This window comes from Onychomys torridus, chromosome 14 (assembly GCF_903995425.1).
Source record: "Onychomys torridus chromosome 14, mOncTor1.1, whole genome shotgun sequence".
Lineage (NCBI taxonomy): Eukaryota > Metazoa > Chordata > Mammalia > Rodentia > Cricetidae > Onychomys > Onychomys torridus.
Genome location: NC_050456.1, coordinates 84,038,922 through 84,183,100, shown reverse-complemented (window position 1 = coordinate 84,183,100; position 144,179 = coordinate 84,038,922). Strand labels below are relative to the sequence as shown.

At 37.6% G+C, this 144,179-nt stretch overlaps 1 protein-coding gene across 2 annotated transcripts; it reads left to right on the top strand.

The window, feature by feature from the left end:
• Positions 1-61,384: 61,384 nt before the first annotated feature.
• Positions 61,385-143,273, top strand: Itgb8 (integrin subunit beta 8). Of its 2 annotated transcripts, XM_036205816.1 has the most exons (15): positions 61,385-61,623; positions 62,078-62,508; positions 92,769-92,854; positions 99,004-99,178; positions 109,773-110,019; positions 111,376-111,541; positions 112,000-112,158; positions 121,155-121,250; positions 124,633-124,722; positions 128,187-128,321; positions 130,600-131,002; positions 133,589-133,814; positions 134,811-134,917; positions 137,747-137,910; positions 138,003-143,273. In XM_036205816.1, exons 2-15 carry the CDS (start codon positions 62,382-62,384, stop codon positions 138,123-138,125), a joined length of 2,304 nt encoding a protein of 767 aa, XP_036061709.1. In that variant the 5' UTR covers positions 61,385-61,623; positions 62,078-62,381; the 3' UTR covers positions 138,126-143,273. The 2 variants fall into 2 exon arrangements, with proteins under 2 accessions (XP_036061709.1, XP_036061707.1); XM_036205814.1 differs by lacking the exon at positions 61,385-61,623 and having other exon boundaries at positions 61,634-62,508.
• The last annotated feature ends 906 nt before the right edge of the window (positions 143,274-144,179 follow it).

Sequence of the window (144,179 nt, the reverse complement as noted above, 5' to 3'; positions counted from 1 at the left end):
CACAATTATCCAGGAACCTTTGCTTTCATACAGTTTCTGAAACCAGACTTTCATAATTAGGCCACCAATTCAATAATAACAGACATTAAAGAAATGTGATATTTTCAACTCATATCTAGGGAACTTGGCAGAAACTCAATAATAACTTGACAAGTCAGAGGAGTTCTAGCCGGCAAAATCTAAATGTATTTCTAGAGTCAATTTGCTCATTCATTTGCCTCCCTGAACACCACCACCCACCCCGCCCACCCCCCCCCCCCCCCCCCCCCCCCCACCCCCCACCCCCCGCCACCGCCCTGCCTCCACCCCAGACACACACTCAAGTTTTTTTCTGAGCCTTTGCTTTTTAGAGAAGTGGAGACTAGAGTATAAACCAGAGCTAGACACTCTATTTTGCAGAACTATATGGTAGAAACAGAAAATAGCAGTCTGTTTTGTCATCTGAGATCATAAAGCAGACCTAGATAATCCTGAACAGTTAGTCAACAGCACAAATTCCAGAAAGTTCCATGTATATCCACAAACACTCTACTGAATTAGAAGCAGGAAAGTAGCACTGGAGGTATTCCCCAGGTAGGAAGGGACAGGCCCTTGGAGGGGGTAAATTCCTACTGGATGTCCCCATTTCTGCTGGGGATCCCAGGTCACATTCCCTGCTTGGGGAGCCCCATGAGTTTCTTCATTGCTTCCTTCAGGGATGGAAGCAGAATTGAGAACACTGCTATTGGGGAAAATCTAGAAAATGCCTCACAAGGGAACTAAGGACTGAAGAAACATAAGACCTTCCTTCCATGGCTACTATCACTTAATTCATGTAAATAGCAATACTTATACTGTATCAAGAAATTCCAGGCAATAGCATCATAAGGTTCTTATTCAACATTTCATAAGGAAAGGGATACCCCTTCCTGTCGATTATGCTTTAGAGTTGTCTTCACAAATTGGTACATTTGATACTACACACTAATAATAAGGAATTGCATTGAAATCATTGTCATTCAAAGATTACCTCTTGATTGTTTCCTTGGTCATGCTGTTTTTCCCAAAAGACTAAAATTAAAAGTTGCTAGGCTCATTCAATACTGAGGCTAGGAAATGATAATCTATTGGTCAAAACCAAATTACAATGCAAAATTAAAAGGAAATTAAAAATTCAAAATAATTGGAAGTAGATTCCACATCATTATGGATAAAGCAAAGACACGTTGGCCATCTCCACAAATATGCAATTTTTCCATGGAGTTTATTTCAAAGTTATATTCATTCTGATATTTTAGATGATAATAAAAAATCATATGAAATTTTCGTATTATGTGTTTATTTTAAGCCCTTAATATGTATCAAGGGCCAAATTCTTAAATTACTAAAATGCCATCTAATAAAGTTTGCGCTGACAATTTTTTGAGAACTTTGGGCAGAGGCTGTGTATGGATTATATAGGTTAATTATGTAGATTAGTTTATTGAAATGGTATCTTTCCTAATATTGATGAGAATTACATATAACCTAATATGGTCTAGATTTTACCTTGACTATAAGGAAACATTTTGTGATGTCACCAATGAAGACATTTGGAAATATAATTATTACTTGATTGATCCATTCATTCTTGAAAAAATCATTTAAAGAATTTTTCTCCACACTTAGTTGCTTTGACTTATAAGTCACTTTGTTTTTCAGAAAGTAAAAAACATAGACTTTAATTAATTTATGTTATTACCCAAAAAGAGAATATGAGATCAATGGGCAATGAGACAATCTCATCTATCAGGAAACAGAGCTACAGAAAGAAACATATCCCAGCATATCTCATAAAAGACTTATCAAGTACAACGCAAATATCAGGAAGCAGAGGAGCACCTTTACCTACATTTTTCAAAACCAAATTATATTTATTTTTCCTATGCAATTAAAGTCCACAAGAGGACCTAGGTGAATTGATAACTAAAACCCAAACATGATCTTCTTTATACAACCTTGGCACAGGAATAAAGCTTTTACCCTGTACTTATTAATATGCATGCACTAAGTCCTATTCTTATAAATAAACATCTTTGTTTAAAAATAGCCAAGAATTTTTTTTCTTTTACAAAAAAATGTTTAAACACATGGTGGTGGAATCTTAGGGAAAACCCAAAGGATGAAGCTAATTTATTCCAGGAAAGGGACAAAATCAAATCACTAAACAAACTCATTAATAGTGAAGTGCTGTTGGTTTTTCACATAATTTGCTTGTGAGTAATATAGGCATGTTTCCTGAATATTAATGTGAAACTTTCTCCAGGTATCACTGTATTTGCTTTAAGAGGTGAATATTCTACTTTTCAAAGAGTCTAGAAAATGTCCATATTTTGCATGTCACAGAATATTTAATATTCTAATTTTTAACAGTATATGTTATTGAAATATAATTCTCACATCTTCATAGTTGAATCAGTTATTTGATGTGAGTACAACTGGAGGAAAATAAGAAAGGAAGGAGGCTCTAAATTATAGAATGTTTAATTGCTGGGATCAATTTTGTTAGTAGTGCAGATAAGATAGTACTTCCTTCTTAAATAAGACTGCTTCTCCAACATCAACCTTACATAATTTATTCAACTTCAATATTTTTGAAGTGTTTGGCTTTATTTAACTATATTTTAGTTGTGTTTGTTACCTGATCAAGTGAAGAGTCCTTTGTAGGTGGTGGAATAACTGGCAGTAGATAATCTTAGTCATTCTCCTCACTAAACCAACCAAAAAGAAAACTACTAATTAAAGAAAATTAAAGCATCCCAAAATTCGCAACATAAAGTAAGATATAGCTGGGCTCTCTGTGGTTTGGCAGTATAAACACAGAAGAAAAGGTAACTACTTTTCAAAACTGCCTTTCCTACTTTGTTCTTTTTTGTTTTGTTTTTATCAATATGTTCAGTCTGTACCTTTGTCAACATCTTTAGCTTATGCATTTTCATTACTGCCAAGCTAAGTCTCAACTATGGCCAATAAAGTTTTTTATACCTTGATTTCAAACTTCAAGGGAAAAAATGTGATTGTTCACTCCTCTGCCCAAAATATATAAAAACTGACTGCCAAAAACAGCTCACCAACCTACAGTCATGTGGCTTTCCCCACAGGAAATTAGTGTCAAGCACTCAACTAGACCTGTGAGTAGGCTAATATCCTTTGACACGTATGATGAAATTTACTTATATGTGTATCTTGGACTGCTAATGTGTTAGAATCTTTTCCCTTGTATGTCTACATAATACTTTACTATACTGAAACTCTACCTTTAGTAGCAAATAAGTTCAATAAAAAAGATAGCATTTAGGTAAATATGGAGCATTGAAATATAATCAACAGTAATAACCATTATATATAGTCAACTAAACTGTTTATGAGAAGACAGGCCTCAGAAAAGAATCAAAACCTAAAAAATGTTGCAGGACTTTGAATAGCTCACTTTCAACTTTAACTTAGATGAAATTAAAAGTCCAATACATCATTTAAGTATTTTCCTTTCATTTCTAGTTACTGAAATTCTAATAGCTGTACTTGTAGAAAAAGCAAAGAGTTGAACTTTCCATTTTGATTTATAAAATTTGGAGATATGTTGAATTTTAAATCATGTTTAAATATTCTGTTATTATAGGTGTATTTTTTTGACTTGGAATTGGGTCCTTCCTTAGATTTCAATTTCTTATGTATATCTGATTTTCCTTTAGCTGCCTCTGGTCTTAGTGGCTTATTTATTTTGTACTTTCTACTTTCTAGAAGTCCAGTGGTTCTGATGCCTTTATAATATCACAGGCTAGAAAAGAAGGAATGTAATGAAGATCTGTAGTCTTCAGAAAACATGACTCATCCAATACCATGCAACAATGAAACGAACCATGTTGAAAGAGTTCCAGAGGCCAACACATGAAATTGACATTTATTTCTTATTGTTATTCACATTGAGATGAATACTATACTTATTGTCTATTTAAAATGTTCCCAAAATCACAAGTGGTGTAATAATAATAATGGTTACATTTTTGTCATTAAGATAATTTATTTCTTCATTATAATAGTTTATCATTGTAATATTTTATACTTACCTATTACTATTATTGTTCAAACTTAATTATAGTGAACTACAGGAGATGTTGCTTTCAAGCAATTAGAAATTAGTTTAGCACTACTGGGATTTAAGGGAGAAAGTTTCCTGTAAAGTTAAATTAGCCAAACTCTGTATCTAGCACTTCTTTTCCTGGGAAAATGTTAAACAAAGTGACATCAAGTGAAATTCTTAGTTTAACAGTAAGACTCTTAGACTAAATGATACAATAATTAAATGGCTTTAAAAGGAACATTGCTTTTTAGAATATTTATGAGAACTTATTTTGAATAAGGTTTTGGTTTTGTAACAAAAAATATTTGTATTTTCTAAATGGCTATTGGCAAACACATACCCTACCCAAAAGGCAGAAACTGGGAGAGATATCTATATAACTCTGAAAAAAAGAAATTCAAGTTAAGAGGCAGTATTTTCAAGCCCATAATGAATAATACATAAAAAAGCAACAACAAATGTAGAGGGAATGGCCCAGGGAAGGTGTGGAGACTGAATTGGATCAGGAGCCCTGAGCAAGCTGCTCTGGCTACCCTGTGGCAGACAAATTGCAAGCTTCATGAGCCCATTCTCTGAAAGTCCTATGGAAATGTGGGACACAAATCACAAACTAAAACTGTAAGAACAACATGTGAGCAGGAGATTGAAATGTTAGGTTTTCTGTAAACAGAAAGTAGACAAGAACGTAGAGAAGCCAAAAGAGAGAAACCTACAGTCCACAAGAGGGGGGAAAAGACTACTGAGGGAAGAGAAGAGTCCCCACAACTTCCAAGCTCACATTGCGTGAACAGAATTGGGAATGAATCAATGACATGTTTGACTGCTAATCATTCATTTATAACTATTTCTATGATACATTTTAATTTTGATTAACTAGTCAAAGCATTTTACTACAGATAAATTGGTTATTTTATATCTTTAGAAGGGCAAAAATAGAAACACCTTCCTGACCTCCTCTGTTGTACTATCAGCTGCAGTGGTTTGCCTGTGGGATAAGTGTGACTCCATATAAAGACAAAATGCAAAATATTTTTTGAGTAGACTCAGTTTGAACACCAAAGAGAGGACACCCCTCAACAAAACTGGAACATTCACAGGATGAAGAGTGGGTCATTTTAAAGAAAAACAACTCTCTAAAAGTCACACAGCAAAGCTCTCTGGCTACAGAGCAAAATCATCAAATCTACACTTAAAGGAAACAGCTACCACATGCCCATCACTTCTGAGTCAGGAAGATTCTCTAGTCTCTGTTCAAGTCTTAACCTCCCCCCAAAAATAGAGTGGGCAGACAGTGAAGGGTGGACTGTTATATTTTTTTCACACAATAGTAATGACTCAAATGAGAAAGTAGAAAGAAGGTAAGTAAAAAGGCTGAGATCCTCAGTGGTAGTAGGCGGTCAACAAAGTTGCCAGTATCCTGGCTCTGCACCCTCAACTCACTGCAGAGTGCCAGTCAAGAGAGTGACAGGAAGTGTTCCAGCTCCAAGCTCTCAAAGAGTTACCTAATGCACACCTACAGTAATCCCTTGCAGGGCATGTCTACAGTCACTGCTCAAAGCAGCAGGATGGCCGGCCTCCTGACTCTAAAAGTTCTCAACCTGAAGAACCTCTCTGCTTGCAGCTGGAACACCAGATCTCAAGGCTGAGGCAGGAAGGGTAGATCTTAAGTCAGGAACAGTGTAGTGGATAGCCATCCCAGCATTGGCCTGGAAGTTCCAACCCCCATTGAGGCTTCGGTAATGGTCACGCCCACAAGGCAGGGCAGAGGAGGAAGCAGAAGACCAAGGATCGGGAAGAGGTCTCTCTCTTGGTGCCTGGACCCTGGACGCTGGAGGAAGACTGAGCAGATTTCTCCAGAGAACACCGCCGGACTGCGCTATACCTTTGCCAGACCCTGCAACCTACCCCTTCATTTGTAAGTTAGCCCACAAAATAAACCTCCCTTTTAACTACGTGGAGTGGCTTTAATAATTTCACCAATATCTGGCGCCCAACGTGGGGCACAAACCCACGACCCTGAGATTAAGAGTCTCATGCTCTACCGACTGAGCTAACCAGGCTGGAAGAAAGAATCTATTGGTACCAATCTACACAGGGTAAGATATCACTGTCTAACATCTATATCTCTATCAATCTAGAATAGTTGTGGTTCCAATTTACTTATAAACCAAGCTGGCTTTGGAGATGGAATTGGCTCACTCCTTCTCTAAACCCAAGCATATTGATAAAAGAAAAGGTTGAGAGATTCTTCAGTCCCATATCAGAAGAGCCCTCTGGTGTGAGACAGAAGGAAACCAATTATAAGGGACCATTATCTTCAAGATTCTAATTCTCTCCATGCTTACTCTTGATTTCTTGGAATCCTTTCTTACATGTCATGACATCTTTAAATCCAAACCCTCCATTCTGATAAAAAATAGGTTTTTTCCAATAGCAATCTCTGAAGTCTCCAAAAGGAAGATGGGGCCCCAACAACAACAACTCTACCCAATCCAGAATGATGCAATGGTAATCATCATCATACTACACTTCTTGCCAGAATTTCAGAAAATCTTACCCATTACTCTGAGAGTTGCTGCAGAATCTACAGTTAGTCTAACTGAGATTTAACTATCTGATCACAATACCCAACAGAGATACCACTGCCCCCTAAACAGCAGGAAGCAATTCTAAGAAAACGACGCCCCTTATCCCTAAGGTTTCATATTTCTCAGGGTTATGGATAATAGTTCTAGGGTTGGGGGTGGAAGAAACTGTTAAACTCAGTACTCTCCTTAAGGAAAGAAAATATGTCTCAAAAAGGGGGGTGGTGGTGAAGAAATGGAATGGATAGGTATAAGATATTATGGTAGACTATCTTATACATTAGTAAACAAATTTAGTAATATAGCAGCCTTTGCACTGTTATGAATTCTTATATGTTGATACAAATATAAACTTTTTACATTCCTATTTAAGATAATTTGTATATTGATACAAATACAGAACTATGTTTGTTATATTTATATTTTTACTCTTATGTGAAATATTTGTATATTGATACAAATGTGAATTTATATCTGTCATACTGTATGTATGTACTACTTCTGTTTAAGATACTCTGTATACTGATATATACTTAGGATTATTATCATATTGCATATTGCACTATACATTCCTACCTCTGTTAAAGATATTTTGTGTATTGTCACAATTTAAAGTCATTGTCCTTTTACTGTACATTTGCTTACAGACTGTTTGCCTTATTTACAGGAAGCTTAGTCCTTAGGTTGTTTAGGTAGATAAGACTTACAGAGTTATTGTCACCTATGCTTGTCATCTCTATAATTATGTTAGTTAGGTTGTCCAGATTTATAAATACATAGGTCAGATGGACAGGGAATCTTCAAACACTTCATGGACCTAGAGAACATGGCATTTAAATAACTTAGAATTCTGTTGATGTGAGACACAATTACTCCTGGCAGCACCAATTTGATCCTGAGAGAATGTTGGGCTTCTAAGACATTTCCATTTGGAAGTTTGTCTTCTTGGCACAAAATGGCCTACTGGGCAAAGAACTGCCCTTGCCTCAACTTCTGACAGTACAAATGCTGTCCTTTCTGGACAAGTGGGACACAAGGAAAGCGACCACTATACTTTGCCAAGACAGGGTAAGATGGTCTTTCAGAATTCCTGCTTCTGAAAATCGTCTGTCAGATACTCTAGGCCTGTAGCCAATTTGAATGCACCAACGATGCTGAGAAATATTACGTGACTGTTCAGGCTGCTAGCTGTCTCTGTCTACTCTTGCAAGACTCCCGAAAGTTGCTTGCGTCCTTCTCCCATTTCTCAGGTATTATTATATTCCTTCTCAGGTCTTTGATGAGGTTGGAGATTAGCAGTTATAGTTACAACTTAGTATATATACATATATAATATCTTAGATAGAATATATTAGTATTAGACTCAGGTTCTTTAGGATAGGACACCTTTTGGAATGATCTTTGTAACATGCCACCTACCCATGCCCTAGACTTCCCTGGATTTTACTATGTGTTTTTTGCTTGATATTGTTTGCACTTATTGTAATTCCAATTTATCTAGGTCATTATCCCTCATTACTCCTGGACAATATTTGATTACCATCTCTTTGTATATAGTCTTGTATTAGGTTAGAACTTTCTTATTTAGACAAAAGGGGGAGATGTAGTGGATAGCCATCCCAGCATTGGCCTGGAAGTTCCAACCCCCATTGAGGCTTCGGTAATGGTCACGCCCACAAGGCAGGGCAGAGGAGGAAGCAGAAGACCAAGGATCGGGAAGAGGTCTCTCTTTTGGTGCCCAGACCCTGGACGCTGGAGGTAGACTGAGCAGAGTTCTCCAGAGAACACCGCCGGACTGCGCTATACCTTTGCCAGACCCTGCAACCTACCCCTTCATTTGTAAGTTAGCCCACAAAATAAACCTCCCTTTTAACTACGTGGAGTGGCCTTAATAATTTCACCAATAGAACAGTGTCTCAGAGCAAGGGTAAAGGGAATGTATGTGAGTTCCTCTGCCAGGAACAGATCTGGCGTAGCAGTCTGTCTCTGGTGAGCATTGTTCCCTTCTTCAACAAGTATCTAGGAGCTAGGTTCCTGGACAGATCTGAGAACCTAATTCCCATCATGAACTTCACCCTAAGGCCTTCCCTGTTTTCTGCCTGAGAGGAAGGAGTGATCCCATGAGACTGTCCAGAGCCTACACTTGACTAGGTATGTATGCAGGCAAATAATCTGTAAGATAGGACCAATCAGAAGAGAGCTGTCAAACCTGCATGAGGAAGGAGAAAGTTCTCCAAATCTCAAGTGAGTCCTCAGTAAGAACTGCTTCCCATTTCTTCTCCTTTGATGTTATATCTGAAGTCAGGAAAATGGAAGGAGAAAAGCTGGGAAACCCTACAGTTTTTCCACTGTTCCCTGACCCCAACTGCCATGTGTCAAAAACAGTTTAGTGGGGCGAGAAGGGCTAGGTTTGAGCTTGTTTAAACCTGCCACTTTTCTGACACCTAGGGCTGTCCTGTAGATGCCATAAGGTAGGGATTCTACATCTGGTCCCCAACTGTCTTAGTTAGGGTTTCTATTGAGGTGAAGAGACACCATAACTATAGCAACTCTTATAAAGGGAAACATTCAATTTGGGCTGGCTTACAGGTTCAGAGGTTTAGTCCATTATCGTCATGGTGAGATGCATGGCAGCATGCAGGCAGACATGGTACTGGAGAAGGAGCTGAGAGTTCTACACCTTGATCCACAGGCAGCAGAAGGAGACTGTGTGTCACACTAGGCTTGAGCATATAGGACCTCAAAGCTGGCATCCACTGTGACACACTCCTCCAACAAGCCACACTTCAACAAGGCAGTGCCACTCCCTATGGACCAAGCATTCAAACACATGAGTCTATGGGAGCCATACCTATTCAAACCACCACACCAACTATCACTAGCTCAGACAAGAAGCAGATCCCCACCAGCTTAATCTATCACTGTAGAAAGTCTGAAAGAACACTAAGTCTGCCCTTGCCTCACAAAGACAGTGCTCACAGTGGCCTTTATGCCAGGTAAGTGCCATCTTATATATAGATATAGTTACATATCTATAGTAGAAACCCATGCTGTCTGATTACCAAACACTCTACTCACTCAGTGAACCAAGGATCACAGAACATGTGACAAAGACCTTGAGCACACAAGAAAAGTCCAAATGAATAAATCAAGCATTTAAACTCTAAGTTTGGAGGAAGTGAGTAATTCATGAAGCAGAAGAGAACTTCTAAAAAATCAGTATCCACACAAATCATCAGAGACAGTGTATCCATCAAACAAAAACCAGCCTGTTCAGAAAAGAAGAAAATAAGAACACTGTGTGTAAAAACATGATTACCAAAATAAAGATTTTACTATAAAGGTTTTCCCAGATACAGTAAGAGAATAGACCTAAATTAAGATGACACCAATAATCTAGTAAGCGAAATAAATTCTCCAAAGGGTAAAACAAAATGAGAAGAAAATATGTAACATGAAAAACAAAGATAAATAATGTAGATAATTGCTGCTAAGATTCCTTCCCAGGGAAACAACATATACCCATTCTCTTAAGATCCTAGTGAAAAACTGAGGCATAATTTTGCCAAGTTCATTCTAGAGAACCAATGAGTTTATTAGACTTCCTTACAAGGCATAGATGAGGTATTACTTAAAGGGATATGGGTGCTTCTCCCCTAGAAGGCTGCATATGGAAAGCCTTTACTTAGCAGGGATTGGGTCTTCCCTATAGCTGTACAGAGAGGGCCTCTCGTCCCCTAGTCTTGCCTGGCATGCATGCGTACATATACTTTAGCCTCTTCTTGAGGCCATGTGCAATTAAGGCAGAGTTGCATTCAACAAGTGGTAGGGGAATGGCTGTGTGCTCAGATGAGAATCTCATGCCCCTCTCTACCCTTCTATGAGGAGATGTAAGCAGTCAACAAGCCCAGTTGGGATGATCTTTTGCAAGGGAGTGAAGATAAACTCCCCAAGATGATAGTTGTTTGCCTCAGGGGACAGTCACTCATAACAATAATGCAATGTGTCCTCCAACATTCTGTTGAAGTTTCAGATGGATTAAAAAAAAGAATAGAAGAAATAATGAAAAAATATTTCTCTATATTTTGGCTTATTTAACTAGGCTTTTTTTTTCTTCAGTAAAGGTAGACAGCCAAATAACTAGTGATCCCCAAGAGCACACAGGAAATAGTAAGGGAAATTCTACTCTCAATGGAGACTTTACCAATCTACTCCATTAGTTAAGTAGATCTAAACTGAGGGGGAGGTGCGATGATAATGTGTTCCCCAAAATATTGTGTACCCTAATAAACTTCTCTGGGGTCAGAGAACAGAACAGCCATACTATTAAACATAGAGGTTAGGTACACACCTTTAATCCTAGCATTCCAGATACAGAGATCTGCATGGATCTCTGTGACTTCAAAGCCACACTGGAAACAGCCAGGCATGGTAACAAGAGCCTTTAATCCCAGGAAGTGATGGCAGAAAGCAGAAAGGTATATAAGGCCTGAAAACCAGGAACTAGCAGGTTAAGCTTTTAGGCTTTAGAGCAGCACAGTTCAGCTGAGAGGCATCCAGTCTGAGGAAACAGGATCAGCTGAGGAATTGACTAGGTGAGGTACCTGTGGCTTGTTCTGCTTCCTGATCTTTCAGCGTTCACCCCAATACCCAGCTCCAGGTTTGTTTTTATTAATAAGACCTCCTAACAATTCATGCTACAGGCAGGGGTGACTTTTCCCCCCAGGTTATGTCTAGAGACATTTTCACCACGGTTGGTTGGAGACAAAAAGGCTTCTAATCCCTCCAGACCAAAACTGTTGCAGGAATTGAAATCTCTATGCTAGACAACTTCCCATCTAACCAGAGGCCTTGATGACCTTCTGAACATGATTCTAGAATTTTCCTTCTCACAAACTCTCAAAGTCCCTCTCCCTTCCCCCTGCTACACACTTCCAGGACTTTCTCTTTATAAAGCTATGCTCTGGTCTGGGAGTTTTGGGAAAATTCTGAGAGTAAACACTATCTTATGCTTTCAGAGAATATAGAATTTCTCCAGGTTACCCAGGAGGAAACCCACTCATTAGCACTTTCCTTTACTTCTAAGTTCTGTAGTCTACTGAACTTGATTTAACATTGGTTTGCCCTAGTTGTCTCCTTGTGATTTAGTTTAATTTCTTGAACTCTCACTAATTTGCAGAAATTCTTCCTTCTTGGTTAGTTGTGTTATGCGCTAGATTAGTTATGGTTTTATCCATTTTCTAATAAACCTTTTGTTATTTTAATGGTCTTTGGAGAAACAATACAAACACATATTGCATTCAGATTACTATTTTAAAGAAAATGTTGCTGATTGTTTTAAAATTTGTATCCATAAGGTTTATGAGAAACTAACTGGTATTTGTGAGCATTAATATTTTCAGTGTTTTGTTTTAACAAAATCACTAAAAGTGTTTTTGATGTGTTTCAAAATTTTAATTTTGCACTGATATTTTTACCAGTGAAAAGGTGTTCATAGAATGAAAACCTAGTCTAAAGCAGCATCAATAAACACCATTACTATAATGTGTAGCTTTTCAGAGAGTGAGCAAGAGCTTTTATAAGCATAATGAACTCTTGGAGGCCTCCACCCAGGAAATAACTATGTCTTGGTCCTTTTCATTCAGAAAAAAAATGTAACTTTGATAGGCTAGATGACTTCTGAGGATAGCTGCACAATTGACTTTAACCAGAATTTTCTGGTTCTATGTTTAATACACCTGCTGATATACCACACTACTTTCTAATTAGAAAAGCAGTGAAGTTTGTTATTTCATCCTGTAATGAGGAAGAAGTTATATGATGACCCAAAAAGAGAGCCTTGTAGAAGACCTCCCTTTTTGTAGCTCATTCAGTGCCAGCTGCCAAGCAATGTTATGTCACAGTTCATCATTGTCATATGTCACAGGAAGCACAGACTATGCTGACAATTTAGAGAACTTCAAAGGAACCCGTAGTATTAGAACTGTGGATCATCAGACCAAGGAAAAACAAATTATAAAGAATATTCCTGTGCTTCTGAGCACATCACCCACCGTGTGTACTCCTTCCTACTATGTAAGAACCATTGCTGGCTTACTACCTTCATTCTGGGAGGGAGCTGAAATGGTACTCCTACTCTTGTGGGAAGTCATTAAGATGTTCTGACTCCCCTTTCCTTGAAGACACAGAAAGCCATTTGACTTACTTTCAATAACATCATTTCTTCTCTCTTATTTGCCAGGCCTGGTCTCTGCATTTGGCCCAAGGGAAATGCTTCTTTCCTTTGTTGGCAGTTCTTGGTGGTGCTGTGTCAGGGAGCTTTCCTGTGCTCTAACAGTTCTCACTTAGGAAGCTGACAGTGAGAGAAAATTTAACCCCATGAGCCTACCAGGAAAGGATAAAGATTTCTGCTTTCATTTTTCTCTTGGAATGGGCACCAAGAACAATAAAATACAGCTAAAAGCAACTAATCTAGTGTTTAACATGCCACATATTATTCAAAAATCAATAATCTGTATTATGTATATTCTTCACAAACTCTTGGGTAGGGTGGTTTTATTTTTACTCTAATGTTGTATATTAAAAAGAGAAAGTAAGTAAATATGGTATGTTCAGATTCAAACCCTGTTCATCCAACATGGGACTTGCTCATAAGTTCTTTAATACCTTCATTTTAAATAGAAATGAGTTTTTCACTACAACATTCACTCTCACTTTTCTAATGCTAATATGTTCTTTCATGGCAAACAAGCATTATAAATACTGTATATAGAGTAAAAATGTAAATAAAACAATGGTATTGCTTATATTACATTATTACTGTATTTGATATCAAATATTTACACATTCCAAAGCTACTGGGTTTCTTAGTGTAGATGAGTGCTTGTATTTTCATTAGCTCTTGAAAACAAGTGTAACAGAAACAGAATGGTTTCCATCATCTCATTCCTGGTTTCCATCTTCACATTCTCTTAGGGAATGTCCCACTGCCCTCCAGATCAGGACCTACTCTCATATCATCAAAGGCCTCTGCATATCAGTTCAGAAGGGCTGTCAAGCACAAATATAGCTGGGTTTCCACTTCCTCACAGCTGTTTTAGGGAAAGGCTGGTTCTTAGCTCTGGCAAGCCAATTTGCTTTGAAAGCAATTGTTATTGCAATTTAAGATGTTAACCCAGTAATTTCTCCTACCCTTCTCTATTTTCAACACTCCTCCAGAGTCTGCTTTCCCTCCTATAGACACACATATAGAATTAAACCAATTATAGCTATAATTTGTGCCTAAGCCCCTTCTACAAAAAAAAAAGAAAGAAAGAAAAAGAAAAGAAAGAAAGAAAAAACCCTCGTGTCTAGTTCTCCATCTTGTATTTCCTAATTATTTTCTGGAAGTCTTATGTAACATAATTATCACTTCATAGGGTTCATTCAATATCAGTCTACTGAGTTCAATTCCTATTTCTACTTCCTTGAAAAAAATCATTTTCCTAGCTCACTGTGGTTTCATGATTACCACACCCATAATTAACTTCATGTTTCTATCTTGTGGTTGCATTCTTTAAAGTCTACTTTAAGGAGGCTTTCATTTCTAAATGAAAAAGTAATATAAGTGTAAATTGAGACATTAATATACAAAAAGATATATTTTACTATAACTACATGTATGTATTACAGAATTTTTGTAACATGAAAGAAGTTTAATCATATTTTTCTTTTCAAGAACAAAGAAGGGTATTGAAAGTAAATTTATAGAACAAGGTACAAAAAGAAAACAGCCAGAATGTCTTCATGACCATTCACTGTCTATCTGCCTGTCTGTTTACTTATTTTCCTATCACTTCATTTTCTGGAGACTTGCCTGCTACTGCCTGGTAGTTCTCCCTCTTCTCTAATGATGGTGCTGTAACACTGGCTTCTCTTTCATAGATGTATTGGATGCTGTTTTGGTCTCAACCAATTCTCCCTAGTTGTCTAATCCAACTTCATCTATCATCTATCCATTTACTAGAAATCACTGTAGATATAACCCAGAAGTAGGTATGGATGATTCACCCAATGGTCCTACAAGTATTCACCATGCCCATGTTGAACAAAATCTCTTCTGACATATAGCCTGCTATTCTTCCTGTGTTTCCTGCTGGGGGGTTTAAATCACCACCTATCCATCTGTTTTTACAACAGGATGATCCCTGAATCATTCCAGGATCTCACCTCCATGTTACCTACTGTTAATAATGCTGCAATGAACAATTAGTGCACTAATGAGACATCTCTTTCAATATTATTGGCACATACCCACAAATTGAATTGCTGAATCACATGACAATTCTGTTTTCTATTTTCTAAGAAACCACACACTGTTTCCCACAACAACCATAACACTTTACCTTCCTATCAACAGTGCACAAGGGTTCCAACTTCACATCCTCACCAATGTTTATTATTTTCTATATTTTGGGAGTAGTTATTGTAATTGGGGATAGATTGCACCTCATCATAATATTGACTTGTATTGCCCTAATCATTAGTCATGTATATGCTTGTTGGCAATTTATCTTTAGAAAAAAATTTCTGTTCAAATTCTCTGAGCAGTATGTATCAAGTTTCTTGTTCTTGTTTAAAGACTTCTCTGTATAGTCATCTTAGTACCCTATCAGATAGATGATTTGTGAATGTTTCTCTCATTCCATGGCTTGGTTTGATATTCTGGGGATAACATATTTTGCTGCACACAATTATTGTAAAGTCCTATTTGTTGGTTTTTGTTCATTAGTACAATTACCTTTATGTCATATCCAACAATTCCTACTAAACCAAACATCACAAAGTTTTATACTATGATTTTTCAGAGAGTTTATATAGTTTTATGTCTTTTAAAAAGATTTAATTTTAATTGTTTCTGTGGGGTATGTGTGTGTGTGTGTGTGTGTGTGTGTGTGTGTGTGTGTGTTGTGCACATGTATGCACAGGTGCCCATAGAGGCCAAAAGAGGGATTCCGATCCCCTGAGCTGGAATTACAGGTGGTTGTGAGTCACCTAACATGGATACAAGGAACTAAACTTGGATTTTGTATGAGAGTAGTAAGTACTCTTAACCATTAAGTCATCTCTACAGCCCCTAGTTTTAGGTCTTGCATGAAGATCTTGGATCTATTTTTAGTTAATTTTTGTATATGGTATTAGATAACAGCCCAGTTTCATTCTTTTACATGTAGACATCTAATTTTCCCAGAAACATTTGTAACAAAGATTCTTTTTCCCCATTGAATGATTTTGAACTCCTATAATAATTCAGGAGTAGAATATTGATTATTAGAGGCAGATGGCATATGGAGGGCTGGAGATATGGATATAATTATTAAAGAATATAAAACTGTAGTTAGACAAGAGGAATGGGTTCAAGAGGTCTGCTATACTATCCTTAGTAGAAATGTACTATAAAATTGAAAATTGCAAAGAGAATAGATCATAAATGTTCTCATAAAAAAAACCTTGACAGATACATGGAGTTACAAGTATGTAAATAAGCTTGATTTAACTATACCACAGAACACATACTTATCAAAGTATCAAGTTGTATGCTATACACATAAATATTTTTCTTTGATTAAAAAATGAAAAAAAAGCCCTCTTAATCCAGAACTGACTCTCACTTTTCACTGTGGAGGGACCATCTTATATCCTGCTAGATTCATTTTGTTAATGCTTTGTTAAAAAGTTTTGCTTCAAACACAATACTCTTGGTTAATAGCTTTCTTTTCTTGTGGTGTTTCTGGCTTTGTTACCAAGGTTAGTGTTGGGCCCATAAAATGACTGTAATTTTTATTTAAGTTTTTTTTTTCAAGCTACATGGGTAGGTACCTAAGCTCTCCTTTCTCATATACAGATTTCATTCTGCATTCTATTACTTTCAAGATTCTCTTTGTGTCTTTTGTAAATAGCACAGAGTTGTCAGGCTGGCCTTGAACTTGGAGTGAGCAGTCCTTACACACAATTCTACCTCTCAAGTGTGGAGATTAATGGCAGGTGTGTGCCACCACACCATGATCTTATTGGTATTTTAACTCTTTTTCATGACTCTGCCTTTCTAGGTCTCCTTTGCTATCTTTTGATTGGATAGTTAATTCCATTTATATACAATGTGACCACATATACAGAAGGATTTATCTCACTTTGTTGCCTGCTTTCAGTAGACTGTATTAGTTTGTGTCCCTTGTTTTCTTTCTGTATATTGCTTTTTTACTGTGTTCCAATGATTTTCTAAAATGAAAAGTTTTCATTACCTCTTAATGGTCCTTTATCTATATCCTATAGTTATTTTCTTTAGACTAGTTTTGAAATTATGTTTAACATCCTAAAGCATAACATTTTTATTTGAATTTATGGCAGTTTAATTTTAATAATAAAAGAAGACTACTTGTTTAATGCATTGTCACTACCTGTTCACAGTTAATGATGACATAAAATTTCATAAAATCATTTAATTAACCACTAGATGTTCAAAAAATGTAACTGAATAATGTTTGTTACGTTTGTTGATTTACTCTGTCTATGTGTGAGTATATGTGTGTCATGCTGCATGTGTGGAGGTCAGAAGACAGTCTGCAGGAGTCGAGTCGCTTCTCTCTTGGTCCCATAGAAAGAATCCAGATCCTTAGCCCTTGCAACAAATACCTTTACTGTCAGAGCCATCTCTCCAACTGCAATCCAATAACTTAGTGCACTAATCCTCCATTATGTAGAAAACAAATTATTGAGACACAAAGCACAGTTTCAATAGCTACAACCTTTGCAGTTGCCATAGATTTACCCTTACTGTGATGTTTATTCCATTGTTTGGCTTCAAATTACTGTTTGGTGTGTTTTCAAGCCCTCAGATCTGTTATCATTTTTTTCTTTTCAGTGCAGATCTCATGATAATTATCTTAGGCAAGATTTTTATTGTTCTGAAAAAAATTAACCAAATTCAACTTGTGGGAGAAAGGAGTTTATTTCATCTTTCAATACTCAGGTCATACTCCACCACTGATGAAACTCAGTACAGAAATTCAAGGCAGGGACCTGGAGTAGGAAGTGAAACAAAGACCAAAAAGTGGTGCTGCTTCCTAGCTTATGCAACCCAGAACTTCCTGTCCAGTGATGGCACCACCCAAAGTAGGCTGGGAACTCCCACATCAATCATTGACCATAATTGCCTACAGGCCACTCTTATAAAGGCATTTTCTATGTTGGGAATCCCTCTTCCAAATGACTCTAGCTTTTGTCAAGTTGACATTAAAACTAACCAACGTTTTAACGAACACTCTCAGTTTTTGTCTAGCTAGAATGTAAAAATTTTCCCATTATTTTGAAAGGCAGTTTTACCAAATACAGGATTCTTATTTAACTGCTATCCATATTTTTAATCACTCTAAATACACCAGCTCACAGCCATCTGGCCACCAGTGTTTCTCCTAAGAAATCTGCTGGTTAAAGGGAGGATTCCCTGTATTCAAAGGTTACCTCTTTTCTGTCTTTTTTCAAGATTCTTTGTAGAGTTTTGGCTTTTGCTAATTTAATCATAATCTATATGTAGATCTCTGAGTTCATCTCACTGTAGTTCACTGAATTTCTTAGATGTTTCTATGGATGTCTTCCATCAAATTCAGGACATTACTAACCTCTCTTTCTTCAGATATTGGCCCTTGTACCTTAATCTCCCTTTTCTCCACATGGGATTTCACATGACATGTCAGTAATTGGTTCTACTTGACATGTTTAAGAATTTTCATCTTAATTAACTCTTTTTTTCCTCTGATTCCTCAGACTCAGTAAGTTTGAGTTTCCTATTTTCAAATTTTCTTTTTTAAATTATTTCTTGTTATTGCTCATGTCACAAACAGCAATTAACAACGAGAACATAGATGTCTAGTATTTGAAAGTTAGATTCTCCATGGCTCACTGTCTCTGCAAGACATTTATAAGCTGCTTCACTAATACATGCCCAGCTGCCCACTACTCTGTTTACTTAGCCACCATAGTAAGCTTTTCTTGGTATCTCATCTTCTCTGGGTTCCTTTCCTTCCAAGCATGTCCACTTCTATTAACATTCCAGACTTTCCTACAGGTCTCTGAAATGACCTAGTCTGATAAACAGACAAGAAAACCCATAACCAAGCCAGCTAGCACAACATCATAAGACTATGTCTCTCCAGATAGATAGATAGATAGATAGATAGATAGATAGATAGATAGATAGATGATAGATATTCTAATTAAAAGCAGCTACCTTTAATGGGAGGTCAATTCTTCCACATCAGCTTATTCAATAGGGAGCTGATTAAGAGCTGATGTTAACTGCAATTATCCAATCAACCATGCAAAGCTTTCCACAGAAGTTAGAGTCTATTTGGAGATTCTAGATTTTTAAACTAATTATGATATTCAGATCCTGCCAGTGTGACTACTGTTTAGATGGTATTTTCTTCTCTGATATTCCCATATCTGCTCATTACTAAAGACAACCGGCTTGCAAACCATTGACAACTCTATTTGCTGTAATGAATGCAAAGACTCAATGCTATAAAAATATAGTTTTCAGAAAATATTTTCTAAATTAGACATGAAAAAATTCAGACCCACTCTCATACCATTTGTTCAGTACATTTGTAGAATTCTAAATGCTTTTCAATGACTTTGAATATATTCTCAAACAGCTGCTGAATATAGAAAATTCAACCAAGATTGTCTTCTGCATTCTTTCATATAGACTCTTCATTTTTATTATATTTTGTTTAGTGTGCATGTATATAAGTGTGATTACACGCACACATCTGTGAACATATACACACATGCATGTACATGCCATACTGCACACATAGAAATTAGAGGACTCCTTGTGGGAGTCAATTCTATTTTACCAAGGGAGTCCTGGGAATTGAACTCAAGCAGTAAGACTTAGCACCAAGGCCCCTCCCTGAAGAACCACCTTGCCATATCCTCTTAAAGATTCTTTTACCTGATATCCCAAACACTGTGGGTAGGTACGTCTTTTATGTGTTCCATACATGCCTACTATCAGGAATGACTTTCCTTTGCTGGTAATATTCCCTCTACTATTTAACATAGTCTTTTCTTTTCTCATAGTTTCAGTTTAGATTTTGTAGAAAAATAAAATTTAAAAATAAAAGATAAAATACTTTGTGTCACATCTGAGAAAGAAATCACATGTCCTTATAACTTCTTAAAGGAACTGTAATTACTTATGTAGGAAAGACAATAACATACAAAACTTTAATAAGAAATCAACACTGGGCTTTAGTTTCTGTGATAACAAGGTATACAGTCTGGAATGAGGTCTTAAATGCATACCTAACCTTGAGGGGTTTTATAGTTTTCTTTAAAATGGCAGTGACTGGGGATTCTCCTTTCCCCTAGAAAAGCCCCATTTCTTCTCTCTAGAACTGAAAAGGGCTTTGTGTGTGTTTGGAGGTTCCTGGGGAATTTCAGCTAACTCTTATGAGGAAAGGGTTTAAAACAATCATTGCTCAACAATTCACTGATCAACCACAGGCTTCTTGTGAGCATCTTGAGGATTCCCATAAGCCTCACTGAGGGATAAGTGATCAAAATAGAATCACCACATCTAGTCATGATTGACATACTGACTGACACTTGCTAACAACTCTCATCCCCTAAAATCCTGGTCCTTGCTCCCACGTGTTAGAAGGAAACAAGCAATGTGAACTGTAATGGTCATCATGGCTCCCTGACATGCTGGATTCATCAGTGCAAATAAAGAGATGGATACCCAAGAAGACAGTCACCTGGGAAATTAGAATCATACCCCTGCCAAAAGTATTTGAAATAAAATGAGGTCATGTCCTTCTAACCACTAGCCACTCTGCTGAGTCTCCATGGTACACTCTTTTCTTAGCTTATTGTCTTCCCTCTGTTCCTTTCCTTTGAAGCACTTCCACCTCTGCTCTCATTCTAGAATCTTCCATGGCTCTCTGAAATCATTCATTCTAAAAAAACAAGCACACGCAAATCCCAGGTCCTTATGCTCTTTAACTCTCCAAGGGCACATTCTATATTTCTTTTTGAAAGGCAGGGAGGTCAATAAGCCTCATTAACTTATCAAGCAGAGATCATGTCTTCTCCCACATGCATCTTCATATGCCCTGAGGCGTGACTGCCATCTTCAAGGCTTCTCCCTGTCATTTCCTGCTCACTATACATGCATTTTGTTTTATAGCCCCCCTTATCTTTAAATGTATGCTATCTGGCTTTGTCCCTTTACTCAAAATCTATGGCTCTTATCTTCTGACTTTCAGGCAATTCTCAATATCTAAGGACAATATTATTATCTGAGCCCAACCTTCATACCAGCCATACAGCATTCTTCATATACTACATCAAAGTTACTCAGATTTCCCTGGCATCATTCTACTTTATTTTCACAGCTTAGTTCTTAAAAGAATGGTCTGCCTGCCTGCCCTAGTTCTTTCTTCAACCTGCTACACAGCAGCCTTCGCTTACTGCTGACATTTCTACCCAATCTGTGGGCATCACCTCAACCACTTCATCTTTAAAGTTCTTTGCTGGATTTTTTCAACTCCCCTCTCTTCTGCTTTCTTACTTTTAGGATTTTTTTTCTCTTTATTTGGCTCTCTACATATCTGTTGAGGTTTGAATGAGAAATACCTCCCATAGGCTCACATATTTGAGAATTTGATCCCCATTTGGTGGCACCATTTGGGGAAGTTATGGAACTTAATATGGAGGATGTACCTCACTAAGAGTGGGCATGAGAGTTTATCATCTTGCCCTGTTTCCTGTTCTCTCTCTCTCTCTCTCTCTCTCTCTCTCTCTCTCTCTCTCTCTCTCTCTCTCTCTCTCTCTCTCCCCATCATCTGAAGATATGACATCTCACCTTTCTGCTTCTGCCACCTCCCACTGTTCCTCCCCTGACAATATAGACTTTCTCTCTAGAATCATAGAATCAAATAAACTGTTCTTTCCATAAGTTGTTTTTAGTGATGGTATTTTATCACAGCAACAAACAGCCCTTAAATATTATTGTTTCTAGAGCTCTCTGTTTAATATTCTAGATATACTATCTTCCAAATTAGCTTAATGAGTGCTACTACTTCACCACCAATCCTACACACTGGCAGTGTATGCATCTTAATGCCATGATGCTTTCCTAAGGTCCAGGCAGGATTTTCCTTTGTCTCCCAAATATCTCTACTTCATTGTTCTAATGATTTATCAATATACACATGCTCTTTTTTGTGTAATTCAGTATAAAAAACACATAATCAAGAAAACACATAACACTTCCTAAACTCAGGGTTAGAGTTGGGTTAGGGTTAGTCAAAGTGGTCTGGTCTATTTCTATACCTTCGATGCAAACATTATTTATGACTTGAATTGTTACACCACTTTCCAAATTATATAATAAATCCTCCATATTCATATTCTTATCTTTTATTCCTATCACCCTTTCCTCATCAATAGTCAAAACACTTTAAATGTGAGAGATGCTGACACTCCTCAATATAAAATTAAATATAATAGTATCTCCTTTTAAACTGAATGTAAATTTTAATATGATTGCTTTTATTAGCTAGTATAAAAACTAAGTTTTGGTTGTAACACAAACTTCTTTATGTTAGTCTAGTTTAAAGAGAAATGATCTAATCTATGATGGTTAGCATTGTAAACTTAAGAAGATAAGATGAAATGCTTCCCATGACACAGATGTGATAAATTGCAATGTATCTGTATGAATAAACCAAGGAAACTTTTGCACAAGGAGCCTGTGAACTGAAAAGGTGTGCTGTTTAATCCCAAGAGCCATGAAGTACACAGTTTCACAAGTATCACTCACAGACTTGTAGATGATAAATTAGAGGAACAAGAGCACAGGCAGAAACCATAAGGAGACAATGACTTCAAATTCTGAATTTACAGCCTGATCTAGGTCAGCAGTCTTGTAAAAGATTAAAGATCATTAAGATTAAAAATCATCTAATTTTCAGAGCAAGGGTATACAACACTTGAGTTCTTTGAGTGTTTAAGTATTATATATGAAGAGACATGTTTCTTTAAAATTAGTCAATTGATTGTCCTAATTTTAAACATTAATGCCTCATGTAAAAAAGTTAAATACCATCAGCATCAGCCATGGTACTAAAATTAATCATTTCCTTGCTTTCATCCAAAAGTCACCCCTGGAACAACTTTTTTTTTTTTTTTGCTATACCTCCATAATTTTCCACTTGATAGTCATTTGGATCTTTGTCTCTGTGTGTGTGTATGTGTGTCTGTCTGTTTGTCTGTGGAGAGAAAGAGAGAGAGAGAGAGAGAGAGAGAGAGAGAGAGAGAACAATTTTGTAAATCCAGTGATATCTACATAAAAATGATTTCTCACGTTTATATCAAAAAATAAAACTGTTAAAACATCTCTAACTCAGAATTAGTGTAGGCTCTTTGTTACTGTTCTGTTTCTTTTCATGAAAGAATACAATTTTATCTGTAGCATAATCCAGAGTCAGAGCTCAATTAAGGAATTTTGCTTTATTTAATGTTTAGAAAAATATTCACTGTTTTAAAACTTACGAACTAACCAAGCCATAGTACTTTGTATGATGATGGCTGAAATGCCATGTAGTCATGAGTAATACAAATGTCATGTCACCCTAAGCATCATATCAGAAAGCTACATGAGTCCCTCTCAAAGGGTCAGTTGGAGTTTGATGCTCCAAATCTTTCCTCGGCTATAAATGCTTTAGGTTTATTTTTGTTAAGTCCCTTTCTGATATCTGATATAGATATAATAGGATGAAAGAGTAGATTAATGAACTTACTTTTAAAGAACAACAACTTGTTTAAAATGTCTTACATTGGTATAGATCTTAGTCTATTGATACAAACTTAAAGTTAATTTTGTTATTCTGTATATATATTTCTACTCTCATTTGAGGTATTATGTTTATGCAACTCATTTAAATTGTAATGGATAATTAAGAAATACAGATAAATTAGTCTTTATGATAATTAAACTTATAGTCATGTTAAGTTTTCTAGTTATACATAGATATATTTCAGATAGACAAGTAATCTTCAAACACTGCAAAGACCTACAGAATATGGCATTTAAAATATTTTTAAAATTTAGACTTTCTGGACAATGAGACATGTCTGCTCCTGGCATCACCAATTTACTTCAGGAGGAGAATGGGCATTGAAGACACTTCATATGGAATTTATCTTCACCTTGGCAAAAATAGCCATTTGGGCAAGAAACTGTTCTTGCCTGGACTGCTTGATTGACTGGACATGCAGGACCCATAGAAAGGTGACCACTAAACTTTGCTTGACAAAATGGTCCTTCAGGTTCCTGCTTTGCAGAGGACACTGCCAGACATTCTACAGGACACTGAGAGAAGTGACTGAGAGACTCTAGCCCTGTGGGCTGAAGACAAATGCCCCAACTTTACAAAGGAACATTAGGTGACTGTCCAGGCTGCTAGCTGTCTCTCTCTGCTCTTGCAAGACTCCTGAAAAATGCTTACATCCTTCTCCCAGTTCTCAGGTAATATTATATCCTTCTGAGGTCTTTGATGTGGTTGAAAACTAGATAGTTATAATTTCCTCAGTTATGATAAAAGATAAGTTAGATATAAAACCTTAGGCTCACAAATATAAGATAGATAGGATATCTCCTTTAATATTGTAACTATAATTCTTGCTTGATAATTGTTTTGCTATATGTAATTGTACTATGTAAAAGTTAAAACCTTCTTTTAAAAATAAAAGAAAAGGGGAAGTGCTGTGGCTATCGCTCTGTGTAAATAAAGTTCTGATTGGCCAGTGGTCAGGCAGGAAGTATAGGCAGGACAAGAGAGAAGAGAATTCTGGGAGGTGGAAGGCTGGGTGGAGAAAGACACCTCCAGCCGCCACCATGACAAGATGTAAGGTACTGGTAAGCCACGAGCCATGTGGCAAAGTATAGATTAATAGAAATGGGTTAATTTAAGATAGAAGAAGTAGATAACAAGAAGCCTGCCATGGCCATACAGTTTCTAAACAATGTAAATTTCTGTGTGTTTACTTGGTTGGGTCTGAGTGTCTATGGGCCTGGCCGGTGAGAGAGATTTGTCCTGACTGTGGGCCAGGCAGGAAAACTCTAACTACAGATATCTGCACAGTTTTTTTTTAATCATAGCACAAATATGATAATTAAAACTTAATTCTTCTGCTATCAAATAAGTCAACTCACAACTCACTGGTAATAAGCTAATAAAGGAACTAAAAACATTAGTGGCCATTGACATAACTCACAGAGTAGCTTCCTTCTAACTCCTAGTGCTTCTGCTTTGTTTCTGTGGTCATCCCTCTGGTGGGACTCCTTTACTCTGTCCTCTTCTGCATCCCTGTGTATAGCCTCAACAATACGTACATAGTGAGGCAGCACCATACCTGCAAGCCCTTATTTCACCTATGGCATCTATGCATAGCTTTACAAATTAACATTAATTCATTAAGCAAATAAAATTATTTCATTGTATCATTTGTACAATATACATGGATGCAAAGAAGCCAACTTGGCTTAATATGTTCTGATATTCCTCATATCATGATCCATATGGCATTTGAAATTATCCATCGTCACCCATCACTATTCTAACATCTATCACTCTTAAGTTTGAACACAGTATGATCTGTGTAGATTAAGCACATTAGTGATTAACCCTGAGTTACCAATTAACACATTGGTGTCACATTACAGAAGGAAAGAAAAGCACTTCCCCTTGTAGTCATTTAACCCAGAGCAAGCCCAGATTTAAATTCTCTACTTCATGCCTTTTGTGTCTTCTATCTATGTGAGTATCTCTCTGTGTGTTATATGATGTGTGTGTGTGTCTCTGTGTCTGGTGTCTGTCCCTAACTCTGCATTTATTGAACAGAACAGAAAGAATCACATGGGGAACAAATGGGATACTTTACAGAAATCTTTAACAGAGTTTTACAAGGGATTAAATCACTGGCTCCAGTGAATTCCAAATGACCCAGATACCAAACATCATTGTTTATCAACTAATACCCATAAATGGTTGATTTCAATAGCAAACATCATTGTTTATCAACCAATACCTATAAATGGTTGATTTTAATAGTAAACATCATTGTTCATCAACCAATATCCATAAATGGTTGATTTCAATAGCAAGCATCATTTTTATCAACTAATACCTCTAAATGATTGATTTCAACATTTATGATAAATTTTAGGAAGTTGCTTTCAACTTCTGTATTTGCTTTCAGCAAATGATACACACGTATTACTGGATCTGGGACATGGAAGAGTATGTAAGATTGCAGCTATGCATTAGCTTAAGTTCTAAAAGCTGATCACATGGGAAATCCAAGGCAACTGATATTGATTGTTACATTGTTCTCTTAAAGACAGGTTAAGCTAACAGCTTGAATACATAGTTAGATAGCAGTCTTAAATCTTAAGTAACTTCAAGGTGTATTATTCATTCTGGTTGTGAGGTTCATCAAAAGTTTGTCTCTTAGAATGTAAGAAATATTTTAAGAATAATGCATTGCCACAAGTTTCCATCAGGAAATTGATAAAATGCAGAGTAAAGTCTTGTGCTAGTCAGCTTTCCCTCACTATGATAAAATACCTGAAGCAATTAAATGATAAAAATAAAATGTTTATTTTGGTTTGGAGTGAAGGGGTTTTGATCTCATCACAACCTTTAATCTGTGGGCCCCTGGAGACATTCAAAATCCAAACTATGGTAAATATTCTTTTTTAGACTAAGGAAAAAAGATTAGGAGATGAGTTTGAGGGACTTGAGAAAAAACAAGCATATTCATGGTGATGTTGGTGACATTTTACAAATAGTATCACATTTTGTTTTAAAATTTAGTCTTCACCGACAATAGACAACAGTAGTGTCTTAATTTTTCTTTTTCAGATAAGAATCCTAAGGCTGTAAGGAATAGTAGCTATCAAGTAGGTAAATAGAGCCCACATTTTCCAAAATGGAAGTGTAAAATACATGTCTTAAACGTCATTACAAAAATATCTCTTTAGAAATAAGAACCTGCCTTTTTTAAATTCTTTTTTTGTTTTGTATTGTTTCAGTTTTAGTTTTTTCAGACAAGGTCCCATGTACTCCAGTCTGGCTCTGAACTTGCTATGTGGCTGAGACTGGTATTGAACTCCTGATCCTCCAGATTCAGTCTTTCAAGTGCTGGGACTGCAAGAGTGAAACATCAGACTGAGGAAGACATTTAATTCTCAAGTACCACTGTGAAATTTTCAGCAAATTTTAACCCTTAATTGAAAAATAGTTATTTACACCTCTAAGTTTTGTATAAAGTGTTAAAACTTCACATCTAAAAGTACACACCTATTCTAACATCATTCTTCCAAATGCAACAAAATTTCCAAAATGATTGAAAAATGAAAACCATAAACTTTGAAGTAGTATTACTTAAAATTATTATTTACTAATGTTGTTCTTAAAGACTGAACTATTCTTACTCACTCTCAGGCAGTCCAGTGAGCTTACTAAAAAGTAGGCAGAGTTCATTAGGGATACTCAGAAGAAAAAAGCTATGTTCATGCAGATGGTGCCATAAATGCAGTAATTATTTTTACTATGAGAAAACACAGCACAGCACCTCAAAAACAGAAATTTTTCTTCAGATATATATGTCAAAATAAACTCAAACTGAAAATGAAAAAAAAATGTTATATTTCAGTGATAAGAAATAAAAGTTGGAAGTCTTTCTCCAAGAAAGGAAAAAAAGGATTTACCTTAAACTACTGGAGAGGGAGTGGGATGAGGCATGTCTGGCTGGTGTACAGAAAAGAAATCTTTTGGTTTTCCTGAGTTTGGTTCACTTAATATGAGGGACAGAGACAGCTATGCTCATCAGTTTTCTGTTACTACAACAATACTCCAAGACAAGCTGACTTAGAAAGAAAAACGATTATGTTGACTCATTGTTTTAGATAATCTGACCATGATCGGGCTGACCCATTGTTTGGGGTCAGAGGTGAGCCAGCACATCAAGACAGGAGCACATGCTGGCAAGATCATTTTCATTATGAACCAGCAAGCAAATGAGAGCAAGGAGTGGGCTTAGATCCTACAACCCCTTTCAAGGGCACAACTCCTAATGACCAGAAGACCTTTTACCAGGACAGACTTTTAAAGTCTTTGCCACATAGACCACTGGGAACATTCAACATAAATAATTCAATAACAATGTCCCAGTGATAAGCCTTCATGAAGGAAAAGGATCTTTCTTTGAAGTTTAGAGTACAGGAACAGCTTGCTGTTCACTGTGGGAATACAGGTATTAGGACACAGGAACCAGTAGCTACATGTAGTACTCCAGAAGTGCATAAAAGTAAAAGCAGTGAAATAAACACAGAGGAAAACCTTAAAGTTTAAGGATAAGAACAACCTAGACGAAGCTAGAACTCGGATCCAAGGGAAGAACCTAGAATTAATGTCTGACAAAACAAAAGGCAACAGGAGCATGTTCGATGTGAAGTAATTTAATGAGGGGGCAGGATTTACCAGTGAAAAGATTGCTTTTATGGCATGCTTTTATTGGCTACATAGGAGAAAATGTGGTATGGTATCCTGATTTAAATAAACTTTGTTGGAGATCCAGTAATAATAGGCAAGGTATTTCTTATTCTAGGCTTTTATTTTCCTTTCCTTTGTTCTTACTATTTTGTAATTCCTGTCCTAGGTAATGACACCACCACTCCCTTCTGAGGAATTCAGAAACAAGGGAGTCATCTTGACTCTTCCCAACTGCCATCATGCCTCAGGCTTGCCTTAAAGGACTCAGCAAGTTTGACTTACATAAATGTATTATGGGTGAAAACATTATATTATTCATTAAAATTGAAAATTATTGATATTATAATAAAAACTGAGTGTTAAAATGGTGAAAATAAAGCAAGATTATTAAATTTTTTGCACAAATCCACTCTGTTTAGATAAAGGCCAGTTAGCAAATATTATTTATGACATGGCTAACATCAACCTAAAACTTTCTTCTTAAATAAATTGAGATCTTTGAATTCTTTATTTTGGTACAATATGATCTAATGGCCTATCCTTCTAACTTAAAAATGCCATCTACAAATGAGTCCCACACTTGGAGAACACTGTGATAAAATCAAACTTGATAGTCCCATATAATCTTCCTCTGATTACTCTTTTTAATCTCATTTTCTGCTTCCCCACATGCCATACCAACTAAATTCCAGGCAAAGAACTTAAAAGTTGACCACATGTTTCCCCATAATATCTGCTGAGAAAGCTCTTACGTCTTAACAGAAGGTTTTGCACATGAACCAGGCAGGGACATCACCCAAGCACTTCCTGTTTAACCTGACCATGTCTGTTTCCTTCCTTGGTGTCACAGTGGTCAGGTTTTTCTGAGCTGTCTTCTTCAGGAGGCCATTACCTTGGACTTTGTTAGTCCAACAAATGAGCCCTAACACAGTCTCTAGGATGGCATAGGTGACTCCTTCTTTGCAAGATCTGCCAAAAAAATTCAAGCCCTTCAAGAGAAATTACTTTTTGTTCTGACCGTTGAAAAATAAGAACCCTGTTGCTCAGGCTCTGTGGAAGAGTGTGGGTCCAGATTTCAGTAAGAGCCAGGTTGTTTGATAGAGCCCATTCCCCATGTCTACTTTCTGTAATTTCTTACTTTCCTTGGACTCATGACACACATTTATGTATAGGCTTAAAAAAAAAAAAAACCACTTAATTGATGTTTTTCTTGTAGTGAATTTGGGGCTTCTGTGATAGTTGTCTGTACCTTGATTCCTAACAACTCAAGTAGCACCTTAACATCAGCACATGGAGACTGACCACAGATCAGAGGCAGCAGGTGAAAGACAAACTTAAACCTGGTACATAGTTGAGGAGCTTTCCAGATATAGCAAGAGAATAAAAATTAAAATACAATAATGAAAGCCACATAGTGATATTGAACAATGAAAAATTGGGAAAGGAAAAGCAAGGGTAGCTATTAATAAACACAGGCTCTATAGAGAAGATTGAACTATTTCCTAATAAATCCATGGGAAGGAAAGTAAACATTTTAACTTCTAAGAAACTATAGCCATTTTATAATGTCAATCTTCCAAAATTATACAGTGGTAATTAAATCCCAGACCAGAATGGGACAGTTCCGTTTCCAAATATTTCCCACTGTATTTTTCAATAGAGTTGATAAAAATCCCTACTCAAACAAAATTTATTGACTACTGAATGACACAGAAAGTTGAACAGAGAATTATCCAGAACGCATTTCAGTCCTCCTACTATTTGCAATCCATAATCATCTAGGAATAAAATTTGGCTAAAGCCATAGAGGTTTATATGGGATTTTGATGAATTAACTGTAATATTTTTGATTGCCATGAATCCACACAAAATGATACTCCCAGGAGGAATCAAGATGGCTACTGCTAAAAATAATTCTTACAGTACACGTGTTGATAAAGTATGATAGGATTGTACCATTTCTCTGTCAGCCTCCTTCTCTGCAGAATGAAAAGAAAGAGCCAGATGACCTATAAGTTTGAGAATAAAACTAGACTTGTCAGAGTAGAATTTCCTTTCTCTCAGATGAATAAACTATGGCAGTCTTGGTAAGGATTACAAAGTAAATCCCATTGTATAACAGTTTTCACAAGTAGGTGAACCATGACTTCTAACATGCAGCAGGCTCAAAGAACACAGGTGTGTGTGTGTGTGTGTGTGTGTGTGTGTGTGTGTGTGTGTGTGTGTGTGTTTTGTTGTTGTTGGCTGTACAGTTAGATCAGCAAATAAAAATGATAAGGGTATTTTCTGTATCATAAAACACTAACACAATAGTGACTTAGTCTCCAACTCACTTCTTTTAAAATTTGTCTTTAAATAAAAAAATTTTAAAGGACTAGGTACAAAAGCAACAGAGTGAGATAAACCGAGGAACAAGTATCTAAACTGTAGTGGGGGAACTGATTGCCCATGTCTTAGGAAATATAGTCATGGGTTACTATGGACTATCTTGGTCCTTTTCATTCATGGTTAGGTGACTCAAAACTTACTATTCAGGGATTATAAAACAAGGGGCTAATGTGACTTTTAGATGCATAGTATACATAATCTAAAAAGAAATTCAATGTTAAGTATAGTAAAAGTATAGTGATTCTATCACTGTGCTAAAGGAAGTTAAATTTGTAATCATGAAGAAATCAAGTAATAAGTTATGTCTCTTTAGTTCAAGCAATGCATCTAAATCTGAATGGATCACTATCTTTTCATTCAACCTACTGCTGCATATTTATGGAAATTAGGTAAAAATCTACAAAAGAAAATGTTCAACTCTTAAAACTCTAGAGAAATAAAACAAGACAATAAAATCCAAAGCACGTGCCTATTTGCAGAAGAACGACAGAGAAAGACTTGTATATGCTTCCCTGTTCTTCCTGCCCCCACAACACACACAAGTAGGTTGGAAAGGAGAAAAAAAAAACTTTTCAGTCCTATCTCCACATAAATTTGGCTTCAAAAACTGCAATTAATCCTAGGCCAAACTTTAATTCTCCTGAATCCTAGTCAGCCACATCATATACAAAAGTTACTTTATCTAGAGTGGTGGTAACTACTTTTTGTAGCAATACTACATATACTTGATGACAGTCTTTTTTTTATATATACAGTTTAGTTGGGGTAAATAATGATTGACTTAAACAAAAAGTGGAGATATCAAATCTCATTGATTTTACTCCCCATGAAACAATAAAGAACCTGAAAATCCTGGCTCAAAGTGTGTGTGTTTGGGATGGGGGGGGGGGGTGCTTCTCATTAAGATGCCATTTTCTTTTTTTTTAACATTTGTGTATGTGTGTTTCTGTGTGGATGCACACGTGTGGATTTGTACGTGCATGCATACTTGTCACAGCATACATGTGGAAGTCAGAAAACAGCTTGTTTGTGGGAGTCAGTTTTTTCCTAACATCATGTTGATTCTGGGGATTGAATTGAGGTCATTGGGTTTAGTAGCAAGCATGTCACCTGCTGGCTCATGTCATCAGCCTGATGCTATTTTCCAAAGCAAATTTTTCTCATATTTTTACACTTAAGAAATTCTTAAAATTGTTCCCAATATAATCTTTTGCACAAGATCAGTGGGACTAGAATTCAGGGAATCAAGATAAAATAGCATTGAACATGAGTGAAGGAAGTCATTTAGGGACATAGGAGAGGAAGAGAGAAAAAGAGAGACAGCCAGAGGGAGACAAAGACAGAGACAGAGAGCACAAAAGGCACAAACTGCTAAAAGGAGTACAAAGAGAGGAAGAAAACAAAAACGAAAATAACATCAGAGAAGGAAATTGAAGGCAAGGATAATAGTCTAAGAGATGAACATTGAAAAAGGAAGAGTATAAGATGCAGGAATAAGGCATGGGGAGGGTGGAAAAATGTAAAACAAAAACAGCAGAGCAGAATGGGACAAACGATGCTTAGGTTTCAGGAAAAGAAAGCACAAAAAGGCTAGAGATCAGAAAAGACTTCTCAAACAGAAAGAGCAAGAGTCTAAATTGTAAAGGGGTGAGGGCAGGGTACATAAGCAAATAGGAGGATGGGCAGGGCAGAGCCACAGAAGCCCAGGACTGCTTGCTTCTTTTGTGAGTGAAGTTTAGCACACATGAGTGGAGCTAGCAGATGGGTGGGAAATCATTTACTGGCATCCAAAATCCTGCTGTGGTGTTGTTAAGGATCCAGCATAATGGCCTCAGCCTCAGCTAAGGCTACTAATGACAGCAGCTGTATTTACATCCATCTGCAGTTTGCAAGCTGTTGTAATTCCGGTAAGCTAGGCATATAGGTAGGCTAGGAAAATTGTGGACATCAAAGAAAAAAGAAAAGAACCTGTTTGTACTGTAAAAAAAATAAATGAATAAATAAAATCATATCTACTTACTGATAGTCTTGCTGCTTTAGTTTATAAAGTTTGGTGGGAGATTTTGTTCTTGTCGTTTGTTTTCAAACTAAGTTTACTTAACTTTAGGCAATCTCATGAAAATACACCCAATCCATGAAGTATGGCAATTCAAATTACTACTAAAAAGACCAAATGATCAAATGAAACAATACTTTAAAGGGATTTTGTTTAAATATCATGGTAAGTTTTAAAGATTGCTTTGAGGGAGATAAAGCATGCTTGGAAGTGTTCCTAATGACAGGAGATATTTTGTTGCTTAAGAAGTCAAAGGAAAGCAGACATAGCTTCATAGCTTGCAACTAGAACTTGAAACCTAGATATATTTTCTGTTTTCTGATCTTTCCCTCCTTAAATAGCCTCTGAGCAAACTACCCATCAATTGAAGTTTGTCTTCAAGTTCAACTGCAGTTAGGCACTCATTTCTGCTTCTCCATGGGAACAAATATATTGCCATGGAAACAGGATAGCACAGAATACAAATGTTACAGAAAGCCCTATAGAAAGAATCAGGCTCCTAACAGGGTTAAATACATAGTGAAAGTACTAGCGGGATTTTCTAATGCTAACAATATTATAGCATCTCAATGAGAATTACTTAAAAGAAGATATACTGTGTCCTCATCAAAGAAAACATAAAAGTTTGTCTTTCATTAAACAAAATTACTAACCAGAAAATTAGCGGTCATGATCATTTGTATTGACTATAGAGGTGTATTCAAGATTTCCTTTACATTATAGGTGATCTTACCATACTGAGGTTGTCTTTCACACCATTGTTTGTGCTTTATAATATGTGTGGTTCCCTTGGTGACAGGTAAGAACTGAGGGTTTGAAATGAGGTGAATCACCAGCATTGCAAATCCCAATGTGAGAAGGTAGTGGAGCTGAGTTTCTGAGCCGGGAATAATTTTATGGTGTTATAATCTAGTGGAGAAGATAAAGCACTATAAATTCTAGGAAGTATGAGGTTTGGGATCCAGAAAAAAGAAAGTATGGACGTATTAGGTTGGAAGCACAGCTCCAATCAATGTCTTGGAAACAGAACGTCAAGTTTAAATCAAATACTAGTCAAGATTCAAGCCCTCTATTAAAGAAGTGGATATTTACTCTAGGACTAGCTGTAACACCAAAAATAGAGGATGTCTGAAAAATGGGCACCCTGCAGTGCGTTTCAAGCTACAGCATCTCTGGGTATGATAGAGACTGCAGCTTGCCAGACCCTCCACAGAAACCCTGGCTATTAAGCACAGGGACACATAGTTAGTTCCAAACTCCATTTAATAATGTGGTGGAGCTCTTAGCATTTGTCCAGCTGCATTAGGATTGGTTCAGAAACTGTGTGGAAGCAGAGTGAAACAAGATTTTAGGCATTTGCATGGTGCTGAGTACAAGCAGACCTGATTTACCCAACATTACCTCACAACAAGAATCCCATATTTACTATTTAATTTTCAAATGCTTATTATACATAGGGAGAAACATTTGCAATTCACTGGCAATAGAAAGATTCCCACATATATCCCACGAGGAGTTTTATGTTCTCAATAGCAATAGCATGCATGCTAGAAATTACAGCTTGATATTTTTTATATTCGTTGAGAAAATATGATGTCAGGTTCTTTAATAAAAGCAATGGCATAAACTTCAGTAAAAGAGCTAATGGTAGGGCTGTGATGTCTCAGTAGCTAAGAACACTTTCTGCTCTTCTGGAGAACCAGAGCTCAATTTCTAGTACCCATGTCAGGCAACACACAATTGCCTTTAACTCCATGGAAACTAACACCTTTTTCTAGCCTCCTTACAGCACCTGTGTACACACACACACACACACACACACACACACACACACGCACACACGCACGCACACACACACACACACACACACACACACACACACAAAGCTAACCATATTAAAGATGAGACTATATGTCACACCCTTACCTTGTTTTCGCATAGCCTAGAAGCAGTTGTTTATCAGACTCTTAAAGCTGGGAAACAGTTCAAACAGAACTATCTCAGCTTTCAGAAATGACATGATTTCAGAATGGGTGTCTTTTGGGTGATAGTTGATGTAATTTGACTTTGTAGAGTCCCCAATATAGAGGAACATTTTTACCTGTTAGAAGTAAATAAAAACCAATGTGTTTTGGAATTAAAAATGCAGCCTTTCCTATAATTTTCATGTAAATTCCTATGGTATAATTATAGACGTGCTTTTACTAATTTAAAATACAATATATAAAAATTAACTGAATAGTGAAACAAGAGAGTTAAGTGGGGTAGAAAGTGGGAGGACAGGATAGAGTTGGAAATATGGAGAGAAATAACTAACAATAAAGTTATTTTAAAAAGCCATGTTGAAATCTGCTACTGTAGGGGCTTCCTAACACACACACACACACACACACACACACACACACACACACACACACACACTTTTAATGAAGCTAACCTTTAATGGTAGATAATGCCTCTCCAAAGTACTATAGACTATCAATAAAAAGTCAATGAATAGAATAGGAGACCTCATTTGGAGTTGTTAATCAGTGGTGTTCCATAGACTCCTCCAAACACTACAGGCTTTTACTATTGTTCTTGGTTATCCTCTAGAATTTGATGGTGAGACCCTATTGTTGAAGACACCAAATGGTTGATTCATAGAACATGGAAAAATCAAGTTGGTACCAATATGGAGGCTTTATCCCTACTGACTAGCTTTCACAGCACTGGAAGATGCTAACCATGTCACCATGAAAAAATAATCATCAGTCTTATTCAGCTATGAATCCTGCAAGCTATAGTAATGTCCAGCCTGGCAAGATAAGCCCAATGATACAATAGCAGCATGAATGTTATTGGAGTGGCCAATCACTTCATGATTAAATATAAGGCCCTGCTCAACAAAATCAAACACATGCCTGTCTGGTATCATTAGCCGAGAACCTGAAGTCAGACATGTTGTAAGCCCCATGGGAGAAGAACCTGCTACTGTTATTCTGCTAGTAGATAGGCTTAAACCAATTCCTAGGGACTTATACCTTATACCTATAGATGAATGCCTCTCTCATTCTTCATCAGCAATTTTTCTTCTTTCAATCAATATCATTAGGAAAGAGGCCCACAACTGATCAATGTGCAGAAAATAAGAGATTATGGAGTTCTCAGCTGGCTCTAAATGGAACATCTTTATTACACTCTTTCCTTCTAAAGCTCAGGGATCACCAAGGAAGAGGGGCCAGAAAGATTGTGGATAACTACATGGAAACTCTGGATATAGCGGGGAAGTTGCACATATCAACACACAGCAGTTGTGACACAAGCCCTGCATAAGATAAAGCTAAACAAAATCCTAGTATGAAGGGCTAAGATGGTCAGGAATCCTATCACTAGCTGAGGAGTCAAAGAGCCAGTTTTCTTCAGGAATTCAGCCCCTGGGAGGCTACCAATGCCCCAGCAGATGGCTCTATACCCATAGACATACTACCAGCACATGATGGACTCAGTGAGTTTAAAAACAATACAGTAAATTGTGAAAGAATAACCTTTAGGAATATGGAAGGAATTGGAGGGAGAGAATGGAGGTAGACACCATCAAAACACATTGTGTTCATGAAATTCTCAAACAAAAATTAATTGGCAATTATTTATTTAATGGTAAGTAGAAACCTGAAAGTAGAAGGCACATGGCTTAACACTGAAACTGGCTATAATTATTTCAAAGCTAAGAGGAAAAATACAGATCAGAAAGATGGCTACATAGAAGAAGCTCCCAGGACTCACCCACTCCTCTTCACAGAGCCATAGCAAGAAAGCTTCCTTTCCATGTGAGTGACCATAGTAGAACACTAGAAATCAAAACTACAGAGATGAAAACCCTGTAAAATTCAGAGACCTGAGACAGCTGTATAGTAGGCTAGACAAAGTATCTTATCACCTACTACCCCCATTCCATAGCCCAAAATGAGTATTCACCCATTCAAAGGGTTAAGTGTGAAAGAGAGAATCTCAGTAAACTCAGTCCAGATGGTGGAAATACTACAAGTTAGAGTTTCATGGCCTTCACAGGCCTGCAGCCTAAATAGATAAGAGGCCTGATATCTACACAAAAGTCTGGCTTTGAGAAATGAATTCATTACAACTCACGGGGACCAGGGGCCATCTTGAAAAGGGAATTTATGAATTTAAACTCATAGGATAATCAAAAACCCATGCACATTTTCTTCTCATGTACCCCACAAACTCTGCCACACTGGCTGCTACCTCAGGACCCAAACATGACCTAACAGAAATGACTTTGGCACTGCCTATTGAAAATGCTACATTATAGAGCATGGACACTGCATTGAAGAAAAAAATAGCACCATTCTAAAGAAATGAGGGAAGGATGTTTTGGAGAACAAGTTTGTGTCTAGTCATATGTGGGTTCCTGCTGGTACCAGGACTGAAGTTAGTAGTGAATGGGCATTTGTTGGGAAAACATTGGATTATTTTATTTCCTTCATAAACCTGTAGGTAAAAAAGAATATTAGTCCCCTCTAATATACACAGGTACTAATATGGATTCTTAGAGCATGAAAGTGAACACATTTCAGTGAGAGTGATAGTTGGTTGAGCAACTGAACACAGAGACGTAGAAGCAGGAACACACTGTTGTCAAAGACAAAGCTGGACACCAATGTGGCACAGACAGATTTTAATGGGTAAAACTTTTCTAGACAATGTCTCTCTCTGTAGCAGGCCTCAAATTCACTATCCTGCCTCATTCTACTATATGCTAGACCTACAAGCATGAATCACCATGCCCAGTAGAGTCAATCTGATATAATAGTGGAAGTTGCCATAACAAAGGAAAGAGTTCAGTGTGAGCTGGCCTGAACTTGGGTTTGTACTAAATTGCCTGGACATCTTACATGGAGATGAAGGTTCAGGAAAGGAGGGTGGAGACTTGGTCTAAATACTAGCAGAGCTCATTGAAAAACTTAAATGGAAAATTACTATAGAGCAAATCTTAATGGTAATGCTTCAAACAGTGATGTTCAGTAGGTTAATGCTGATATGTATATGCACAGTTTCATTTATATATAATTTATATATATATATATATATATATATATATATATATATATATATATACACACACACACATACATACATATATGCATTTATAATGATGCAAAGAACAAGCAGGTAAATATTAGTGTTGGGCACCAAAAACTCAGGATACTTTTTTTTAATGTAATTCTTTATTGATTTGGGGGATTTCACATCATGCATTCCAATTGCCAATTCCGCTCAAATCCCATTCCCTCCATATCCACTCCTCACCCCTGCAGCATGTCCCCCAAAAGACTCCCCCAAACAAAAACTCACCTCATTCCTCTGTCTTCCCAACACCTCTTCATTCATCCTCATGGCATCAGGAGCTGTGGTGTGTCACACATTTACCTTTTTTGTCCAATCAGCCCCACCCAAAACGTTCACTGCAATGAGTCATTGGTATAGTTCAAGGACTCTGGCACACCATCATCACTGGACCATCACTGAAACTCCTCTTGGATATCCTACTGTTACCCAGAGTCATGGAGATTCCGCAGTTATTGCTCTGCAGGACCAATCCCTTTACATACTCCAACAGGCCTTATGCTGTGGGATGTTCTGTATGGCAAATGCGTTTCTCTGATTAGTTAGTAAATAAAACACTGATTGGCCAGTAGCCAGACAAAAATTATAGATGGGACAAGAGAGAGGAGAATTGGGGGAAGTGGAAGGCGGAGGCAGGGAGACCAGCATGACAAGGGAGATGGAAGGTACCAGTAAGCCACAAACCAAGTGGCAAAGTATAGATTAATAGAAATGGGCTAAATATAAAAGTAAGAGCTAGACAATGGTAGGCATGAGCTAATGGCCAAGCAGTTTAAGTAATATAAGCATTTATGTGTTTATTTTATAAGTGGGCTGTCGGACTAACAGGGCTTGATGGGGGGGGGTGCTGGAGAGAAGGTCTCCAGCTACAGCCATAGATGGAGTAGATGTTAGGGTGGGTCAGCCCAAGGCCCAGGATGTGAGTCTTGGTGATAGCTGAGCTATTTGGTCAAGGCCACTGGGCTCCCTTAGGTGAGGGGCACAGCCAACTAACGATACCCTACTTTTACTTATTCTGTATTTTTCCATTTCTCTAAGGATGTAATTTTTTTGTTTATTTATATTTTTAAAATCACCAGTGTATATTCCTAGTGATGCTTAATAAGGACATTATATGCATAAAGATAGCTTATGCATGTACATCATCTAATTTGACCATATTTACACCATTCTCCTTCTCTTGCTCCCATGTTCCCATTCCTGCTAGTTCTTACCAAAAACTCCTTTCTGTTGCCTAATTGTATATTTGCTTTGCACTTAAATGAATTAGGCTTAAATGGACCCTTTTAACACGGCCACTTTCAAATAGTCAATAAATTCCCATAAAAGCAAACTAGAAATTCATAATCATAGCTCTTGATCGCCACCTAAAGGCTTCTTTTTTGTTTTATTTCATATGAGACCTACTGTGCATTTCTTTTAAAATAAAATTGTTACAGATGTCATCACAGGTTCCCATACAAGTATGAGTTAAAGAGTTGTATTTTAGTGCATTATTTGGTTTTATTAATTGAAGAACATAGGTAGCTTAAGTTATTTTATTCATTGTTAAATGAATAAAATATTTGCAAATTATTCATTATTAAAAGTCCATTGAAACTAGCCCTTGGTGTGGTTTGAGAGTTTTACAATTATATCATGTGTCATCCCATCTCATAAACTCTCATTGGAAAGAGGAAGCCATTAAAGTCATGGTCGTTAGAAGCAAGAAGGTTGCATGAGTCACCAATATAGAAACCAGCTTTTGGTCTTTCATACTCCACATTAAAATCATCATGAATTGGATACCACTCAATAAATCTAGGAAAAGTCTGAACAAAAGGAAATGTTTTCATTTCCAATTTCCTAAGGTAAAGTCACTTATACTCTTATCATATTCATCAAACCCCACCCACTTCATACAGACTGTTAGTAACACATATAATCTCTTAATTATGCTTGGGAGTAAATGAAATATCAAAATATTATTGCTTGCTCCATATCCTATTTTTATGTTCTTTATTTAACTCCTAAAAATACTTGGTTTGTCAAGTTAAGTATTTCCACTCTACTACTAATATTCTGAAAAAGGTTAAAAATATTTGGAGACTAGAGTTAAAGGCAGCTGGGATACAATACTGAAAGTAAGATAGAAACTTTTCAAATTTTTAATTTCAAAACCCATATGGCCAGATCATCTGTAGATCACTTAGTGTAAACTAAGTAAACTTGCTACTATACAGTCTACCCATTTAGCACATTTCATTTCTAGAATACCATGAACAGGTAGGTACCCACCATCCACTACCATCATCATTTAAAAAAAAAAACATTAGTCTTTGTGTTCAGAGAGAACTCGTGAAGGAAATAGAAAGTAAATGAATGTGCAAAACACAAAACCACATGGCTCAAAGGAATTAATATGCAATGTGCTAAAAAATTATGTTGGGGAAAGACCTTTCTAAGAAGACAATATTTTGCCTGGGACATGAAGACTAAGGAACAAGCTCTGCCAAGAATAGAAAGAAGCAAAGGGAATCATTCATGTAATAAAGTCCAAAGTGCTAAGAGAGGGCAGAGAGAAGAAGGCAGAGTGAACAAAAAGGAATGTAAGACATGGAATTGGGGAAGTATGAAGAACTAAATCATGCAGGGTCCTGAAAGCCACAGTAAAGACTTGGGGTTTTATCTGAAAGATAATGAAAAGCCACGGTGGCTGGTTAAAGAAGAAGTAACTTGGCGGTTGGAGAAATGGCTCAGTGATTAAGACCACTGGCTGTGTGGTTGATACAGTGTGCACCCCAATAAACTTATCTGAGGGTCAGAGAACAGAACAGCCATAATGTTAAACATAGAGGATAGGCAGTGGTAGCACACGTTTTTAATCCTAGCATCCATCTGGATCTCTGTGAGTTCAAAGCCACACAGGAAACAGCCAGGCATGGTGACTCATGCCTTTAATCTCAGCAAGAAATGGCAGAAAGCAGAAAGGTATATAAGGTGTGAGGACCAGGAACTACAACCTGTTAAGCTTTTAGGCTTTGAGCAACAGTTCAGCTGAGATTCATTCTGGATGAGGACTCAGAGGCTTCCAGTCTGAGGAAACAGGATCAGCTGAGTAATTGGCCAGGTGAGGTGGCTGTGGCTTGTTCTGCTTCTCTGATCTTCCAGAATTCACTCCAATAACTGGCATCAGGTTTGTTTTTATTAATAAGACCTTTTAAGATTCGTGCTGCACTGGCTGATCTTCCTGAGGACCCAGGTTCAATTCCCAGCACCCACATGGCAGCTTACAACTGTCTGTAACTCGAATTCCAGGAGATCTGACACCTTCACACCAATGCACATAGAATAAAGCTAAATAAATTAAAAAAAAAAAAAAAAGAATACTTGAACAGATGGCTTTGCAGAGAAGGAACTAGAGGCTACCAAGAGAATAGGAGATGGAACACTGTCTTAGTCACTGTTACACTGCTGTAAAGAGACACCATGGCACCTCATAAAAGAAGCCATTTATTTGGGAACTTGCTTACAATTGCAGGAGTTTAGTCTATTATCATCATGATGGGGAAATGCTCGCATGCAGGCAGACATGGTGCTGCAAAAGTAGCTGATGGTTCTACATAATGACCAACAGGTAGCAGGGAAAGAGGAGAAGAGGGGAGGGGAGGGGAGAGAAGAGGAGGGGAAGGAGGAAGGGGAGGGGAGGGGAGAGAAGGGAGAGAGGAAGAGAGAGAGAGAGAGAGAGAGAGAGAGAGAGAGAGAGAGAGAGAGAGAGAGAGAGAACTGGGCCTCACATGGGCTTTTGAAACCTCAAAGCTCACCCTCAATGACACCACATTTCCTTCAACAAGGTCACACCCACTCCAACAAGGCCACACATTCTAAGCCTTGTAATCTTTTTAAATAGTTCCGCTCCCTCGTGACTAAGCAATCAAATATATAAGTCTATGGGGCCACTTTTATTCAAACCACCACAAATATAATTTGAGAATCAAGTGGGAGATCACTGATGATTGTGGTGGTGACTGTGGTGAAGGTAGTTTTGGCCAAGAGAAGTGGACACATTTGAGATGGATTAGAGTGCTGGACTCAGTAGAACTTTGTAGTAGATCACATGATCCTTTTGTTCATCCCCAGTTTGTTAACTTTGCTGATATAACTTTAAAAGTCTGATCTCATTACCATTAGATTTAAATTTCCATATTATATTTATGTCACACCTGAGTTTTAATTTAAATCTTTCAGAGACAGTATCTTAATTGAATGACCAAGTTATACTGCATGAAACATTTATTATCTAGTAGCTATTGCAAATGAGTCTGGAAAGACAATTTTATAAATAGTGGAAGTTTATTAAAAGCATCAAAGTTTATTTTAACCATGATAAATATTTTCTAAAACATTCCTTCATCAACAATTCCTTTATGTCAAACAATATATTTAAAGTAAGTTAAACTTTTGAAGAACTCAAATTTATCTCTCTAACATGGGACAGTATCAAAATGGTGACATACAAAACAGGGTTCTTTCTGTGACTGTGAAAAACTGAAGATAACTATGTTATGAAATAATTAAATTCTCATTCTTTTGCCTCATCACTCTTCATGTTTGGCAGCAGAAATCAGCTTCTGCTGGAATACTCTGTACTTCTTGTCCTGTAAGCTGGGACCCTGGGACCCCATTTCTTTGTGCAAGTGGAGTAAGAGGCTCTGAGGAAAGGGTATGATTTTGTTTTCTAGTTTGATTGATTGTCCTGAAGCTTTTTAAATGTTGATTTCTTAAACATATTTCAGGTCTATGAAGTTCTGACACAAGCAATATTCATCTCATGAAAATATCCCCATATTTGCATTTTATTTCCCACATTCATAATGCTCCCTAAAATTGAATTCACATTAGAATGCACGTTATCATATTAAGTTTCTACTTAAAGGCTCCTTCCTTCTGAGACAACTTGAAAATTTTTATCATACATATTAGTTTTTCAATGGATGCCTACTTTTCAAATGTAACATAAAAGAACGCAAAATTTTACCATAAAACTAGACCATAAAAATAATTCCAAATGTCTTGCTTGACTGGTCCTATAATGTTATCTTTTTTGTTTCTTCTTTCATTCTGACAGTTTCATGGAAACTTAAATAAATCAAATGTCTGCAAAACCCCAATTGGTAACACTACCTTCAAAGTGTCTTTTGACAAGTAACATGTGCTGATTTCAAACCCAAAGACAGATTTTTAAAGTGGCTCTTCAAAACAGCTGCATTCCTCAGAGCTGTTCCTGTGTCAGTGCCTTGTTCCATGAAATGAAGAAGAAAAAAAAAATGAGCAAATGTGTAATGGAAATGTGTAACTGATGAAAGCATCAGTACAAACAACATTCTTGACAGCATAGACGTCTTCTTGGGATTCTACTGAAACATCAGATTCCAGATGCCATGGATGACCTGCCAACTGGAAATTCTTTAGGGAAAGGTCCAGAAATTAACATTCAATGTGCATGTTCCCCAGCTGACTGACCTGTGTCTCTCAGAAGAGCCCTTAGTAATACTGTGTAGACACAGCATAAGAAATCCTCTGATTTTGTTTCTCAACTTGTGGTAGGTTTTATTTTCTAAAGATGATTGTACCAATATGCAATCTACCATCCACTGTGTTCTCAAAAGTGGCATTGCCATCATGCCATTAAATAGTGGGATTTATGCTACATCTGCCTGGATCTGGGCAGACTTCAGACTACTGTACAAGTGAATAAATAGTATGTGACTCCTAAGACCAATTATTCAGTTGTGCTTCCACTTGGTTCTCTCTTGATCCCTTGCCTAAGGAATGCAGTCACCATATTGTGAGAAAGCTAAGCAGCCCCATAGAAAAGCCATGTTTGGGTCCTTCTTAAAAAACTCCCCTTTAGTCCCCAACAGCCAGCTACCAGACATGTGAGTGTGAGCGGTTTGGGATGACTCAAGAGTCCAGCATTAAGTTGCCCCAGTAGAATGGTGATGAATTATCTCACCTATCCTGGGCCAAATTTTAGGTTTGTAAATAAAATCAATTAAACTAATATTTTAAAAAGCTCCAAGTACTTCTGCAATTTCTTCAGAGAACATGTAAATGTGTATGACCTAGATAAATGTGGTCCAGCTTGAATTAAGGATTTCTTTTTTGTTTTAAAGATGTATTTATTTATTACATATACAGTACTCTATCTGCATGTACACCAGATCTCATTACAGATGGTTGTGAGCCACCATGTGGTTGCTGGGAATTGAACTCAGCATCTCTGGAAGAGCAAGCGGTGCTCTTAACTGCTGAGTCATCCCTCCAGCCTCAAAACATTTCTTTTTATAAAATTTATTTATTATTATGTATACAATGTTCTGCCTGCATGCCAGAAGAGGCACCAGCTCTCCTTACAGATGGTTGTGAGCCACTATGAGGTTACAGGGAATTGAACTCACGACCTTTGTAAGAGCAGCCAGTGCTCTTAACCACTGAGCCATCTCTCCAGCCCCCGAATTAAGGATTTCTTATTCTGTCTATTCCATCACAGACTAACTATATCCCGGCAAACCAACCTGACAATCCTGTATCTGTGGGGCAATTATGTGTATCTACCATTCTTAACTAGGAGTGAGTATTGCCTCCCAAAAAGATTTCCAATGTCTGGGAACATTCAAGATGGGCATCCCAGGCACTGAGGAGGTGGAAGCTAGGAATTCTGCTAAACATTCTATAATCCACAGCCTCTACCCAGCAACTCAGGAGACAGAAAGAGTGCGAAAGTTGTGGAACTCTGACCTGGATCTGGCCCATGGTTCTAAGCTATTGAGTCCTTACCCATGGTTTTCTGCACCATCACCCAGGTTCTCCAGCTAATACCTAAAGAAACTGTTAGTACTGATATTAGGTTTATCCATTTTTAAGCCATTCACCACTATAGTATGGATGTTTGTGTCCTCTGAAGTACAAGTATTGACATTTAATTCCAATGTGATGCTATTAAGGGTTGGGGCATTTGGTAGGTGAAAAGGCTGCATGACTCCTGTAAATTGGGTTGGGCTATTTTAAAAGAGGAGCCACACCAGGAAGTATCATTTCAGCAAGAAGGTGCTATCTTTCAGAAAGTGTTCCTCACCAGACTGCTAGGATGTTAATCCAATACTCCTTGGGTTTCAGGACTATGAACAGTACATTTCTATTCTTTCTAAATTATTCAGTCTGTTGCTTTGTTGTAGAAGAGGAATAGACCAAGACCACATACAAACATATGGTGCTCAACCATGACTACAAGTTAGAAAAACTTTTTCCAAATCTGAGTCTCACCCTAATTCTAGAGATTGATGTCTTAAAAGTACTGCTATTAACATATCTTATTCAGTTCTAATGGTAGCCAAGCATTACTGAAAGGACTGGCCTTTTTACTTGGAAAATGAGTCCTAAACTATAGAAGAGCAGCAGAGATGTCTAGAAAGTTAAGCTACAGAATCCTAATGGGTGATATTGGCATTTTCTCTGTTCCCCCTCTGAGAGCTCTTGGAATCCATGATCTGTACTTATTCTGCTCTACACTGTCAAGGAGAGAAGACATGAAGCAAAGCTCATCCTTTATTCCTCTGCATATATCTGGAAGGGAAGCAAACAAGCCAATTGATTCTTGTTAAGTCAGGAGGCAGCACCAGTCAGCAGATACTGAACAACTGATTTCAGCATGTGTACTGTCAACCTCTCATCAATAAATATAGCCAGTGTTTCTTACTGCACTGCTCATTAATTACCTAAGATGTGTATAAAAGAATCAGCCACTATCTGAGAGTTTTACAGCTAGACTGCCAAGCAAAATCAAATAATGATTTACACAGTTCAAATGAGGGCAAAGGTAGCTGACAGAATGTTACTCTAAAGTTCAGTCCATCCTCTTGTGAACAGAACATACCTTGCTCCTCTCCCATTGAAGATATATCACCATTTGCCTCAGATGCCAAACAGCTGAAACTCTAAAAATTGATTTGTGGAAGAATGAAAAAATGTGAAGTAGCCTATGATTAGAATAATTACCTCAGCAAAATGTGTGATTTCATCATGACAATGAGCTTTTCTAAGCATGTTATTACATTATGCTTGTGGTAAGAAGAAGAATTAAAACTGTTTTCCTTTTCAAAATTTATTCATCAAAGGAAAACATCAATTTAATCAATTGCTCAGTAATTACCAAGATGTAACTTTTCTGTTATTTTCTCTCCCATTAAAGCCAAAACCAGAAAGTCTTTTATATGACATCACTGCATGTCTATAGTAGCTATTAGTACTAAGTGCTGAAAGTTAGTCATGATTAAAGGCATGAGGTATTTTGTTTAATCGACTAAATTGAACTTAACTCCACCATCCACAGTAGTGGTTTTAGGCAGTTATCCCTTGTAACTCAGTTTCTTCTTCTGAAAAGATGACAATTAAGAACCATAAGAACACAATTGCCTCTATGGAATAACCACAGAATGAATAGAACACGGTTTGCATAGCCCCAGCACAGAAGATATACTTGATAAGTGAGTGTATTTTCACTCCAAAATCTATAATGAAACTTTATATTTAAGTTTCAGACCTACATTTCCAGCTGCCTTCTGGAGATTCCCACAAGAAATTTTCCATTCTGAGTGATCTTCCCATATCTTGAATACTCCACAATTATTCATCAATGTCACTTTACTGAGACTAAGAAAGCTGATTTTTCATCCTTCTAAACATGGACCATGCATCAGTTATACTTTGTTACTATTGCCCTCCCTTCTCTACAGGCATACTGTTGATAGCAAAGAGTGTCTATAGTATTTCAGTTCACTTCAAACCCTTACTAACTTTTAGCATTTTTAATGTTCTAAAGAATATTTTCAATGGGTTTCTGAAGGGACTTGGCATAATGTGTTATTAAACACTGCATTATGGTGATATTGTGTTCCCCAAAATATTGTGCACCCTAATAAACTTAGATTCAGAGAACAGAACAGCCACTAGATATAGAGGCCAGAAAATGGTGGCACACACACCTTTAATCCTATCACTTGGGAGGCAGAGATCCTGATCTCTGTGAGTTTAAAGCCACACTGGAAACAGCCAGGCATGGTGACTCACGCCTTTAATCCCAGGAAGTGATGGCAGAAAGCAGAAAAGTATATAAGGCACGAGGACCAGGAACTAGAGCTGATTAAGATTTTAGGCTTTTGAGCAACAGTTCAGCTGAGATTCATTCTGGATGAGGACTCAGAGGCTTCCAGTCTGAGGAAACAGGATCAGCTAAGGAATTGAGAGATGAGGAAGCTGTGGCTTGGTCTGCTTCTCTGATCTTCCAGCATTCACCCCAATATCTGGCTTCAGGCTTTTTTTAATTAATAAGACCTTTTAAGAGTCAAATTACACTGCATAAATATTAAAAACCTAAGGCTGTCTAGCTGTGCATATATCATGTCTTGAGCTCTCCTTGTATCCATCATGGAAAACCATCGTATTTATTTTGCTAGGAAAAGCCCCAGTCAAAACATTGCTGAGTAACATTTATTCAAACTAGAAATGCCACTTTTATTGATAATTCAATTGATAATTATTATGATTATTGATAATTCAATAAATGGAATTGATTAAAACTCAGGAAGCAGTGGTCTATAATAAAGCCAATCTCCTGGTCACTTGGTCTCCTATAAAGTAAAAGTGTAGGATATTTTTCACTTTACAGAACTTTTCTCTATTATATTTGTCCAAGGATGGTGGCCAGTGTAGATGACATTAAAGGGGCTTGCTTGTTTCTAGATTTAGTTGCATGTGATCCAGCTGGGGGCATTGGCAGGCATTTGAAAAAGGGGAAGAAATTATGGTCAGGGTATTTGTCAGCCTGCTTTTCAATGCTAGTCAACGTGGGCTCCTTCTTCCCTGTGAAAGCCTCTTCCTACACAACACACACACACACACACACACACACACACACACACACACACACACACACTTACACAGACCTATGTGTGTGGGTATGTTTCTTGCAATATTCCTTTTCTATTTCTCCAGGATATGTGTACTAAAGGCTTCTCACTATTGCCATCCTCTGTGGACTACATCACTTGTCCTTTTCCTTGCAAACTGTCCTACAGTCCTCAAATATCAGTTGGGGTCTGCTTTCTCTTTCGTGCTTGAGACTTGACTTTCAAGGCCATTTCAAAAGACACAACTGTTGTTCAAGGTTGAGATCCTCACTGAGCAAAGTGTCCCATGATTCGTTTAATTCTACCATCTCTCTGGTGTCTGTCTACCTTGACTTCTTTATCTTTAGACTGCCAAATCTTCCCCCAGAACTCACTAATTCAGAAAGTCCACAGATAACTGATAAAGGAATTATTTATTAAGAAATTATATTAAGGAGAACAATTCACTAACACAGGAAAAGGCAAATCTGTAGCAGAATACATAGATTAATAGTTATGGGCTAATTTAAGATATAAGAGCTAGCTAGCAAAAGGCTTGAGCCATGGCCATTCAGTTATGATTAATATAAGTCTCTTGTGTGTTTACTTGGGGGACGCAAGCGGGAGAGATGTGTCCTGACCACTGGCAGGCTGGAACACAGGAAATCTTCCAACTACACCACACTGCTTTCTGCCACCTGAGTGAGTCTCCACCATCCAAGAACATACACATGAAAGAAGGAGTCCCAAGTATGTGTTCCTTAGGTCTTAAGCTAGCCAAGAAGCCATGCTCTAGGCACTGGTACCCCAAGGTCATAGGTGAAACAACTCCCCATTTTGCCTAAATAAGGAAGTTCTAAACCCAATACAAAACTATATACATTAGGAATGATTATCAAGTATTGTCCAGGAGAAGGGGACGATAATAACAAACAAAAATGGAAACACAACCAACAAGAACAACATCAAACAAGAAACACCCCAAGGTCATAGGTGGAACAAATACCCACTACAACTCACAGGCATGCTTCTCTGCTTGCTGGTTGTCAGAAAGATTTCCCTAAACCTCTGGGTTTATGATTTAATGACAGAAGTGTGCTCATGCCTTTCTGGAGGATAAGTTTCTATAGACTTCTGGAAAAGCAAAGCTATTTAGCAGTAACTGTTAGGAGTCTTGAAAAGTCTTTTACTTTTGATCTAATGACTTCAACTTTGCATTTTTTCCTAAAGAATCATAAATATTTAAGAGTTTGGATAAAGATGCATGAATGTATGTTATCCATAGTCAAAGGCTCTAAAGAACCAGAATTTATTATAGGGTATGTCAGGTGTCTTCTGTTTGCCAGGCAGACCCCACACCCAACTGCTTTTAGCCAAGAAATCAGCCTTCTTCATGCTTTGTCTGTAGCTCTGCTACCACTGACCTTGGATTGAGCTTCACAGTGAGCTATCCTGATAGGAGACTGGAGATGTAGAAAGGAATAAAGTTCAGATCATTATTCTCCTGTCTCTTCCATGCAGGTGACCTCAGGCTGGCTATGATTCTTGAACCAATGTGAGAGAGTATGCCCTGACCCTCTCCACACTCAGTCCTGCTGGGGTCTAGTAAGGTATCCTTATTTTTTCCTTTGAAGCCTAAGGATGATGTCCCTCCTCTCAACACTTCTTCCCATTCCATAAGATATGTGTGCTCATGGACACCATATCCCAGGAATGTAAATTGTCATTATATTAGGAAATCCTCCCCAAATTACCTAGTTAATAGACAATTTGTTAATGAATCTGGTGGAATTAAAGAACATATTTAAATACACAGAGCAACACTATATTATTTCCTATAGACTTCCATGTAGCATAGAAAGATATTCATAATTACTCCAAAAATGGTGAGTGCAGTCTGAAAGCCACTTCATGCATGTCCTAGTTTGGCCTATAATTGCTATGATAAAACAGCATGATCAACAGCAAGTTGGGAAGGAAAGGATTTATTTGGCTTACATTTCCACGTACATAGTCCATCACTGAAGGAAGTCATAACAGAAATTCAAAAAGAGCAAGAACCTGGAGACAGGAGCTGATACAGAGGTATGGGTGCTGTTTATAGGCTTGCTCCCCATAAAATTAGCCAGCACCATAAGTAAAGCAAAAGTTATGAATATGCAATAATTCTCCTAAGCTTTCTATATCAATACATATTATTTTAAATTAAAACAAATTAATGAATTAAAAGTGAAAGACATACCAATATGAGTTTAGACTTTATAGAAATCATATTACAAGTAAAAGTAGTCATGGCTGGGATTGTAGCACAGTGGTAAAGCATTTCTCTCTCTCTCTCTCTCTCTCTCTCTCTCTCTCTCTCTCTCTCACACACACACACACACACACACACACACACACACACACACACACTTTTTGACTAGCAAGTGAAACGAAAAAGAGAAAGGGGAAAAACATGTCTGACCAAGCATGAAGCTTACAAAAAGGCAAGTGAAAGTCGTAGAAACCCAGGGTCCTGGTATGCAGAGTGCTGGGCAGATGAAGTTGGAAAGGAGTGGGGGAATTTCGTACAAAAGGGCACTAGGAGTATGATGTGGGGCCAGAGTGTCCAGGGTTTCAATGCTAATGTTAACGTCCCTTTCGTGGCCTGGGAGAGAAGCAGGAATCCAGTGTGAAATGAATGTGGAAGAGGATAAGTTGTTCAGATCTGTGTTGCAGAAGGAAGACTTTTAAGCACTGTGGAGAAGAGATTCCAGAAAAGACTGACAAAGCCTTGCCTAAAGAGACCTCCTAAAGTTCTAAACTGTATAGGAAAACTGCTTTCAGATCACTTCTCTATGATTTACATTAATGATGAATTAATAGCATTTAGAGGCATCTAAAGAAATGACCGATCAAGAGAAATCAATGTAGAAAACAAGGCATACTTCGGATAGACCACAATCTTTCTTTGGAGGAGAATGAAAATCCAAGCAAGGCTTATCACAGATAATCTAGCTGTGATCACCTTCTGAGAAGATCTAAGTACAAGTATGGGTCTGGAAGCCACAAGTGGCTTGACAGACTCTAGGTATTACTGCTCTCTCTACTATAGTTCATGGTCATGTCTTCAACTGGCACTAATCTCTGAAACAATACATCTCCATTTACTATGAATTATTTGTCACTGCAAAGGGGAGCATGGGAAGTTTATGTATAAGGGTGTGTTTTCAATAATTCCACCAGATGCCTACATCACAATATAAAAGATTTTTTAAAAAGCAAATATCCTGCAATCCAATGTATGCTACATTCACAAAGTTTTTTCCCAAAAGGAAACCAAACTTAAGGTTTTTCTCTAATGCTCAGGAATAAATTATACATCATTTACGAAGCACTACATGCAAAGCTATAGCTGTGCTGGATCTAAGGGGCTCAACAAGTTAAATAAGCTTCCACTCTTCTAGCAGCTCAGACATTTGGAAAACAGAAAATGCACAGACATAGCCATGGAGAGGCAGTCATGGTACTTAAGAGTACCTACATTGGACGTGATAGTTTGATACAGGCTGTAGAGAAGACTGTTCCAGAAGCCCATGAGTGAAAGCAGAGAAGCAGAAAGCTCATGGTGAATTCAGGGAGTGGCAGACAGCACCATGTAAAGAGCATGGGAGCAATGCTGTTTGGAAGGGCTTACTACCCAAATCTCAAAAAGTAGGCAGATGGATCTGACTGCAAAATTCCTATATATATATATATTTTTTTTTCTGCAGTTACTGGATTGCAACTTGGCTATTTTAAGTAAAGAGTATAGTGATATTTTATTTGTATTGAAATGTGATTTTATTTGTATGTTAATAAAGTTGCCTTGAGGTCAGAGCAAACCAGAGCAGAAGCTGAACGGTAGTGGTGCATGCCTTTAATCTCAGCATTTGGGAGGCAGAGCTAGGTAGATCTCTGTGTGTTCAAGGACACAGCCAGCATGGCAACACACACCTTTAATCTCAATACCAACCATAGACGACCTGGAGGTCTGTACAAACACGCAGTGATGAGGAAGTCATGTGGCTGGGTTTGCAACCAATGAGAAAACAGAACAGAAAGTCTATAAAAAAGACAGGACACACAGAAGTAGGTCTCTTGTGGAGAGGAAGGACAGCAGAAGCAGTGAAGGGTGAGGTTTTATGCTCTTGCTCTGACCTCGTGCCTTTTAACTCTGCAATTGGTTCTGTGTTTCTTATTTAACAAGACAGTTACATCTACAAAAGGGAAAAGATGACTATGGTTACATTTTTAAAAAGGGTCTTTTCTTAACAAACCAGTTGTTGAAGCAGAAAGAGCTTCACAACAGGATTACAGCTGACAAAAGAATAAGGGATAGGGCTATCCAGCATCCACCTCTAAAAGGAAAAATAAAACACAGATGTGCTGAGAACGTATATAAGGTTCTAGTAATACAAAACATTGTTTCCATCTCTTGTTGTAATTGAATGTCATGCTGAGACACACATTTATAAATAAATGCTTCATATTTCAGAGTCTTTAGAAGTTTCAATCCGTATATGTGGGGTTAGTGGTTCAAATATTTTGGAGATTTTTATTAGATGTTACTGACTGCAAAAAGATATAATTTAAAATTCTACCATAAGTGGGTTTTTTTTTTAATTTCAGTCCTCTAAATTTTGAAGTCATAGGGTATTTGTTGCATAAAAATGTCATCTTACATCTTTTTTGTTGTTGTTTTTAGAGATAAGGTTTTTCTGTGTAGCCCCGGCTGTCCTGGAACTCGCTCTGTAGATGAGACTGGCATTGAACTCACAGAGATCCACCTGCCTCTGCCTCCAGAGTGCTGGGGTTTAAGAAAGTTGTGTGCCACCACTGCCCACCTTCATTTTTATAACCAGTAATGCTGAAATATTCCCATATGTCTTTAAGCATTTGCATTTCCTCATCTTTACAAATTTATATACTCTAGACTAAGTGTTTTATCATCTATTTATATGCTTTATGGTTTGTAATTTTATCTTTTCCCGCAGTATTTGTAAACACATAAAATTCTAAAAACTCATTAAATCTGTAACTTGTTCTTATAATATTGACTAAATTATTAGTATATTTGTTATTATTTATTAGTAGTGCTAATGTTAAATTTTTACCATTGTCAGAAAGAAAGGACATACACAGTCTCAAGACTGAACACTACAGCATTTAATCTATCACAAACATTCTGCTAAAAGCATCTAGATTAAATATCTTTTCCAAATAACTGACATTAAGTAACTTATCTTCTCAATTAGTTTGTGAATTATGCTTTACATTACGTTAAATTAATTACTGATACTAGGATTGGATTCTCATCCACTCTACTTACCAATTTAACAACTGAGTCATCTTTTTTCCCCAAATCTGATTTAAATATATCTGAGAAGAAAGATTCACTTTCACTAATGTTTGTATTTTCCATAGGGCCTATTACTTTACACATAGTAAATGTTCAATAAATAGTTATATGTTTACTAAATGAATGCTTAAATTGAATATCCTGTGTCTAATTCACAAAGAATTTCCTCAGTATGTTAAAAGGTCACATTCTTCAAGGTGAAACATGAAGTAATATTGAAATTAGAGAAGGGGGCTGATGTTGGCTGATTGCCAAGTCTAAACATTCCATGTGAATTCAATTAGAATAATTTAAATTTTGTGGTGACTTCTCTCTCTAGAGGCCATGTGATCATGAGAAAATGCTGAAAGAGAAACGTTTGGTCCTAGGCTCATTGACTTATTGAAGTTCAGAAGGGCCTCTAGCTGTAAAATGATGTGTGACTCCATCCAAATACCACAGTGGCTCAACAAATGAACTATGACAATGTGAAATGTTGTCTTTATAATATCTGCAGATACCTCTGTAGGAGAGACCCAGCTGTGGGGCTTTAAAATTACTACACATTTGAAACAATAGCATATAATACTTATAAAACATTCATTTAATTTCCTAAGTGCATAAAGGTTTAAACATCTTAAATTTGAATTAAAAGTTAATGTTATGAGCATGTGTCCCTACATGAACATATCAGTCAATCTGTCCATCGTGTAGTTGTATATCACACTGGACAAGGACTGACTGAAGATTAAGAACAACTTTTTCTGAGAAAAAAAGGTCATGAAACTAGATTGTCATTAAAGATGCTTGGGTTACAGGTTTCTATATAAAGAAAAGCTCACTGCATCTGTTACTATGAGTAGAGAAGCAAATGGATACTAAAAGAGCAAAGTTAAGCATTCAGCAAACCAATGGCATTTGATGTTGCTTATTTTTCTTCACAAAATGCAAGTCTGGTGAAAATTTTTACATATTTACATGTCATGAAAATAAAATAATTCTAATTACCATTTTTAAACCCTATGGGATTAATACATGATGAATTCTAGTGTGTTTTGTTCATAATTTCACTTTTGATTTTAACAATTATCTTACTGGGTAGCTTCATGTGTGGTATGTGTGTGAACACATGTGGGTGTGGATGTGTGTTTATGAACTATTTTTTACAACAGCTTTAGGCTCACACCGCAATTAAGGAGCACACACAAAGAACTTCCATATACCCCCGCTTCTACATGTATACAGCCTCCCCTATTATCAACCTTGCACCACAGTGATGTTTTTGATAGAGCAATACTACATGTCATCTGCAGTCCACAGTTTATCTTGTATTTACTCTTGCTGCCCTACATCCTATGGGTTGCAACTAATGAGGCATGACATTTGTCCACCATTGTACAGATGATGTACAGGACACTTTCACTGCAATAAATACTCTCTGCTCTTGCTGTTCATCTTTTTATCCCAAATGGCCTCTGCCAACCACTGATCTTCATACTGTCTCCATAGATTTTCCTTTTCCAGAACGCCATGTAGTTGGAATCATATCATATAGAGCTTTTGCAGACTGGCTTCTTTAATGTAGCAAGACTCACTTAAGTTTCTCCATGTCTTGTGATTTAATCATGTACTTAGTTTTAGTGCTCATAAATATTCCACTCTCAAATATATTATACTTCACTTATCTAAGTGATTTTAAGACAATTTTAAAAACTTTACTGAATTTACTATTTGACAATTCCATATATGTATAAAGAGCTGATTGCTATAACCCTCTGACCTTGAATTTCCCTCCTGTCCTCTTCCCTACAAGTCATATTTTATTTCCATCTATTTCTTTTCCTTTTCTTTTTGCCTTTTCTTTCATTTGTTTGAGACCCCCTTAATTTAGCCAGGATCATCTGTGTGACAATTGATTTGGAATTATCCACTGGAATCCTGTGGGTTCTTCAATAGGTTCACAACTAAAGACAGTAACTGTCTCCCAAGTACCCAGCAGTAGCTAATCATCCAGCAAGGAGGGGCATTACCCATGAGTTCCTCCCCAATATATGATTGACTGTTGATAGCTCAGGCCTGTGTAGCTCACTTCAATCAGCTATGACCTCATTACTACACTGGTTGTTTAATATCTAGAAGACAGCATGTCACAGTCTTTGAAGGACATCCTGAATGCTTCCAAGTTTGGGAAATGATTAAAGGAGATATAAACACCCATGTGCTGGTTCTGTGCAGACAACACTTTCAACTTATTTGGATAAATAGCAATGAATGTAAGTAGTGGTTCATTTGGTTTATAAGAAATACCAGACTGTCTAAGGAGTAGTCATGGCACTTTGGATTCTCAACAGCAGTGAATGATAGTAGCTCCTGTTGCTTCACATCCTCACCAGAATTTGGTGCTGTAAGTGTTAGGGATTTCAGCCATCATAATAGAAATGTCATGATGTATCATTTTCATTTGCAATTCTGGTAGTTATTTTAATGTCATCATTGCAAAAATGAATAAACTGAGGCATAGGGAAAATAAATAACTTGCCCATGACTCAACAGCTACTAAGCAACAGGTTTAAATTAGACTTTTTATTGTCCAAAGTTTTTGTGATTTTTTTCTTCCTGTGGTTGTTTTGTAGATATAAAAGAATAAAATTCAAATTTTCATATTCAGAACACTAAAGGTTAGTCTCAATTAGATTAATCACTCATATTATTTTAGTTCCCCCTTGAGACAAGGAAATAACAGAGAACAGTGGAGAAATGAGGGAGACAACTACTAACATGCATGAATCTACTACAGTTTATTTTCAAGGGGGAGTTTAGGGGAAATGTACTCAGTGTTGTTCAAACTGTGACGTGATGTGTGTTCCTTTCACTGTTTCAGAATTGACTGAGAGACCATTCTTTCTGGTTCAGGAAGAACATATAAAGACGGAAAGTTTTCAGAAACTTATATAGCAAATTGACATTTTAGTGACTTCCATTATTCTAGTAATTCATCTTATTTTATTAACATTAACCTATGTAAGATAGAAAGTTATTTTTGAAAACTATTCCAAAAATACTGTAGAACACAAGGTTTCAAGTGAATCCATTCAAAGATCAGGGAACAGGAGTATTTATACCTCGTTCCCCATCTGGTCAGTTGCCGTTTAAACAGTACCCATTCACTGGCAATTCAAGCTATACAGTTAGCCAGATCAGACAAGAGGCAACCTGATAGCACTTGCTATAAGCTTGAGCCAATAAAGAATTTCCCAAGTTTTTTAGATGAATTCAAACATGTGACATTTCTAGAATCTCCAATAAAGATGAATTGAAGGCTAAGTAAGCATCAGTTTGTTGCATGCTAAAAATGGATAAGAGAAAGCTGGAATTAGACTGTGCACAGATAAAATACTTCAAAACAACTTATATTTTAAATATAAGGAGGTGGGCCTTGTTAAGGGAAGTATGTCACTGAGGATGGGCTTTGAGTTTTCAGATGCTCAAGCCAGGCCCAGTGGCTCATCCTCTCTTCCTGTTGCCTTGAGATCCAGATGTAGAACTCTCAGCTACCTCTCCAGCACCATGTCTATCTACATGCCACAATGTTTCCTGCCATGATTACAATGGGCTAAACCTCTGAACTGTAAACCAGCCCCAATAAAATGTTTTTCTTTATAAGAGTTTCCATGGTCAAGGTGATTTTCACAGCAATAGAAACCCTAACTAACACAATAGGCCAATGTCTCCTTTGTTCTGTGGCCTTATTCAACCCTGCTATCCCAGCTTGATGCTAATTCCATAAGCTCCCAACTTCTTCTCATTAAAAATAATAACTTATAACACTCACAATATGATTCTATTACTTGAAACCAAAAGTCATCACTGATATATGGTGGTCCAATAAATTAGAGCTCTGATTTATGCAAGCCAAATAATTCTCTTAAAGAAACAAAATTATTCTCTTTGCCTGTTTGGGCCTCAGTTTCTACATTTGTACAAGGAAAGCAACCAAGCAGTATGTATTGGATGAATGTCTTGGAATAAAGTATTTCAAAATCAAAAGCATGTTGGCCTACTCAAGCTTCTGGGAATTTCTCTAAAAATGGTTTAGCTTTTAACTCAAAGTTTTTCAAGCTTGATCATAGAATTTTGTTTCAGAAAATATTAGCAGATCATAGCCTTAGTCAGCCATCATTTACCTTTGCAAAAGACACTGGTTCCACTCTACACATGCATTTTTTTAATTGTACCTTACAGACTTTGTTTCTAAATATTGATGAAGACTTTGAGAACTCCTTAATTAGCCATTATCAAGGGGCTTCAGTAGTCATGAGCATATAAAATCTATTTTAAGAGTTTACTTAGACAGTTGTTGGGCTGTATACAAGACCAACTAATTCAAAATCTCCTGGAACAGAGAAAGAATCAGAGTTTGTTAATACTCTGTGATGATTATGTGGTAGGAAGTCTTCAGTTCACAAAATAGTAAAGAGATGAGTACTTTTCAGTGGTTTATGTGATTTATCAGAAGAAGTAGCTAGACATTATCATCATAACATAGTCCAATTTTCTGATCACTTTTCATCTCTTATGAACTGTAGATGAAGGAAGCTTATAGACAACTTGTGGCCACACACTGAAAAGCTACCAAGTAGCTCTAGCTTCAACTTCAAAAGACATAATATTGAAGTGTTAATATAGCTGTAGATGCAAGTATGAAGTCAATCATTTGGGCAAAATCAGTTTCTAGTTTACATACTTAATAAAAAGTCTCTCAGATGCATCTGTCACTCCTACTACCCACAGAGATTATTCATTCTCACCATAAACTACATTGCCAAGAAACTAAGGTTAAAGGAGTAGGGTAGAAGCTTAAGTCATCTAATTTTATGACTTATTAACTAGTGATTCAAACGCTGGAATGAATAGTTAGAATGTTATTTTAGGCTATCTTTGAATTTCATTTGCTCTCATTACCACAAATGATGAAAAATTAGCTGTCAGAAATTTCAAAGTAAAACTGAGGAACATTATAGAAAACAGGAATTAGTCACCATTTCGCACATTTTTCTCTGTTAAAATTCTTCAGGTAACGTAATAGAGATAATAGTGTATTTCTTTTTTTTTTTTTTTTGAGCTGGGGATCAAACCCAGGGCCTTGTGCTTGCTAGGCAAGCACTCTACCACTGAGCTAAATCCCCAACCCACTGTATTTCTTTATTGTATCATGTTCATTTTTATAAGAGAAATTATAAGTTGTGTAGCCAGTGGCATTTATTGAATACAAGTAAACTTTGCTCCTAGATCGCTTGTGAAATGTATTAAAAGAAAACTCAAGGATGAATTGCAGAATTTCAGGAGTAATTAAATCTTTATAGCCAAAAATGTTCAGATAACTTCCTCGTATATAACCTGTAAGCTCACAGTCTAATGTCTAGTATATTATCTTACTTCATTTTGGTAACCAGAGTTAATGCCTCTTCCCAGCTGGGCAGTAGTGGCAAGCAATGCTGTGCTTATTCAATAACTCCATAAAAATTGGCATTATGGAGTTTTGGCTGTATGGTGTGTGGTGCCTGTGTAATATATATACTTGTGTTATGGTTGTTAGTTTTAATTGTTAACTTGACACAATCTAGATTCACCTGATAAAGGAGTCACAATGAGGAACTATCTAGATAGGGTATGCCTATGAGGAATTTTCTTATTTGGGTTCATTGATGTGGGTAGAGTCACCCAGGATGTGGGCAGCACCATATCATGTACTAGCCCTGGACTGAATGAAAAGAGGGTGCTCTGAGTACTTAAGCCTGGCCTGGATGATTCATTGCTTCAAGTGTCTGCCATCTTGACTCCTCTTGAAATAAAGGCCTGTCACCTGGAATTTAGAGCTTAACAAACCCTTTCTTAAGTTGATTTGTGAGAGTATTTATAGCACATCAACAAGAAGTATCTGAGATGACTTGTTAGTGTTGGTACATGTACATGTACCTTGACATATATACGCATGTGTGTGTGCATGCCTATGGACAGTGGATGGAGGTCAACATTGGGTGCTTCTCTCAATTTCTCACCATCTTTTGTTTTCAAAAAGTGAGCCTTCTCATTGAACCTGGAGCTCATTGATTCAGCAAAAATGGCTGGCCAGTGAGCTTCAGGGGTCTGTCTGGCCCCTCCTTCTGAGGCTAAGGGGGAGAGTCTGTGCCAGACTTTTTATAATAACTTCTGGGGATCCAAACTCAGGACCTCATGCTGTGTGACATAGACTTGACTAACCACACATTCTATCCCAAACCCTGGCATTTATTTCCATGGATTTCATGGCCAAAAAAATGGCTTTCTTTTGAATGACTTTCAAACTTTCCCACAGCAGATGTTTCATTGTTTTCATCTTTCCACACAGTTGGTTTGAGTTCATATGTAAAGTATATCAACACCTAACAAAATAAGGTTAGATACCTTATCACTTTAACAGTATTATATCCATTTTTATTGTACAAGCTCTGACTCATTTAATATTGTAATTGTCATTTCTAATCCAGCATTACCAGGTATATGTAAAAGCATGGGACTGCAACTTTAATCCATCAGTAACATTACAATGTAGACTGGATACACACACTTGAGAATATTTCGTTTTCTTTGTTGGGACGTTGCACTGTCTCAAGGGCTGCTGCATTGCCTAGGTTTGTCACATAATCTCAAGAAAATAAACACACTTCCCAGCTGAATAGTCTCTAACCATATCTTGACTATGCTAGGTTTGTGCTCTGCCCTATCTCAGGCACTTTGCAAGCCCTTCATAGACATTTCAACTCATCTATGAAGAAATTTGAAAAATCAAAGAACGAGAGTTTGAAATGAGGCTGCAGTGTGTTTTACTGGCTAAGAGAACCAGTGGCTTAGAGTTGTGTTGACTGACATCAGTCACTAAGGTTTGGATTGCCCTTTTAGCTTCTCAAACGGACCTCCTTAACAGATCTAGAGCACTTTTCTAGGTTCCTGGCTTTATTGCCAGCCCAATGTGCTGTCCACACCTGAAGAAAGGGGAGTTTTCGATGCTGTGGTTTATTAACCAGGTACTTTCCATTCACTGTTAACAATTAGAAAACAGAAAGAAGAAATTTTTAAGAGGGGGGAGCCTCCTAGTTGTTTTCTTTACTCCAAATAGGAAGACGGAAACAATTAAATAAGGAGGGAAACTCCCTTATACTTTACCTTGACCTGGCTGGACTGGTCTGATGCCTGTAAGAGGCAGCGCTCTGTAAGCCTCTAAATAAAGGTCAAACTTCAAGACGCTGATATTACTTCTGCCCCAGCGGAAACTGAGAGCCACCGTTGTCCAGTATCAAACTGGAAAAAGTGCTCTTTCCCAAACCCAGAAGTCTGGGTTCCTTCCTTCTGGTTAAGGTGGCATCGTCGCTGACAGGACCTGGCCAGACAACTCTACTTCCTTGCCTGTCAAGCTTATCAATGCTCTAGCCTCACACAAAAGTCTGAATTGCAAGCCTGCAGAAAGGGCCTCCCATCCATCACTTCTCTTAGCTCCTCACTCACTCCTCTGATGTCATCTGTAACTTCTTGGTACCCTTTACTGGAAAGGTGGTATTTAAGGTCAAAAGATCCACCATAACCAAAAGGCCAAAGTGCCAATGGCCCCTGGGAAAAAAAGCTAAGCTGTCACTTTCAGGGTTGGGGGTCCACAAAAAGGAACAGTGAAACATCCCTGTCACTAGAGTAGGTCTTGTCTGACTCTCCTGACAGATTTGGGATCATACACAGGGCGAGCTCTTAAGGCTGTGCTCACTCCAAGAGCAGAATATTGAGTGCGGGAAGAGGCCTCTGAACTCCACTTTGTATGCAGCAGCTGCAGGCCAGTGAGTACTCCTGAACAAAGAAGCATGCAGCACGAGGATGAAATGTTGGGGGTCACAGCTGCCACTCGGGCTGAGTAAAGTCTCCCATTGTACCCGTTATGAGAGCGTTGGGGTTCAGGATTCCAGGAAATGAGGGGAAAAAACTCAGCGTGCGATTCCTGTTGCGGCGATACGCACTAGGAATTCTTGAGAACGATGGGAATAGCAGTTATCAGATTCGAGGGGGAGAAAAAGAGCTGGAGTGAGCAAAACAAAGAGCGAGTGTGGGCCGCAGTGACTTCATGCCTCACCAATGTCCCGCCCACGCTGAAGCTGTTGCTGCTTCTGCTGCGCTGCGGCTGCTGCTGCTGCCCAGGGCCGCTGCGGCACTTGCTGGCTACCAGAGCAAGGAGCACTGTAACGTGGGGCAGTTTCCTAGCAACTCTCAGCTCGGAGCACACCCAGCCACCTGAAGGCTGGAAGCCCCCACCCGGGGGGGGGGGGCACAGAACTAGAGCACCCCATCCCTGCCTCGCCTCCCTCTCATTCTCTCCGGGTACAGCCCAGGGAGCATCAGCTGCCAGGGTTCTGGGGTGGCCAGACGCCTGAGCCGACTGAGTCCTAAAGGACAAGGGTACGCAACTCCCTCCCGGCAAGGAGAGTGGAACCTCCCCTTCTAGCCGGTTAATCAGCGATGTTGTCTTGCTGGGTGCCTGCGGGCGCAGACCCGGGCTTCTAGGGTGCTGGTGGAGCCGTTCCCCAAGCTGCTGGCACTCGAGCCTCCTCTCCCGCCAATCGGGACGCTGACGCCCTTGGCTTGCTGAGACTAAGTGGAGTTGGCCTCCCTGCCCACCTGTGGAAGAAGCTCGCACCGACAGATGCGCCAGCGACTCCCCTCCCACCCCCTTGGCCTTCTAGCCGTCCCCTCCCACTAATGCAGCATCACCCTGTGAATTACATTAGGGTGGTTTTCCCCCCAGCCTCGGGCTTTGTTTGGGTTTGATTGTGTTTGGCTCTTCGCTAAGCTGATTTATGCAGCAGAGCCCCATCCGCTGGAGAGAAACAAAAGCTCTTTTCTTTGTCCCCAGCGGACTGTGGAGCCCTCAACTCGCTTCGCCGCCGCGGGCCATCGGCTGTCCCAGGAGGTGCTTTTGGTTGAGACCGCGGGGCCGCAGAGCGGAGCTGGGAGGGCCGCTGGGGCCCTGAGATGCAGAGGGCTGCTCAGGCCCGCGTACCTGTGTCGCCTAATCGGAGCCTCTGGGTGGGTCAGACCGGCCTGCAGAAAAGATCCTAAGGATTCTCGGACCGCGGGCCCCAAGGTGCGCCCCCAAGTTGCGAGCGCGCGTCAGGAAAGCGGCCAGGCAGCGGGCACGGGGCGGGCTGCTTTGCATTATGTGCGACTCGGCCCTGGCTTTTCTGACTGCTGCACTGCTCTGCCTGCACAACTGCCATCGAGGTCCTGCCTTGGTTCTCCAGGCGGCCTGGCTGTTTTCACTTGTTCTTGGACTGGGCCAAAGTGGTAAGTTATTTTGCTTTGTTTTCTTCCCTTTTCCCAAAGTCTTGGGCTGCTATTGAGAGCTTCTGGCCTGGGCATCCCTGACAGGTAGGTGCCAGATGTCAGCCCTGGTCAGTCCTGAGACTTAAGGAGGGTGGGTGTGTGGCAAAGTCCTCCATAGAAAAGCCAGGTGTCAAGCATTTCTGTCCTGTAGTGACAGCAATAGTCCATGATACTGCGAAAGAAGTTCTTGAGTTGAGGTTTGGGAAAGAGACTGTAGTATTTACAGAAGCCAGTTTCGGGGTTCAAGTATTTCCGGAGGATATCGCTGTAGAGACTGTGTTCCCCATCTTTTCATCCGGAGCAAGGGGTACAATTCACTAACGACATTGGATCAAGGCTGTGGCTAAGATGATTAATAATGACATGGAGTCTTCCGTTTTTGGTCTATGAAAGAACATACTAGTTTCTTCTATTATAACATTCAGCCTGAGTGAATTAAATACCCTTGAGAAGTATCCATTCATGAGGGTGGGGTGGGGGAAGAACACTGTTGTTGATAAACTTTTGTGGCTAATTGATCCCTCCCTAAATTCAGTCTCTGATACTGAGAGGTCATCTCTCTATAAACCTTACTGTCCTTGTCTGTAAAAGAGATAAAGATAACTGCCTTTCCTAAGTCACAAAGGACAGACAGTTCTAGTCAAATAGTGCATGGGGAGGAGTTTGGGACTTCAGCATGATAGCATTGTATTCTTAGTGACCCATGAAACAAATTAAGCAATAATAACAATTAGAAGTCTAAAGATCAAATTTACCATAAAGGTCAAATATTTATTTTTGCAAATGGAGTCACCATTGCCATACTTTAAGTTTTTTCACTTTCTCTTCTGGTCACTAATCCCTTAAATTTTATTAGAGATTACTATAGCCTCTGAACCTGAGAGAAGTTTTAATTAATAGCCACACTTCTGTTGTAAAACTAAATTTTACTCCTGCACTTTGTTTGAATTGATGTACTGGCTTTGCCTGAAGCTAACTGAAGCAAAAGCTTATATGTAAGTTTATAATGGAAAAATTCAGGAGACTTCTTATAATTGTTGCACATACAGTCAGCAAACATTAGTTATCTGAAACAGAACAAATTAGAGTCAGTTTTTATCTTGTGGTTATTTTGAGATTTATTTATTTCAAAATAAGTGAAACTTAATGCAAAGGAAAGAATCACACTCATTATCAAGTGTCTTTTGAATGGAACATGCATTTGCCACATCAGAGTTTCCACTGAGCATAGTTCCATCCTATGCCAGTAAGTAGTAAAGTGTTCTTTTACTACTAAGAAAGCTATTAAACATTCACACTAGTAAAACAACCAAAATTTATGCCAACAGAATATATTTTGTTCTGAAGAAAGTCTCACCTTTAACATTAGCTAATAATAGAGATTTTAAAAGTTCATTGTGCTTGTAAAGATAAATCAGGTTCCTGTATAATAGCAAGATATTTCCATCCAATGACTATTATTGATTTGAAGCAAGTATTATGAATGGGCTGCCTTGCACCTGCTGACCTGAAAAGTGAATGCTTATCTGAAATCAAAACAAGACATCCTTTCCCCAGCCTCTGTCAATATATAAAGGCTTCTGATGTATACTGACTTACATGGTAGTTAAAAACATGAAAAAAATTAAATTACAGCCAGTACCACTCAGCAAATTAGAGATCAGTATAAACAGCTGTACTTTGTGATATAGCTACAACTCTTAAATTACAGGTCTCTACTGTGCAAATTGAATGCTTAAAGCAGAATAGGAATTTAGGTATCAGTTACAAAAGAAATCTTTTCCCCATGCCCAGTAGTTTACACCAAGAAAATGTTGAGGACAATAAAGCCATACTAAGATAAGACTGTAAGCTACACAAGAAATGCATGACTTTGGCTTTAATTTTTAAAGTACAATTTATACAAATGCATTGGACTTTTAGTAAAGGAGCAGAAGGAGCTGAGGGTGGCTGAATACAGTAGATGGAGCATGCTATGAATGAGATGGAAAGATTTCTTGTGTAGGAAACATTACTTCAGCTTCTTTTAAATTTCTCTCACAGAAACTAATGGGGATTGATACTATTAAAGTCATCAATGCCAACACTAAACTGGTTATTAATGGTTTTCCATTAAATACAAAAATTAGTTAATATTTGAATAGTTATCATAGTAACGCTTTATTTCTACATTTGCTAATTTTAAAAGATTAAAAAGCTCTGTTACCCAATTACATAGCAATAGAAAAATGACACATTTCAAAACTCATAATTTCTTTACAACAAGTGGTAATTGTTATTGCAATGAGATTTAATATTTATTGAGCTATCGGGTTCTTATTATTTCCCATTACAATCAACCAACAGAATGAGCATTGCTTTGTGACAGCAGCATAACTTTCCCTCAAAGAGATTGTCTATGAATATCCCCTCCCTTAGGTTTTATTAGGTGTGTGTGTGTGTGTGCACATGCACTCATATATTCACAGATGCACAGCCTTGTTTTTTGCACGTGTGGGGGTGCACATATGTGTGGGTATGAATGCATGTGGGTGCAAATGCATGTGGAAGCCGGATATTGGTGTCAGAACCATCCTAAATAGCTCTTTCACCTTATTCATTGAAGCAGAGTCTCTCAGTCAAACCAAGAATTCAGATATGGCTAGTCTTGCTAGACAGCTTGTTTCTGGGTATTCTTTCTCCATCTTCCAAGACTGGAATTACAAGCAGGTCAATATGCCAACTGGACATTTGTATGTGGAATTCTGAGGACCTAAACACCTGCCATACAAGCATGTTAACCATTGAATGATCTCATTAGCCCCTAAAATTCTTCAGCTAATTTGGAACAAAAAGCTATTTAAGGGAACCAAAGCTTCATTTGGACAAAGTCCAGTCTTCTATGTCACTTCCATGAAATGTGTCTATATTAATTCTATCTTTAGGCAACAGAGACACTTTGGGGTCTATTTTAAAGTCATCTATGATTGCCTTACATGTGAAAACAAGCAGCTGATATGATTTCAAAAATGTCCCTTCTGTTGAAAGAGTTGCCATGCTTGTTTTCTCCAATGCTTCATCTAACCATGTTGAGCCCTTATGGGAAGGCTTTATTCATCATGTTATGGCTCTGCTCAGCTAAGATCTGATAACTGTCCAGTTGTCAAATCTGATATCCAATCCTTAGTTATCACCCTGCTAGACCTATCATCAATTAAGTTGACAGTGTCCACCCACTAGTTAGCTTCTTAGACCTATGATCTGATTTAACCTCTTTCTCCATTTCTGATTTTGATTCTTGTTCATCCATGAACTTCCATAGCAACAGTAGCTCCAGCATTCTGTCCTCATTTCTCTTATCAATACAGAGACCCCAAGTGAATTAATTCAGCTTTGGGGTTTTATATTGTGTTACTATGATGACACCACCCAGATGTCTATTTCCAGTCTTGCCCTCTTTTTGGCTTTCCAGAGGAGACAGCAAACTGTCTATTCAACATCCCTATTGTGTGCCTAAAGACAAAAATTGATCCCTATATATTTAAAACCAAATGCCTAATTTTCTCCCCTAAACTTGCCCCTTTCACATTCTGTCAATTCAGTAAGTAATGAGTCAGACTCTTGGTAGTTCAAACTAACACTTCGTAGCATCTTTGATCATCTATTTCTGTCACATTGCACAGTCCACCACATCGCTATCATAAAGATGCACATTAGCTCTTGTCACTCCTCCACTTTGAACTCTACATAGTTGTCATCTGTCATGAATTAAAGGCCAAGTTTTAGACTCTATAACACCGGCCCTCTATATGTTCCTCTCTGATTTGGTTCTAGAAACACTGATCCTCGCTGTCTGTGGAGGCACAAGGCATGGTCCTACTCCCTTGCTCTATGCCCTGTCACTGAAATGCTCCTGCCTGAGCTGTATTACTTCTTTCTCACCCCCTTTCTTCTCAGTGTCTAGCAAGCATTACCCTATCAGAGAGGATGTCTCTGTGTTTCCTTTGGACCCTGTCTAATCCTGCATTCTGCAAATTTTACTTCCACAGTCCTTATTACCTTGTGTTATATTATATGTGTTTGTTTGTTGTCCTTCTCTCTTTCTAGTCCCACAACTAGAATACTGCTAAGGACAGGAAGCATTTTCTTCTTTTTCTGAAAAACACCATCCATATATATACCTACACACACTTGCAGAAGAATCAAAGTAGAAAAATAGGGATATGCTGCTTCTAGATTGAGTCTCCAGTGAGTCCTTCTTTATTTCAAGGCAGGATTAACTCACTTTCTCTTCCTGTAACAAATAGATGTACTTCAAAGTCAAGTTCTAATACATTTAATAGAAAACAGAGATCTTCTTCTAGAGAAAAAGTTCTTTCAAAATTTGTAAAAATGGGAAGAAAGCTGACCTAGGTTATACAGTTTCTTGATTGGGGAAAAGGTGCTCCAATTTAAAAACAAAAACAAACAAAACAAACAAACAAACAAAAAAAAACTGAATCACTCACATAGCCTGACTTTTTGTTTAGGAAAACTATAAAATCCATAGGCTATGTTCAGGTAATAAAGCCATGTGGAGAATCTTAAAAGGAAAACTGACCATGTAGCAGAATTTCTTAGAATACATTTGCCAGCTGATCATTTTTAGATGTATGTTTAAATTTGAAAGATATAGTATTATTTAATTGTGAATATATATGCCTGCCAAGCTAATTATGCCTTAATTATGAAGTGAAAAACAAATTAGTTGGCATCAAAATAAGCCACGAACAGTCAACAGATATAGTTCATGAAGGGAAGGGAAACTTTCCAATAGGATTTGGATAGGCAATCAAGGTAGGCATGGTAGTTTCCACTCCAACTGGGTATTTTATGAGTTCAGAAATATGATGTAAAACACTATGTTGACTTCCCAATTTTTTACATACTGCTATTTTAAATAAAACTTCCTTACAGAAAACACAGCATGTGAGATAATCTGGTCTTTGTTCTTTACATTTACAGACTTTTGGACTTCTACTGGTTAAATCTGGTAAGATAGGTATAAATAGTCTGGTGTTAAATTCCTCACTTTGCTAACAGACAGTCTCCCTTGGGTCCTTTTATGGACTACTGAAATGGAGGGTTCTGTTTTGATCTAAGCTTTTAAAACTTTAACAAATAAGTTCACCCCCTCTATAGACATCATCCAGTTTCCTTGAAACTCAATAAACTATTTACCTTTGGTGAGTCTTTGTTTGGGCTTTCCAAGAAGAGATGCACACATCATCTTCCCTGCTATATCTGCAGCCACCGCAGAGCTTATCTTGTTCCTGCCATGATAACTTTATAGTAACTGATATAAAAACTCTTATGATATACTTGAATGTTCCTTGCCAGACTGACATGAGGATATCTTTCTGTGCATCCATTGAATAACCAAACAGCTTCTCCCCAATGTTCCTATATTTGCTCAATCCTTCTTGTTCTTAAAACTCTAGTTTCTGCTGCTGTGCAAGTTGATGCTTCTTAAACGCTGCCAGCAGACTATGAGGTCCTGTGAAGGTTCTCCAAGTATATATTACATTCTCTGAATTACATACTAGCTGTATCATAAAATAGACCATAGGAAAGAACAACATTTTATAATAATATATTTGGCTATATAAAGCTGAAGTATTGAATTTAAAGGCTACCCAATTAAAATCTTTAAGAATGATATCTTAAAGATGCCATTTGTTGCCTGGCAGTGGTGACAGATGCCTTTAATCTCAGCACACAGGAGGCAGAAGCAGGTAGATCTCTGTGAATTCAAGGCCTGCCTGGTATACAGAGAGAGTTCCAGGACAGTCAGGGCTACACAGAGAAATCCTGTCTTGAAAAATAAACAAACAAAAAGGATATGTTTGTCATTTGAGCTCCCATTCTCTGCCACACATTTTTCTAAATGATTCAATGCATTTATTAAATATTCATAACATTGTGAGAAAAGTGAATTTATAATCCCTACTTTTGAAAGGAGTATGGACATAGAAGGAGATGAATAATGTTTATATTTTATAACACATAGCCAGTGTGAGGAGAGCCAGGATTTGAATTCCTTTACATGGCTTCACAATTTCTTAAGGAAATTTCTGGGTGTTATACAATTATGTCTGTCACACATGCCCCACCTGGTGAGCCCTTGGGCACCTCCATAGTGTGAGTAATGTAGGACTCTGCTGCCTGTGCACAGCAATCACAGAGAGAGGACTTTGATTTTAGGATCATGGTATCTTTGAAACATGCATCCTGGGGAAGCTCCCAGTTAACCCCAGGTCACTGCATGTACACCTCACTATGAAAAGGTTTCTTGTGTATGAGTGATGAAGCAAGAGAAAACAAGTGGCTTAGTGGGGAGCACCCTGTTGTAAAGTCCTTCCTTGGGGTCCCTTAGCTTTCTACTGTGTCACTAACGTGTAAGAGTTGCTACTAGAGGGAGGAAAGACAAGAAGGAAAAGAATGAGCATCCCAGGTCAATAAAAAGTACCTACTGGGAAAATCTATGACGCTGTCAGACTACTGACCAACTCAGACCTGATCATGCTTCTAACTGCTTATAGCCAGTGTGTTACAATGTGGCTATAACCCACTTTGTATATTCATATCATTTTTTTTACCCCATGCACATTCACTAACTTGGACACTCCATTGGCTGTTAATGATTTTCAGCAATTCTTCATGTCTGGCAAGATGGGTCACTCAGAGCCTGGCATTTCAGTGTATGCTAAGCTCAAGGCACATGCTGCTCTGCTTTCCTCACACAGGTTCAATGCTGAGAGAACCAGGGCTCTGTTTTAAGCACTGGGAACACAGAGCAGAACAAAGGCCTGCTTCAGGAGATTTGCCTTCCAATTGAGGAAGAAAAGCCTAAGTATGTGTGTGCATCTGGGAGAGGGAGAGAGAAAGAGTTTAAAAAGAAGACTGCTCTCTCTCTCTCTCTCTCTCTCTCTCTCTCTCTCTCTCTCTCTCACACACACACACACACACACACACACACACACTATCTCATGCACACTCACACACATACATACATACATATACACACACACACTATCTTATACACACACTCACACACACATGCTATTTCATATACATACACACACACTTTTCTTATTCTGTAACATTAAGTTTATTTGATTTTTTTAAAGATTCACTTAATACATTCTGCAGTTTAGCTTCTTGGGGAAAACATGAAATGGAATATATGTTAGCATTTTCAAGGTGATAACTATAATGTTTTTTTTTCTTTTTTGAAAAAAATTTTGAATGAATGAGAAAGTAGCATAAGGTTGATACCAAATAAGATAAAAATAAAATGAAGATTGATACTGAATAAAATAATTAAATTTCAATAGGGATTCTTAACATGTTTCTCAACATGGGGATTTTTGTCCATCATGATCTCTTTAAAGTGGCCTTGCCTTTCTCAGTAGATAGAGAAAACCTGGCTAGGCCATCACTACAAGAGCTCCTGAAGCAATCTCATTCTTTATGACCTTTGTAAACATTCTACTCAAATTCCACCATGGCTTTCCATTACCTTCAGGCTCCTCAGCTGGGTGGCATACAGATTCCCTCCAGAAGACCAAAAGTCCAATGCCCTCTGCTTTGTTTATGCCCTGCCGCCACTCCTACCATGACCTCCCTGACAGGATATACTATGCCTGCTGATTCTGTAACCAGAGCTGGGCACACAGTAGGTCCAATAAATAATTTGAAATAAGTCACACTGAATAACATAAGAATACTGAGCAGTTTTGAAGGCAGCCAAACCCCACTCAGTTATGACCTTTACATGAACTACAGAATGAGAGTTTCTTCTAAAAGCTAAGACTCTGCATTCTTGAATCTTAACTACTTAAGTTTGTTCTTCCTTAATAACTTCTCTCACACTTTGAATGGTTGGTAAGATGAGGATGAAAAGATAAGTACAAAAAGGAGTAAATACACAAAGTATTCTCATCCACTTGACCATTATGCAGGCTTTTATTAAGCCTTTAGAGTCATGACAAGTACTACACTGAGCTTTAGAATTAAGGGTAAGAATAGTTGAGATTTGTGAAGGATTTCTACAGGCCAGGAGGCCTCTAATGCATGTGATGTGAAAACTTACTATCTCCTTAATGTTACAGCCCTCTGAGCTGGAGGAAGTTACCGGATAACTTGTGAAAGTTCTCTTAGCTAATAAGTAATGGAAACAGAATTTAAAGCTGGTTTTTACTCAGCACTCTGAATTACCATCATAGACTGCCATCTACAGGGGAGTGTAGTTCCTCCCTGACTTTGTGACACCTAGTTCTAGTCTCTTCTGGTTATTCCCCAAGCAGGCATAAATAGTCCATGGAAGGTGTCCTTTCTGTCAGTTGCTTCTAGATTATTTCTAAACTTCTTGACCTAAGAGCCACAAGCTGTTTTCTGGGCATTCTTTCTGAGGGTAACTGCTCCTGTGTCAAGTTCAAGACAAACATGCCCAAATGTGGCTGATGGAAACAAGACAGAGTTTAGACACACAGGCTGCAGTTTCCATGCAAGTATATGGCTGCCTCTTTGCATTGCAGAATGATTCTAGGGCTGGGAGGGAAAAAGATGGATCCTGGACTGGAGGTTAAAGGAGTTATACACTGCCAAGTTCCTAACCAGAAGACAAAACTCTGTGTTAACTTTGCATCACTTTGATAAAACACCTTGGAGAAATAAACTGTGGAGAGTAAAGATCCAATTTGTCTTAAGGCTCCAGAGGTTTCAGTTGGGATTTGGCTGAATTCAATCTCTTTAAACAGCTGAGGCAGGCTACCACACCAGTGGAAACCTGCAGCAGAGGAGAGTGCTCACCTCATGGTAGCCATGATGCAGGATGAGAGGGGGAAAGAAAAGATGATGCTGGGGTGGAGGTAGAGAAGGGCAGGAGCATGCTTTTGAACAAGGACAGGAACAAGATCTTCCTTTCTTCAAGGACAAGTGACCTACTTCCTTCAAACAGGCTCTGCCTCCTAATGGTCCATTCAGATATGAATACTTCAATGGATTAGCCCATTGATAAGATTAGAACCCTCATGATCCAATCATTACTCAGAATCTCACCTCTGAACTATTGCATTAAGGACCAAGCCTTTAGCATGTGAGTCTTAAAAGGACATTTAATATCCAAACAACAATGAACTTCTTTGACTTATTATTTCTTATTCTAGTTTGCAAGTATTAAATACTTGGCCTTGTTCTGCCTATTGCTGTTTGTACTCTGGCCTTGGCCTTGAAAAGTTAGGGCAGACTTGGCTAATAGTTTAAATATTATTGGAGAACAGGACAGACAAGAATAGTACCAGAGTAAAGTGCAGAAGGACTCCTTCACATCAAAGGGCTTTTATATTTCCCTATTTTCAGTAAACTTCAAGATATGAACTGAGTTTTACCCTCTTGCAAATAGCATGCCTGTAAGAGTCAGTGTCATGCATGGTCTTACATTAGTTTTACTTTTTATTTCCTGTTATTAATTTAAAATATATCAAGAAAGATCTTTTTATTCACATGAATAAGCTAAATTATCCAGCTGCATATAGTTAATATCCATAAGAGAATGAACATGTAGTAAATGCCATACTACTTTCATAGAGTAAAGAGACTATTTTTCACTTCAAAAATCAGCATTGATGTCACCTTATTTTGGCATTCACAGTAAGTAAACCAGCAGAATTTATAGTCAAACGAAACTGTAGTGAAAGTAAAAATGGCATCCAGTGGGATTTTATACATTAGTTAAGATGAGCCCATCTTTCAACAAGAGCAAGAATAAGTTCTTGCTAGAAACATATGATACTAAACAGACACATTCAAATTATCTCACTAAATTATTTTTAAAGGTCCCAATTAACTTAGGAAGTAAAATGAAAATCATTGACATAAAATTACAAAATAAATTATAATGGTATTATTATGTATATTCTTTAATTTTCATTAAATTTAAACAAGTTTTGCACTTATTTATTGGGGGTATGTGTATGTGTGTGGTCACCCATGCTATGGTGTGAGTTTGGAGGTCAGAGGACCACTTGAGCAAGTCCTTTCTAGCCTTCCACCATGTGGGTTCCAAGTATTGAACTCAGTTGTCAGACTTTCCTGCTCCACGTGTATATTTTCAAGACAAGTTTAAACGATGTTTTTTTATGAATGGTATTTTTTGAGGTACTTAAAGTTAACATTTTAGAACAGGATATAAGCTTTTAAGAATTAGCCTTTCATTTTGATCTCAGCAACGAGCCACTTATCATTCCTATAAGTAGTTAAGAAATGTTAACTCTTTTTACAAGGCGTTTAATTGTTGTTTTGTTTTGCCTGGATAATATTGAATTTGTCAAAGAGTCTGTTGTTATTCTAAGTATTGGTGCAGTTTGATTGGCCTAGAGTGTTGCCAAATACATCCCATGCCCAATAATGAAATATGAAGCAGAAGTAGCTAGGGAGGGCTGGGTTAAGCCAGAGGCCCTGGATGGGTGTAAGCCTGGAAGTGTGGGAAGAAAGGATAATATAGACAGAGGGATGGGACATTAGACACAGGTCAACCTGTTGAAGTGTGCCAAACATGTCCTGCTAGGTATAGAAGATGTACACTAGATTATTTTCATGTTTTGAATAGCTTTGTTTGGACACTTTGGATTTATACTTATATTTCAAGATATGCTGATGCAAAACTAAGCCACCTGATCTGTGTTCCCTTGCCTTGAATTGAATGACAAGTATCTTTCCAGGAAGGAGCATTTTGCCTGACCTCAGAGAGGACTCTTCAGTAACTCTGGCAGGTATTGAGTACTGGGGAGAAGGGGAGCTTCTTGCAGAATGAGTGATTACATTTATCCTACAAGGGGGCTTTTGAATATTTAGAAATCTAAAAAGGAAAGTAATTAAAATAAAAACTTTAGTTTCTTTAAAAGAAGATTGACAGAACGTACCTTGTGGTGTGCCACACTGGGGGTGCCTTTCCCTAAGTCATGCTAGAGAGAAGTTGAAAAGCCAGGATGGCTTTGCCTAGTCATGTAAGGTATTCATTGACTGCTGGAGAACAAAGAACACAAGAAAGTAATAGAATGGGCATGGATTGCTGTAGAACTGGCTGTTCTAGTTAGAAACAAAGAAGTCATTGTAGCAAGCTTTATTGTTGGCAGAGAAAAAAAGATGGAGCCAGTCTCCCTTAGTACAAGGCATACCTCCCAAGGTATTTCTCTCCATCTTTTTGTACATTTGGTTTGAATTTTTGTAACAAATTAAAACAAGAATATTATAATTTGCAAAAGACAACTCTGTACAAATGATGAACACTTAGAGAAAACTTATTCTGGAAGGTTAACACTGAAAACAACAAAGCAGATGAACACACATTACAGATAAAAGTCAGTTCCAGGAATCCTGAGTTTGGTTTTTAAAAGTCACTTTACTGTTGTGTTAGTGCTGATCTTTAATCCCAGCACTCAGGAGGCAGAGGCAGAAGTATCTCTATGAATTTAAGGCCAGTTAGGTCTACAAGCTGCAGGTTGGCTGAGGCTACACAGTGAGATCCTGTCTCATAAAAGGCTAGAAAAACAAATCAACCAAATAACAAAAAAGGTCCTTTGCAATGATCATTTCAATTCCAGCCAGCTCTAGTGACAGTCCAGAGGTAAAGTCTAAAATATATGGTCACAATACCAGACCCCTGAGTTCGTGATTAAAAAAATATAAGGATTAAATTATTATCATCATTAATTAATGGGATGCTGTAAATATGATGCTATGTAGAGAATTAAGACCATACAGGGTTTAGTGCCATCTTATGGGCCTGAAAAAATGTAGGAGAATAGGAAGGGACTCCTGAGAGTTCTACATGCTTTGTTGAAGCCAGTGTAGGACATCTGGAGAATGAGTTCCAGTATTTCCTGGCTAAGTCCCCAACATGACAATATACAAGTCCAAGACTGATCTTGTCCTCTTGGAGGTCAACACAACACCAATACCAGAGTCCACTGCTCTTTGAGACAGAAGAAACAGAATTACCTGGTGAGATAGAGGGTGATGTATGAATATTATAGAAAAAGCAGACGTCAAGGCTTTGGAGGGAAATTCTACCTCCCAGAGATGTATGGCTTTGAAAAATAAATAGGCAAGTACTGCTTCTGACTGGACTCCTGAGCAGGGAGGATATGTCTGGTCAGAACTATCACTGGACTTAACATTCTTCCTCACAAATATACATCTTAACTTTTTTCTAGAGGCCACAAACTGTTTTCTTTCTGCACTACAAAATTATAATTCTTTAGGCTTAACTTTTGTGCAGAATACAGGCGTTCTTGATCCTGTGTGGTTACTAGGTATTTCTGTGTTATGTTAAGGGACACTTAGCAAAAAATTGCAGCAGATCATATAAAGCTGCTATAATCTCAGAGAGCCTATAAATATAAATCATCAGTCTGTGAGAATCTTTATTAAAGACATTTATTGGCAAGCAAGGAATGAAATGTCCTGAAAAAAATCACAAGAAATACAAAAGTATTTCAATTTTTAGAGGCCTTCTTCTAGCCAAATGTCACTCTATACATGGCTGTCCTAGAAAGAGTCTGGGTCACAATAATTTCACCTTCAATAGTGCATAGTCACTTTTGTAGAGCTTTGATGATGCTGGTAAGTCATCCAGAATGGTGTAAATGAGTTGGTCATAGAAATCCAGGTTCCTGGATACTGCCTCCTGAACCAGTGACTTTTACAGGTGATGGGGCATCAGCACTGGAAGAATGGCAGGAAATCCTAGACTCCAGATTTTACTAGTCACATGCAAACTCATGTCATAAGAGGCCTTTATCCATTTCCCCTCTGAATTGTTTTTATATCAAAGTAAACTGTCATAAAGTTCAGGACGCCTCTGATTGTCCGTGAGGAAACGATTAAATAACTGTGGGCATTCTTAATCTGAGTGGGGGAATATAGAATCCTATAAACTCCATTTGTGTGTCATTTACTTGGTAATATAGCAGAGTGTTCCAGACCAAAAAAAGTAAATAAAAACAGCTATATCTGCATGGACCTATGAGTCTGAGTAGTTAAGGAGACAATCTATAGTCTTATCATAGTGAACAAGTAGCTGCTATATTGCCCACTCAAATATGATTTTGAATCTTGGAGCCTTAGGCAGAAGCATTAGGTTTGAAACCTGAAAATAGGCCAGTAGGTGTTCAAAACAGAAAAGACCTGAGGTTTGAGAGGAATCTCATCAATCAGAGATTAAATGTGAGGTTCTAGATATGGGGAGTCATTTCATGTCTCTGAACAGGCTGCTGCTGTTGTGTGGTCTGGTATAAATCCTAGCCCAGCCTTAGCAATAGGGTGTGATTTTTCACAGGCAGCATGTAGTTGGGAACCAGACAGTATAGAGGTGCAATCTTGCAGTAAAAAAAGGCCCAGGAACTTCCTCAAGAAAGAGTGCTTTGTCCCTCTTTGTCTCCATTTGAGGTGACAGGTCCCTGTTATCTGATGCCACTGCACCCTGCCAGGTCCTTTTTGTGACACGCTTGTAAAGGTTCTGTTTTATGTCAGGTTTGGCTGTGCTGCCATAAACTTCACACAGAAAGTACTATAGCCTTAAAAACCCTGTGCAGTAGCAGGTATTACTACAAAATTCATAGATGAAGAAATGCCATCAAAATCATTACTACTCCAAAATCCTGAAATGGACTCTTCTCCCTCTAATCCCCAAAGATTTGTTCTTCTTCTTTGAACATCCTTAACCACTTCCTTCATTCTAAGCAACCAGCTTTTTACTAATACTGGCAGAGTTCTCATGAGGTGATTAGTTTGATTCCACGTGCTACATGTAAAAGGTATTTTAATCAAATCCCATGGTCATTCATATCCTGACTCCTTTTTAAACTATTTAAGATGTATGTGTATGCATGCTTTCCTCTGTTGACAGTGGCCTTATTTAAATGTTCTTTGTTAAGAGAAGAAAGCCTTAACAGTGTCATTTTATCAGAATCACAAAACTCACAATTACAGCTGAGTCATAAAACTTCACTTACCCAGGAGGTGTATGGGACCTTGGTCTGGCTGCTGCAGAAATGGCTTGCAGACAGGGTAACTGCTCCTGAGGATTTGAGTGAACACATAAGGCAGTAGTATGAAGCTGCAGAAGAGTTCTTTCGCTCTTGGTGCCGCGAAGCTTTAGACAGGATACTGGGCAAACATGTTCTGATGGAAGACAGAGCCTCAGTGTCTTTATAAATATTAGAGCTTCTGTTTTGTTTTTCCTCCCCTAAACTGAGCTTTAGGGTGTGCAGCTCTGATTAGTGGAAGATTTCAAGGATGTTCATTTCTCAGTATACATTGGCACAGCATGTTCCAGACAATCATGAAATGAGTCATCAGAAAGTGTCATCCATCCAAATTGTGCATTCTGTACACCAAGAGCATGGTCTGCTTGCACTGTGTTTAAATTGTGAAATGTGTGTGCAAAATGGGAAGCGTAGGGTTAACTAAGCAAATGAGTAGACTTAGAATATCAAAGAGCCCAACTTCAGGGATGGCTCCTGGAGGAAAATATTAGTATAAGTGTACTGGGAAGTAGTGCAGAGCCTAACAGATAAGGGCTGTGTCTAGGCTAAGCGCCTCCAAGATGGGTGTGCTGAGTTCCTAAGTGGATTGAGAAAAGGGGACACAGATGGGGAAAAGCTATATTAATGACACAGAAATAAACACAAGTCAGAGAAGTGGGGGAGGGTGAGAGAGAATACACACAGGGCTTTTGGATCAATGAAGAGAAGATGCCCATTCACCCACTCACTCCACAAATATGTACTGTTTAGAGAGTGCCCGGTCTTTCTCTAAACCCTGAGGAGATGGCAGAGAACAGAATAAACAAAAATATCTTCCCATCAGAGATTACATTCATATGGCAAGGGAATAATAATAGAAAAAAGAAATGGAGGGATGGAGCAATGGCTCAGTGGGTAAAGTATTCCTGAATTCTATTCCCCAGCACCAGTATAAAAGCCAAGCATGATGGTACCAAACTATAGGCCCAGTGGTGGAAGTACAAAGACAGGTAGATGCCGGGGAAAGTCTTTTCAACCAGTTGCTGAAATGGTAAGGTCTAGGTTGTGAAAGACTATCTCAAAATCAAGGTGGAGAGTGACAGAGTAAGACACTAAGCATCAATCTCTTGCCTGCACACAGGAACATATATACAAAAAACCACATATACAGTTCTCTCTCTCTCTCTGTCTCTCTCTGTCTCTGTCTCTCTGTCTCTGTCTCTCTCTGTCTCTGTCTCTCTCTGTCTCTGTCTCTCTCTGTCTCTGTCTCTCTCTGTCTCTGTCTCTGTCTCTGTCTCTCTCTGTCTCTGTCTCTCTCTCTGTCTCTCTCTCTGTCTCTCTCTGTCTCTCTCTCTGTCTCTCTCTCTGTCTCTCTCTCTGTCTCTCTCTCTGTCTCTCTCTCTCTCTCTCTGTATCTCTCTCTGTATCTCTCTCTCTCACACACACACACACACACACACACACACACACACACACACACACCTGTCCTTTTCCTCATGAGTTTATAATTTTGGTAGCAGAAAACAGAATAAGCAATAAATGGCTGTGTTCTGCAAGGCTCCAATGATTCACCTACCTTGGGTTGTGAGGAAATGAAGGAAGAAAGGACAGGCACATAGACACAGAAAAGCTAAGATCTATCTGGTGGAAAAGCCATCACAGTAGAAATTCCTTGTGCTATTTATATACAGTTGAAGGATTATTTCATACAGCTGAACAAGAGACAAGGTTATTGCATTCAGATAAAAAGAGGCCAGCTTATTATATACAGCTGAAAAAGGAGGCAGGTTTGGCTAATCTTGGTAGGTGAAGTCTCTGTAGGGAATAGACTTCATGCCATAAACATTCAAGAGGAGAAAGCTATGGTGATTATCTGCACATCCTATCAACATTCACACTCAGACCAAAGGAAGGCTTTGCCATCCCTCTGAGCATCACCCAGGGAATCTTTGTCACCACATTGGGTTGAGTCATATTGGTGGTTGACATGGCTGTGCCATATCAACAGCATACATTCACTCAGAGCTTCACTCATTCTCTGTAATAAACCTGTGCAATTGTTGATTGTGTTTTCTCTTTCATTCTTTTGGGGGGCCCGCCATCCAGCTCCCAAATAAATCACATAAGGAGGCTTATTCTTAATAATAAATGCCCAGACTTAGTTTGGCTTGTTTCTTGCCAGCTTTTCTTAAAGTATCCTACCTTTTGCCTCTGGGCCTTTTCCTTTTCTTACTTCTGTATATCTTACTTTCACTTCTACTCCATGACTGCTGTGTGGCTCAGTGGCTAGGCCCTGACATCCTCATCTACTTGTTCTCTTGTTCTTTCTCCTATCTTCTCAGACTTCTCCTATTTATTCTGTCTACCTGCCATCCCTGCCTATCCTTTCTCCTGCCTTGCTATTGGCTGTTTAGCTCTTTATTGAACCATCAGGTGTTTTATACAGGCACAGTAACACAGCTCCACAGAGTTAAATAAATGCAACATAAACAAATGTAACACATCTTTACATCATTAAAGAAATGTTCCAGAGCATAAACAAATGTAACACACTAAGCTACACAACCAGCAAGCCATAGAGTAAGAGTAAGATTTACAGAAGTAAGAGAACAGAAAAAGCCCAGAGGCAAAAGATAGACAGGGCTAATTTAAAGATAAGGAAATGCCAAGCTAAGGCTGGGCATTCATAACTAAGAATAAGCCTCCATGAGTGATTTATTTAGGAGCTAGGTGGTAGGCCCCCTGAAAGAGTAAAAACAACAGTATCCTTTTCCCTACAGTACCCACCGAATCAAGTATAGGATGATTTACCTTGAGTTCCTCAGGACTAATCTCACTTTTCCTTGGTTAAACCAATCACTATAAGATGCTCAAAACTGCCAAGTTTCCCTGCACCCATCCCTCTCTCTAGTCCCCCTAAGGCTCTGTGGAACCTCCCTTCATCTTCATCCCCTCTGCCATCACAGCCCTGGTGGCTCTCATTCAGTTAGTTCTTGGTGTATTACAGAATAATTGCTTGTATCTCAGTCTCTTCTCAAAGCATCCCTTTACCTTCCAGTCCCCACAGAGTGCTCTCATGAGGGCTGTGCTTCTGACTTATGAGAGGTGATGATTCCTCCGTCCCTAGCTCTCATGGCTGGGTCTGGAGATGGACTGACTGCCTTCTTCATTGTCATTTGCAGAGCTCTCCCTAAGTGCCCCACTCTCCTTGACCCTCCTAACCAGAGGTGTCTTTCAGTAATGAATTGTCAGGCATTTAGTGCCATTTACTGACCTCAGGTTGAATTCCCATCCCTGACTCCTCTTTTTTTCCCTATCTTCCCAGATTTCTCCTTCTATACAGTTCCCAATTAAATGCTGTAAAAATTTCTTCATGGTGGCACGCACCTTTAATCCCAGCACTTGGGAGGCAGAGGCAGGTGGAGCCTGAGTTCCAGGACAGGCTCTAGAGAAACCTTGTCTTGAAAAAAACATTTTCTTGATCATAGTATCTCTTCACAGTATTAAGACTGTAACTAAGAATATATATATATTCACCAATTGGTATGAAAGGCATCATTAGAATAATTTACCTCTTAATCTGAATTGAAGAAGGTATACAAATTAACCAAATACCATATAGGCCTAAAAAACCTGAGTTGGTCACCAAGGGAGCTGAAGCCAAAAATGTATATAAAGTGTCATTAGTTTACTTTTAAAAAGCCATATCATGTAATTTCATGTTTTTTCTGTATACTGTCAGGAGAAAAAAATCTTTTACTCTGCACTGGTTGCTCTCTTTGAAAATAATATTCTAATTTACAATGTCAATTGCAAGTTTTATTGATATAACATTTAGAGGGTGAGTGCACAGATTTTGACAGACCTATGGAGGCAGTGCTGTGCGTACATGCAGAGCCTTCCCATTATCTACAAGAGCTGCTGATGCCTCTCAGTAATGTTAAAACATTCAACATTATGGGCAGGTGTTGTAGCTAAAGCATGAGGATTTTGCTGGCCTTTAAAATAAATCTTGGCTGTTATAAACTGTGTCTTAAAACAGCCCTATATGCTAAGAGAACTGTATAGGCTAGCTGCATGATCTTCACCACTCATGTCCAATAACTCATACTCTGCTTTTTAAAGGGTTTTACAACTCAGAGGATGAGCAAAGCCTGTGATGTGGGGAGCAGAGTCCCTCATCTGCCAGCAAGCAGCACCACAGCAAAGTTCAGTCACAGCTAAGGTCAGAGAAGCTGTGGTGACAAAGACCAGCCCAATCTCCTTCCTGGTCCAGATTTGACTGCCAGGGCAGAACTGGAAGTTAGCAAGTGAAAGGCCACTGTGAACAGCACTCTATGGTTCTGCCTAATTAGTAAGCAGCTCAGAGCATCTCCTGGCAAGAGGTTGGGAAAACAGTTGAAAAGAGAATCCTGCCCTCCCCTACACTGAGCACTGGCCAGCAGACCTGATTCATGCCTCAGCAAGAGGCTCAGGCCAGGACTTTCAAGCTAAAATTCATAGTTACCTTGGGCATAGAAAGAAAATGAATCTTGCAAAGGGATGAAGCATTTAGGGAGTTCTTTGGCATTGAGAATACTAAACACTTGCTGTGGAATATAATATCCTCACATTTAGAGTGGGATAATGATAGGAAAAGTAATGACAGAGTGCTTGTATTTAAGCCATGTCTTTGGGTACATGGGGTTACTGAGTCATCACTTAAGGACTAACATTAATAAGTTTAATACCCAGGAGCTTCCAGTGCTACTTTGGGTAAATTGTCTTTTTGTTGTTTTTAACTACATGTGGGACAGTCTTCACCAGAAAGTGCTCTACATAGTCACAACTGCCCACAATGCCTGTCCCCAGGCATACTAACTGGATGACTTTTGATTGAGACTTAGCTTCTCTAGACTTCAGCTCATGATCCAAAACACAGGGACAGTGGTGCCACCCTCAAAGGATTTTTATACTATCCGTGAGACTCAGTATAGGGCTCAACATGGGGTAATTGCAGTATTAATCATTACTGTTTTAATTTCCCACAGTTCTATCTGATGGTGAATACAGACTTGACTTTCAAGCAGCATTATCTAGAACTTTGAAATGTAGTTTAAAGAAAACCAATTTCTAACTAGGCTTCATCCACTTAGGCTCTTAATAATTTGTTTATTTTACTTAAAACTAAATTCCTGGACTGAGAAGGGGAGGCATGGCCACATAAGCATAAAGATCTGAGTTCAGATCCTCAGAATTCACAAAAAGTCATGTGTGGGAATGTGTATCTGTAATCTCACTGCACTGGTTGGTGGGATGGGAGCCAGAGATATTTACTGGCATTCTACTTGAGTGAGGTATTAGATTTGGTGAACAAGAGACCTTTTAAAAAAACATGCAGGTAGGAGTCATCATATTCACAGACAGACAAACACACAAGGTTTACTGAACAGCAAACTGAATTCCTTACAATTTAGGTGTTGCTTTGGGGTTTTAGTCATGTACATCTGCAATATGACTCCAGGTTTGGAAGATTCAATGCAGACAAGGCATTCCTCTTACCACAGGGCATTTTTCTTTTGCCTCTTTAACAAGCCATTTTTCTGGCATGAAAAACAGTGTTTTAAGGTTTTTGGTTGTTTGTTTTGTTTCATTTTTAAGTGGGAGAATGGAAATTCCTACCTGCCAAGAATTGGAAAGGAAAATAGGAAGAGCCCCTGGAACTCATTCAATCCAGTATGCTAAGTTCAAAACTTGTAGGGTGGAAAGCTGGTGAATATTTGGCTTTTATAGAAAGGGAGTGTGCCTCATAAACAGGATAGTTGGAATGTATGGAAAAGTTCCAGTTAAAACAAGACACAAAGCACATGACTAATATTGCCTTTCCAAGTTAGACAAATGCAGCCTTAACTAGGATTTACCTCAGAGGGGCCTCTGGAACATTGCTTGAGTCCTGAGCTGTTGGTGGTTTTTGAAGTTCTGAGGCTTCAATAGAAAGACTGTACTAAGATGTGAGTGGTCTTGACCCCACCTTTTTTTCCCTGTGTTTGTCTCATTTTCCTACCAGGTGAGTGTCTGAAGACAAATTGACATATCAGATGAACAAACAAATTGGATTGTTTTTGGATCTACTCTTGTTTGTTGAGTGGCAAGTTGGCCCACTCAAGACATTTCATGGCCTAGGGATAAACAGGAACAGCAATCAAATATTCATTTTGTGTGATCATCTGCTTCATACATCAAACAATATATACCAAGGTGTTCATGGAATGTAATTAAAACATAATCTACTTTTTAATCTGATTTCTGCATTTGCCTGGCCTTCAATTCCTGCTCCAGGCCAACCTATGAAGAGGGAGTCCTTTCTCATTGACAGCTTGGGTAGCAGAGACTCACATATCTTCCAACTACTGTCTAATTGTTCTGTTGTTCCTTCTGGATTGCTCACCACTAAAACAGCAGTTAGGACCAATGGTTCTCAATCTTCCTAATGCCACAACATTTAATACAGTTCATGTTGTGGTGACCTCCAGCCATAAAGTTATTTTCATTGCTACTTCATAACTATAATTTTGCCACTGAATGGTTTCTCAGTTACTAAAAGCCATCAGAAATGTGTGTTTTCCAATGGTCGTGAACCATGGGTTGAGAAACACTGATTAAGGCTGATCTTGACCTTTGGCCTCCCTAGGGACTTCTAGTTTATACCAATGACATAACTGTAATTGTAATTAATTATACCAGGTCCCTGTTCAATGTAAAAAGTGATTGAAGATAAAGCATAAATTATAGTTACTCTATAGATGCACCAGTCAGAGCCTTTCAAGCTGGTTATTATGTATAAAAATAAATAATAATGAACATTTCTGCTATGATCCCTTCTGACCAGGTCTCTTGTGACCAGCACTTCCAGCACAAGTGAAGGTTACTTGTAGCTACATACTGGCTCTTCCTGTAAACTGGCATTCAAACTTATGCTGCCCTAGCCCAGTGCAACTGGCACACTTTGGACTGCCCCAAAGAGGCATTAGAATGTGTAGTGTCACCCCAACAGTCATGAACCTGCCCATAGTTAAAATGGCCTTTACCCACTTTGCTTTTCTAATATAATTGCACGAGATATTTTCTGAACAATGGGAAGGTTGAGTCTTATCCTTGAAACCTAAGGTAACACATACTAAGGGCCTCCTCATCCCCAAATCCCCACCTGGCTTAAAGGAGCAATACTCATAAAGAAGTTCCACTAAGGAATTATTCCAATGTAAGACAAGAACACTTTATGAATGGAAGTTTACCTTTGATCTGAGCAATCAAAGAATGCAAATGGATTTAGTAGTTTTGCATCTGATGAGATTAAGATTAAAAAGTGCTATTTTGTTTATATCATCTCATCATATAGTCAGAGTTATTTTGAAAAAAATTTAATTTTCAAAATAAATTATATTTTCAAATGATTTTCAAAAATAAACAATGTCACTAAGGTATGTTTGTTTTCATGAATTGAGAGAATCATGTGCTTTATCTTATTGCTCAAATCTTAAATTAGTCGTTTAATTAAAAAACCAGAACCAGATATTGAGGTTAATACTGAAAGATCAGAGAGAAAAAGGAGCAAGCCATTGCCACCTCTAGGACTCCTCAGTCTGAAAAGGCTTTAGTTCCTGTCTCTTCATGCCTTATGCCTTATATACCTTTCTCCACCCAGCCATCACTTCCTTCTTAGTGCTAGGATTAAAGGTATCTGCCACCACTTCCTGGCACCTATGTTTAATCTAGTGGCTTGTTCTGTTCTCTGATTTTCAGGCAGATTTTATTAGGGCACAATATATCACCACATTTCCCCTTTTTTGTCTAAAAAAATAAAAGAAAGTTATAATTAATATAAGAAAAACTATATACAATAAGTACAATAAGTATATACAATATATACAGTCAAGAATTACATTAACAATGTCCATTCCATAAACATTTGACAAATTCAGAGAAAATACTCCATTATCTATTCTATTTGGGGAATCCAGTGTTCATTTTCTATCCTAACTTGCATTACCAACTGAAAACTGACTCTCTCTCTCTCTCTCTCTCTCTCTCTCTCTCTCTCTCTCACTCACACACACACACACACACACACACACACACAAACACACACAAAATAATAATAATAATATAATTAATTAATTTAATTAATTAAAAAGAAACAAAATATATTGTAGGAGGCCAGCTCCTACCTGTCAAATGGTTCTTGGGAGGAGCAGAGAGGAATGAGGAAGTATTAGATAGAAATATAAGCCTATACAACAAGAAAGACAGAGACACAGGATAGCTTCAGGAGGGCCCTGGGTCAATAACCAGTTGCTCAGAGTTTTATTCTAATGGGCTTTTTATACACTACCAAGGGGAGAGGTAAAAGACCTCCTCCTTTCAAGATTGAAGCACAATGCACAGCCAAATATAGACCCTTCAAAACACTTGGTAACCACACCCCTGGCCAAATCATCCCATTATGCAGCCCTGCTGGGTAAAGCAAGCTCAGATTCTCTGACCTTGAGTAAGGCCTTACTAGGGAGCCTCTGTGGGCCCCCACAATATGTTTAAGGAGTCTAGTCATTTTCTCCAAGGGAAAACAAACAAACAAAATGTGTGTGTGTGTGTGTGTGTGTGTGTGTGTGTGTGTGTGTGTATGTGTTGGGGGTATCTTTTCAATGTGGTAAGAAATGGCTTCACAGTTCTTTTAAAACCATGTACTTAAATTTTTTTGTCTCTCCCTTACTAATTTTTTCAAACTCTCAGATAAAAATTTGTTAGTTAATAGCTGTGTTGATATACTAGTGAAAGGGTTCCTAAAAGCAGTGGGTTAGTTAAGATCAGGGCATCTCTATTCTCATCCTCAGATGCAGCTCTGAGTGTCACACACAGACAGACTCAGACAGAAAGGCATGGGCCCTTTTATTCTGAATCTTTAGCACTGACTTTTCTAAAGCAAGTTCTCTCTGGTCTGAAGATGGTGGTGAATACTAGAGACATCATGTTGATTTGGCAGGAAGGACAAAGCAGGACAGGCAAAGGACAGAAAGCTCCTTTTTGAGAATCTTTCACAGATGACCCATTAAGCAACTTTGGGATAACTGTCATCAGAACAATTCATTCAATCACCATCATTGCAAGAGAGGCTGGGAATTGTGACATTCCAGTTCCTCTCAATGTTGCTTTAAAAATCCTGGGGACAGTAATTAAAAAGGAACAGGCAGGCCACTAGTCACGTACTCTAATGGTTTATCACTAACTGGGGTACACCACTGAAGACATTGGTGGTATTCTTCCTAGACCTCTTTCATCAGACTGTCAGCCTTCTTGCATTCTGCTTTGAGTTCTGTTGTTAGAGGGACATTAACTGCTCTCTTCTCTGAATAATTGTTTTCCTTCCAAGGAGCCACATTTCAATGTCAAGGCCAAGCCATTGCAACCCAACTCTATACTGGCCTGCCTACAACCTCTTTATCTCTAATCTGAGTTTAAAGTTAGGTCTTGCCTTAAGGTGGGACAGATTGTGATGCCATTTGTGCTCTGGGGTCTACTACTATGCCCCCACCACCACCATCTTTCTCAATAAACCACTTGCTAGGAATCTCTATACTTCTTTTCATAATGACCTCATTCCATCAGTTTCTCTTCAACTACTACTAAGAATTAAACATACCACCTTCTCTTCTTCTAAAACCCCTCCAGAGCTCTCAACCTCAAAAAGTAAACCAAGAAGGCAAATAGGAATACAATTTGCACTTTTCTCTAGATGTGTGATAATGTGTGATTTTCTACACACACACATACCAACACATGCACAGCAAAAGAAGATGAACCCTTTGGACAATATTGCTTTCTCCAAAGACACTCTCATCTTCATTGCTTTGAATTGTATCCTTATTTACTACAAGTTTGAAATAAATTAAACAATATGGTAGAGGATAAAAAGAGGAGTCTGATAGCTAATACTATTTACTATATGTGTTAGAAACTAGTAGCTTCTAGTTCCATAACTTATTAGTAAACTACACATATAAGACTAAATTTTAATTACTTATAAATGAACATAACTGAGATACATATTTGTTCCATAAGTTATTTTAATAGCTAAAGTTTTGACATATGTATTATAATTCATTTATCTATTGTCTTGTCAGTTCCAAGAGTAGAATTGTTGCCTATAGTCTAAGCACTAAATAAAATAGTAAATGAAAACTGCTAACCTACACTGTTTGAATACTGTACATATGAAGTCTAAGGGTAGAGTCAGAGGAATAAAAGAAAATGGAAGACCCATACCCTTTTCTCATCACCCTTTTTTTGAGTCTCAGTCTCAGGAACTAACTTGTTTGGTCTCATCTTCCTTAGCCTTCAGAAATTCCCTTCTCAGATCCCCTTTCAGAGGAGCTCCTCACCTCCTCCTGATCCCTACTATGCATTGATTTTTGTTTCTCAAATCCAGTTTTCAGAGAAGTGGTTCTATCCTCCTGGTTTTTTAGGGACCTTTAGGAAACTCCAGGTCAAACCTTTGAGTGATTTGATGATTCTAATGACTGAAGCATCAGTGTTGTTCTTTGTTTCTATTTATACATCAAATAGCAGCATATAACGAATCTATGTATTTAAAAAAGCTTCAGTAATCAGGTTCAGTATCGTGAGGATAACCGTAACAAGACAAAGGATGAGTATCAAGAAAACTCTAAAGTTACCTTCAAAAATTACACAGACTCTGTGTCTCTGGTTTGACTGTTACAAAATACAGTGTTTGCTTTTATTTAAGGAAGTAGCTTTATGCAATTATCTAAGCATAATTTTGTAGCTGAAGACCTTCTCTCCATCCCCTGTCAAGCCCTGTTAGTCCCACAACCCACTTATAAAATAAACACACAGACGGTTATATTATTTAATCTGCTTGGCCATTAGCTCAGGCCTACCATTGTCTAGCTCTTACTCTTATATTTAGCCCATTTCTATTAATCTATACTTTGCCACGTGGTTTGTGGCTTACTGGTACCTTACATCTTCTTTGTCCGGCCGGCCACTGCAGTGTCCCCTCCTGCCTTCCTCTTCTCCCAATTCTCCTCTCTCTTAGCCTGGCTACTGACCAATCAGTGTTTTATCTACCAATTAATCATCCACAGCATAATTTGATTTGTATAATAAAGAGAAGATGGAAAGGAATACTGCCTAGAAAAAAATTCACTTTCTTATAAATCATTCTATCTAGGAGTAATAGAAGAATCTGAAATAAGTACTCTTAATTATCAGAGTCTACAATGCCTGCCAATCCTATTTGTTTTATAAGCTACCTAATAACAATAGATATTGTGTGCATCACATCAAAAGATGTTGTACAGTCCTTATAGCAAGAAAAGAACACTAGAAATCTTGTTTCTAGCCTTCACTTAGTCTGATCATTTGATTTGGGGAAAGCTCTAAGTCTAAACACCAAAACATCTATTGTCTTTTTTTGATTGGGAGGGGTGTTGTCCTTGTTATATTTTACTTGGGGTTCCTGTCATCTGTTTGAGTTTCCTAACTTCTACTGACTAAATATTCTCAAAATGATTAGTAAGTGACACCATCTAAACAGAGGACTGAATTGAGCATCATGAACATGCTGTCCTAGTCTGTCCTCTGTGGGTAATGGGTCCTTATTATTCTATATATGGAGTCATAGACATTATTTCACATGTATCATAGTAAAAACATGAATAAAATGATTGTGTTCTCAGAAAGCTTCTGTAATTTGGTCCCCAGTTGGGCCTGGCTTTTGTTCATAGAGCTGGATTGATACATGTTTCTTTAACTCCCTTGTTCTTAATAATCATTTCAAAACAACTAAGCTGAGTACATTAACTTTTTATTTACTTATATTTCTATTTTAGCTACAGTTTAAATTTTTGTCTTATAACTCAAGAGACTTTCATGCTAAGGATAGACAGCATGGTACATTTACTACATATTTAAACACACACCAACATTCTTTTGGGAACGTAGAACTAAACACATAAACACACCTACATATAAAGGTATACATATGTCAATATGGATATCTCCATATAATTAGTAGTGTCAATTATTATACCATTATCACAGGTCCCCTACTGTGTGCTTACTATGTTTGCATGCTTTACCTTACAGCATCACTGTAGAAACAGGTGGCTATGGGTTAGGTACTCATTAGAAGGAGGAGATGAAGTCATAGAGGTTTTAGGCACATGTTGCTAAGTGGAAGCTGCATGGATGTCTGGTGTTTTTTCAAAGTAATCATTTAGCAATGCAGCCCCAACACATCTGCCCCCTCCAGTTTCATAAGGTAATATGAAAATTTGCCTATAGGTCAAGGAATAAAATTATTTAGAAGGACAATAAGCCATTAAACTCTTTACTGATTTCTGTCACAGAAAAATGACACAGAGTCCAGGGGGACTAAAAAGGTACAAAAGGTGAATTTGGAATTGTGTGGTTTAAAACATTGTCACCATGCCTCCTGTGGCTTAAGAATACTCATTACAATCAATACAAAGTTATTGTGTTGTGTTGTATTGTATTGTGTTGTATTGTATTGTATTGTATTGTATTGTATTGTATTGTATTGTATTGTATTGTATTGTATTGTATTGTATTGTATTGTATTGTATTGTATTGTATTATATTGTATTGTATTCTTTCCTAAGAATATAAGCCTAGAATATAAAGAATAGTGAATGTAAGGCAACAGTACTGGACAAAAGACTGAGCAAGCAGAAACTGCAATCATAGATGGGGGAGGAGCTATCAAGCCAACATCCTAATGAGGTGTCAGGGCAGGGCCCTGGGCTGCTAGGAAACCACCTCCTTCTTGCATTAGGAATGAGAAAGCCAATGAGCCAAGCAGACCCAGAGGCTGATTACAAATGCCAGGTCTACAGACAGCACTTGTGCATTGATATGTGTGCTTTGTAAGGATTTCTCCTCTCACAGAAATCTGTATGTGTGTCTGTATGTGTGTGTGTGAGAGAGAGAATTTATATTACATGCTGACTAGCAGTTCTTACAATAATTTATCCACTCAGTGACAAGAACTGCCATAATTAACATGTTGTTTAAATGTTAGGCATTTTCTAACTTGCATATTTTTAAATTAAATAGCAGTCTCTTAAAATTCTATCTGGTGTCTGTCCTTAGTGCATGAGCTGGCTGTTTGAAACCTTGGGCTTACACAGGGACACTTTGCTCAGTCTGGAAGAAGGTGACAGGACCTGCCTGTATTGAATCTACCAGGTTTAAATGAATCCCCAGGGGTGCCTTGATCCTGGAGGACATGGGAATGGAGGGGAGGGGCTGGGGGAAAGGCGGGGGTAGGGGTGGGAGGGAGGAGGACAGGGGAACCCATGGCTGATATATAAAATTTAAAACACATAATAATAAAGAACAAATTATTTATTAAAAAAAATTCTATCTGGCGAAGCATATCTATGAAGTGTAACCATGACACTGTCCAGAAATAACATTTGACACTGTTCCCATGGAGTTCAGTTTTCTGCCTTCTCCCAGATCTGCAGAGCCATCAGTCCTGTCTCTTCTAAATCCATTTCTGGGCTCTTTCATTGTCTGTAGTTCTATAGACTTTGAGAAATGCCATATCTGGGATCTGTGATTCATTGACAAAACCATGGTCTCTATCCATCTTGACTATCATCTTTAGGTATCTAAAATTGGAGAATAAAGGTTGGCCCTGGAAATATTTTAAAATAAGAAAATACTAAGAAAACTTTTGCAGCTCTTCATGGCCACTCATTTGGATAGTCTAGCACATGGTCAGGAAGACGGCTGTGACTTCAATGTCAGTCTAGGCTATATAGAGTTCCAGGAAAGATAAAAAAAAGGAAAGGAAAAGATTTTTTGCTTGTAAATTTGCTATGCTTCCTATATGCTGTGGAAGTAGGAGCCTAACATAAGCTTTAACCTGGGACCTCTTAGGTCAGAATTGGACAAATATTAGTAATAAGGACCAGAGCCCTAGGTTCTGCATCTGTCCTTCCTGGATTCTGCAAAATTCACTGGCAATGCAAAGTTCTACCTGTTAAATCAGATGCCTAATCAAGTCTAAACTAAAATAGATGCCACTCCATGTTCTGGTAAGGTCAAAGCCAGCACTAGTAAAGGCCAAGTCAGGTCTGTATATTAATACCTGATATTAAGTAATTATAAGAGGTTTGTTTCTCATAGCTCTGGGGGCTAGAAAATACACCATAAAGGAGCAGACATTCCATCCTAGTGAGGTTCCTCTACCTTCACATGACAGAGACCAAAAGGCAAAAGGGGGCAACCACAGAGAAGCCTCTTCTATAAGGGCTATTGTCTCACTCACAGAGGAGGAACCTCAGACATAGTTATACCCTAAAGGCCCCACCTCAAATACTGCATTGGAGATGAATACACTCAGACCACAGGAGTTTGCCAGTGTCCCTGATTTCTAACCCATTTTGGTTTTCTTTCTGGAAATAAAACTGAAAAGGTCACTCCATCTTCTGAATATTTTAAGAATAAGCAGTTTTTTTACATTTTACAGACTAAGCCAGATGGAAGATTTGGAATAGGGTGTCTCCATATTTAGATGGCCAAGCTGGTAGTGAAGAGAGCCCAAATGCAAGTTATTTTTAGTTCTTGGAATTCTAGACTAGATCTTGGAAGATCAATGAACAATTCTTAGACTATAGATATAGATGTAGATGTAGATAGATATATATAGTATAGATCTCACACACACAAAAAAAGTTGTTCTAAAGCCAAAGATGAAGGGTAGGAGGAACCATAGAGAGTAAATAATAGATCGTGAGAGAGGGTGTTAGGGAATAGTGTATGAAGCTTAATGCAAAGCCTGCCTAAGGAAGTCAGGGGAGGGTGCACACTAGCCTGACACTCTGCTATAGTTAGCGCCTCTCTACTGTATTACCACCCTCGCTCTGCCCACTCCAACACCTGTGCTGTGACACATCTAAGTCAGAACTGTTTCACCCTGGATTCCAGAACATTTAGGAAAGTTGAAAGAGAGAAGAAAAATTGCAATGAGAATTTGATAGGCATAGGTATTCACATTTTAATGCTGAATGCATTTTTAAGGAGAGAAATACAGATTAAAATATGTGACCTAAGATAGCAAAGAGAGTACCAGAGGCCCAGTCTCTATGAAGCAATGATTAAAGAGCCCCACCTTTACCCCTTTCTATTGCTCTAAAATAGAGAGAACCTTACCACATCATAGCAATTCAATGAAAACTCCTATGTTGTGACTTGTAGCTTTGATGTCTACCCCATTCACTGTGTGCCTATGAGTAAGTGGGGAGGTACATAATTTCCAGTTCCTGTAGGCCATTTCAGGTTAAAGGATAAAATATAGGAAAACTGTCCTACTAAACTCAAGAAAAAAAAAATGATACATTCTCATTCTGTATTAGAGTCTATGTGTTTATAATAATGAGCATTGTTTTCTTTAAGAACTGAGTACATGGAGGAATAAAGGCAATTTCAAGATACAGCTATCTATTCAGATACAGCCCAGCACAGGAATCAATGATCTTAATGTGATCCAGTATGAAAAAAACACATTGAATTAGCTAAAAGGGCTCACTCATTTTAACCACTCTGTGTCTAAAATACTGAATCATGCCACAATGTCTAGATCTGTATTACACAATCAATATTAACACAATCAAACCTTCCACAGGAACTACTTTAAATGCCCATCAAGATTAGTTCGCAGAAATTTCCCTCACTGTGACTCAGCATGGCTTCACATGTTGATATGCTAATTTTTACAGGAAAACCATCAGAAGGAAAAGTACCTGCTTGGTTCAGAGACTATGAACTATGGCTTCAATGAACTGAAACTTTAAAGGATCCCCTTGCAATGCAGCACAACCTATAATAAAGCTAAAGCCCTAGATATGACCAAGGTCACATTTCTACCCTCCTCCTCTTTCCTGATCTTAGAAAATTAAATGCTATCCAGGTGCTTGTTAATGGCAACGAGCAAGTTAATGTTTCCTAAAGAAACTAGACATTATCTGATGCCATCTGTTTTTAACAAAAGATGACCTTATTTCACTTTTACAACTGCATTTCAAACTGTGTACACTTTCCACCTTGAAAGAAAATCTTAATGGTTCCTCTTTACTTGAATTCCAGAACACAATAGATGTGCCTCTTCAAACGTTGTCTCCTGTTCCAGGTGCCTCCAGATGGGTCCAGAATGTGGGTGGTGTGTTCAAGAGGTATGCCTTTGTTGTTTTTGTTTTTGTTTGTTATTGTTGCTGCCACTTTTGAGTTTTTCTCATCCTTAACTTTCTCTCTAACCTGACTTCATCCCCCTAATATTCTATACTATAAAGATGAATCAGGAACAAGAAAGATAGCCCTAAGCATCAGGAAAATTTTATTTGGTTTTCTGTGGAAAAGCAGCTTATCTGGTTGAATATGAAATCAAGTGTAACATTTTTATTAGGAAAAGTGTGGTAATTTTGACATGAAGTGAAAATCATTTTATGTTTTCCAACTGTTCTATAGAAGAAGTTGGCAAGTACATATAATAACTTTTGATAGTTCAGTAGACTTTGATATAAGATTCTTGCTGCAACTTGTAGAACAAAGGTATATGCCCAAGTTTGATTGCTTTCTTAATACTTGCTTATAAAAGAAAAGTAAGATGATTCATTGGTCCATTTTACATGTTTTTATATGAAATACTAAAAGTTCAGTTATTTCCTAACATTGCATAGCAATTTTTGATTTCTCATGGAAAATGTGATGCCTTTATTTTTACACTTGAACCTGTTCCTGAAGTATTGTGTATATTTAAATCCTATGGAGTGGAGAATAATTCAGTATTATTGTTAAAAGTTAATGTTTTTAATTCTGTGCAGGGAAACAAATTCCAACAAAATTCTTAATAAAAATTATAATGACTTATTTTTGTCTTGCTCTAAAGTTGTTTTATGAGGTAATTAACATCAATAATCTTAAATCAGGGGCACCTACATATAATGTTTTCCCAAGGTGTCATCTGCTAAATTGGAATCTCTTTGTGAGATTGCCTGGGTAGTTTTGTAGTTACTTATGCAACTCCTGGGAATTGCAACTAACAGCCTTTCAGAGACTTCTCCCTGACATGGGCATGAATCTCTAGTTTTACTTCCTCTAATTTAGTTCAATGATTAAACTCCCATTATACTGTCACCCTCTCTTCTTACCCCCCACTTCATGCATGAAGCAGGAAGACAGAGACCATTGGAAAGTAGCAAGGATGATGGTTATCGCTCTCTTCTATGAACAAATTAGGGTACAAGCACAGAAAGGATTCACATACAGTAGCCATATCTAAAAGTTTCCTTTTCTGCTGACAGTCTCATGTAATCCTGTGTGCTCTGGGCTAACATAAGAGGAAAAAAGTCAGATGTCATTAATTAATAAGGAAGTACTTCATCACAACTCATCAAGTCAGACAATGTCACAAAAAGGAATATTCCAGAGTTTCATAGTCCAAGTTTTATCATCTTAAGACTAGACAGAATTCTTGCCATTCTCTGAACAATGATTTCCTCCCTCATCTCTACAGCCTTAAATGTGGAATTGCCTTGTAGGGTTCTCTGTTAGGAATGTTTTGTGGCCTGGTTTTCCTGACCCTAAGCCAGTTATCCACTCATCACTAAAGAAGAACCTTAGAGCCCTACTGTTTGTGCCAAGCCAACTTCAGTTGCTGAGTGCTTCAGTGGGAGTTGTTGGAAGGAGTTTTCTGAAATATGCTTCAAAGCCTAGTTGTCAACCAAGTGTGACATCAGGTCCCAGAGACCACACCTCCTCATATTTGTGTTTGGCACAAAAGGGGAGAAAAATGGCAGCCCTGAAAATACCCATCTGTCTTATCACAGAAGCAGGGACTTAGGAGTGTGCCAAGGAATGGGAATAGAAGGAAGAAAGCCAATGCAAGGGAGGTGCTGAAAGGAACAAAGGAAACCTTTCAACTGTTGCACTTGAAAACAGGGACCTTGGGGAGAATTTGCAAGGTTATTCTTGTCTACATACCATAGTGTAAGGTAGTATATATAGTTCAGAAAGACCAAACCCTAGTTCCAAGTTTCTAATTATAAACTATGTAAACAACTATGTACACTATGTTGCTTCATCCCTTTAAATCATTTCCCTATCTCTAAAATGGAAACACTTATTGTATCCACCTGACACTTTAACCAATATATAATGAAGTAACCATGCAGCATAGGACATTGCTTGAGATACAGGAGTTGTGACTATAGATACTTTACTTATGTTTAAGGAAGTGGGACTGCTGTGTCAATAATTCAACCAGGAGCTGGGGATATGGCTCAGTGGGAAAGTGCTTGCTGTACAGGACCTCAATTAGGACCCCCAGTACCCATATCAAAGTCAGGTGTAGGGGCACACATATGTAACTCCAATACTGGAAGGTGAGGACAGACATATTCCTAGGGCTTGCTGGCAAGACAGTCTAGTTGAAATGGCAAATACCAGATTCAATAAAAAGACCATATCTCAAAAACTAAGGTAAAGAAGTAATGGAAAAAGACATCTAAACATCAACTTCTAGTCTCCACATATACTTGTGTAGGCAAGCACAGTTGCATACACATACATACATATACCACATATGCACACAAAAATAATAATAAAATAAAATAAATAACAATCTCTGAAGGTACAATCTGCCATTATTAATATTACTAAGAGAAGGAACTGTGTAATCCCTATAGGCTGGCACAATATCAAGAGGTAAGATAGACACAGATATAGGTGGCGACCCTGATTTCTCAGCCAGAAAAGATGGAGGGGAAGAAGAGGGTGAGGGGGTGTTTTCCTGATCATGATGATAATGAATGAAAAAAGAGCTTAATAAACCTGACTTGTATAATTTTCAAAGCTGGTTAAAATCCCATCCCCTCCAAGGCTCAGGCAATACTCCAGAAGGGATGGTAGAAAAGATGTAAGAGTTGGAAGATAAGGCTGAGAAATGCTATCTACTAGGAATGAGGAAGCCCTTGCACTCCAAAACTCACAGCAGTTGTGGCTACCTGCATTGGGCCTGCATAAGACTGGTCTTGTCAACAACTGGTTATGGATGGGAGAGAAGTTCACAGAGCCCTCCCCTCTCTACCAAAATACTAGCAACTAAAAGATCCTAAGAGAAGTGTGGTCATTGTCTTTAGCTGTGAACTAAATGGTGAGCCCACAGGCTTTAGGAGATAATTAAAAACCCATGAACACAAAGACAGTCCTGGGTAAACAGGAGGTCACAAAACAAAACAAATAGACTTGAATGTGGGAAAAAACTTTGTAGGGAGGAGGAGCCATTAGTGGTCGAGGGAAATAAAGGGGGAATAAAAGTAATCAGAGTATTATATGCATATATGAAACTGTCAAGAAATTTAATAAAAATTCTGTCTGAAAAATCACTATGAATATAGACAGTATATACTCAATCTGCTTGCATTCTTAAATGGCATTTTAATTTATCATTCCACAATCTCTATTTTCCCTTCCTCCCATACTCAATAAAACTATTAGAAAAACAATTGAGGTAGAAAGGACTTTATTAATATTATCTAGTTAACACTCATGTTTCTAGTTAATATGGTTAAGAGCCACATTGTTTTGAGCAATTCTCTTCTATCTTGGCTAACACAGCCATCCCAGTGTCACAGTGTGGGCCTGACTTGAAACCACAGTTATCATAGAATAGGATGTAAAGGGCACTCTCTGTTCAAAGGGAGATGATAAGACCCTTCCATTTCCAAGCAGATTGCTAGTTTTGGAAGCCCAAAAGACTCAGACATTAGTATGGGGAAATGCATTTGTTTATATACCCAGAGTTTTGTGCTAACTCACAGAAGAGGTAATTGGTAAAAAGCCAGTGACTTCAGCCTGGGACTCTCATTCTCAACAGATCATAGCTACAGAAATGTGGAGTCTGATTTCCCCAGTATTTTTCTTGAAGAAAAAGTAAAACATAAGGGTTAGAATAAATTAAAATGACATAATCTGCCAAGAAATTAAAAGAGTGTGGTTTTCAAATTGCTTTTCTTTCAAACGGAAAGTAAGCCACAGTGGGCAAGAGCCTTTTTTTTCCTTTTCAAACCTAATTGGCCAATTGGCAATGCTTTTCTGACTTAGTGCTTACAGTGGGCTAAAACAGCCATTCTGATTCAGACATTGCAAAATAATTGAGAAGATTTTGCTATTTCAGCAAAACTATTTGACATTTAAAGGTCACATGGCATATAGCTTGATGTATACTTACAGGAAAGTAGCCACCCTTCCTTTCTCTGTTCTGTACACCCAAGTTCAGAAACTCTAGTAGGCTGAAAAGGAAGATGGGAGCTGTTTACATTTTATTTCCATTGCACAATCTAAAATTTTGGGGATGCTTTATCTGGAAAATGCATGTGGCCCTTCACATGACATAGGAGTTGGGAATGCAACAACTACCAAACCTTGCATACTCTCAGTATCCCCACAATGGAAGAAAGAGTTCTTCACCTAACCTGAAGCACCCCAGAAACTAGGAATGGTGGCACATTCTGTAGCAGTTATTGGCTACCTTTCTCTGAGGAACTCCAAGCAGTTTATAAACTACATCTGGCTGATAGTTGTAGGTGTTACCAGCTGATATGATAAATTTAGATATAAGTAAAGGCTCTGACTTGTAAAAATCTAGGTGAAGGTTAAATGCAAGACAAATTTAAATGTCTGTTTCTACCGTACCATTTAGCAAATACCTGGAAAGTTCAATTAGAAAGAAAGGCACATTGCCTTCTCCCTTTTCGTTGTGTTAGGATCACCAGCAAGAGCCATATACTAATTAGGAATAAACACTGTGAAGACCAGACAGTAAACCATTAGCACTTGCTGCCAAACACAGTCTGCAGCACATTCTTCTTGCCTTGTTCTATTACCGTCTTCTAAAAATGGGGCATTTTGACATGAACCATGTAAAGACAGACAAAATATCACATTTATCCTACAGACTTTAATTTTCCAAACCATGCTCTAAATTGAGAAAGAACAAAATTTTTTTGAATGTTTTATATTGCCTGCTATGATTCTGCCTAATCGTTCCCTGATGCTGGGGATTCATTCTTCATAATTAATGATCTCATTTTCAGCATGCCATTTAAACTTTATAATTTCCTTTCTTCGTAACCTATGACATTCTCTTGCCCCTAAGATTTACTTCCATAATAATTATATTTTTCTGCTTAGTGACTGAATTCACCTATGATCTGTTGATTTCAGTAGTGAAGACTCTAGCTGCCTTGATCTGTATCCTAAACACTTTGAAAACCATTGTCCTGTAGTTAAGTATCTGCTCAACAGTCTTTCACCAAATGATTAATTAAGTAGAAATCAGATTCTCTGAATCACAGGAATTAAAGGTAAAATGATTGAATGCTGGACCAAAACAGCCCTTCCAGAAGATTGCTGAAAAAATATTCAGCTCACATGTAACTATCTCAAATAGTTTATACCAATATATGGATATGGTATGGATATATATATATATATCCATAGTAAAATATTTCTATACTTTCCCATACAATCTGAATGGTCATGTGAAAAATAGAAGTATCATTTTTTTTTATCTCAGTCAGAACAAATTAACTTTTAAACATATTCCATTAATCCTAATCATAAGCATATGGATGACTCTTAAACAACTAGCTACTATTTTATGCTGAACTATTGTGAAAGGTTTAGCTTTAGATGCAAAATCGGGAGATTCTGAACTAGAATCTTCTACCACTGTGTCATCACAAGCATCTTCCTTGGTTTATCCAATTATTCACAGGCTGATTTGTATATAAGAAGCATCAGAGATTGATGGTCTGAGAAGGCAGATTTCCAATTCCTTCTTATATGAGCTGTCAGCACAGTTAGAGGTGTGATTTTTGAAGGAGTTATTCTCATCTCCTGAGCACAACAGCCCACAGTAGACATGCCAGCTGTGTTCCCTGAAACATGAGGCATACATGTGGAAACAATCAATTGTCTACTTTGATTAATTACTTTTTAGATCTGTCAGATGTTTAGAAAGATGTTTAGAAAGAATGAAGCTGGTGTAATTTTACAGTGCTCAATCAACAACAATGAAAGTGCTTGATTAATCTTCTCCTCTTCATTATTTTTAAATAAAATGTAGAAGTAAAACTTTTATTCCTGACAAATTTGCCCATACCTTCATTGGAAACATGAAGCTAATTTATGCAACGACCTAATTTGCTCTATATGGGAAATGTCTCCTTTGTAATATTTGCATTGTACAGGTTTCTTAAGTTGTCATGGAGAGGATTTGCTAAAACATCAGTGATTTTCCTTTTTTTTTTTTTTTTAACAGGATTTTGTTTCAGGTGGATCAAGAAATGAACGCTGTGATACTGTTTCCAATTTGATAAGCAAAGGCTGTCCAGCTGATTCTGTAGAATACATGTCTGTGCGTGTAGTGACACCAAGTGAGAATGAAATCAATACACAAGTGACACCAGGAGAAGTCTCAATTCAACTGCATCCAGGTTTGGTGATTTTCAAAGAAATCTGTGATGACCATTAATTTGCATTGACAGCCCATAGTGACTTACTCACAGTTAATATGCTGCATCAGATAACAATGTAGTTGAAATCTTAGTGAGCTCAGATCAAGGAACCATGGTTCTAGTCCCTGTCATGTTTGTAGCTAAGCTGTGTGGCCTGGGCCACACTATAAACCTTACTACAACCTATTATAACTCTGTTCTGATCAGACAGGTCACTCAACACTGTGATGTAATTATGCTCTGGTTCCAATGAAGCTCTGGGGAAAGAGAACTTTTTGTTACATTTAGTTACTTAGTTGGTAGAGGGTGAAGAGGCACAAATGCCACAGTGCACGTAGAGGTCAGAGAACAACTTGCAAGAATCAATTGTCTCCTTCAACCTTATCTGTTCTGATGGCTGCATGACCATTGTCAAGCCTGGTAGCAAGTTCTCATACCAGCTAAGTCCAGAAATGGAACATGCTTTTTTGTTCTCTTTCTCCACTCCTCAGAGTGCTAGAATAGAGTAAATTTTCCATAAGTACTTATATGATGCATTGATTCATTAGTTAGTGGGAAATACAAATTAGTTAAGTACTTAGAGCCTTTGGTATGAACTTTTAAACACAAAACTATCATTCATTATTACCATAATTACCTTAAATAGCTTTGTGATAGAAATTAAGATTAATGTATACTTTTCCTCATGCATTTCTCTGATATCTCCCCTTCTATGGCAATGTGCCCCACAGTCCCACATATTGTAGCTCTGGAAAACATCCATTACCCCCAGGTACATACAATTCCAATCTATGAACCATATACAAGATATCAAAGTACCCAGATATGTACCACAGAGCTAGAAGACTGGTTTAAAATGATATTAAATTGTTTTCAACTCTTCATTAGTTCACTGTGGGGTGGTCATGTCTTGTCGTTAGTTTTTTTTTTAATAATAATAAGAAGAAGAAGAATATAATAATAATTCTTGCTACACTTCTCATCCCACTCTAAATGCTGAACTATTTTTTCCAGACTGATTAGTTACGAGCTAAACGAAGTCTATTTCTTTCCCTGGACATGTTCCTAGCTTCCAGCTAAAACTGGGTTCTTCACCATATAAAACAATGATACAGTTCAATATGAAAATATATGAGCATAGTCAGTATAGGAATTCTAATCAGTCAATAAAGATTATGGTTCTTGTCAACTGCTATTTTAAAAAAAAGGCAATATTTACTCAGTCCAGTGTATTCAGTAAAATCTGACCTTAACATTCCAATAATTACACGTCTTGCCTCACACACAGCCTTCTAAAGTTATAACTGTCCGACCAACTCTAATGACTTTTTTCTCTACCTGGTTTTACAACACATTCATGATCTCAGGTTTTCTAATCTCTTCAAACTACTTCTAAGAATTCCAGTCTCCATATCTTACCAGTCTCCATGTCTTAACAGCATTCTCATCCATCACCTTTCCACCTTTGCCTCTACAGTCTTTCTAGGGTGGGTTTGTTTTGTTTGTTTGCTGTGTTAACATTGAATAGTAACACATATGACACTCCATTATATCTTGGCTTTCTGACTCACGTTTCTGGCTTACTCCTAGAGCACATCTGAATTTGAAGGCACTCTGTTACCAAGGTCTTTACCCTAAGCCTCTCTTCAAATCCCACAGATTCCTGCATCACCACTCTGCATTTAACTTCAAGTTCTTTATTAGAGTAGAGCATAACACTATCTCCTTCAATATCTGCAGAGGAAATAAGGGTTGGGGGATTAGAAAGAACAGAACAGTTGAGCTTAATTAGTAACTTTGATGCCTTAGCCTGTTCAGCTGCCATGACACAAATGCCTCACATTTGGTGACACAATGTCACAGAAAGGTTAAAATTTCAAAGACCAGGAAAGTTCAAGAACAAGGTGGAGGCAGATTTGGTTTCTAGTGAGGGTTCTCCAGGCTTACAGGTGTTCAGTTCCTGATAAGTCTTCACATGGCAGAATTGAAGAGGAAAGTTATAGCAATGGGGATGGTATGGAATAAAACTCTCCAGTATCTCAGAGGACCACTAATCCTATTATGAAGTGCCATTTCTCATGATCTCATCTAAACTTAATTACATTCCAAGGCCTCCTCTCCAAATACCATTCAGCTTATAACACTTGATAAGTGAAATGTTATTTTTAAAGTCAATAAAATATATTAAGAAATCAACCACAGAGAAGAACCCAGTTACAGAAAGTAAACATTATTTCATGACCCATCATCTTTAAGCATAGTGCCATAAAATTTGAAATTAAATCAAAAGATAAAATCAAAATTCTAATCATAAACTAAGAGTAACAGTAACAAAATACATTCAAATATATAGGTTGTAACTTGAATTGTTCTAAAAAATTGAAAGTTTGCTTTTATTTTGAAAAAGAATGAATAAAAATGGACAAAGCATCCATAAAAAGAATAGCAAAACAAGAAATCATGAAATAAAAAAGAAATTAATAAATTTAAAATAATAAAAGTAATGAAATATAGCAATAAAACAAAAAATATAAATGATATCTCTAGGTTTTTGGGTGTAATTTGTTTTTCCATACTGTTAAACCAATGACCCTATTTTTATAATCAAATACTAATTTCCAGCAGGTTATCTGTCCTATTTTATATATTATTTATGGCTAGTAAATACAACTATATCCTTCAAATGCCCTGCTCTTTAGAAAATATTTACAATGTAAGGACCTATAAATTACACCTTTTTGCTTATGTGTTCATGAAATTCATATATGTCAATAATTACAGTTTTCCCCTTTTGTAGCTATATTAATGATTTGAGTCTTCTGAAATTATAAGCAGATACCAGTGGCTTCAGAGAAGAAAAGCAGCCCTTATCCTAAGGTTATTTAGAATCCAGTAGAAATAACGGCAATAATATATGTTAGCACATATATCTATTTACTGTGTGCCAAATATGTAACTAAGTACTCTGTGTAAAGTTATCTCATAGTAGCTTTTAGAAATTGAAAGAACATAAAGTTACCTACCATGTCTGGGACCTCACAATTATATGGCAAACATTAAAATGATGGTATGATCCAGTTGCCAGGGAAACAAGGCAGGGAAGCTCAGCCTGGTCCAAGGAGGAGTAGCTTACTGAAGAGTGTCTTAAAGCAGTAATTACATGAAGAAAGGGAGGTTAGTTTACCACAGGCAAAAGGAACATAAACAGTGCATGGAAGTGTACGTTTGCAGAGTACTTCTGGGGACTTACAAGCAGTTTTGTCTTAGACTTAAGATGAAGATAAAAATCAAGATGATGAGGTGCCTTAATTTGCCGTGATTAGCAACCTGAGCACCTTAAGCAGGCAGTGACACATACAACTTTTTGAGTTTTAAAAAAGACAGTCCATGGTATAGCGACCATGGGAGAGCAGCACAGCAAAGGACAGTGAAGTGAAAAGGCAAAATGCAGGGGAGAGTCAGAAAGAATTGAGTTTGAGGCCAACCTGAGCTATATAGTGAGATCCTGTCTGAAACAACAGTAAAAGGAAAAGCTGGTAGAAAAGGAGATAAGACAAGAGGGGAGGAGAGAGATTCTTAAGGGAAAGAAAATACCAAGGAGAAAATGTTATGGTCAGCCCCAGATTGTAGTCAATTATAATTATTTTCTACATAGTTGGCCTTGACTATCAACTATGTTTAGTGGTTTGATTGTTTAATGTTGGGGGTGGGATCTAAAAATTAGTTAGAAAATGTGATTTAAATCACACATACAAAAGGGGGAGCCTCCATCCAAGAGAACCTGACAATATTTTAAGGATATTCACATAAACATACACCCCAGTATATTCTTCATACTCACTTGCACTCCATAAATAGAAGCTGATGAAGACATGAAAAGTATGTGCCAACACAAAAAACTAGAACAAAACTGAGGCATAGTCAGAAACTCACTTCTCACTGTCTAAGATTTAGTGAGGTTGATAAAGAAAGATATCAGCAACATAATCAGTCATTGCCCCTTATCCTCAACACTCAAAGCCAAGTGACTAAAGTGAGTATGATCGTCTCCAACAAGCCCACACCTTTTTAATCCTTCCCAAACAGTTCCACTGACTAGCCATCAAGTATTCAAACATATGATCCTATGAGGGCTTTCTCATTCAAACCACCCTAACCCTGAAAAAGTAATATTCTTTTGATAAAATTGCTAATCATATTTTGCCTCTAATTAGAAATGCATGAGGTTATTCTTTTTAATTTAATTATTTTTATGTTTATGGGTATTTTGCCTGCATATATGTTTGTGCACCACTGTGCACAGTACCCTCAGAGACCAGAAGAGGGCTTTGGATACCCTAGGACTGGAGTTACCAATAGTTTTGAGCAGCATGTAGGTTCTGAAGTCAAATCTAAGTCCTCTGGAAAAGCAGCTAATGTAGGAGGAAAGATCAAGAGTGATGAACTCTCACTTCCTTCCTTACCCACTACCATCAGTCTCTTAGTTTTAAACCACTGGATAGAACCAACAAATGCTTGATGAGCCTTGTGTTGCCACTTCATACCAGAGTTCCATGGTCCACCGGCACAGTTCTGTGGTTACTCTCATAGTTCCTTTGACAACAATCCTGGGAAGCAAGACAAGCCTCAGTACACCAAGCTAGGTGTGGCATCTTTAATTAAATAGGCCATTTTGGAATTTCATTATTTGGATATCCTAAAGTTTCCATGTAATCTCATTATAGAATCACTTATAATTTCACAAAGGACATAGTCTGGGTTGACTGTGAATAATGGACTTAAGAGTGACTTTGTAACATTTAATTAAAGAATTGTTTGATCAGCTAAAGTATACCAGTTGTGTAGAGTATATGAATGTAGTACATCCATCTCAGCATAGCTCATCTCACATAGTTCCTCTAACATCAAAACATTGTGGATTGTGTTAACAACCAGGTCTTAAATCATGTATCTCTCTCTATATATATTTCTCCCTGAGCCAGCTTAACCAAACCCTTTTTAGTGTCATCTGGTTATTGGTCTGTATTAACTATACTCTAATATAAGCCAAATGGTTATACAGGGGGACATAGTACCTACATAGCCATGAGATGGTGTATCTACTGCCTTTACCTACAGAATATTACAAAATCCATATCTAATTCTTTTCTCCCACATATATAATTGTCTAATCCAAAGGCATCCTGAGAGCACATTATGGATAATGTCTCAAACTCACAGGCAAGGAAGGCATGGTAATCAAACTTGATCCCATCTTAACAAGCAAAGTGGGATTTGGGGTCAGACTGTCTAGGGCTATCTACCCTGAACTGGCAAAACCTCACTGGCAGTTTAGGGTCTTGAAATGTAAAAGTAGCAATTAGTGTTCTCTTGTGCAATGACTAAAAAGGCTCAGCTAAGAAAATATTTATTTTTAAATGACAAGTTGTCCTATTGAGGTCTTAGGCCATGTTGAGGACTGACCCAGGTACCTGTGCTAAGGCCAGCACCTAGGTAATCAAGGATCCTGTCACAGTAGCCTCCAGGGCTTTCTTATCATCTCTCCTCTGCTGAGCCAGTGAAAGCAGATTTTGCTGGCAAGGCTGTGACAAGTGTTGTCAGCACAGGTCCCCTGTGCGGCTGACATTTGTCTGGAGTACTTTCAATAGCTTAGGCCCCCAAAGATGCCTTTGCAGATGCTGCACAAACTGTGCCTTTCACTGAGGTCAGCACCCCACATTTTGCTGAGTTCCATGCACAATCTGCTGAATAACTGCTATATCTAGCATCATCTGTAAAAACAGAGAGACTCATTCAATGTCAGACAGAGTTACCATAAACTGTAATGATTCACCAAGATAAAAATACTATGCAGCTAATGCTTAAGGCCTTTATCAATATGCTCAAGTCAACAGTCAAAAAAACTGCACAATTTATATATATTTTTAAATGATGATCCATGTGTCAACCCTTCTGCATGAACTATGCTCTCCAATTGGCCCTGTGTACTATTTTCTGATATTCTCCTACATTTAATTCTCCACTTTAATTACAGAATGTTTCTATTGGTACTTTTCAGTACAGAGTCAAAAAGTAAACAGAGTAAATGTGCTCTGGAGGCAGCCCAGCTCCTAAAGAAGAGTAGAGAATGGAGGAGGCTGGGTTATGCTTGCCCCACTTTTCCTTACAAACTTCTGGGAGTTTTTGTTTTTATCCCCCAGTAAAGCATTGCTATTTTGATAGGTTAGACAGTTCAGACTGAATAATATTGGAATTGTAAAAGAATTTAAAGAAAAATACAGGAACAATTCATTGATTAGGTAAATCTTTTAATAACTATATCATCCTACAAACTATATAGATATACAAATTGTAATTTATTTTTATAAAATATTTCCCAGTTGAAATGGTCCCCATGGATGAACAGTTAATGACTTGAAACCTTTTGATCTATTATTTTAAAAGGAGAAATGTAGTTAGAGTTTTCCTGCCTGGCCCAGTCAGGACAAATCTCTCTTACCCGCCAGTCCCACAATCGCTCAGACCCAACCAAGAAAGCACACAGAAACTTATATTGCTTATAAACTGTATGGCCGTGGCAGGCTGCTTGTTATCTACTTCTTCTATCTTAAATTAACCCATTTCTATTAATCTATACTTTGCCACATGGCTTGTGGCTTACCGGTGTCTTTACATGTTGCTTTTCATGGCGGTGGCTGGTGGTGTCTCCTCCAGCCTTCTACTTCCCAGAATTCTCTTCTCTCTTGTACCGCCTATACTTCCTGCCTAGCCACTGGCCAAACAGCATTTTATTTGTACAGAGAGACATCCACAGCACTTCCCCTTTTCTTTTTTTTTTTAAGGAAGGTTTTAACTTTTACATAGTACAATTACATATAACAAAACAATTATCAAGTAAGAATTACAGTTATAATATTAAAGAAGATATCCTATCTACCTTATATTTGTGAGTCTAAGGTTTTATATCTAACTTATCTTGTATCATAACTGAGGAAATTATAACTATCTAGTCTTCAACCACATCAAAGACCTCAGAAGGATTTAATATTACCTGAGAAACGGGAGAAGGATGCAAGCAACTCTCGGGAATTTTGCAGGGTAGACAGAGACAGCTGGCAGCCTGAACAGTCACCTAATGTTCCTTTGTAATGTTGGGGCATTTGTCTTCAGCCCACAGGGCTAGAGACTCTTGGTCATTTCTCTCAGTGTCCTGTAGAATGTCTGGCAGTTTCCTCTGAGAAGCAGGAACCTGAAGGACCATTTTGTCAAGCAAAGTTCAGTGGTCACCTTTCTATGGGTCCTGCATGTTCAGTTGATCAAGCAGTCCAGGCAAGAACAGTTTCTTGCCCAAATGGCTATTTTTGTAAAGGTGAAGATAAGATATGAAGTGTCTTCAATGCCCATCCTCCTCTCTGAAGTAAAACGGTGCTGCCAGGAGCAGACATGTCTCACTGTCCAGAAAGTCTAAATTTTAAAAATATTTTAAATGCCATATTCTGAAGGTCTTTGAAGTATTTGAAGATTACCTATCTATCTGAAATATCTCTATGTATACCTAGAAGACTTAACTAACATGGCTACGAGTATGATTATCATAGATGACTAATTATTAATCTATTTTTAATTATCCATTACAATTTAAATGAGCTATACAAACATAATACCTTAAACATGAGTAGAAATATGCACATAGTATAACAAAATTAACTAAGTTTGTATCAATAGACTAAAATCTAAACCAATGTAAAACATTTTAAACAAGTTTGTTGCTCTTTAGAAGTTCCTTAATCTACCCTTTCATCCTATTATATCTGTATCATATCCCCTTTTCTTCTTTAGAAAGAGATCTCATTTATAATCAAACTGCTTTAAAGAAAAATATTGGTTTTTCTCTGTCCCACACCAGAGGGCTCTTCTGATTTGGGACACAAGAATCTCTTAACCTTTTCTTTTAGCAATATGTCTGGGTTTAGAGAAGGAGTGAGCCAATTCCATCTCCAAAGCCAGCTTGATAATTTTGGGAATGTGGGCGTAGTTTCTCTTACTACTTCCTGCTGGAGGGGGTCGCTGTATCTTATGGGGACAAAAAGAAAATTTTAGGATTATGGAGTAGTCCATTAGGGTGAACCTCTGAGCCAGTTGCCTTGAAACCATTCTGGATGTTGGATTATCTGGGCCATGGTGTCATCGGAGACCTTTCAGGTGGTCTTGGCTGATCAAACCTGATGTATCTTAATCTGGAACAAATCCATAGCCTCTGGCTTTCTGTGGAAACAAAATCAGATACTCTTTTCCAAAGCAACATATCCTTATATCCAAATTTTGAAGTCAAGTTACCTTTAAAATTTACATATTTGTTTAACTCAACAGCTTTTATGATCAAATCTTTTTCTGTGGTTAAAAATCCCAAAGACAAGACAAACCAGATTCTCTGTGTAATATCCATCTTTGTAAGACTGAAACGCCACTGTGGTTGCTGGCTCCACCCACCTCAGCTTCCCAACATGGCGGTGGTACAGTTTACCGCCAGCTCTGGGTCTGGAGCTATGTGTACCATCAACTATCAGAAGCAGTTCTATCAAAGCAGTGCATAGCCCAGAAACTTTTTTTTTCTTTTTTTAAACTAGCAGAGACTAAATCTACCACGCAGCAGAGTAAAGTGCCGCTTGTAGACTCCTCATTCCCGCCACACTGTAGGTCAGACGCACACGCCAGGAACCCGCCATAGTAGCTCAAACCGGCAGGCTGCCACTAACTTGAGAGACACACTAGGAAGCTGTTTTTAGCTTCGTTTTAGAATCTTTTTTCTCAGGTTTTAGGTGGAAATTCTTGCCAACACGTTGGGTGCCATTTGTAGTTAGAGTTTTCCTGCCTGGCCCAGTCAGGACAAATCTCTCTTACCCGCCAGTCCCACAATCGCTCAGACCCAACCAAGAAAGCACACAGAAACTTATATTGCTTATAAACTGTATGGCCGTGGCAGGCTGCTTGTTATCTACTTCTTCTATCTTAAATTAACCCATTTCTATTAATCTATACTTTGCCACATGGCTTGTGGCTTACCGGTGTCTTTACATGTTGCTTTTCATGGTGGTGGCTGGTGGTGTCTCCTCCAGCCTTCTACTTCCCAGAATTCTCTTCTCTCTTGTACCGCCTATACTTCCTGCCTAGCCACTGGCCAAACAGCATTTTATTTGTACAGAGAGACATCCACAGCAGAGAAATTCACATATTTTAAATAGGTAACTTTTCACAGTATATCTTAAGTGCAGACCTAGAATTTGAAGAGTCTAGATGAAAACAAAAAACAAAAAAACAGATTCTCTGTCAAACTATAATGCGGCCAACAACTAAATAATGTAAACTGCAAACAGGTGCCCTTGGGAAACTCTTTACCTGTTGTGGTAATGGCTGTTTCTTCCAATCCAGTTATTTTATTCAAGGCCAATACCTGCCTATGTGATCTTCATACATTCACTGTGTCCCCTTCATGTGTTGAACTAACAATCTGCACACCTTCAATATGGCATGCCTGGTTTTCTGCTCTAACCTACTGTCTCACCTACTAACCAAAAGGAAGAAAGTCATCAGCTGATTCATAATGTGCAATCATTATCTCAAAGAGCTTCATGTACTGTCAAGTGTCAAAGGGTTCACATCTCATTGATAAAGACACCTTACCTCAGAAGAATGAATTAACACATACATTTAATAAAAGGTCATTTTTTAATGATTAGCACAGCCATCTGAACCTTTTTCAGACAGAATACTGCTTACTATTTTGCATTATGCTTTCCTAGCTTTGAGGGTGATGGGCAATTCATGTCATGTAAATGATTCTTCCTACATTTGTATTGAGCTGGTCTATTTTTTTTTTTTTATTTTTATATTGTCTCTAGAATTGTCAGAAATGCATTGTTGAGCTTAGATCTGAAATGTCCCTTGTGGCTCCTGTGTTTGAACACTTGGTCTTGGTGCCTAGCTTCTGACACTGTTTTGGAAGGATATGGCTGGGGGATGGGTCACAGTGGTAGGCCTTTGAGAGCTGGACAGAACTCTGTTTCCTTCTGTAGCACTCAGCTTCCTGATCTACAAACATGAGAAAAAGTGAGTCATCAAGCTACTGCTACCTCAATTACCGTGCCGTCCCAACCAAGATAATAGGCTGTAACCTCTGACCTGTGAACCCAAACAATCCTTTTCTGCTTAAGTTACCTCTATCCAGTACTGGATCACAGTGATAAGAAAAGTAACTTGATAATGTATAAACTTAGGATTACTGTGCTGCTACTAAAGTATCACTGCAAACCATCAAGATGGCTCAGTGGCTACAGGAGCTTGTCGTACCCAACCATCCAGAGTTCAATCTCTGGGATCCACAAGAGAGAAGCACAGAACTGATTCTGATTCCTATAAGTTATTGTCTGATCTCAACACATATGTTGTTACAAGTGTGCTTACACACATTTATACATACACACATGCATGCACACACCAAATGCAACTAAAAATGTCACTTACATCTAAGATGTGTAAATGAAGACTATATGATATTTTTCTTTCTTTGTATTAGGAGCTGAAGCTAATTTCATGTTAAAAATCCGTCCTCTGAAGAAATACCCTGTGGATCTTTATTATCTTGTTGATGTGTCAGCATCAATGCACAATAATATAGAAAAATTGAATTCTGTTGGAAATGATTTATCCAGAAAAATGGCATTTTTCTCCCATGACTTCCGTCTTGGTTTTGGTTCGTATGTGGATAAAACTGTCTCACCTTACATTAGCATCCATCCAGAGAGGATCCATAACCAGTGCAGGTAGCTAATGTTTCATGTGGATAATATTAAAAGAATCTTTCTTATATAAAAAAGCTCATGTTATTTGTTCTTATAGACTTACTATATTTCAGAAAATTGTCTTATTAAATAAAAGTTAAAAATATTTGAGGAGGATCCTTGTTTCTCTATGGAAACATTTGCCTGTTTTAAGTTATTTGCTAGGGTTTTAAGTTATATTCCTTCAAATATTGTTTATTCACCTTTTGTCATACAAAATAATCTTACCTATTATTACTAACCTTGTATGAATTTCCAACAACAAGCCTGACATGCATATAAGTACCTCTGGAAATTCTATATGCCTCCTTTGTGGTTGCTCCAAATTAATTAAATTTAGGTTTGACACGTTTTAGAGTATTTATCACCTCAATGCTACACTGATACCTTACTGTATTGTGATGGTATATATTTATGTTGTTAATGATATAACTAACATCCTCAAAGACAACGGATCAAAAAATAAGAATTTGATTCTAAATAGCTTTTGCCTCCCCAAGGAAAGAAAACTAACTTGAAGCATGCAAGGTTTCATAGTGTCATCTGTTGAATTTTCAGAGAAATGACTTTGTAAGTCTCTTATTCCATAAATCATTTTCTTTAAAGGTATTTTCTACTTCTATAAACTGCTCAAATAATTTCACTCTACACATTCCAACTTGTAGAAACAGTTACTATTAATTGTACAAAGTGGGATTGGTTTACCTTTTACAAGACTTCAATAAGTCTTCTCCTAATTGTTATTTCTTTATCATTCACTGTGTTTTTCTGAGGTTAGGTGTTATTTCGTTGCTCAGATTGAACCTGAACTCATGAATCCTCCTGCCTCCGCATCCTGAGTACTTGGGTTACATTATGCCCAGCTTGAACAATCTCACTAATAATTCCACAACAAGCATCATTTTCAAAATTAGTGTGATATCTTTTTAGAAATAACCAGGTAATATGCTAGTTGAGCTGAATTCACAAACTATCTCCTTGGATGTGTTTCTCATTAGCTCCAGGGCCAGCTGTGATAGGAAATTACTAAGAATTATTACATTCCCCTAAACAAAGTGTCCATTAGCATACTGAAGTCTTTCATCATCCTGTATTCACGAAACACATAGAATCTTCTTCATTTTTAACATTAATCACACAGTTCTATTTTCTGATCACAAACAAGTTTCACCAACATTGAATAATCTTATAAATTTTATGGTGTAAAAATTTCCTTATACCTCAAAAAAAAATCCCCTTCTTTCTTTTACTAACTACATAATTTGACTATTAGTAGCACTTTGAAAAAATTTAAGGAAGCATAGAAAACTAGATTTTGGACTTCTTTTTCCCACACAGTGACTACAATTTAGACTGTATGCCTCCCCATGGATACATCCATGTGCTGTCTCTGACAGAAAACATCACTGAGTTTGAAAAAGCAGTTCACAGACAAAAGATCTCTGGAAACATAGACACTCCTGAAGGTGGTTTCGATGCCATGCTTCAAGTTGCTGTATGTGAGGTAAGAAGTTTTGCATGTGTTTGAGTTCTTAGATGTAGCAGAGGGTATAAGAGTTTTATGTTCTGGTTGGTTCATGGAGCAGAAACAACATGGAAAAATACATTTTTTTAAATCTCATTTCTCATTGCTATTAGGATTCATTTTGGTATATTCTGGGAAAGAGAGGCCAAGTTGAGGAAGACACGATTTTACAAAGGAGATGCTCTTTGCTTGTATACACCCCAGGAAAAATCCAGAAAGATCCTGTTGTCCCATTCTTGTCCTGTTGTCCAGCTTGTTCTTCCTCCAGTGGGGGGGGGGTAAAGGGTAAACAAATACATGGGCATGCTATTTTAGAGACACTACATCATTCAAGCCTGACTTGGTGTTTGTCAACTCAAATATATCGTTTACTTGAGGCAAAGACCACAGTGAGATCCATGTCATTGTACAAGGTCTAATTACATGTTTATTTTAAGAGTCATATTGGATGGCGAAAAGAAGCTAAAAGATTGCTGCTGGTGATGACAGACCAGACATCACATCTTGCTCTTGATAGCAAACTGGCAGGCATAGTGGTGCCAAATGACGGAAACTGCCATTTGAAAAACAATGTCTACGTCAAATCGACAACCATGGTAATGTAGCAACAGCTCCTTTCTACCTACTCTGATTCCTTGGGCTAAAAATGCAAGTTTAAATTGTCAATTCAGCCATTCTTGTCCCAGAAAATTACGTAAAAAGCAAGATGTAGAACCAAGACGGGCCAGGAATCAATACCTATAGAGCAGAGCAGTAGAGTAAAATCACTGCTCAAGAAAGTTGATGGCTAAAAGACATTGTCATTGTCTAGTAGCCGACTCTTTGATAAGCTACTATGAATGGTAGAATTTTTGAAAGAAAGTAATACAAGAAATTATTTTCATGTGATTCAAAGACCTTGAAAGAAAGAAAAACACGGCTTTGTTTTGTAGAAATAAGCTACTTCTATGATGTTGGTATCTATAAATAGAATAAGAAGTGATAAGAAAAATGGAATTGGTCTAAGAAATCTTCAGAATACAGTACTAAATAAGCTAAATAAAGATCATTGGGAAAAGCACAAAACAAGGCAGACTTTGTATACACACACCACTCATCCTCCCTCTGCAACACATCTTTGTGTAGGACTGATTGTTAGATGAAGCCTATCTGAATTGCTTCCTAGAGGTTCGCATAAGATTTGAATTGCGTATTTAAATACAACCTTTTATCACCACATCTCTCCTGGAATTAGCAATTTCAGATATTAAAAAAAGAATAACAAAGTATCGTTCATTTCTGATGTTGACAGCTATTTATTTGCAAATGTTTTCAACAAAGCTCCCAAGTTTCTCAGTTCACAAGCCCCATTGCCTAGTACCACATAAACTAGTCACAGTGGTGCTGGCTTGAAATTCCAGCATTCTGGAGGCAGAGACAAGGGGATCAGAAATTCAATATCATCCTCCACTATATAGCAAGTTCAAGACCAACCTGGACATATCAGACTATGTTTCAAATAATATAATAAAATGAAATAATAAACTATAATAAATAAATTCAATCCTGAGCATATTTAAAATTCAGGCTTTGGAATAACTCCAGGGGCATCTTCTCTCCTGTGCAATTACATTGCACTCTAGTTACTCATTGCTTATCTAGCTTGCTTTCTACTTGGCCTCACTGAATCTAGGGTAGAGGTCTAATGTGTTCCTTGGCAATGGAAGAGGAGACAGGAGGAGCTACTCTATTTTGAGACAGAGGGAAGCTTTTTAAAGGAGAAATGACAATGGTATGATTCCCAAGTCCTGTTATTCTTTTGAAGTTTCTCCAAGTTACTGACATCATCTCTTCAGCTGTATATTTGAAAGGATGTTGTGGCTCATGCAGGGATGAATCTTTGGGCAAAAATAAAATGTCATGATATTAGACCTAGGTTATATTTAAAAAAACTTGTGGGGATAGGTTATAATTTTGTATATAATTTTTGGAGGATTTTAAACCCCATTTGGGTTATTGTGATATGGGAAAACAGGCAATGCATCATGCCCTTCTTTTGTGTCCTCAGCCATTATTTAGTGAAATGATTTTACACATGTCATTCCTGTGATTTATTGGGTAAATCAAAAAGAAGTACACTTAATAATAACTTAAAGAACACCTTTATTTCCATTACACCAGATCTGCATTTTAAAGAATCCTCCTGCTCAGAATTCTCATTGCTAGCAACAATGGCCAAAAACAAAAGGAGCTAGTGCATTGGAGTGTCTCTTTGGTTGTATGGCCATATGTAAAATGTGCAATGAATGACTCTGAAGCCTTGTGTGTCTCAGGCTACCTTGACTCCATCTCTAGTCATATATCTATCTTCTATCTACCTGCTCTTTAAACACTCTCCATTCTTTCCATGAGTACTATGATGGAATTCTAAATTGTGTATCAGTTAAGCAAGAAATCACACAGTCTGCTTCTTAGCCTCATCTCCAGTAATGAATGCCAGTAATGATACTAGACTTCTTGGCCCAAGACTTTGGTCTTTGTATTTATAAAGGGAGGTGATTGATTTAATGCCTCTTGTATGTCTAAATCACAGGAACCAGAATTATACTTTTGAGTTATAACCATTTCAGGAAGACTAGTGTAACCCCACACTAATCACAATGAGAATTCAATGGCTGAAAGCACCTTTGCAAACACTTTGCATACAACATGGAATTTGTCTATACAGTAGTTAGCATTACCATCCTTTTACTAGCAAAAATACTAAAGGTTAGAAAAGCTAAGTTGAATCTGTGTGAGTTAAGTCTTTATTACTGGAAGCTACTAAAGTAATGAATTGTGGATCTAGTACCCAGTGCATTTCAATCAGTATTCCTAACCACCTTGTCAATGTGTCTCAACCAAAAGCAAAGAAATAGGGAAATGGTTTTCCTGGTGTGTTTTCAGTTCTAACTTTTACACTGTAGCCTTTACCTACAGAAGAATAACCACAGATACCTTGGTTTTATCTGCATTATAAAAGAAGATTTAAGGTAATTTCTTCTCTAGGCTGTTGGCACTGATGTTACACTATTAAATAAATCTATCTTCTAGTGTTTTTTCCATTATTCAAAAATGCCATAATAAAACTTGAGTAGTAACCTAGTGTTTCATTCTGTCCAGCAATAATATCAACTTAAAGTATAACATTCTCTCCAAAAGGACAGAGGTTCATACAAAATTGTTGATGATGAAAAAGATACATTAGTACTTAAGGCCTAGAAGTCCATTCAGTTTTACCACCCAGCTTTCCCAAATTATTCAACCTCATTCAGAGCTCTCCTATTCATCCCACCCTTGGCAAAGGCCAAGAATTATACAAAGATCTTTCACCACAATGAAAGGAGACAAAGGAGCACATGTGTGGAGGCATTGAGTGAACCTGGCCAATGGGCAGTTCACATGCTGATGTAACTCTCAGTCCTGAACACACAAATGCAAATAGACTCACTAGAGTCTCCTGTTCAGACTTGGTGTTCTGCGCACCTCACAGCTTTCCTGTGCCCCATCATTAGTCAGTGGTTCTTCACTTTTCTTTCACATGCCTCCTTAGAACTTCCTACCACTGGATGCATCTGTCATTCTTCCCCCTAAGTCCCAGTAGGAGAGAGTAGCTGCTGACCAGGTCAGCATCATAGATGACTGATGTAAAACTGCTAAAGGTGAGTCACTGTTACTGTAGACTTGTGCTTCCTATCATAGAAAGATATTCAACACTCTTGTTTTTCTTCTCACACAGTTTTGCTTAAAGTGTACTTCTCTTTTAGTATTCTGTCTGTGAAGCTTTCTATTGGCCAAGAAGCACATTTATTATTTTTATAACTGCCAAAGAAGAAAGCAAGATTAAGAACATACTTGGTTATTTTAATTCATAACTTAGCTACATGAATTAACAAGCTTTTATGAATTATAACATTTATTTCAGTGCTCCTTTTTACTAAAATAAATTTTCTTTAGCAATTTCAAAGTCACAAAGGCATTTATAATTAATATTGACATCAGACAATTCCATTTTAGCAAAGACTTATAATTTTTTAATAGAGAAATTTGTTAATTATTTTTGCCGCTCTTGATTAAGAAATGGGCTCTTCAATGTCAGAAAGTGTTAAGAATCCTTTCACTTTTCATTATGTGTCCTGGATGCATTAATAAAATACTTATTCTTTAGCACTCTTAAATACTTCCAGAAAGCCAGAAGCCTGTATGCAGTTTTAACAAATATTGTTGTATCTTGTGTTTTTTTTAAACTAACAAAATTCTTGATAGCAGTTGACTGTACTATTTGCTTTAAACTGTAAACATGCCGAGAATATTTCAGCAGTTATTCTATGAAACCAGATTTGAGTGCTCTACATGTTCACAGAAAAGAAGCCAGGAAATAATCTCTGCAAACAATACCTAGCCGAACATACCCCTTAATTGAAAGCAAATGCTACATGCAAAAATCACCTACTTAGGATAAAAGGAGCCTAGCTAAAAGGAGTCTGGCTCTGTTTCTCTAGAACCTCTGGAAAGGAATTCAACTAATGACTTAAAAACTAAGCTCAAGAACATTTAAATTTAATTTGCAAGTTTATGGAACAAGCTATCTTGAGTAAATTAAATGTTTGGGTTGAAACATTTAAACAGAAAATATCCATTCCCATTCTTTTTGAAAAGCTTACAAAATTAGTTCTAGCCCTTCTTCACCAAGTAGAGTTTCATGATTACAGTTGACACTATCTGTGGCAGAGGAGACAAATTCAAACACCCTAGAAGCCAGGGGAGCAGAGTTAATGAGTGAGGCAGATCCACCAAACCACAGGTAAGAACATGCCTACAGTGTTTACTGTTAACAGTCTTATTTAAAATGATCTTCTGGGCTGGAGGGATAGCTCAGCCATTAAAGGCTAGGCTCACAACCAAAAATATAAGAATAAAATGATCTTCTACTAAGTAGTCCTTCTGTGCATGCCTATTACAACCTCACAGCCCAGAAGTAGGGATGGTGCTTTTCTTCTTTTGGGTAAATATGGTAACTGTCAGAAGCTGAACAAAATCCCACTCTACTCCATGACAGAGCCTGCAATAGATGCCAGTCAGTGGGATATCAAGACCTGGCCACTTCTCACTATTGGTATAGGCTTAGTAAATCCAGAATCCTGGAGCAACGCCTTTTGATTCAGTAGTCCATTTATGTGAGATGGTACTACCATAATTCTCAGAAATATAAACTAGTATTTCTATATGCCTTAATCACATGGAAACAGGACCTCAGATACCTTAAAACTATGTCCTGGTCACATACTGTGCTGATCACCATCCCTTCTCTATGACATCTACCTGAGATGATCAGCTTGTAAAGAGGTAGGGTTTATTTTGAACCACAGTTTGGGAGGTTGTGGTCCATGAATGTTTGTTCTCATTGCAGTGGTGGTAAAATTGCTTACCTTGTGACCAGGAAGCAAAAGAAGGAAAGAGGGCCAGGGGCCCAGAGTTTTCTCCCAGGGCATGTTAATAAATCCCACCAGTCAAAGGTTCCACCTTCATTCCCTAGATTCACAGTGTGTGGACCAGGCTTCCACCATGTGGGCTGTTGAGAGACATTTAATGTCCAAACTAAGGGCAACACTGGTAATTGCAGAGCTGGGAGATGCAGCTCCAGCATCGTTGCTCTGTCCAAGCACCGGTCCTTGATTCTTTTTGGGATATTTCACTTTTAAGAGGACATTTCCATGCCAAAGACATTTTTGCTATCATGGCAGAGAGCCAAACAGTATGTTTTACATCCTCCATTGCATAGGACACTTTGTACTGACTGTATTGCATAGGACATTCTTGTACAGACACACTCTCAAAATAAACCAGTATCTAGCCCCAAATGTTGGTAGCCCCACTTCTGCCTAACCTGCCCTGTGCCATTACCAGGATCTACCATGTATTTAAAAGCCAGGCTGTTGAGACAAAAGTAGACAAACATATTTTTCAAGTTTTCATCTCCAAATACATTTTCACTCCCACAGTGTTTCCACTTTGTTTTAGTCCTCTAAAACATAAACTCACTGAAAGTGAAGGTTTCAATATCTTATTATAATTCTCAGTACTGCAAACTCTAACTTACCCTCTTCACTTAATTTTACTTAGGAAGAAGAGACTCTTCAACACTTTCTTTGTCCCCCTGGATATTCATATTATTATAATTCAACTGTACCTCCCAAGCAGTAATCTCTTTGACTGAAAGTGTTCCTATCAACCTCTCTTCCCTCCTGACATTTATAAGTCACTTCCCACAAGCTTAATTACTTAGTGGTGCTCCTGGCATGTTCCTTTCCTTCTCCCTTTTGCTTCTGAAATGCACCTTATCTCCATTAATTATTTTCAGAGTTTAGAGAAGCAATATAATGGGTTAGGTGGAGGGAGGAGGGGATATTTGCTAGAAAGGAGTCATGACATCACTAGGACAGGGTAGTTGGCTGAGAGGGAGTACATTCTCCTGCTCACAGAAAAAAAAGGACATAGAAGATAAAATGCTTAAAAGATACTGTGCTGCATGGAGGAGAGATGAGGAGGCTTCAGAAATGGCAATTAATCCATAGCCACTTGTCAACAGTGATTTATTTAAACATATGTTAGACATTTATAATCTAAAAAAAATCTGCCTTGAGGTACTTGGGATTATTCTTTTAAGAAAGATTTCTCTCTAGGGGCAAAAAAGTGTTCTTCTAAACTTAGAAGTCTGACGAAGCTTTTGACCAGCTTGAATGAATGTTCTAGACTTGAATTTTGTGTAATTTTGGCTAACGTGACTTCCTGTTTGTGGATAAGAAAGGAAATTTAAAAGGCTCCTAAAGCTGCTCCCATTTTCAACTGTTTTTTAAATATTGACTTTGTGTGGATTAAGTATAAGCTGGTTAAAAACTTGTGGGGTTTTTTTTTCTTTTTTCAAATGAAACATTTTTAAAAAATAAGATGAGTGAGTGCTTGGCAAGCTGTTACTATTTTTTTTTTGTCAAAGAAAAAATATTTTAAAAGTAACTGTTGCTATTAAAATAATATTCCCAATGTATCTAGATTTGTCTTACTTTTTACTTATTCCCTGTAGCTTAACTAGTATTACACAAACTGTCACAAATCTATTTTAAGGTCAAGTACTTTACTAGGAACAGGAATAGGAATTTGGCTAGAAGAATTTATACTTAGGATTTTTTTTTTATTACTTTAAAATTACATTCCTAAGGATTGCTCTGGGCAGAATTTTTCTTATGCAAACCCATATGTTAATACTTTTCAGGTCTTTTCATGAATTGATTTCATATCACATCTAAATGCAAATACAGACACAGTTTTGCTATGATGTCTCCTGCAGGTTGGGCCCAAAGCTTCATGTATGCTAAACATATGCTATAACACCGAGCACACCTGCTGCCCTAGTAGAATTTTTAAAAACAAGGCTATGTCTGTCCATATACATATATTTTAAATGCAGGCCACAGAACATTGGCTATAAGTAAGACTTGTTAATTTAGGTTTATTACTAAATTCACATAGTCTTCATATTACAGAGATATTAACTAAGTTAGATTAGCATACCAGGTGTAACCTGGTATGGTGGTTTGAAAGAAAATGGTCCGCAAAAGGAAAGGCATTATGAGGAGGTGTGGCCTTGACAGAGTAGGTGTGGTCTTATTAGAGGAAGTGTGTCACTGTGGAGGTGGGCTTTGAGGTCTCATATATGGTCAAGCTATGTCCAGTGCAACAGTACACTTCCTGTTGCCTGCAAGTCAAGATGTAGGACACTCAGCTACTTCTCTAGCACCATGTTTGCCTGCATGCCACCATGTAATGACATGATAATGGACTACACCTCTGAAAATATAAGCCAACCCAATTGAATGTTTTTCCTTTATATGATTCAGTGTGGTCATGGTGTCTATGCACTGCAATAGAAACCCTAACTAAGACACCTAGTAAACTACAGAACAGCTTGACCCTGACCTCCATGAAGTTAGGTAGGCTCAGTCACATAACCCTTTCTTGCTCCTATACTTAGGCACCAATGAATAGCCAGAGGCCACAGCAAGTGGAGTCTGACATCATCCTTCTGTGGTTGTCTAATTACGAACCTGCTGTTTGAGATAATCAGTTTAATTCCCAGATGAACATTTATGGAAAGAAACAATATCAGTGGTGTGCCTTACTGTGTAACAGTAAAAAGCAACTTCTGTGGTTGTCAAACAGGAGGACAAGGTGGGAGAGCATTGCTGAGAACTGAAGCCAGGATCTTTTGTGCTCTAGGCAAGAACCCTACCACTGCATTCTCATCCTTGAACTAAACTGTATTTCCTTTCCTAACTCATCCCTAGCTTTCTAACAGCCACCACACACCAAAAGCTATGTTTAGCTTTTCACAATTAATTTACCAAGGTAAAATGGCTCACGGTATATCATACAACCAAAAAATATATAATAATGAATTAAGAGGTCATTAATCTTCACTCTATATAGGAAGTTAAAGTTGAAATCTTGGAGTGCTATTAGCTTTGAATAGTGCTATACCTACTGAATGCATCTTTCTTTTTTTAACTTTTTTTTATTATATTTGTGTTTTAATTTTACACATCAGCCATGGGTTCCCCTATCCTCCCCACTCCCGCCCCTGCCCCCAGCCTCCCCCCATCCCCTCCCCTCCATTCCCATCTCCTCCAGGGCCAAGACTCCCCTGGGGATTCATTTAAACCTGGTGGATTCAGTACAGGCAGGTCCAGTCCCCTCCTTCCAGGCTGAGCAAAGTGTCCCTATGTAAGCCCAAGGTTCCAAACAGCCAGTTCATGCATTAAGGACAGGTCCCGGTCCCACAGCCTAGATGCCTCCCAAACAGTTCAAGCTATTCAACTGTCTCACTTATCCAGAAGGCCTGATCCAGCTGGGGGCTCCACAGCCTTTGGTTCATAATTCATGTGCATCTTTCTAATTGAATGTAATAGTGCCATCTTTCTAATTACCCAGCACCTGTAGAAGGTGGAACTCATGCAAATGTTAGAGGATAGAACTGAAGGCTTCTGTTATCCAAATGAAAGCCATGGGATTTTCTACATCTAAAGAGTATGCTATGTCACAAGTCAAATGTTTGCATGCACACACATATACACACAAATGTGTGCAAAGATGTATACATGCATATATACTGGATATGTATAAACAAATATATATTTTTTAAATTGTTTTGCACTTCACAACTTGCTGAGTTCTACCTCAGAATGCACTGTCACTGGCATGTCTCCACTTCTGAGTATTATGCTATCTCTCAGTTATATCATTTTCAGTACACATAAACCTAACAAGGTTCGATCCTCACTTTATTGTGTGAATTTGACCTTCTTTACTTTTCTGAGTAGTAGACTTTGATGGAGCTCTGCTTGCAAGACATTCTGACTTCATTGATATTGGTGTTGCATTTGCAAAGAGTTTACATGTTCCTTGACTGCCATAACCAAGTAGACTCACTGTTATTCTAAGGCACTTGGTTTCTCCATTCTGAAAGTGTGAGGCTGAGCTGCTGAACTTCACTCCCTTTTTGTTTCATTATCCATTACAGGAACATCCGTCACTAGGCCAACTTTCTGAAAAGTTAATAGACAACAACATAAATGTCATTTTTGCAGTTCAAGGAAAGCAGTTTCATTGGTACAAGGTATGTTCATGCCTGCAACATCCAAGTTAAAATGCTTGGATTGGTGGTTGAATTGAGGCTGTTTTCAGAAGCAGGGATGGGGGTTCTGGAATTCTGATATACTATGTAAATTTAATAATGTCTCAAGGTGAACTTTACAGTATCTTATGTTAGCATTTAGGTGCAAATTCTAAGTCTGTGACACTCTAGGACCATGACATGTGGGCAGTGAAAGCTGTATGAAAATTATACTCAATACACAAGGGCACAGCCTGACAACTAAGCTGGTACTAAATATAACAATAATGGGAAACTTCCATCAGATGAGAATTATTTCATATTCCAACTCTGTCCCTTTCATGTCTGAAGTCCTGCTTGTACCATGGTTCATGGCCATGTCCTTAAAATAGCCTAAGGCTAGAGAATAACAGCTGTCTGCTCTTTATTAATTTTTTGGAGAACTTCATATATAATCACTATATTTACATCATTTCTACCCCCTCCTTTTCCTTCAACTCCTCACATGCCCCTCAACTCTTCTTCAAATTAATAACATCTTATTATTGCTAAATATACAAATATATGCATATATACATAATATATATCCTGCTGTTTTAGTGTTGCTTTTATGTACATGTGTTCAGGTCTGACTTGGGGTTAGCTAATTTACTAAGACCTGTCAGGGACTCCTCCCTAGAGAAGAGTGATTTTCCCTCTTTCTGTTTGCCTGTAGCTTTTCATCTAAGGGTAGGGCCTTGTGAAAATGCTCCCATCCATGTTGGTATGTTGACTAGTATCATCATTATGGAGGTCTTGTTGAGGCAGCCATATTGTTGAGTGGGTGAAGCTTCACAGTCATGTGAAACAAGCATCTGAAACAGGCATCCTGGTCCTCCTTCCTTCCAATCTTTCTGCCCCTTCTTCCATGATTTTCCAGGAGCCCTGGGTGTAATTGTATTGTAGATGCACTGATTTTTCAACAGAACCAACAAACCTAGCTTTGATCTAGATTATGAAGCAAAGAGCCAACAGAAGTCATGGAAATGGCTAAGCCAACCAATACTTTGTACATAAAAATAACCTCTGTGGTTCCCAGAACCCTTCAGTGTATGTGAGACTCACAAGCAAAGCAAACATTGTGCATCAGTGCCAATCTGGAAGTGTTGTGTAGCTCCCAGAAGAGAAGTGTGCTGTGCCTGTGGCACTGCTGTCTCTCACAGCCTTCTTAGAGTGTCTCTTCCAGCATATTCTGCTACTTGTTTGCAGGAGAACATAATAACCTCAATTGTCCTCTCTTCATTCAGCCTTCATCTCCTTTACAATTTTTGTTTCTTCCTTCTACTCTCTAAACCTTCTGCAGTGGCCCATCTGCTTTGCCTTTATTTATTTATCTATTTATTTACTTACTTACTTACTTACTTACTTACTTACTTACTTACTTATTTAATTATTTATTTATTTTGAACCCTTTGAGCAGCCACATTTTCTTTTGACTTAAAAAAAATTCTGAAGCTCATTTCCATCTTCCACAAAGCTAGTGTTTCCTTCACAAGTTTACCTCATACCTAATAACAGTACTATCATGCAGTTTTAAGTATATCACTTGTGCTGTTTGAAATTTATGATGAAACTTTAATTCCTTGACTCCCCAAATATATAATCATACCATGTAATCATCTTTTGAAATAATAGCAAATCAACATTCGCATGAGTTAGTTCTGACCCAAACTGAATGGTGCAAACCACTAGAATAATGGCACAAACAGCTTCTGTTTGCTGAGTACCTGCCAACTTTCAGACACTGAGTTTAGAAATAGCCATTCTTCCAGTCCTCTTAGCTACACGTAACAAGGTGAGTATTATGAACATGCTAGTTTTAAGATGAGTAAACATTTAGAGAGGTTAAAAGCTTGCCTGGTTTCCTAATGACTCAAACCTTGGGGTCTTAACATTTAAGGTTAACAGCTGACCTTTAAATTCTATTCAGCTTTTTGTGTCTTTTGCCTCTTGCTTCTCTATGCTTATTGTTTCTTCATGTGGTATTGACCCCAGGGTTCATCCTTCCCTTTGTAAATCTGCCACTGAATGATAAAATAGAAAATCAGGTTTATTACTAACTGAATTATATGCAAAGTAAGAATCTCCAAGCCTGACAAGCTCTGCTCAGAGTTCAATACCCTACTGTCGGTACTCTCACAGGTGTCATTTTTATAAACTATGTTTCTCTGGGTTAAAATGGCACTAGGAGCTATCTCCCAGCCCATTCTCTACCTGGTTACCTAGAAGATATCCACAATACTCTCTATAGCAAAATGTTCTATTGAAATCATCCTTTGCTTTCAACAGCGAAGTCTCTCATAGGACACAGGAAAATATGGCTTCTCTCCATCTCTCTGACCTCATTCCCTCCACTGTTTTCTGCCTTGCACCTGTCCTTTCACTATGCTTCTAATTGTTTGTGCACATATACTCTTCAGGCTGTGCCTTTCCTGGGTGCCCTGGTTCTTACTCTGCTTCTACCCCATTGAAGTCACTCTCCCTTACTTGCTTAGCTCTCACTTATCCTGCGGACAAAACTTTTAAGTCACTTTCTCAGGGAAATAGTCCATGACAATGTTCTCCAGATGGAAATGTTTGCTGGTGTCCCTCCTCCTAGTCTTACTCACCAGCTCCATGAAGCTCACACCTTAACTATCACCTTCCATCCAGCCCAGCATGTCCCAAAGTGTCATTCCACAGAACAATATTCTTAATAAATAAACACTGATCTATGTCACATGGGAACAGAGTTTAGTAACTTAAAGAGAACTGGAAATGTCAATTTTAATTATTAAAGTATTTGCAAATTGCAGGCCTATTCTGAAAAATTTGCAAATGTGCATTTTGAATCTCTAAGGGGAGAAAACAACCATATAACTTTATCAGTTTATTTGCCCTCAAAACACTTTTCATGTTAAAAATAGTTTAGGAGCCGGGCGGTGGTGGCTCACGCCTTTAATCCCAGCACTCAGGAGGCAGAGGCAGGCAGATCTCTGTGAGTTCGAGGCCAGTCTGGGCTACAGAGTGAGTTCCAGGAAAGGCACAAAGCTACACAGAGAAACCCTGTCTCGAAAAACCAAAAAAAAAAAAAAAAAAGTTTAGGAAATGCTGAGCTAACTTTAATTGGATTTGAGGTCATGTAATTCAGTGTATACATACATACTCATTTACACACAGACCACACACACTGATGCTTCTAGGTTCTCTGGATTGGCAACTCTCTTAGCTTCCTTGTGGTTTTTGTCATTTTTTCATTCATATAATGGCTTGCCTTCCAGATAGCTACAATACGTTTAATGTCTTGATTATCCACTGTTTCCATGCTACTGTCATATTATGTACCTGTGACTCATATGTTTTACAGGATCTTCTGCCCCTTTTGCCTGGTGCCATTGCTGGTGAGATAGAATCCAAAGCTGCAAATCTCAACAATTTAGTAATAGAAGCCTACAAGGTATGTATATACGTCCTATACAATTTTCTCCAAGTCAACTTTTACTACCATTTTTGTGGCAAGGTTCAAAGCAATACTGTTGCATCTTGCAAGGAGTGACAGGAAGAATGTAGGACTTAGCTAGGGTTAGCCCTGGATGGGCCACAAACCAACAATGATATCTGTTCTCTGTGCCTCATTTGTCCCATGGACAAGTAAACCAAAACTGGTCCAGCATCCAAGTTTCTTTCAGAATTGAAAATTCAGTGAGTCACCAGCTTGTCACAAAAATCTGAATAGTTTCCTACATCATAAGTTTAGTAATAAAACAAAACCACCATGATGTTATTTTAAAAAAACAATCTGCAGGGGGTGAATGAACTCTAGGATATAGAGATTACTAAGAAGGCTTAGTAAGGGTCTCCTTGACCAGTCATTGTAGTGTTCAGTCAATTATCACTTTTATCAAAACAGTTAGGCCAAAGTTTCCTTTCCCAATTGTTCTCTTGGATCATTGGTTGTGTATTGTCATCATTCATGATATTTTAAGGGAACATCTGGTCTCTCAAACTGGATCATTCCTGCATTTAAAAAGCTCTATTAAAATGTGCTAATACTGACTTTTCTTTTCATGTCCGGCACTTTCTATACATGACTTCACTTAAGCCACACATCTGACCTTTCAGGCAGCAATTGGTAGTACTATTGTATATTTGTAGGAACAAAGAAGTAAGCAAATTAGCCATAGTTCACACAGTCAATAAGCAGAGGCATCAGGATGAAATCCCAGGTGTCACTGGTGCCTCAGCTGCTTCCACTGTGTGATATTGATACGGCCTGCTGATCTTCCTTTCTTTGATTTTTTAGTAGGGTGTCAAAAACCGTGCTTTATTCTTCCATGGATTTATGGGTCAGTTATGAAGTCTCACTTCCCCAGATTTTCTGCCTGCCTGCTTGCCTGACATGTAGAATTAAAGTGTTGAGAGAGCCACAGAGCTGTGAAAAACCTCAGGCTGCTGTGTTAATTGTCTTCAGGCAGCACCTGCTTGCAACTTGGGTTGAAAGCAGGGAGGCGGGAAGTAGACAGGGCTGAAAATAAAGAAACTGTTTAAACATATTATTCTTTAAAGAAAATAAAGCTTGCTAGGTTTGTTTTTGCTGAGGATTTTTTTTAAATGTCTGAAAACTGCATAGAATGAAATGAACATGGATATCTTGAATTACATCTCTCACTAGTATAAAAAAATGTTAGATACTAGCGCTGAAGAGACGGCTTGGTGGTTAAGAACACTTGCTACTCTTATGAAGGATGGAGGTTCAGTTCCCAACACCCACATGGTGGCTTACGACAGTTTCTAACTACAGTTCCAGGAGATCCATCACCCCTTTCTGGCCTTCATCAGCACTGCACACACTTATATACATGCAGGCAAAACATTCATACACATTTTTTTAATGTTGGATCTATAGAATTTTGTATCAAGAAAAGTAGAACATATCATTCCTATCAGTAGCTTGTTCTTAAGAGTCATCCAAATGAAAAGGGAGTTTTGCATTTAGTCCTTTCAATTACTAGAGTGTGCCTCCATTATATTATCCCAAAATATATAAATTGGTTTCTTTTCTGCCTTTTCTGTTTGTTTGGAAAGCCCAGAATAGCCTTATACTCCTAATTCTGCTGCCTCAGCCTCCTACTGAATCCCAAGATTGTAAGCACATACCACCACATTTAGCATTTTTAAACCTTTGTGTCAGACTTATGAAAAATGAGACAGGAAGCTAGGAGTGAGACACTGGCTCAAACAGTAAAAGCAGACAGCACTGTTTGGCCTTACATTCTTTGCCTTGTGCAGATGTGTGACTACCTTAGCCCACTGTGGTTCTGTATCACCTTGTGGTCAAAGAATATTAGTGAACTCAACAAAAACTGTCTTTGGCTAAACTAATCTCCTTAAGATTATTAATTTTTATGTGGGTATATCTTTAAAATTCTTTGAGAATTTCATTTGTTTTCAAAGCCCAACAGAAACAATTCAAAATTCATTAAAGTATTTACATCAGAAAAAATAGTCTCTCTCCCAACACCTCCTAGATATGAAATAGAATCTGTCCTTTACCAGAACCTTGATTTCCAAAGCACAAGGATGGAAAATATTGCAGAAATTTGTCTTCATACAATACTTCAAAGACATTAACCCAAGTGGTTTAAGCTCTAAGAGGAACAGCAGGCATGGCATGCTGAGTGTGCTACATTGGGAGGTGTGTTCTGCCCTGACAATCAATACATATCCACATCATTTTACACCATTAAAAGTTTCTCCTAGTTTGCCAGAATTATTTGGGATTGCAGTATATGAGCTCTTGGTGAGAGGAAAATTATGTGTGTGGGGGTGTGTGTGTCTAAAGTAGTCTTGTCTACACAAATGATATTCATAAACTTGAAGAAAGCATCTTCTTTAGAGGATATGTTATCAGTATTCCATGATCAATTATTCATCAGTGGGTACCTATCTCCTTATCAAAGATACGTTGATGAAGTAAAAATTACTTAACTAAAGAATTAGAAGCTACTGGAAGTGTTTTTTCCACATGCTACAACTCATTTTCCTTGCATAGCTGCCTATTTCACATTTCTGTTATTTTTTGTTTGCAAGTATAAATTCAGGATTTTTGCATGTGCCAGGCTCAGATTTATGTGACTAAAATGCATGCATATCTAAAGAATATATTTAAAATAGCTGTATCCTTTGGAGCTGAAAGATTATGATGGAAGATGTTAGTGTGTGCCCAATACATGGCATCATGCAGTGGATGTTTCCTGAATGAGCCTATGAATGATGGTGTAAATGCATGCATGGTTTTATGCCCCCTAAGAAGTCTTGCTTTAGAATTAAGGCTTGGAAAAAACATTACAGATGCAGGCAAGCATGGAGACTTGATAAAACCCTAAGCCCTTCTTAGAGAACCTTGATGATAGTGTTTGCCTGGTGGTTCCTGTACATAGCCACAGTTTAGAAATGCCACCCCCACAAAACTATACGTTTCATCTTTATATTTATAAAACACTAGCTTTTCATGAAAATCAAAAGCATTTGAAATTCAAGTTTATTTTGTCAAAACTATGTTTCCTGCTGTAAACTGTCAAAATTCAGTTGTTATGAAGATGTTTCTTTAAATTTCATCATTAAATATCAGCAGTATGATTTTGAGAGATTATCATTTCAGTACTGGATAAGAGATATTTATATAAGTGATTAAAATGTGTAATCATAGATGTGTAGAAAATCAAGCCATTTAAATACAATTGATCTTTCAATATTTCTTACATGTTTTAAATATAATTGGGTTGTTATGAGGAAGCACCATTTTATCTTTTTTCAGAGCTAGACTTTGATTAAGTTAAATATTAAATCTAGAATGATATAATGCATGAGTCTGCTTTGTTGCTATACTGCAGTATGTAATTAAAACCAATGTTTCTGCAGAAACTCATTTCAGAAGTAAAAGTGCAGATGGAAAACCAGGTACATGGTGTCTATTTTAACATCACTGCCATCTGTCCGGATGGGGCCAGAAAGCCAGGCACAATTGGATGTGGAAATTTGACAAACAATGATGAAGTATGTGTGGTCTGTTTTTCTTGTTTAAGATAAATTGTTTGGTGTACTTTTTCACGAAAAAAATCAAACTACTATAAAAAAAATGTACTACTAACTACAAGAGTTTTGTTTCAACTTTAAAGTAGCCTTGTCTCTTCTCAAATTTTCTTCTTAATGACTATTTTCTCAAATTTTCAAGTAAACACAAATATGTATTGTGTTAAGTACTTATTAAATATTAGTAGTAAGGCATTTTGTGGCACAATTGGTCTAATGAGGAAAACACATCCTTTCAAGCAAGCAGTATTTGTAGTTATACTAATGACAAAGTATTTTTAATTTCAAATCTGCTCATTCTCAGAGTGTGAAATTGAAAGTAGCCATAGGAAAGAATGGGACAGTGATTAAAAACTAAGAATTCCAAAATCTTTCACTTTGTGATGGCCTCAAGAATGAGATAAAGAAATTTGTTAAAAGTAGTCAAATCAGAGGGATGACATCATTTATATTATAACTAGAAAGGGTTGGGATGCCAAGAGGAGAACTCCAGGTTCCAGCATTATCAAGAGACAGGACTAGATAACAAAGTGATTCTCCAAGAACTGCCACAGCAGAACATAGCATGCAGATTATGCTTTCAGCAGGGTCCTGGGGCTGTGAGGTGTCACCTCTCCAACATCACTTATTATATCTGAAATGAGCTAGGTGAGAAAATTTCAAATCTTTCTTCCCTATGACTCTAATGTTCTGTAACTTTATTACTTTAATTCCATCTTGTGTTGGGAAGGAGGAGTTTTCAAAGTCCTAAAGTTCTAAGATTAAGTCAAAAGGAACACTTTTTCCTCTTTAGTTAGAATAAATTTTTCCTTGTGAGAACATTACAAACTGTGGGTAGTGTGACTGTGCCCACAAGCCATGTATCTTTAATTAATTATCAAAAGCTTCTAATTCTGTAGTTTCCTCTATAATTATTCCTTGTATATTGTTCAAAAGACATCATACACTATTTTAAATAATACACATTTGATTTCTTAAAAGTTTTTGTAGCAATGTAACACTAAGCTAACTGCTTAAAAACAGTCTTTCATGACTCTCAAATTTATAGCAATGATTGACCTTCTTCTTACATGTTTTTCTATCTTTGATTATATCACCTTCAACTAAGTTGTATAAACAGTTTGACTCCTGGGAGCAATTTCATTCTACTAGTCATAGTAGCTATTAGTGACCACATCATTTTACACATCTGTGAATCCTTAAAAGTCTTAGAGGTAGAAATGATTTAAGTACAAACCAACACCAACTGCACTGATTTTTATGTGATAAATCCAACTCAAATACCTTGTACATGAAAGCCTAAGTATAGGTCTTTCATTTCATGCTACATAAATTCCTACTGAAAAGCCCAGAATACATTATTTTAATGTTAGAATTTAATTATTGATATGAATGTCAGATATATTACATGTATATATATACATATATATATATATATATGCCTGTTTATGTGTATAAATTTTCTGATTTGCCAAAGAATGTGAAGATGGGGAGTCAGAAAATATAGATATTAAATCAATCATGTTATGGAAAAACAAGGAATTAGAGAACAAGGAAAAATACTGTCAGGAAAATAAACTCTAGTTCTAGAAGGAAAAAAAAACCAAATTCTTAATTCTTGTTAGTACATTATTTAGTTCTGAAATGATTTCTCCACTGTGACAACAGAATGATTCTGTATTAAGGTCTTGAAATTGGAAAATAAGTCCTAACCCTCTTTCTCCTGAGTAACATCATCATATTCTCCTTCATGGACAACCTACATATGCTAAAGATCAACTCTGGGCCTTTACTTTGGCCTCTAGAAAATAGAATATATATAAATAATATTGTCCATAGGAACACCTCAGGGTTCTGAGCCAGAAGAGCAGAAGCCTGTTACTTTGGTTCATTGTTTCCTAACACCAATTGTTCACTGACCCCATATTTCCAATTCAGAAAATAAATTACTGTTACACCAGTTTTCTATGAAATCAGTTATCTAAGGGGGCACAGACATGTGAGGACAAATGGACACATGGTGATTTACAGGCCATTAGCAATTGTTGCTTCCTTTAATTCTAATTTATCAGGTAAAAATGGAATTTAAAGGATATTTTGTACCTATATATGAAAGAGATTGCATGTGCAATTTGTAAATATTATGTCTCTAAGATGTTCATTGTTGATTCAAATATTATGACTGAATATAGTATCAATATCAAAGGATGTAAATATATTTCCTTTTACCTTTGAAATTTAGGCTCTTTTCAATGTAACAGTTATGATGAAAACCTGTGATGTCACAGGAGGAAAAAACTATGCAATAATCAAACCTATTGGTTTCAATGAAACCACTAAAATCCACATACACAGAAGCTGCAGCTGCCAGTGTGAAGATCGCAGAGAGCGCAAAGGACAGTGTGCCGAAGCCGCCCTGGATCCCAAGTGTCCACAGTGTGATGACAGTAAATGTCATCTTGATGAAGACCAGTTTCCTTCTGAAACTTGCAAGTTGCAGGAAGATCAACCTGTCTGTAGTGGCCGAGGAGTTTGTATCTGTGGAAAATGTTTATGTCACAAAACCAAGCTTGGAAGAGTATATGGCAGATACTGTGAAAAGGATGATTTTTCTTGTCCATATCACCATGGAAATGTGTGTGCTGGTGAGTTGATACACACAGGCAGTTTGAATTAATCACAACTATATTGACATATACATGTGTGTATCCTTAAATCTGATGTGATGAAATGTTGCCACTCAATCCAAATCAAAGTTTAAAGCCTCATAGTCTATGAAATTAGGTCATGACAAGATCATGTTTATATTTTTAGCTTGAGAATAGCAACTATTTTTTTAAAATCAAAACTAAAATTAAATATGAATCTCATGTATCCCTTGATCTGGGAAAGATTTACACCAGAAAAGGAAGTTACTGGTGATAGCTGACATGTTTCCTAGAAGAATGGGGGGTATTCTTCTATAAAGGTCTGACTCATTCCGACAAGTGGTCCCCCTCCTGCTTGCTCAGAGGATTTTATTTCTGTCAGGATGAGGGGAAGTGAGCTATAAAAATATAATTCCACTCACTGGAAAATTCTTAAAACGTCATTGTATATGGTATTGTAAGTTTGCAGTCATTCAAACCTCGCCAGTTTATTTTTGGAAAACCACCAGCAACAGAATAGACAAAGAACAGCGTTCTTCAGAAAGCGCTGGCCTGCTAAGTCATCCAGAAGATTCCCTCTGGCCACACACAGAACAGATTTTGCAATAAAATAGGATAAGATAAAAATATCAAGATTACTTTTTCGGCTAACTCAGTTCACTGCCACCTACTGGTTAAAGTCCAGACCCAAAAAAAAAAAAACTATGCAGTATTTGAAAATTAAAACAAATCATTGTTTTAAAATAAACTACCTGTCATTTTAATTCCTTGATTTTTTTCTCCATGAAAAGGTAAGTTTGCTTATCATAAAGATTTCTTTTTGTATGTGCATGTTAGTAAGGAAATATGTGTTAAATTATTGGAAAATGAAAATCAAAACCTACAAAATTTAACTATTTTTGTATAGGCAGAGAAATCTTGTTGTAAATTACAGAAAAACACTATTACAAATCATCTTTTTATTCTATTATATACACAAAACACTGTCCTCTAGACACTTATTCAGCTGTAACTGGAATTGTGGGTAGGAAAGAAGATAACTTCAGAATAAACCAGCAGTTGTCTATTATATTTTATAGGGAAGGAGAGAATGAAGTTTCTGGCATCAGTCAATAGAACTGTCTCTCAAAGTAGTTTCATATACAATGAGAATCTGAAAATCTCAAAAGTCAATATACTGACCCTGTCTATATGATTGTAACCACATACCTCACACACACAGAGGCAACTGAAATCTGCTTTGAATTGCTTGTGTGAGTGCAAGCTACAAGGCTGACATGCATTTCCCCCTACCACTTTCCCTTGGGAATGAAAACTCATGTTCACAGGTCTATTGGCTAGGATTCAGCAAGGTAGCTACATCAGGGAAGGGGATATAGTGGACATTTGTTTGCCTGGACCTTATTTGTTTCACAGTTGCAAATTGAGCTGATCCAGCAGTAGGTTCTATGGAACAATTAACTTGTGAGGTATTTAGCAACAAAATAAGGGAGAGAGAGAGAGAAAAGAAGGTAGAAAATAGAGGGAAGGAAGGAGGGGAGAAAAGAGGGAGTACAAAGAGATAAAAAAAAAAAAAAGTGTAAAGGCAGGCCGGGTGGTGGTGGTGCATGCCTTTAATCCCAGCACTCGGGAGGCAGAGGCAGGAGGATCTTTGTGAATTCGAGGCCAGCCTGGTCTACAAAGTGAGTTCCAGGAAAGGCGCAAAGCTACACAGAGAAACCCTGTCTCGAAAAAACGGAAGAAAAAAAAAAACAGAAAAAAAAGTGTAAAGGAGGAAAGGAAAAGGAAGGGTGATTCATAAGCAAATAAGCTTGAGAAATACTATACAAAACATAAAATGTACCTCCTTTTGAGACTTCTATTTCACATTGGCATATTAAATTTGGGATACTTTCTATAGTCTAAAACCCATTTAATAATGTGTAGCCAAGATTTTCTCAGGTAAATTGTCTGCACACACACACACACACACACACACACACACACACACACATCCCTTTCTCTTTCTCATTGTACTGCCTAGTAACAGCTCATAGCACAGATGAAGCTTGCCTGCACAAAGGTTTTGAGGATAAGGGGGATTATTTTTTAGCTTCTCGGAAAACCTATCTTTAACCATTCTTGAATATACAGAAGCATTAACATGGCTGCCTGGTCATCCTGCAAAACTTTCCTGGGCACCTAGCAACAGTGACGAGGGTAGACTGTGGAATCTATTGACCAATCTATTGACTTACTTGCTGATTTCAAGTCAGCCTTTATGGCTTCATTATATTTATGCACTTTTAATTTAAAACTTGAAAGCACAATGACATTTAAGAAGTTGGGCAGCCACCAAAGTAGGGGCTTTCTTTATACATGTTAGCATAATATATTAAATATATTGGTAGGGGAAAATTATCTACAATAGAACAGCTTTTAAAACAAACACTCCTAGATCTTTGCGCTGCTTTGTCAAAACAAGTAGAAACAGATGCTATTTCCGTTCATAAAACTGTTACATGTTTCTATTAAAAAGAAAGAGGCCTTATAAAGTTAGTGAGTGGGACTGGTGACCCTGATCTTGGTGTGATTTTGTTGCAGGCCGTGGGGAGTGTGAAGGTGGCAGATGCCAGTGCTTTAATGGCTGGGAAGGAGATCGGTGCCAGTGTCCATCAGCCTTAGCACAGCACTGTGTCAATTCCAAGGGGCAAGTTTGCAGTGGGAGAGGCACCTGTGTATGTGGCCGGTGTGAGTGCACTGATCACAAGAGCATTGGCCGCCTCTGTGAGCACTGCCCAACCTGCCATCTGTCCTGCAATGAAAACTGGTATGATTCTGTCTCCAACATGAACAAAGCAATCCTTGCTGAAGGCTGTTTTTGTTCTTTATTCTGCCGTCTTTAATCTTAGTTGCTGGATCCTTAGTTACTATCATACAAAAATGATGATGATGATGATTTTAGAAAACTGAATGGGAAATTTTAAGAATTAGGATACTAAAACTCCCATCTTTGGCTAGTAAGTTGCTTTGGAAAAATTAGAACAAATCTATATAAAATCTCTACTGTATTTGTTTGGTTTTTAAAAATAATTTTCTAAAAATAGAGGCTGCCAGCTAACCTACTTTTTGCCATTTAGCTTTGTGATGTACAATAAATTGCTAAAACTCTCTGTGCCTCTGGTTAAAATTAAAACCAATAACAATGCCTTTGTGAAATAATTAAAGTTGCTATGAGCACTCATGGGATGCATAAATGGAAAGCCCTGTGTTACATGACAGTGACATTACTATTTTGTGCTAAAAATATTTTTCCAATATCAATCTGAAACCTGCTCAAAGAACACTTGTGTAAATGTCACTGTGCCTCCAGTTTGCTTGTTCAAGTTTTTAAAACATGTACTTTCTCAGATCAGTAATGCAGAAAAGAATTTTAGAAATATGCATAGTAATTTATTTAAATTATTTAGAAATACAATGTTTTAATATACTGGTGTCTATTTTTTTGCTACTGGGGATTGAATCCAGGTTTCACACATGCTGAGCAACTACTCTATCAAGCAACATATCCTGCCTTTTTTTTTCTTTTTTTTTTTTTTACTTTTGAGACAGTGTTTCATCCTAGCTGGCCTTGAATTTACTCTGTAGCTCTGCCTTAGCCTTTTGTGTAGCTGGGATTACTAGCTTGGGCGGCCAGGCCTTGCTGATGGGGTTAGTTCCTACTGGATCTAATCAAAATGTGTCCATTAGTTATTGTTTTGTTACTTTATTTCTCACAGGAAATATTGCCTTTTTAAAGTAGTAATCCTTCCCATTCCCTGCACAGGAACTGCATGCAGTGCCTGCACTCTCACAATCTGTCTCAGGCCATACTTGATCAATGCAAAGCCTCTTGTGCTGTCATGGAACAGCATCGTGCGGACCAAGCATCAGGTAAGTGTGTGGAGGCTCCTGGGGCTGAAGAGTCCACTTACTTCCTGAAGGAAAGAGCAGTGACTTCATATTGATTCCATTATAAACATTTTTAAAACAACTTTTATTACTATGCCACAAATATAAAAAACTGTACTTATTTTTTATATACAATATTGAATTGAGTTGGTGATCCATTTTTTTAATCTCTCAGAGATGGAATTCCTAAGTGGTCAGAATTCCCTTCTCATCCTCACAGCCCTATTTCTGTGCAGCCTACATCCACCAAGGAGTATGCAAAGTAATTACCTAGACGTACTTCCATGAGCTAAAATAGAGGTTCCCCGTGTAGAATAATTTCTTTAAAAGGTCAGGAGCCATGGTTTTTCTTCATAACCTAAATTTGCTGATGACCCTCCTCATATCTATCAAAACTTCATTTTCCTGTTTCAGGTGAAACCCTAAGATTTTAAGTGATCATCTGCTGTTGCAGTATACCTAATTTCCAAAGGTCATGAGGCTGGGCGTGTAGATCTGTTGGTAGAGCACTTGCCTGGCATGGGTAAAGCCCCAAGTTCAATACCCAGTATCACATAAAACTAGGCACTGTGGTACATGACAGAACTTGGAAGGTGGTGCCCAAAGGATCATAATATCAAGTTCAGTCTCAGATACATAGGGAATTCAAGGCAAGCCTGGACCATATGAGACTCTGCCTATTAAATTTTAAAAAGAAAAAAGAAAAACATAAAGAAAAACAAAAAGGTGATGTGTAAATAGGAAAGATGTGAGAGCTACATTCAAAAACTACTTTTAAACAAGTTTATTGGGGTACTTCCTCTCATCCCCCCAAAAAACCCAAAGCCCACTTTGCCCAGGCCTAAGCTGTAGAACTACCCATGACATAGAAGCTATACTTGTAGTTAAATCTTCAGAAACACACCCATTGCTTCTACTATTTCAAGAAATAGAGAAGCCAGCCCTCAGAGGGACAGCAGAGTAGAAATGAACTGCACGTCTTAGTTTCTCATATTTCATTCCCACCCATGCTTATCTTAGCCCACAGTAAATTTGGCTCAGAAAAGAGTCCCATATGCTGCCAGCTGAGGCTGCAGCAATCTCTTCAGAAAGCCAAGTGCCTCCTAATAAAGAAGGGCCCTACATGTCATTAATTATGTTAAGTAAACACTACTCTGACTTAAGTGTTGTTGCAAACAGTATTTCCTTAACTTTCCTTAGAAAAAGGCCCAGCCTGACCTCAGCTGCGAAAAGCATGACCAGGGGCAAAGGTTAGACCATCCATAACAATATGGGGAAAATGCATGCATATTTGAACCCTCAAAGGGTCCTCTGGCTAAAACATTAGTAATATTTCTGAAATGCATCAGTAGCTACAGGGCTTCCCTCCCCTTGACAACTATTGTGCAAGGAGAGGAAAAGGGCTTTGTTAGGCACCTCAATTATCTGTCCACTCAATCACACTTACAGGGTCTTCTTTCAGTCTCTCTGGCTAAGCTCCCACCAGGCAAAAAGCCAAGAGTAGGATAAAGCCACGTGCCCCTCTGAGGATCGGCTAAGTCAGCCAAAGGACCTCAGTCTGTCAGGACATAAGCCATGAGGGTTATTAACCTGGAGGGAGTTGTAGAAGATCAAATAGTACCATCTTTGGACACACATTCTGTTTTCTGTCCCCATGAATCTTTAACAAGGAAGCATTATGCTGTACTGGCATCTGTTGTTTCCATTCCAATAAGTAGGAATGGGTGTGTCTTTGACCTCCTCAAGGTCTTTTGTCACCAATCACAAGAAATGGTCTCTATTAAGTCCACCTAGTTGGAAAAGACCTCTTGTCCCCATTACTGAAACTGCCTTGTTCAAGAGGCGTGCTGGGTTATTATTGGACTTTCAGGCCAAAATCAGCCATACCTGGATGCTACTCTGCTCGTGGCCTTGGAACGTCCTCTCCCAAGGAGCTTTTTCAGAGGCAATTGCTACATTCAGACCAGATCCCTGAAGGCTGTGGAATGGGTGGAGGAACACATGCTTCAGTCCAGGAAGTGATTTTATGAATCTGGGGCAGCTTGTGAGCTCTGTGGAATACCCACTATTGTGCAACCATGTTCCTCAGAGATTAAAGTAGAATCTGGGCAAGCATAGAGCCTGCAAATTTTCCAGTAAGAGTTTGCCAGAGATTTGGTGCTAAAACAAAGGTCTAGCATGCTCCCTCTCCTGACACAGCTTTTCTTTTTTCAGCTAGTGATCATTTGTTCTTAGAGGAACACATAATGAATTTGTGCAGGCAAACAGACTAGATCAGTAAAGTTAATTACTGAAAGATGAGACAAGATATTTAGGTATTGTCTGAGATATGGCATTCTTATTTCTCAGAGTCATGATTTGCAATACAAATGAAATCCTACACCAGGGTTTAGAGGAAATATTTATTTGCCTATTAGAGTGGTACTGAGTTTAGCTTCTACAGATGTTTACTTTATTTTCCATTACTGCTAAACAACAAAGTAGGGGAAAGCATACAAAGAGAAACACATGCTAAATGCTTGGGTCTGCTCAATATTTTTTAATCATATTTTCCACATAGTGCTGAACATTACTGAACACCACTATAGCGTTGTAAAGAAACTTACATACAGGTAAGAGATATGTGGATATTCTCCAAAGACAGGTTTACTGTTTTCAGAAAACAGTAATGCCAGCCTCCTATTTTGAAAATATAGATTTGTAAATAACTCCATTTCTTTTATAGGAATATAAACATCATTTATTTGACAGAAAACTTTTATTTCTTTTTCTAAACTTTTTTAACCCATCAACTTGTTTTCTTTCTTGCAGAATGTTTATCTGGCCCAAGCTATCTGAGAATATTTTTCATCATATTCATAGTCACATTCTTGATTGGGTTGCTTAAAGTCCTTATCATTAGACAGGTGATATTGCAATGGAATAGTAATAAGATAAAGTCTGCATCAGATTACAGAATGTCTGCTTCCAAAAAGGTTGGTGAATTCAGAGGATAGCTGTCAGTATGTGACTGTCCTGTTCTAATGCTCAGCTTCTTCACTAATGCTACTATTTCTTCTCCACCAAGGATAAACTGATTCTACAAAGTGTTTGCACAAGAGCTGTAACCTACCGAAGAGAAAAGCCCGAGGAAATAAAAATGGATATCAGCAAACTAAATGCTCATGAGGCTTTCAGGTGCAACTTCTAAAGAAAGATCTTTAAAAATAATAATAATAATAATAATAATAATAATAATAATAATAAAACAAAACAACACTGTTAGAAACTGGATTTTTTTTACACAATTACTTCGAAAAAGTATAATATAAAAAGTCACAGGAGGAGACAAATATTGAAGATTGTGCCATGAAGACTGGCAAGTGTCTTCACAACCATGTGACTCACCCAGCTGCTGTACTTTTCAGAGAACTATGTGTCTTAACTACTGTTGGATACTAGTGTTGTAGCACTTTACTGTAATATATAACTTATTTAGATCAGCATAGAATGTAGATCATCTGGAAAGCACTGATTACACTTTACAGGTACCTGTCTGTCACCCCTGCACTTCCCAGACTCAGTGCTGTGAAACAGGTTGGCATGGTGTTGCTACCACAGTGCAGTGTTTCTTGCACACAACCTGCTGATGGAAAACATCTAGGAGTCACTGAAAGCAGTCAACCACATCAACTGGCATTGTCTCGATGTACACAACCAGCTGAATAATGGTTAGTATTTCACTTCAGTTGGAGGTGAAAGATAAAACCTTAACCCTAAGGGGTGTTGCTTTTGAAACTGTGTGGTTTGGTGCATGTGCATTTCTGTTTTCTTCACTTTTGCAAAATGGATATTGCCTCCAACATCTCTTTTTTTGCATTTATATTCTGTTTTTTCTTCCTTCTGGAATAAGTTTATAATGTCATAGATGACTGGACTAAATAAGTGCTAAATTACTACTGCCATAGAAATCTATATGACAAGGTCACTTTATTAGAATACTGGTTTTTAAAGCTGAATGTTAATAAGGGTCACTGTAAAGTGTCATCTAAGTCCACAGCTTCTTTGTCAGAAGATACAGAATTTTGTACTTTCTTACCTGTCAAACTGGATGTATTGTTTCACTCTCATTAATCTAACATGTAGCCTGAAATCCACAAGGTGTCTACAGAACTGCTTCAAGTGGGGTGCCCTTTTCTGAGTATACTCTCTTGATTTTTACTCCAAGTTGATATCAACAGTTTTCAAAGGGAAAGCTGTATGAATCCCCCCCACCCTGTGCAGTCTAAGGGCATTCTTTGAATCATCCCAACCTGACTCATGAGAATTAACAAAGGCATAAAATTGGAGAAGGGAGGATAACATCTTAGAAATAAGCTAATTCCCTCTTTTTGTTAGCCAGGGAACTGAGGCTTGGAAAATTTAAATGATTCACAAAAACACAGAAGCAATGAAGTGGCAGTATTAGAGAAGATCTGCCTTATAATTACAGGCCAGCATTTCACAATAGCACACTACCTCTTAGATTTGCAAAATGTCCATGGCAAGACTTAAAACATGATTTTTTTGAAGTCTTGAATGTATTTTCATGAGAATATTTCAAAGCAAAGTAGAAAAGGATACGTCAATGGATTTGTGTATAAGCAGCTTATTGTTTTTCTCATTAGCCACCTTCTGACAAGGCTTTGGTACAGCCCTTCCCTCCACACAGTGGCTATAAGAACAAGTCTCCTGGAGCTGTGCATGACTCAGCTTCAAGTTTCCATGCAGAGGCTTGGTACTTGAATGCTAACTTCTAGCTGTCCTACGTGTAGCATATGCTTTGCCTGTGACAACAGAGGGATCTAAAGAAGTGTCTCTCCCAGGTTTGCTGCTTCCCAGCATCTGAAAGTTCTAGATATTTGCATTTTGATGAAGACTAACTTCCATTAGATATTGCACCCTAGAGGCCTGGAAAGCCTATATGTTATTTTCTATATATAACATATAACACAAAGCATGACAAGTCCCTTAGATGTGCAGTGGTGATACTGCTGACTTGAACTATTTCTTCTGCCTCCATGAAGGATGGACATTGTCAAAATACTGCATACTGTGACTGTGTGTCAGGAAACTGTAGTCACTAAATCTGGTGTGAAAATCATATTTTGCTGCTCATAACATACAGTATCCTTTTATAAATATATAAATTAATGGATGCTTGGCAGTCCCCCCCCCAAAAAAAAGGAAGATATCCACTAATTAAATGCTGACAACTTAAAAGTAAGCAGTGTTTATGAACAATAGATTATTTCCAGGTGGAATGAGCAAAGTTAAAGAGAATCCTTGAAAAGCAAGGATTTGTACTCTTTTAGGCCCTCACTAGTTTGCACTAAATTTAAGATGGAGCAAGATTGTTGTCACAGGAAAGACAAACTTCCTTGCCAGGAATTCAGTGCCAGGTGATAATACGTACTTAACACATGGAATGTCTTGTGGTTTCTTTTCCTCTTTTTCTTTTTTTGTTAACTTAAAGAGCTAATTCTTAAAGATTGTAGGGTTCATATTTTACTTGAATAATTGATGTTCTTCTGTTTAATTGTTTGTGAGATGAAAATTAATATTTGACTAGATAGAATTAATAACAGGTAAGGGGAAACAGGGTATTCTTAGATTAAATAATTTATGTACTTAGAGACTATTTTCAAATGATATGATGGCAAGAGTCTTTTGAGAGTTGTTGATAGTAAATGCAATTAATTGAATTTTAAATTGTTAGTAAAATTAATGACTTGAATGATTTTTTTTTTGGCATGGCAGCATTTTGTGCCCTGGTGTATAATTATTCAAAATGTTCCATACATCCACTACATATGCAAGTTGTTTCTTCTGAGACATTTGTACACTGCAGTACACATGTATTTATAGACACTTGATATAATTTTTAGGTATTTTCTACTATTTATTAAGCCATAGACATTCTCTAAAAGACTTAAAAATTCACTAAAACATCCAATTATGTCCCAAATGTTCAATTTAACCTAGTTTATAAAAATAACAAAAAATAGGTATCTCTAGAGACAAATTTTTTAAAACTCAAAAAATTAAAATTGTGTATACATCAGATGCAAAACTTGACCAAAGAATAAATTTCAAATATTTTAATATTTACCTAATCTCCATTGAATATATTCTTGTATATGTCAACAGATATCCATGAGACACTGAAATCATTTATTATTGATTAATTATGAATATTTTTCTCCATTGAATTATATTTCTTCTGGTACTTGGTAGAATAGATTATACTTAATGGCTTTTCTTTCCTTTCATGGCTCCTGTTTGTCCCATTCACACTTCTCTAGAAATTGGCCATAAGCTTCAAGACAATAAACTTAATTGCGAAAAATAACTGTTTAAGAATGTACTTAAGTTCTTCATTTCCAAAGATCTATTAATTTAAACACTCATTTGGACAAAGAAAGCTCCACTAAAAACAAAGAATTTTAAATTTTCACAACTAGTGATTTATGTTTCCTTAAAGGTAGCAACTCAATTGTATTCCCTTTGTTTACTTTTAATAGTTAGTTTACAGATATCCTTATGTCTTTATGACCTTAAAAATATTATTTCATTTCATGTGATGCAAACATCTTCAAAGGAATATAGAAATAATGTTCCTTTAAAGTTTTCTCTTTTCATATTCCATAATCCCTGCATGGCAAATTAGTTATGATAACTCATTAGAATACCTACTGTGTGTCTTGCTGATTCTAGGACACACACTTTTTCAATTTAGCATCTCCAAAATTGTGATGTCTCTTGAAATTGTCATCTGTAATGCAATGTTTAAAGTTGTGTTGGAATAAACACTACACTACTTCAACTTAATCAAATATTCATATGTACAGGGAAATTCCTTTCCTTATACATGTTTATGAATTTGTTTGTGATAACATGTAAAGCCAATGTTCAATACAACTGAGCCACATACCATTCAACACAGACCTAACTGACTGTCAGCTTGAATCCTTGCGTCTCCAAGTTACAAAGGCTCTTTCAGGGTCCCATTTATATGTTATTATAATACCTGTGATTTAAGCAAACCTGTTAACTGATGCAATCAGAGGTTTCTCGAGCTTTCATTTAAGGGTCTTTAGTCTTTATTCCTTCTGAAGGGATTGTTTGAAAGGATCATCTCACTTTTAAATAAGTTAACTGGAAAAAACCTTTGAATACATCATAGTTAGATTTCACAGCAATTTGTATGCTTGACGTCAGCTGCAAAAAAATAAATAATGCAACCAATTGGTCTTGTGAAAAAGATTTCCTCTCAGGTCTCCCAAACTTCTTAGTTTTCCTTATCCTTTCTGTCTTTTTGATGTTTTCCTTGGCTTTAGTAACTTTCCTCTGCAGCCCATGTGATGGCTGTTATAAAACTGCATAGTTAAAATATAGTACTTTTGTGAAACAATTGTTCAACTCTCTGGGCAGCTTTTGATCAAACATGTGAGAGTAATAACACTACTCTGTGTCTACCTGAAGTACCTTCCTGCATAAATATGTATCCTTGTAAGCTAACTCTTTCAATCAGGTGTCTATTCTTCTCAACCAATTTCAGTACAATTGTCTAACACATCAGCATAAAGGAAAAAAAACACTGCAATGGTCAAGGATGGAAATCATGTGATTTGTGTAAAGAACTTTTACTGACTTTACACAGACAAATGTGATTTTGACAGCAAGTCTGCACAATGACAACTATGGTACATAGATTTTTTTTTATTGAAATATTGAGTAAAATTATTTTTCATTCTAAATTATAATAAATTTGCACATATTAATATAGAAATTCATTTTGTGTATATTTAACATACCTTTAAAGCTATTTTACATGTACTAGCTACTTTGTTAAGGTTTGTAAATCTCTGCAGAAATGATTAGTCATGTTTTTAAATTATCAATAACATAATCTTAGCTTGTTTCACTTAACAAATACTGCCTTTGTAAAAAGAAATTTAATATAGAATGTATTTTTAAATCAAAATATTTGGATATAAAATAGCTCAAAGAAAAACAAATTTTTCATGAACAAGTTTTGTGTTGTTTCTTGCTTTGAATTATATGAAAGGTAAAACTGCCTTAAATGATACAGAAGACTGATAAATATGACAATTTTATGTACTATACTATGAATCTCTTCACATAATTGGTTGACTACTAACTTCTCTTTATGTATTTATTAAAAGCTGACACTGTAGATTGTTGTCAGATGTTTATTTTTCTAACAGAGCATATAATAGTTATGACAAGGCATTTAATTAATAAAACCATTCTGTCTAAATGTACGTGTTAACCAATATAAAATTTTATGTTTTAAAATGAAACTTTAAAGTTCTAATAAAAACATAAAGAATATATTAAATTGTGCTTTATTTTCTTTGTGTTTCACAACCCTCCAAGTCTCAGGAAATAACATTGACAGGGGAGAAAATGTGGCAATAGTCACATGCTGTCACTGACAGAGGACACTAAATCATTTTTAAAACCTACTGTTTTTAGCTATGAGAACCACTGAGGAAGATCTGTGGCATCCTAAACTGCCCTTGCCCCTTTAGGTGATCCCTAATGATGGAAACAGAAAGATCATCCTAATGACAGAGTATTAAAAAAATTAGTTCATTTTAAAACTGGCAGTCTCTACCTTTAAGAGATTTCTACCATGAGAAATAGAATACATTTGACACAAACATTACATTACTAATATCCAATTGTGCATTCTAGAATGTCACCACTAAGCAATTGAAATTTACTAAAAGGTGTTGTAGGCAGGTCTCTTTTGTTTAACCTAAGGGAAAGAATAAAACAGAAAGGTGGAGGACATATTAAACACCAAATAAGACAGACTTTATCTCTAAGGAGCTCTTAATAATTTGAAGAGATGTGTAACACACCATTAGATAGAAGACACATTGGAAAGTTTAGAGAGAAGCTACTAGAAAGTCGATCTCTAGCCCTTCATATTGGTGAAATTATTAAGGCCACTCCACATAGTTAAAAGGGAGGTTTATTATGTGGTGTAACTTACAAATGAAGGGATAGGTTGTTGGGTTTGGCAAAGGTATGGCACAGTCCGGCGGTGTTCTCTGGAGAACTCTGCTCGGTCTACCTTCAGAGTCCAGGGTCCCAGAACCAAGAGAGACCTCTCCTCCCAATCCTGGGTCTTCAGCTTCCTCCCTCAGCCCCGCCTTGTGGTGTGACCATTACCGAAGCCTCAATAGGGGTT

Bases quoted from the DNA above. Each gene is read 5' to 3' on its own strand.
- Itgb8 (XM_036205816.1), top strand. From the start codon at position 62,382: ATGTGCGACTCGGCCCTGGCTTTTCTGACTGCTGCACTGCTCTGCCTG. The intron at 121,251-124,632 runs GTATGTTCATGC...TATGTTTTACAG, and splicing joins AGCAGTTTCATTGGTACAAG to GATCTTCTGCCCCTTTTGCC. The intron at 131,003-133,588 runs GTGAGTTGATAC...ATTTTGTTGCAG, and splicing joins CCATGGAAATGTGTGTGCTG to GCCGTGGGGAGTGTGAAGGT.